Raw genomic sequence first — 121,901 nt, 5'->3', positions numbered from 1 at the left:
TTGAAAGTCAATGGGACATAGGCACTTTTGAAAATTTTACCTGTGGTCTTTAAAAATTGCCCTTTTTTGGTCTGTTTTGGAATGATTATAGAAATAATACTATGTAAAGGCTAGAAAAACAACAAAGCTATTTGTTACTTAGATTGTAAGACCCTTGGGGGGAGACTGTCCTTGTTCTATGTTTATATAATGCCTAGAACAGTTGCGTCCTGCTCCATGACTTGGGCTCCTAGGAGCTATGGTAATACAAATCATAAATAAAGTAAACTCTGATGCCTATCATTCAGTGCAAAGTCATGGTTTACCAAAATGTTTGTGCGTTTATTTTTATATTCTTCCAGTTTTACTCAAAGACCCACCCACACAGATCCAACTGGAGGGTCAGGGTCCCATTTACGCACCCAAGTAATCCTGTTCATTTGCTTCCTTCAGTTCTACTTTTACTTTGCTAAAAGGATTTTAATAGAAAAATTTTCACAAAATTGTTAAATTTGAAAATTTTAAGAAACAAACCCAATATTTCCACAATGTACACAGCTACCTTCAAGGCAAAAATACTCAACAAAAACACAGTTATGTACAGTAGGCATAATTATGGAAATATAAAAATAACATTTGGAAAGCAAAAATAAATGAATAATTCTGTATGGCTCTGATAAGGTTAAAAGAAGCAACCGCAAGGGGCTTAAATAAATGTTCATAATAGCAGAGATTACCTTTCTTTAACATTGTCTCTTATTACAGCTATTAAGTGCTTGTTCTGCCTGGACCTTTACATACACAATTGCACAGCTCCTTTTCTTTGGAATTTTTTTTTAAAAATGTTCAAGGACAGTCCCTGTTCTTCATCTGATGAACAGATGTCATTTCAGACTGTGAGAAACACCGCTTCATCTGAATCTTTGCCACTATCTTCACTAGGCAGGCAACCACCGCTTGGGGACCTGCAGTTCAAATCTTCCACACCTGACTCCTGATCACTGATGGCTGATAGGTCAGGATCAGAGCTTTTCAGGTTGTCCTGGGTCAGAATCAGGGCTGAGTCTTCTTCGTCTCCTTGTGAAGGGCTCCGGGATGGGAATGATTTCACACTGTTAATGTAATCCTGGGGTGTATTAGCTATGCTGTTGTTAGAGGTAGAAAGCCCTAAATGTGTGTGTTGGTCTTGTTGCTTAGAGTTTCCTTTTCTATTGTTTAACTGCACTTTTTTGAGATCTGCCAATCTCTGAAAGAGAAACAATATAGTTTATATATTACACACACACACACACGCACAAGTTTCGGGCCCAATTCTGCTCTTGTGTACCCTGGTGATGGGCACAATGTAAATACTTGAGGTCAAAATCTGACATACACCCTTTGCAACTACTTATTTGATAATCAGAGTTCTTCCCTCAACTGCAGTGGGATTACACAGACCTTTAATCACGTCAGCCTTTAGGCCATATGGGACCAAGAAAAATTAACTTCTTTGGGAATGTGTGTGTTTTGTGAAGGTATCGGCCAAATTTCACCCTCCCTCTCCCCTCCCCTCCCCAAAAAGAAACCCCAATCCTGGCTTCTACAGATGTCAAAGGCAAAATATTCTCATTGAATTCAATCCCAGAAACTCCCTCTGTGTTTGAAAAGCACACAGCAGATGGTAGGTGCCACCACTTTTTGAGTAATAACAGTATAAATGTATGGATTATTCTTGCCAGCTTGGTATTATATATGCCTGACCTGAATTGCACATGTCCTGTAGAAAGGTGAACAAAAACTACCTATGCAGCAAAAAGAAAAGGAGTACTAGTGGCACCTTAGAGACTAACCAATTGAAAGATTTCCCCAGTAACTAGCCTTATTTAGAGAATATGAAGTCTGGGAAATCAGATCACGTGTCTATTACCTGTTCTAAGACCTCCAGCTCTTCCTCTAACTGCTGAGTTTCTTCTTTCACTGCCATCAGGTAATCAGTAACTGACTGCCGGGGATGCATCCCCTTTTCAAAGCGGGTATACATACCACTCCAGAACCTGGAATTGATAGCAGGGACTCTCAGAAGTGTTAAATGCAGGCGTTATGCAGGAGTACACAGTCTTAAACATATGTAAGCACTGTACTGCATGATGTGGAAAAATTGGAAAGAGTCCAGCGGAGGGCAACAAAAATGATTAGGGGGCTGGAGCACATGACTTATGAGGAGAGGCTAAGGGAACTGGGATTGTTTAGTCTGCAGAAGAGAAGAATGACGGGGGATTTGATAGCTGCTTTCAACTACCTGAAGGGGGGTTCCAAAGAGGATGGATCTAGACTGTTCTCAGGGGTAGCAGATGACAGAACGAGGAGTAATGGTCTCAAGTTGCAGTGGGGGAGGTTTAGGTTGGCTGTTAGGAAAAACTTTTTCACTAGGAGGGTGGTGAAGCACTAGAATGGGTTACCGAAGGAGGTGGTGGAATCTCCTTCCTTAGAGGTGTTGAAGGTCAGGCTTGACAAAGCCCTGGCTGGGATGATTTAGTTGGGACTTGGTCCTGCTTTGACCAGGAGGTTGGACTAGATGACCTCTTGAGGTCCCTTCCAACCCTGATATTCTATGTTAATTGAAAAACAGATTTATGACCACAAAATCGTGTTTTACTACTTTTGATATATATGACTGACAATGAAAAAGAAGCATAAGAATGTAAATCTATAGACTAATACTGGCATAAATCCATTATATAAAATTTTAAGAAACATCTGGCTACATTTGAGTTAGACCACAGCTTTGATCTAATCTGTCTGGAGTTCTGATGGATAGTAATTCTTTTTTAAAAAAACATTAACTTATTAAAGGTATTTACTGTCAACAAAAATGCATGGTCTGTCAAAATAAATACACACCTTTGCTGAGAAGAACAATAACTTAAGCTGTATTTTTTATTTGTTCTATATCCTCTATTTAAATATACTATAGAGCAGTAATAGCTGCATCAAAATTAAGGTTGAAGCCAGCTTTCCATTATAAGTCCTATTTCAGCCCTTCTCCAGTTTTCCACAAAAACTGATCCTCCTGAAGTTTTGTATGCCACAGCTCATCTGAGCGTAGTTTTTTCTGGAACCTTGGGTAAAAAGCAGAAGAGTCATCTAAAAGTTATGGTGTGAAATGTTACTTAAAAATTCATATTTAACAAAAATGTTTAACAGCAAGAGCCAAAAAATATCTCAAGGATGAGTTTGTGTTTTGTTGGCTTGGCTGAAAAGTGCTTTTGGGTCCTTGGTGTAGATAAGCATGACTCCACTGAAATCAATGGACTTGTACCCATTTACACTTGCTCTAAATTTGATCCTAATGTTAAAAGACAAAATTACACATATTGGCACAGAGATGTCTCAATATGTGTTTAAAATGAAATACCTGACAGATTCATGGGGCCTATTTCCACCTGCTGCATCACATGGGTAAAACTGTATTTTATTATGATGATTTCTTCTCAGGTTGTCACTGAACAATCATAGAACTTGATCTGGAGAGGTGCTGAGTGCCACAACTCTCAATGAAACTAATGAAATCTGCTGGTTCTGCTCAGATACTCTACAACTTTCAGGATTAGGTCCCAGATTGATTCAGGAAAGCATTTAGGGCTAGATCCACAAAAGCAGTTGGATGCCTAACAGCCACTTTAGGTGCCTAAGTCCAATATTTAGGCATCACTGAGATCCTCAGAACCCCCACACAGGCCTAACCCTACAGGCATCTAAATTTCCACTGTTAAAGTACCCTAAGCATCTCAGTGTCTGCCAGTGAACATATGCATAGTTATCTCAGTCTGGGCACCAGGCGCCTCTCTCACCCCTAAACCCCACTGGGGATCCTCCCTTCCGCTCTCGCCTGCGGGGCCTGATCCAGTAAGTGTTCTCTAAACCTAAATCCCTAAACCCACACAAAATAGAGGAAGAGAAAGACCCACGACCTGCACCCACTCTTCCACCCCCTTTATAACTTTTAGCCCAGTGGTCAGCCCACTCACCTGGGATGTGGGAGACCTGGGTTCAGTTCCCCCCACCCCCCTCGCCTGATGTGGAGGCATGATCTGAACTCAAGTCTCTACCCCCCGTATTAATTATTTACACACAGTGGAACAGCTCCAATAGGAGAAATTGTGAGAGACCCAACCAGATAACCCCATAGCCTAGCGATTAGGGCAGTCTTGTGGGAAGAGGGGAAACCCCACTTCAAATCCCTTCTCCACATCAGGCAGAGGGTAGAATTGAACTGGGGTAACCACATCTAGGGTGAGTACCCTAATTACTGGACTAAAGTTTATAAGGGGGACTCCTGGTATAGCATTTTCAAAAACTGGCTTAGGTGTCAACTCCAGGCATATGTTTATGGCTGTGAATCCCAAAAAGAGGTAGGCATTTTCCTTCAACCCAGATTTCGGCACCTAATTCCCTTTGAGAGGCAGGGTTTAGAGCAGGCTGAATACGGATGGATTTAAGTATATGCTAAAGTGCATTCCTGAAAGGAGTCCTCAACAACTGATTCTATGAAATCTTTGCAGGTTAGTGATACCAAGCTATTGTAGACTGCACTGCAATTAATTTAAAGTAAGAGACCTGTAAAATAATAACCCAGGCTAAAAAAGAAGCCTTTGGGAACATGGAAGCAGCATGGGGTTTTACAAGACAGTTTCTGTATATTTGGTCCTTAGCGACGCACCCATCTGCGTGCTCTTGTGTGATTTGTTGACATAGTCCTCAGTTAAATAACTGTTCCCGTTAGCCTGCAAATAAAAAGTCAGCTTGGATGAGGGTGTATGCCATAAGTATGTTTGGATAATTGTGTAATATCACTCCTCTATTTTCTAATTCTCTGGTAATATTTGGCCAGCACCTGACTGTCTACGTAAGTAGCTCAGCAGACAGATTAAGTAACAGACTTGAATTCAGCTGTCTAGCCAAAGGGCTGGCAGAGCTATTCTAGGTAGGGTGACCAGAGGGCAAGTGTGAAAAATCAGGACAGCGGCTGGGGGTAATAGGTGCCTATATAAGAAAAAGCCTCCAAAATCAGGACTGTCCCTATAAAATCGGGACATCTGGTCACCCTAGTTCTAGGAGATTTTTACCTAGTATTCAGTGGTTTCTTTTTTCTTTGCCAAACAACCTATGTTAATTTAGTAATGTTCCCCCCCACCAACCCTATATTCATTAACACAAAAGGCCCAATCCTGCAAACCCTTACTCAAAGTAGTCTGATTAAAATTAATGGGATTTCTCACATGAGTAAGTGTCTGCAGTATCAGGCCCCTATTTTGTAAAGCTCTTTTGCAAATATCGTTGTACCTAAAGGGACACCGACAGATTACAATGAGAGTTTTTAGTTAAACTGGTTTTTTAAACCTGGGTTACAAATGTGACCTAGAGTGTTAAACCTGAAAGAATACTAACATTAATTAATTTTTAATCATTTAGGTTGTTTGTTTACATTTTAACATATCCCCTAGCTTGGAATATGAAACTAACTATGTAGTTGTACTTCTAATACTTTCAATCAATCACTTTCACTTCTCTTGTATTAGCAGCAAACCAGACTGTTATTTGAAAAAAACAACAGTAACATTTTGAATTATATTAGACTCTGTAGACACTTGTACACACGTAAAAAATATGTGAGGCCTAAATTACCCTCCCAGTGTTACCCAGAATTTAGCAGCAACATTGGACAGAGTATTGAATTTGCTTATTTATGAAGTACTTGTTTGAACAAGTGTGAGTGAGACCCTAGCATCTTTCTGAAACCACTTGTTTCACCTGTGATGCTGACTGACCCAGGGAGTCAAAGATTCATCACAAAATCTGATATGGCAGAAATCTAGTACCCACAGACTAGACTAGAATTCAAAGAGCCATCTCCCCGTGGAACAAGTGCCTATGCATGTAATAAGTACACTCAACGATCAATGCAGTCTTAGTCACAAGCTTCTTTTGTAGCCAATCCAATGCTGTGACACAGTGCAGAGGCCCTGTCTGAGTATTGGCAGGCAGGGAGTTTACTCACTGTAGCTGGCACTGAATTTACCACGCTATCTGAATTAACCACTGTAGAATAAAATATACAGTGCAAGATTAAGTTCTGAGATGTGCAGTTTTGTGCTAATATACCCCACTAGTAAAATGCACAGTGCAGTGGCAACAACAAGTGAAGTCACCTACTTGTACAAGAAATTGCAGGGAGCTGTCTGTGGGCGCAATGTCCCCTGGGTCTGACTGTGGTCTTCTCTATACAGAGGATTCACGTAATCTGCACGATTCTTCCACAAGTGAGCCCAAAGTGAATATGTTCGTTCTTGAATTCTGAGAAAGGATTTAAAAGAAAAATACATAAACTGCTTTCCAGAGGTGCAGGTATAGCTAGAGACTAGGGAAGACACTTCAGTGCTCTTTGCTAGTCACTAGAATCAGCTTCAGAGCCTCTTAAGAAAATTACACAAATTAGAGCTGTAGAATATAGAGGCCCCTTTTCCTTCATTGGACTTTAAAGATGAAATCCAATGCACCTCTGAAAAGGAAGAGTAACTGGACATGGAATGTATGGGGGTTGAGTAAATAAAACACAGCCTCCATTTCAGGGCCCATGCCAGGGCTTCTATGAGTTTAAACAGCAGCCACTGATTCTTTGTATCAGTTCTGTGTTGTGTTGAGGCCACCTAATTTGTATATTCATGAATCCCTGGGCCTCTCCCACACTTTCTCACTGCCCACTGCTCTTCATGGCCTTGCTGACCTACATGGGCCTGGTGCACAGACACTTCCTGCAGCATGTAATGGGTCAGGCACTCCACTGCGGCTGCTTCTTCAATGATTAACCCTCCTCCCACAGGCCATAAGTAGACAGAGGACCTTCCACTGGTTCTCCACACCATGGGTGAATTTCAGCCACATGCAAGTGTGCTGACATTTCAAGTTGGCACCAGATTGCTGATCAGTCACAGTGGCACTGTAACAAATAACGGCAACTCTGCCTTTACAGGAGGAATGGCCAGTTACCAGTGGGGCACCATTCCCTTACAAGGCTACAGGAGTTATGCCAAGTTCTACTTTTATCTGTGGGTAGATCACTACAGGTTCTAGGGATCAGCAGTTTGTGCAGATACAATTTGAGACAGTTGTGTGCTGTGTGACCTATGGTGCTAAAAAGCAGCACTGTAGATGTTGTTGCTCAGCCTGGACTCTGAAACCCAGAAAGGAGGGTGAGCCCTTTCTGACCCCCTTCGGAGGGGTCACAGGTCTTGAACCTGGGTCTTCAGGCCAAAGCCACCCCATGGCAGCTTGCTGATACCAGCAGGGAGTGTGGGCTGGTGGACCCTAGCTCACCATAGGCACTGCCCACAAAGTTCCCAATTGGAGGAGATGTCCAGCCTCTTTGCATGGTTCAGACTCACTATTTAAGCCAGAAGGAGACACAGGAGGTTGTCTGAGCAACTACAGGAATCCTTGGCTGGATGCTACATTAGATTCTGCCTTCTTTCCTGACTCATGCCTTCCCATCCTGCTCCTAGGTCTTGTACTCCTGCCTTGCTCCAAGTCCCTGCTCCTATGCCCCAGCTCTTACCGTGGGCTTGATTACTGACTCTGTCTCTGACCTATGGTTCCTGACCACTACTGCTCTGACCACTAGGTATGACTGCTTACATTCTGGTCTATAACACCTCTTACTGGGAGTAAGAGGCATAGATGGAAACAGTCAAATGTAGGGACAGGTTCTGTGGACTATGAACAATTTTTAAAAGCCTCGATCCTTCAACCTGAACTGACTCCTGAGGCTTACAGGAAAAAATTTCTGGGGCTGCAAAAGCACAATGAGATGACTTATATGGAAATGTCAACCCAGAAGGGAGAGTACATCTGCAACCGGGACAGCCACTACTAGATGATTTGTGTGCACTGGGTGGGTTGGAACAGTTCTACGATGTCCAGCCACATGATCTTAAAATGGGGCTAGTGGACAAGAAACCAGGAAATCTGCACTGCTGGACAGGAAGTGGGATGAGTATGTGATGAACACAAGAACTCCAGTACAATCAGAGAGTACAAAACTAACAGCGCAGGAGGTCAGTTCACTGTCTCCCCTGACCAGGGTAACCAGGGTGTCACCACCGGGAACCCCAGTTCTTTACCCAAAAAGAGTGGGTGGGACAGAGAGGAATCTGGCTCTGGGGAAACTTGAAGATTCAACCCTAGGAGGGGAAATGGATTTCTCATACATACATAACTCTGGGATTGGAACAATCACACTGAGGAGTATGCCAAGGCTCAAGTGATGCCCTATATTACAGAAGCTCAACTTTTTTTTGTTGAATTATCTTGCCAGATAAAGGCAGGCAAGAATTTTACATTGCTTCACTTTGTGGCATACAAATTTATATAGACATTTTAATCTTTAATACACACACAATCTGCCAAACCAACATATACCTATGTAGTTTAAGAACAGAAAATCATACTTCAGCTCTCGTCTCTCCTTCTGGCTGTTACACAGGAAGTTACCAAACTGGCAGGAATAGATATGATGTTGTATGTGGATCAAAAATCTTTCATTGAACTCAAAGGCACAGGGAAACTGTTCCATTAGCTGCCAAACACACTCGATGAACTGATCAATAACTGGGGATATCTCTTTTGGATCTCCATCTAAATTGCCGTACCTAAAATAATGCAAGATATTACCATTATAACCTGAAATCCAATAGGAATCCTTTATGAAAACCAGAGCACTACATTGTTGAAAAAAAATACTTTGTGAGAGAGAGTTGAGTCATGGGTTTCATGGTGAATTTTTAGTCACATCACAAAATCAGGCAGGTCTGGAAACCTCTGTTCACAGAACAGAAGGAGCGTGGTGCTTGCCAGTCAGGAACAGAGCACACAGGAGAAGCTCTGTGGGAAAACTTCCAGAGTCCCCTGCTGTTTTATACCTGGTAGTAGTGTGCGCTGCAAGTCTCTCACTTCCATGAACACCCTTAGTCTATGTACTATTAATTAGCACATCTCCAGGACAACCTTTGCTGAAAGACTTTTATGGTGCCCCCTCACCCCACCCCCCAATCGTAATTTAAGGCTGCCCTTTGTTGGTGGAATTCCTTGGGGAGAGCATCCTGGGGCACAGTTACATTCTGTTGTGTTAGCAGGTGTGCTTTCAACCGCTTCTCTATATAGAATTAGGTTTATTGGTACTGTTCACACTGGATTACCTCAATTAAGAGGGGACTGAAAATATGTAATGCATACAGTTGAGGCAATATGCTGTATGTCTGACCTTGACCTGTAAAAGAGGAAGTATCTTTAGTTGTTTATTCTGTATATAGTATATATAGGCCAATGGAGTAGGAAACCATAAAAATAATTTCTTCTAAATTAGAACCTGCCATTACTTAAGTGCTCAGAGGTATAACAGTATCATTAAGGAGATCACAGTTATCAATGGTGATTGTATGCCTACAATCTACGTATGTAGAAATTATTATAAATATGTTGTAGAATGTCATTTTAACCACTGAAACTCCTGCTGGAATCTTATAAAACTTTATTCCAGTAAAAACCGCCTCAAATTATTGAATGTTATTTAATAACTCTCACGGTAGCGCAGCCTATAGAGAAATTAAGTAATATGACAATGAACCTTCAGCATAACTTTTGCACTTTGAATGTTTTTCTAAGGACTTGACTTAACCCACGAAACCAGGGAACTGTAGACATATGTCCACATTATGTACAAAAAGCCTGCAATTTATTTAATTAGCAAAAAGACAGTTGAGATTTGGACGCAAAATACAACTTGTCACATCAGTACATTGTTTTATATTTCCTTTACTTGAAGTATCTTTTGTTTTAATTTGATGGAATATTTGCCTATAGACTAGGAAAGGAGGACCCAATGCAGGAAAGACGGACTCCAGACAAACCAAAATGGAACCAGATTGCTGGCATGTACATTTAAAAAGATTGTAGAGGGATTTTTAAACAAGGGCTGGGAGAAAGCCGACAGGTATGTAGGAGCACATGGTTCGGACAGAGACATCCCTACGAGAAGATCTATTAATGGGGATTCTCTCTATTCTAGCAAGGAGGAGAAGATAGAAGTTAATAAAGCACAGGTAGGAACTGAAGAGAAACAGTCAAATGAAAAAGAGTCCCATTCAATTGTATCACATAATGGCAAACAACTAAAAAGTGATACATGCTAGAAGTCTAAATACTAAGATTGGTAAACTTAAGTGCCTGGTATTAAATGAGGATTTAGATATAATAGGCAACACAGAAACTTGGTGGCATGATGATAATCAATAGGACACAGTGATACCAGGGTACCAAATATATATGAATGACAGAGTAGGTCAGAGTAGGTGGGGAAGTGGCACTAGATATAAAAGAAAGCATAGAGACAAATAGAGCAAAAAAATCTTACATGAATCAAACTGTACCATAGAATCTCTATGGATAGAAATTTCATGATTGAATAATAAGAGTATAGAGGTAGGAATATACTACCAACCACCTGACTAGGATCATGGTGGTGACTATGAAATGCTCTGGGAAATTAGAGAGACGAAAAAAATAGAAAACTCAATAATAATGGGGGATTTCAACTGTCCTCATATTGGCTAAATATTTGTCACCTCAGGATGGGATGCAGAGATAAGGTTTCTAGACACCATAAATGACTGCTTCTTGGAGCAGCTAGTCCTGGAATGCATGAGGGGAGAGGCAGTTCTTTGATTTAATCTTAAGTGAAGCACAGGATCTGATGCAAGAGGTGAATACAGCTGAATCACTTGGGAATAATGATCATAATATAACTAAATTTAACAACCTTGTGAGGGGTGGAGAGGTGGGAGGAAACACCAAAGAAGCTCACCACAGCAGCATTTAATTTCAGAAAAGGGAACGACACAAAAATGAGGAAGCTAGTTAAACAGAAATTAAAACGTATAATCCCAAAAGTGAAATGCCTGCAAGCCACATGGAAACTTTTAAAAAACACCATAATAGAGGCTCAAATTAAATGGATACCTCAAATTAAAAAAACATAGTAAAAGGACCAAAAAAGTGCCACCATAGCTATACAACAAAGTAAAAGAATCTGTCAGGGGCCAAAAGGCATCCTTTAAAAATTGGAAGTTAAATCCTACTGAGGAAAATAGAAAGGAGCATACACTCTAGCAAGTCAAATTAAAAAGTATAATTAGGTGGGCCAAAAAAGAATTTGAAGAGCAACTAGCAAAAGATTCAAAACCTAACAGCAAAAAAAAAATGTTAAGTACATGAGGAGCAGGAAGCCTACCAAACAATCTGTGGGGCCACTGGATGATCAAAGTGCTAAAGGAGCACTCCAGGAAGATAAAGCCATTGCAGAGAAGTTAAATGAATTCTTTATATTGGTCTTCACTGCAGATGATGTGAGGGAGATGCCCACACCAGAGCCATTCTTTTTAGGTGACAAGTCTGAGGAATTGTCCCAGATTGAGGTGTCAATAGAGGTTTTGGAACAAACTGATAAACTAAACAGTAATAAGTTACCAGAACCAGATGGTATTTACCCAAGAGTTCTATAGGAACTCAAATATGAAACTGCAGAACTACTAAGTATGGTATGTAACCTATCACTTAAAGGAGCTTCTGTGCCAGATGACTGGAGGACAGCTAATGTGATGCTGATTTTTAAAGAAGTCTTCAGAGATGATCCTGGTAATTACAGGCTGGTAAGCCCAACTTCAGAACCAGGCAAGCAGGTTGAAACTATAGTAAAGAATACAATTATCTCACATGTAGATGAACACGATTTGTTGGGGAAGAGTCAATATGGCTTTTGTAAAGGGAAATCATGCCTCAATCTATTAGAATTCTTTGAACAGGGTCAAGAAACATGTGGACAAGGGTGATCCAGCAAATATAGTGTACTTGGACTTTAGAAAGCCTTTAATAAGGTCCTACACCAAAAGGCTCTAAAGCAAAGTAAGCGATCATGAGATAAGAAGGAAGGTCCTCTCAAGGATCAGAAATTGGTTAAAAGATAGGAAAGGAAGAGCAGGAATAAGTGGTCGGTTTTCACAATGGAAAGTGGTAAATAGTGGTATCTGCCAGGGATCTGTACGGGAACCAGTGCTGTTCAACATATTCATACATGATCTGGCAAAATGGGTAAACAGTGAGGTGACAAAATTTGTAGGTGATACAAAATTACTCAAGATAGTCTGCTTTGGGGTTAACTAAGAGTTACAAAAGGATTCCACAAAACTGAGTGACTGGGCAACAAAATGGCAGATGAAATTCAATATTGATAAATGTTAAAGTAATACACACTGGAAAACATAATCCCAATTATACATACAAAATGATAGGATCTAAATTAGCTGTTACCACTCAAGAAAGAGATCTTGGAGTCATTGTGGATAGTTCTCTGAAAACATCTGCTCAGTGTGTAGCGGCAGTCACAAAAACTAACAAAATGTTAGGAATCATTAGTGGATGGATGGATGGATGGATGGATGGATGGATGGATGGATGGATGGATAAATAAGAATTGGAGGAGGACAACAAAAACGTTTACGGGTATGGAACAGCTTCCCTATAAAGAGAGATTAAAAGGACTGGGACTTTTCAGCTTGGAAAAGAGACAACTAAGGGGGGATTTGACATAGATCTATAAAATTATGAATGGTGTGGAGAAAGTGAATAAGGAAGTATTATTTGTACCTTCACATAACACAAGAACCAGGAGTCACTCAATGAAATTAATAGGCAGCCGGTTTAAAGCAAACAAAAGAAAATACTTCACACAATGCACAGTCAACTTGTGGAACTCATTGCCAGGGGAATATTGTGAAGGGCAAAACTATAACAGGATTAAAAAAAGAATTAGATACGTTCATGGAGGATAGATCCAACAACAATTAACCAAGATGATCACTGATGCAACCCAATGCTCTGGGTGTCTTTAGGATGTGACTGCCAGCAGCTGGGAGCGGACAACAGGAGATGGATCACTTGATGATTGCCTGTTCTATTCATTCCCTCTGAAGCACCTGGCATTGGCCACCATCAGAAGACAGGATACTGGGCTAGATGGACCATTGGTCTGACCCAGTGTGGCCGTTCTTATGATATTTGGAGGCATAAAACAATTTGTAAAATCAGTACATTTTATATTCCCTTTACCTGAAATATGTTTTGCTTTAATTTGACAGAATATTTACCTATAGACTCAGTAGGTCTCAGATCACAGATCCTTGATGTCAACTGCACTTAAGCACATGCCTAAAGTTAAGTGCTGTCCTGAGTAGGAATGCTTTCGTGATCTGGGCCTTAATTCTGCATGAGTGAAATCCTGTCTCCCATTGAAGTCAATGACAGAACTCCCATTGACTTCAATAGAAATTTCTCTCCAAAATGAATGCTTCAATGGTAAAAGTAAGCATGAGACAAGCATCCAATATACTCAATAGTAAACAATGGGGAAAGAATGGTAAGAAAATAATATTTCTATTTTATTTTCCAACGGTCTATAATAAATAATGAAAAAAGTTATGAGGAATAACTTGAGGGCATCATGTTCATTTACTTTCTCATTGCCATTTGAAAATAAAATTAAAATAGCATCAGAAGAGAGCTGACCTTCCCTTATGAAAAAAGTGTACATAGAAAACAAACCTGAGAGTACCCTTACCTGTGATTAAATTTGTGCCCAAAGGAAACCCAATCTTTTTCAATTAATACCTAAAATGAGCAAAAGTGCACTTAAGTGTCATGTCATGGAATCAAGATTAATTTTTAGAACAAGCAAAAGAATGATGGAAATGAGCACTGCTGTATTTTAACAAAGCTTGATTCAGAATGACCGCCTATCATTTTTTATTAAACTCTACAAGCCTTGCAAACCTATCTTCGCAGGAATGACGATAAGGTTGGTAAACATTCGTGCATACTCTGCCAGAGCCAATTTGTACATCGGTCCCCTTGTTGAAAAGGAACAGATTTCAATCATGGTTTCCCCAAACCGACCCCCCTGGTTTGCACCCAATTTTGATAGGCAAAACTTTGGTGCCCATCTTTGAAAATTTTATCCTAAATATAAACTGATGCCCCCAGGACAGTTTCTTTGTCATGGTTCAAAAAGCAAAGGCAGACTGCACTTGATGGAACCAAATGTTTGATGTTAATTTGGATAATTTGGCTTCAATAATCTGAACCACTTTGGGTTTTTTTAAACTTTCTACTTAAGAAAAAAGACATTTTTAAGGAAAAGCTTATTTTCTCTACACACAGGAAGAACATTAGAGTTAATACTGTGCACATGATGTAACAGAACATTTACATTCACTGTAAAATACGCTTGCTTACCATAAATCCCTTCATAGTTCTGTAAAATGGATCTAATAGAAGGCTTGCTACAGAGCAAACCTGAGCTGTTCTGTCCCAGCCATCTGAGCAATGAACCAGAACACTCACGCCTTCCTCTGCCACAGCCTAAAAATACAGAAAGATTCATAGAAGTAGTAAATAAGGTTATGGCAATGGGTAACAGTAGAGATGCACGCCGGTTCAGTGGTTTAGGGTAGTAGCCTAGCACTTGGAAGGCCTGGGTTCAGGTCTTTGCTCTGCTACAGATTTCCTGTGTAAGCCGAGGCCCAGGTCCTCAAAAGCCTAACTCCTACTGATTTCAAAAGAGCCTCTCTGTGCCACAGTTTCCCTATCTATAAAATGGGGATAGCAAGTCTTCCCTACCTGCGAGGTATATTGTGAGGGTAATTGCATGAAAGAATGTGAGGTGCTCAGATACCATGGTAACAGTGGATATGTAAGCACTGAGGTATCTAGACCGATAAAAGTAGTATCTCCATCTGAAAAATAGCTTTCTCAGTTCAAGGAGCTTACTGAACACAAGAGTATCGGACCCCAAAGCACGTAGGGAAACTTCAGGGGAACCCTGTGTTTGGGATATATGTCAATATTCGATATGCAAGATTTGAAGTCTATAATTCTGTAATCTTAATTTACATTATTAGGAAGAGAGCTGTTTCATGCATAGTATAAGCGATGCGTACAAGGAAGGGGTTATGTTTAGTAAATCTGGGAGATCCTTTTGGGGAAGTTAGAATTCATTGTAGATTAAAAGGATTTATTTTAAATAAGACTTTTGCCTTTTTTTGTTTCTTTATGATTTGTAAAGAAAGCTGTACTTAAATCTCAATGGGGAAAAATAAAATGAGTTAAGAAAGATAGTACCTAGAAAAATAAACTCTAGAAAACTTTAAATCGAAGTGGAACAATGACTAATAATTAATCACCAATGTTTATTTTAGGAGGCAGATAATTCCACCAGAATGGATCCATTTGGGCAAAATACCAATATTTAACAATTGGCAATGGTAAAATTCTGGATACTAGAGACTAGCCAGAAATAGAGCAAAAATTCCAAGCAGCTTTTTACCCAGGAACCAAAATTATACAAGTAGATCTGCATTCCAGAACAAAGAGAAACAGGAAGACGGTGGGCACATATGCAAAAGAAGATTATAAAGAAGATTTGCAGACATTACTTAAACTTGCCACTGGGGGAAAGATGGCAACTGCTGAGGTCAGTGAGTGAAATCCTGGCAGCAGTGGAGTCAATGGCAAAATGCCAATTGACTTCAGTGGGGCCAAGATTTCACCTAATGAATTCTGCTATAGATAGACAAACACGTATATCTAGCCGGCACCTGGGATAAAACAGACAGTTGCAGCTACATATGGGAAAGGCAGAAGCAAGGCAAGAAAGAGAACTCTGACAGTTACAGAGTGACACCAAAAACATGAGAGTGGGCACGTCATTTTAAAAAAATAGTCATGTAAACACTTATATACTAATTACCACTGTAAGAGCCAAAAGGAGAGAACTGGAGTGTCTGACATTGGGAAGACCTGCAAGTAGCTGACATTTCAGAAACATGAGGTGTATGCGATTATCAAAGGGATGGCATAATTTCTATTCACTATAAAAACGATAGGCAGGGGAATAGCAGTAACCATAACAGATATCACAGACTAACAAAATAAAATTTCTGAGGAGAATGCCATGAAGTAGAACTGCTCTAGGCAGAAACACCAGGTCTTTACAATAAAATACACTAGCTGGGAGAGTAATAGCAGGCTTAAAAGTAGAACACTGATGGCACACAGCAGGAGTTTGCCTGGGATTGGTGAGTATCCGAGTGCGTGTTTGCTGAGTAAGTATCCGAGTGTGTGTTTGCAGGGAGGGCAGTGGGAGAGCCTGAGCGAGTGCCTGATTGGCTGGTAGCCTGCAGGGGGCGGGCACTGGGGCTGTCTGTTTGTTTGTTTCAGGGAAGCCTGGCTGTTTAAAAATAGCCAGAGCTTCGCTAACCAGCTGAGCAGCGGGGAACAGCAGAGCAGCACACAGCAGGAGTTTGCCTGGGAGTTCGCCTAGAGTGAGCCCAGTGAGGCTTACATCTTGCCAGCTTCTCTGAGGAAGCTCATAGTAGGAAGGTAATATGGAAGGGGGGGTTCAGCTGTTGTGACCTGCACTGGATATGCCATGTTTGTCTTTCTTCCACAGGACAGAAGCGACTTTGTCTGTACAAAGTGCAAGCTGGTCTCCATATTGGAAGAGAAGATTGAAGGTCTGGAGCAACAGATATCGACCCTGCGTTGCATACGAGAATCAGAGGATTTCCTGGACAAAAGTCAGGATATGCTTCTACGGGCACAAAGCTCTAAAGATTTAGAGCAGGTTGCACAGCGGAGCCAAGAGGCCAGTGAAGAAGCTTGGCAACATGTGACCTCCAGAAGAAGAAGGGGGAATGTCCGGGTACCAGCAACACAGACACAGGTAAGTAACCGTTTTCATGCTCTCTCCACAGGTACCATTGCGGAGAGTGGACCAGATGATACGTGGGGGGAGAAAGCAGAAGGAGACTCCGCTGGTTGGAAGGCATGAGATGCGCTGTCCTGAGATGGGGGGTTCCACGACCACCACTCCCAAGAGAAGGAGGCGGGTGGTGGTGGTCGGGGACTCTCTACTCCGGGGGACTGAGTCATCTATCTGCTGCCCTGACCGGGAAAACCGAGAAGTCTGCTGCTTGCCGGGAGCTAAGATTCGCGATGTGATGGAGAGACTGCCGAGACTCATCAAGCCCTCGGATCGCTACCCCTTCCTGCTTCTCCACGTGGGCACCAATGATACTGCCAAGAATGACCTTGAGCGGATCACTGCGGACTATGTGGCTCTGGGAAGAAGGATAAAGGAGTTTGAGGCGCAAGTGGTGTTCTCGTCCATCCTCCCCGTGGAAGGAAAAGGCCTGGGTAGGGACCGTCGAATCGTGGAAGTCAACGAATGGCTACGCAGGTGGTGTCGGAGAGAAGGCTTTGGATTCTTTGACCATGGGATGGTGTTCCATGAAGGAGGAGTGCTAGGCAGAGACGGGCTCCACCTTACGAAGAGAGGGAAGAGCATCTTTGCGAGCAGGCTGGCTAACCTAGTGAGGAGGGCTTTAAACTAGGTTCACCGGGGGAAGGAGACCAAAGCCCTGAGGTAAGTGGGAAAGTGGGATACTGGGAGGAAGCACAGGCAGGAATGTCTGTGAGGGGAGGGCTCCTGCCTCATACTGAGAATGAGGGGTGATCAGCAGGTTATCTCAAGTGCTTATATACGAATGCACAAAGCCTTGGAAACAAGCAAGGAGAACTGGAGGTCCTGGTGATGTCAAGGAATTATGACGTGATTGGAATAACAGAGACTTGGTGGGATAACTCACATGACTGGAGTACTGTCATGGATGGTTATAAACTGTTCAGGAAGGACAGGCAGGGCAGAAAAGGTGGGGGAGTAGCACTGTATGTAAGGGAGCAGTATGACTGCTCAGAGCTCCGGTACGAAACTGCAGAAAAACCTGAGTGTCTCTGGATTAAATTTAGAAGTGTGAGCAACAAGAGTGATGTAGTGGTAGGAGTCTGCTATAGACCACCAGACCAGGGGGATGAGGTGGATGAGGCTTTCTTCCGGCAGCTCGCAGAAGCTACTAGATCGCACGCCCTGGTTCTCATGGGTGACTTTAATTTTCCTGATATCTGCTGGGAGAGCAATACAGCGGTGCATAGACAATCCAGGAAGTTTTTGGAAAGCGTAGGGAACAATTTCCTGGTGCAAGTGCTAGAGGAGCCAACTAGGGGGGGAGCTTTTCTTGACCTGCTGCTCACAAACCGGGAAGAATTAGTAGGGGAAGCAAAAGTGGATGGGAATCTGGGAGGCAGTGACCATGAGTTGGTTGAGTTCAGGATCCTGACACAGGGAAGAAAGGTAGGCAGCAGGATACGGACCCTGGACTTCAGGAAAGCAGACTTCGACTCCCTCAGGGAACGGATGGGTAGGATCCCCTGGGGGACTAACATGAAGGGGAAAGGAGTCCAGGAGAGCTGGCTGTATTTCAAGGAATCCCTGTTCAGATTACAGGGACAAACCACCCCGATGTGTCGGAAGAATAGTAAATATGGCAGGCGACCAGCTTGGCTTAACGGGGAAATCCTAGCGGATCTTAAACATAAAAAAGAAGCTTACAAGAAGTGGAAGCGTGGACATATGACCAGGGAAGAGTATAAAAATATTGCTCAGGCATGTAGGAATGAAATCAGGAGGGCCAAATCGCACCTGGAGCTGCAGCTAGCGAGAGATGTTAAGAGTAACAAGAAGGGTTTCTTCAGGTATGTTGGCAACAAGAAGAAAGCCAAGGAAAGTGTGGGCCCCTTAATGAATGAGGGAGGCAACCTAGTGACAGAGGATGTGGAAAAAGCTAATGTACTCAATGCTTTTTTTGCCTCTGTCTTCACTAACAAGGTCAGCTCCCAGACTGCTGCGCTGGGCATCACAACATGGGGAATAGATGGCCAGCCCTCTGTGGAGAAAGAGGTGGTTAGGCACTATTTAGAAAAGCTGGACGTGCACAAGTCCATGGGGCCGGACGAGTTGCATCCGAGAGTGCTAAAGGAATTGGCGGCTGTGATTGCAGAGCCATTGGCCATTATCTTTGAAAACTCGTGGCGAACGGGGGAAGTCCCGGATGACTGGAAAAAGGCTAATGTAGTGCCAATCTTTAAAAAAGGGAAGAAGGAGGATCCTGGGAACTACAGGCCAGTCAGCCTCACCTCAGTCCCCGGAAAAATCATGGAGCAGGTCCTCAAAGAATCAATCCTGAAGCACTTACATGAGAGGAACGTGATCAGGAACAGTCAGCATGGATTCACCAAAGGAAGGTCATGCCTGACTAATCTAATCGCCTTCTATGATGAGATTACTGGTTCTGTGGATGAAGGGAAAGCAGTGGATGTATTGTTTCTTGACTTTAGCAAAGCTTTTGACACGGTCTCCCACAGTATTCTTGTCAGCAAGTTAAAGAAGTATGGGCTGGATGAATGCACTATAAGGTGGGTAGAAAGTTGGCTAGATTGTCGGGCTCAACGGGTAGTGATCAATGGCTCCATGTCTAGTTGGCAGCCGGTGTCAAGTGGAGTGCCCCAGGGGTCGGTCCTGGGGCCGATTTTGTTCAATATCTTCATAAATGATCTGGAGGATGGTGTGGATTGCACTCTCAGCAAATTTCCAGATGATACTAAACTGGGAGGAGTGGTAGATACGCTGGAGGGCAGGGATAGATACAGAGGGACCTAGACAAATTGGAGGATTGGGCCAAAAGAAATCTGATGAGGTTCAATAAGGATAAGTGCAGGGTCCTGCACTTAGGATGGAAGAACCCAATGCACAGCTACAGACTAGAGATCGAATGGCTAGGCAGCAGTTCTGCGGAAAAGGACCTAGGGGTGACAGTGGACGAGAAGCTGGATATGAGTCAGCAGTGTGCCCTTGTTGCCAAGAAGGCCAATGGCATTTTGGGATGTATAAGCAGGGGCATAGCGAGCAGATCGAGGGACGTGATCATCCCCCTCTATTTGACATTGGTGAAGCCTCATCTGGAGTACTGTGTCCAGTTTTGGGCCCCACGCTACAAGAAGGATGTGGATAAATTGGAAAGAGTCCAGCGAAGGGCAACAAAAATGATTAGGGGTCTGGAACACATGAGTTATGAGGAGAGGCTGAGGGAACTGGGATTGTTTAGTCTGCAGAAGAGAAGAATGAGGGGGGATTTGATAGCTGCTTTCAACTACCTGAGAGGTGGTTCCAGAGAGGATGGTTCTAGACTATTTCTCAGTGGTAGAAGAGGACAGGACAAGGAGTAATGGTCTCAAGTTGCAGTGGGGGAGGTTTAGGTTGGATATTAGGAAAAACTTTTTCACTAGGATTGTGGTGAAACACTGGAATGCGTTGCCTAGGGAGGTAGTGGAATCTCCTTCCTTAGAAGTTTTTAAGGTCAGGCTTGACAAAGCCCTGGCTGGGATGATTTAATTGGGGATTGGTCCTTCTTTTGACCAGGGGGTTGGACTAGATGACCTCCTGAGGTCCCTTCCAACCCTGATATTCTATGCTTCTATGATTCTATGAAATGCAAAATACTGGGATAAACAATTTCTCAGTACCATAAACAACTGCTTCTTGGGACAAATAGGTAAGTATGAAGAAAAGGGGCTTCTTTTGAATTAGATATTGGTAACAGAGAGACAAGATGGGTGAGGTAATATTTTTTATTGGACCACCTTCTGTTGGTGAGAGAGAGAAAAGCTTTCGAACTCAAAGAGATCTTCTTCAGGATTGGGAAACTTACTTAGAGTGTCACAGCTAAATACAAAATGGAACAGATTGTTTAGTTAACACTGTTTAGTTAAGTAAGTTAACACTGGGAGCTTAAATTCATAACTTTGCTAGACACTAAAAATCATGGACTGAATAGAGAAACTGGATTTATGGCTTATTACAGTGGTCTATAACCCACTAACAATGCTACTCCTCCCCCCCCCCCAGCTGCTTTCCCCACTCCCACAAGCTCTCTGCCCTATGACTGGAGGAGTGTTAACAGGCCACTTATCTTGAATGGTTCCTTGAAATATGTGTTAACTACTTATGCTAAATCATCTGTTCCACCTTGTATTTAGTTGTGACACTCTGGCCAGGTCTACACTACACACTGATTCAGTATAACTATGTCACTCAGGGGTATGAAAAATCCACACCATGAGTGAGGTAGTTATACTGACCTTAACCCCCGCGTAGACAGCTCTCCCACCAACATAACTACCGCCTCTTGCAGAGGTGGAGGTTTTAAGCCGACAGGAGAGCTCTCTCCCGTCAGCTTAGAACATCTTCACCAGAAGTGCTACGCAGCTGGGTCGATGGAAGTTTGTACTGTAAATCTGCCCTCTGAGTAAGTTTCCCAGATCTGAAGAAGAGCTCTGTGTAAGCTTGATAGCTTGCTCTCTCTCACCAACAGAAGTTGGTCCAATAAAAGATATTACCCCACTCGCCTTGTCTGTCTAATATCCTGGGACCGACATGGTCACAACACTGCATACCTTGGTAACACAAAGGAGTTCGTTCAGGCGATGAATGAAGTTGAGCCATTAAATAAGTGGGACCAGAGTATAATTAAGTTTGACATGTGTGCACAGGGACAATCATACCTTGAGGTAGTGCTGCAACACTTAACCTGCAACAAGGGGAACTTAAGGAGAAACAGGTTTAGTAACTGTCTGCAGGGAAAAGTTAAGAAATTAAGATATACAGCATTGGGTAGTGGAGGCTGCACTGCAATTCAGGTAAATAGCACACAAGAATAGAGGGAAATAAAACACTAATTTACAAGCAAAGTGTCCAAATGACAACTTTTGCCACACTAAAAATTGTCTCTTCTTCCATCACAGAAACATTACACATTTAGGGCCAGATTATTTTCTAGTGTAACTTCATCTAAGTCAATGGAGTTTCACCGGCAGAGACGCTAGCCCTCAGTTTTCTGCATCAGGTCAATCAATTTTGATTTAGTTTTACATAATTTACCTTTGCAATGAAGATGCCCGCATCCATGATGGCTTTGATGTGTTTTAGCCAGCCAGAATTCTCCAGGCCCCAGAGGAAGTCACTCATAGAAGGGGACTTCAGCTCACAAACTGCAAAGTAAGCCACATTTTTAACACACAACATAACATTTTAACTCATAGGTTCCGACTGACTGTTCAACCTAAGAATTGATATGTTTGCAGATTCTCTGGTTAAAACAGACAGTTTCTGAAATGGAAAGATTACTTTTAAGTATATATAAGGTTCTATACAGTATGTATGAAAGCATAAATTAAAGGGACAGCATTGGGTGAAATCTGGCCTCAAAAAAAGTTGTTGAAAAAAAGGAAGGTTTTACAAAACTTATAAGAGAAATGCTTCTTTTAAAAGATTCCCAAGCAGTACTTTGGAATTTTATATAAATATTTCTTCCGTGGTGCAGGTTTTCCATAAGCATAACCATTTTAACAGTAGTAATTAAATCCATTACTGTGGGGAAGGATTAACCTGTTATTAATTATCAGAACCTGGAGTCAAGAGGGTTGTGTTTTTTTCCCAGCTTTGCCACAGATTTCATGTGTGACTTTGGCCAAGTCCTGCAGGATAAAATTTTCAAAAGTGGCCATTAAGTTGGGCACAAAGAAATTAAGCCAGCCATTGAAGCTGTTGGCCTTATTCTCACTGTGTCTCAATTTCCCCATCTGTAAGAAGGTTCTGAGGATTAACTCAATAATACTGTGAAAAAAATTTGAGCTCCTCAGATAGAAGGTCCTAAAGAAGTTAAATAATATTGAAAATAAATGTATTAGGAAGTCTAAATCCCACACTCTAATGCTCTAATCAGCTGTTAGGTAGGTAAATGGCCATTTTATTCATATATGTGCTGGGCTAAGCATCCAAGGGTGACATTCAGAAGCCCTGTATACAGCAAAAATATTTGATGTTTATCTGGATATCCTGCAAATGGACAGGGTGAATAAAATCCATTCTCTTGGCTGCCTGCAGGCTCCAAGGCACCTCCTGTGATACGTAGGGGCCCTTTTTCATCCACTATAGCCAGAGATATTGCCCACTGCACCAATCCATTCAGAACAATTTTTCCTCTCACAAAGAATCGATACTGTTTGTTAGGAGCCCACATATTATTCCAAAAGTTATTTTCTTGGTATATGTTAGTGGAGGTGCAGACAAGTGTTCTCCTAGAATTGGCTGAGGTGTTCTGGACAAGCCAAGTGGAAAAGGTCTGAGAGGGAATCCCAACAGCCACCATCTCAGCAAGAGTTTAATTTGAAATTACAACATCATTTAGCTTGACTACCCTGGGTGAAGATTTCTCATGTAGTTTTTTTTGTATTATTTGTATTACTGTAGCACCTAGGAGCCCTAGCTGTGGACAAGGACCCCATGGTGCCCAGCACTGGACAAACACAAAATAAAAAGATGGCCCATGCCTCAAAGAGTTTATAATCTCTATTAATTATTTCCCTTTAATTTTGAAATAACACACAATTCACACAACATTCAAAGCAGATATCAAATATTAGGGAGGAGAGTTACTCAGCTCATCTTTCCAACGTTGGTGGCTTTAACAGGATGTCAAAATCCCAAATGTGAATGCTAAATCAATTTGTAGATATACACAATGAGAACTTATGTACCTAACATGGGATTCAGATGTCCTGCTAAACCATCTGTGAGTGAAAATTGGACATGCTATCTTACATGAAAATTCATCCCTTGAAATCTTATATGCTACACATAAATTACTATAACATTTATATATTTTCATCTCTATAAAATGTCTGAATTTTTTTTAGAGTCTGTATGATAGAGATAGTTTCATCCCATTGTAGTTAAGTGTGTGTCTTCATTCTCCCTCTCTCTCTTCTTAACTATTCCAAAATTAGTAACACTGGCAAAAAAAATAATCAAAAAATAAAAAAGCACCTCGCTCTCATCTGAAATCTGGTATGTGGTCTCAATCCAGTAGAAACCCTTCTTTAAAAGGGCAATAAAATTCTGTGTCAGCCATTATAAAGTTTCATGTGCCATATCCATCACAGACATAAGACCATGCAACTCCGGTGACTTGGGTACAGCTGCATCAGTGAATTTGATCCTAAGAAATAAATTCCCATTTTCTTCAGTGTAGCTAGAAATTCACTCTATAAGTGAAATTCAGAATTAGTGCACACCAGGTCTCAATTTTGGACTTTTTTAACCCTTTTCCATTCTAAGGCACATTAGCCTAACGTGTACTATATAAAGCATTGCAATCTTTGAATATACAGGTTCTCACGGAAGTTTATTTTACAAGTCATTTTTGAAAGGCTTAAAAGAACAAAACAAAACAAAAAAAAACCACCCTGAGTAACAGTATTGAAAGCAAACAGTCTTTCAGATGATTAATGCTCCTGTGCAGATGGAAGCATCAGCAATTAGACATTGTATTTTAATTGAAGCTGCTGGCTCTGTTTGCAAAAGCCCAGGGTAAAGCTGAAATACTACTTTGCTCATTCCTGCTACCAAATCAGAATCAATATTTACTTACCATTTTACTGAGCAAAGTCCATTTTGTCCTAAATTAGAGACAAATGCCACATATTTTAAGTGATGCTGGCTACTGATCTGTAATGCTGGCTACTGATCTGTAGTTTAATACTAAATTCAACTAATGCTGAATTCAGTTACTAGGCAAAACATATATGAAGACACAAAAATATCTGTGTATCAGCAGAAAAGGAATCAAAACATTTGAACTATAGAAGGCTCTTCAGCTATTTCATAAGGAGAATGGTATGGGGCAGAGCTGACTTTACACACAGGAAAATCAAGGAGCCACTTGGGGCAGTACACTGTATGGAAACTCAGCAACTCACAAGCTGCCCTTATTTCTCTCCCCATTAACTGTACTGGAGGGGGAGAAGAAACAGCATACTGTCAGATCTATAGTGCCCACCAGCAATAGCAGCAGATGGGGAGGCAACTGCCGGATTAATTTTCCCATTTCCAGCAGCTTGAGGCCCCACAAATCCTATAGCTGGCCTTTGCTCAGTTGGGGGAAGGGTTAAAGCAGTGGTCACCAACCGGTCAATTGCAATCAACTGGTCGCAACTCCCTGCCTGCCCTGGCCCCACACTGCTCCCAGAAGCGGCCAGCTCGGTCCCAGAGGTAGGGTTTCCCTCCACGTGCTGCTCCTGCCTGCAAACACCACCCCTGCAGCTCTCATTGGCCAGGAATGGGGAGCTGTGGCCAATGGAAGCTGCGGGGGCAGTGCTTGCAGAGAGGGGCAGCGCATGGAGCGATGTGACCCCTGCTTGCCTCCATTGGCCCCTTCTGGGAGCAGCGTGGGGCTGGGGTAGGCAGGGAGCCTGCCTTAGCAGCAGCCACGCTGCACCACCAATCAGGAGCTGCCAGAGGTGTGGGCCAAACCCTGCAGTGCTTACCGTAGCAGAACTCTCAATGAAGTCCGAAGACTGTAGGTTTTGTTCCTATCTAAGCAACTGATGTTCTGAATACTAATAGAAGAGAAGTCCCTATTCACTATTTTTGTTGTTCAAATACAGACAAAAAGCATGATGTGCATCATCTAAATGTAAAGATCATAATGGATCAAATTCTGGTTGCCACCTGGAAACTAAACTCACCCAGTGAGGAATACAAATATGCTACCAAATCCATGTTAATGGGCCCCTGAATCTTGGCTGTAGGGTGACCAGATAGCAAGTGTGAAAAATTGGGACCGGGGCTGGAGGTAATAGGTGCCTATATAAGAAAAAGCCCTGAATATCAAGACTGTCCCTATAAAATTGGGATATCTGGTTCCCCTACTTGGCTGAGACCAGCCCTACCAACAGCTCCCTTGTGCATTCTTTCCTGCTTAGCACAGGAATGATTTGGCACAGGGTTGTGCATAGGGGCTATTGCCTGGTCACAGTGACCACAAATGTGTACACACATGAGGGTGTGGACCACACTGCCTGACCCTTTGGCCATGCCCTGTTATGTCCTTCCAGACATATGAGGAGCAATCTCCCTGCAGCTTTTCACAGGAGGCAGGATACGGTCAGCCAACTTCTGCCCAGCACTCCCAATGTTGGCTGTGGATCTTCTGAGGTGAGTATGTGGAGCACTGGCCAGAATTTGGCCCTTCGTTAATATAATTCAGTACATTAAACATTACTTTTTTATTCATCTGGACAACAATTCAGTGAAAGTTTATTGTCCTTAAAATTAGAGCTAAATCCTGTTGGGGGGTGGGGGAGGGTAAAGCAAAATGGAGAAAAACTGAGGAAGGATAATTAGGGTGTGGGGTGGCGCAACAGATGTGCTCCTCCACAGAATGAAGAAGAAAAGTGGCTATAATCATTGTTCCAGAGTTCAGGTATTTCTCTCTACTGCACATATATCACCGCTATGTTCCAGCACAAAGAGCCACTGCAGTGCTCAGCCCCTTTGCAAGCTGGCTTCCCCATGCAATGGATGTGCAGTTCATCCACTGTTTGGGTTCTCCCATGGGTGAACAATGGGGTATGATTTTCCCTTAGTCATTAAGTGTGTATTACAGTATTACAGTTAAATTCTCTCACACTAATTAGCGAAGAATGAGCTGGTTGAAAAATGGGAAATTCTGACATTTTGAAATTTGTTTTCATTCTGAATCGGGACAAAAAGACAAAATTTCAGAACTTCTCCTGGAATGGAAATTCTGAAAAATTTTTGATTCACAATCATCAAGTTATTTTGATAATATCAAATGGTTTCATTTTGATGAGTAAATCTTAATACAAATTATATATAATATTAAATACATGCATCAATATACAATAAAGTCAAAATGAAATTATATCAATTGATAAAGCCAAAAAGAAATATTTTTACTTTAATCAAAACAAAATTGAAATGAACTGTTTTGACATTTTCCCATAGAAAATTTCTTCTTCACAATTGACATGTACCTGTGAAACATTTCAGTCCCAAAGAAACTAGATTTTCCGATGGAAAACTGTTCTGTCAAAAAAAATTCAGCTAGCTCTATCAGGGAATTTATCTGAGCTCCATCATAGAAAAGCCATCTGCAACCTTCACTATCCTAGACTCATGAACCAATTCTCCTCTTGCTCCATCTTAACTCCATTGATGTCAATGGAATTATAGTACAGTAACTCCTCACTTAATGTTGTAGTTATGTTCCTGGAAAATGCTACTTTAAGAGGAACGATGTTAAGTGAATCCAATTTCCCCATAAGAATTAATGTAAATGGCGGGGGGGACAGGTTCCAGGGAATTTTTTTTGCCAGGCAAAAGACATTATATACATATACAGTATACGTTTTAAATAATTTTAAACAAACAATTTAATATTGTACTCACCAATGATGATTGTGAAGCTTGGTTGAGGCAGGGGCGTAGAGGAGTTCGGGCAGGGGGGCTTGCCCCATTCCACCCGCCTGGCACTCCTGCCAGGGAGCAGGGTTAGGGGCTTGCCCACTCCCTGCCTGGAACGCCAGGTGGGCGGAGTGGGGCGAGCCAAACAACCTTGTAACGGAACATTGCACGACTTTAAACATGTATGTTTGCTAATAGATCAGCAACCAAATAACAAAACAATGTTAGCCAGGACAACTGTAAGTGAGGAGTTACTGTACCCCTATTTTATGCCAGTGGGAAATCAGAAACAGGTGCTCTGTGTCTCCGTATCTTCTTCTCTACACTGCCCACTTAAAACCAGCAGCAGCACATGGTGAACTGAAATCACTTTTGATCAGCATCCACAGTTTACTCTTTTAAAAGATTTCTATGTTCCCTGAAATGCTCCACAATGTCTCACACTCAGTAGACAGTTTGTGTGTTAATATCTAAATATTTGCTTGAAAGTAAGAAAAACAAACATTTACATTGTAGATTGGACTGGGTTAAGCTAAATACACATTGATACAAAGGTTTAAAACTAGTATTAAATGTATATTAATATTATTTGTCTCCTTTTGAATCAGAGTTACTTTTTGTGAACAGTTTTGGTAAGACCTATTGAAAAAGGCCAACAAGAGAAGCAGATGATGGCATGCTACTGTAACTAGGAGAAGAGAGAGGCTCCAGAGTACATCTTTATATATTATAAAACATCTTCAACTGTTTTAAAATTGATTTCCTGACTCTTAAACCAGACTTAACTTGTCCTCATGAGCTGAAAGCCATAAGACTCAGTAAAAGATTCAATATAATGGTGAAAAGAAAAGGAGTACTTGTGGCACCTTAGAGACTAACCAATTTATTTGAGCATAAGCTTTCGTGAGCTACAGCTCACGATGAAGTGAATACAGACTAACATGGCTGTTACTCTGAAATCTGTCAATATAATGGTGATGTGCTTAAATATCTTGGTACCTGTAATCATGGCCTGGGCCTCTCAAACTTCTAATTTTTATCAATCTTTCCAGGTTTATAGATGGGACATTATAAGAAAAAAAGGCTGCTTCAACACACTGTCTTCTTTAAAATAGATGCTGTGATGCTTAGTTCCCAAACTGTGTGAGATGTTAAGACCATAGATACATAATAAATAAATGATGTTGCTTGATAGGGGTTTTGGGCATGGTCCCATCTGATGAACTTTTGCATCATTTTAGAGCCAAAGCACATTAGTATCCCACGCAGCTTGGTGTTTTTTTACTGTATTATCTTTGATGGACTTGCGCTGAACAAATACAAGGACAGGTTTCTTCACTTGGCATTACTTCTAGCCAAACAATACATTACCATTAACTGGAAATCCACTGCGCCTTAATCCTAAAACTCTTAGATTAAGGAACTTAATAATAATACCCCGTAGAGAAGCTGATGTATTGTATGAAAATAAATTGCCTTGCAGATATTGGATTAACCAGCAAACTCATTTAGGGCTGAGTTTACATGGGTGCATAATTGGGGAGACGTGTGCAAGGAGACTCTCCCCCGAATCAGACAGCATGTTTAACAGGCCAGGAAAGCCTACAGTCCCTCCAAACTCCCCTGAGATGTACTGTGTCCAAACTGGGTGGTGGTGGTGCGGGGGGGTGTCATGGCCTCCCCACCACTCTGTATCAGTCTACAAACTGAGACTGGTTTGCAGCAGGGGTCTATGCTGCACCATACAAAGGAGAGCAATTGTGACTGCACTTCCCATTAAAAGTGGACAGCCCAGGGAGTTTTTCTTACCTTTGCATCTGGCCAGGAGGCTGTGATTTTCTTTCAGATGCAGATCTCACTACCATGATTCATGCTTCTGTCATTTCACTATGATATTAAGGCACTATTGCAGCAAAACCTACTCTAGAGGTTTTAGCTAACTGATTAGCTGAAGATTCAGGTGCGGTCTGTAATTCGCACAACACATATGCTATTGCAATAGTTAATTCTAGAGTTTAATATCTTAGGCCCTGTCTACACCTGGAAGTTTCTGCGCAGTGAAGAAACTTTCTCGGTGTAACTCCCAAGGTGCACACACTGTCAAGCCACTTAGTGCGCAGAAACTGCGCAGTTGCAGTGCTCTAAAAAAAACACCCCAATGAGAGGCGTACAGCTTTCTGCGCCGGGACTACAGCACCGCGGTGCCAATGTAGACACCCTGGTCAATTACAGCGCTGCGATTGGCCTCCAGGAGGTGTCCCACAATGCCTGTTCTCGCCTCTGTGGTCATCGGTTTGAACTCTACTGCCCTGCCCTCAGGTGATCAACTGTCATCCCCACCCCATAAATTCCTTTGGAATTTTGAAAGTCCCCTTCCTGTTTGCTCAGTGACGTGTCCAGGTGGCCATGCCTGCTCCGCGCACTAAGCGATCCCCCGCTTGGAGCAATGCCAAACTGCAGGACCTCATCAGCATTTGGGGAGAGGAGGCTGTGCAGTCCCAGCTGCGCTCCAGCCGTAGGAATTATGATACCTACGGGCAGATTTCATGATGCATGACTGAAAGGGCACATGACCAGGACACACTGCAGTGTGAAGGAGCTGCGGAACGCCTACCACAAAGCACGGGAGGCAAACTGCCACTCCGGTGCTGAGTCCACGAGCTGCTGGTTCTACAAAGAGCTGGACGCGATATTTGGCAGCAACCCCACTTCCACTGCAAAGGCCACTGTTGATACTTAGGTGGTTTGTGGCCAGTCGAAAGTGGACTGAGCCAGGAAGAGGAAATCTTGGATGAGGATGTGGAGAGGGAGGGGGACCCAGGGGCAGGGGATGACTCGGAGGCCAGAGATGCATGCAACCAGGAGCTGTTTTCTACCCCGGAGGAGGCTAACCAGTCACAGCTGTTCAATCTTGGAGAAGCGCAAACAGGAGAGGAGGCCACTAGTAAGTGGATTTGATTTTGGGAATTGCTGAAGTGAGTTGTTGGGGGCAGGAGGGTTGCAGAAAGCAGGCTTGTCTCCCACCACATGCCTAGTCTGAGTGCTGGAACAGGCTGTTGATTGACTCGCTCACTTCACAGGAATCACCCTCAGAGATCTCCAGGAAACTCTCATGGAGATACTGGGCAATCTGCTGCCACAGGTTCTTCGGCAGAGCTGCTTTGTCTCTTGCCCCATTAACGGTAACTTTCCCACATCACTGTGCTGTCACAGGGGGGGAGGAGGGACAACGACACACAGACCATTGCTGTACACAGGCGAGCCACATAGGGACAAGGGCGGAAGCCGCAGTCTTGGAAAAGACCCTCCCTTGATTCCCTGCTCACTCTCAGCAGCAAAGTGTGGGGACAGGAATGATTATCAGGCACCCCCCTACAGTGCTGGCTCTCCCCAAGAGCCATGTGCCCAGTGTATGGCAGGGTCCAGGTCACCATTTTGTGGGTCTTGTGGCTCATGTGTACTTGCCTGGGGCCAGCCAATTAGTGAGAGGTGTGAGAGTATTGGCTGTGTTTTAAACCACTGAATCAGTGTCCTCTGTGTTGCAAACAACACTGCTTCTGTAAAATGTTGCATCTAAAAACTTCACAGAGATTGGGAGCCCAGCCTCCCTCTTTGTTACTGGCAGCTGAACAGCTGCGCAGAATTAGAAAGCGGCCAAGAAGAACTAAGGAGGACTTTCTGCGTGATGTTATGATGCACTCCGCCACCAACAAACAGGAATTGAAGGAGAGGCAGGACAGTGAGAAGAGGGACCGAAAGGAGAATGCGGTGCGCCAGAATGAAGCCACGGAGCGGCTCTTAAAGGTTATGGAACGCCAGGCAGCCACACTCCAGGAGATACTAGCTCTTCAAACCAAGCAGCTCCACGCCCACCCTCCCCTGCAGCCGCTGTCATAAAACTCTTTCCCATGCTCCCTCCAGACACTGCCAACACACTCTTATCAACCTCCTGGCTCCAGTCTGTACCCATGGCATTCCACTTCTCCCCCCTCAATTCAAACTGTTGGTTTTTTTTAAACAGCCAAGTTATAAACCACATAAGAAAAATAATATTGGTGAAATATCACTTAAAGTAAAACACTGCTGTAATCAAGAGAACATTCTTCTCTGGATGATGATATTTGGCACAAGTGTTTTAGCAAACAGGGAGATATACACTGTACAATATCAATAGGCCTGATTCTCCTCTCTCACCTGTTTTACAAGTGAAATACAACTGACTTCGAAGAAAATTACTCTGGATTTACACCTGCATGACAGAAGAATTAGGCCACCTCTCTGTATATCGATATCAAGAAAAGTTTTACCTTCTAGCATTTTTTGCAGACTACTCCTCATGACATGGATGTTCTCAATACCAATGAACTGAAACTTGATGTTGGAGTAATTGTCTTCATTCTCATATCCTTTCCCTGCTGCTCTGTTTGCCATTGCATTGAGCTGCAAAGGTAAAAAAAAAAAAACAAAAAAAAAACACTGGGTGAGAGCAGGAAACAGGTCATGCTCAAAAGACAACTCTCAGTCTACTGCAGTGAAGAAAAGAAAAAGGGATTAATTAAGCTGTTATTTAAAAATGCAAAGCTTGTAACTGAATATTCTCATCTCACTTGTGTATTCTAGTAGCTTTATCTTTTTTAGAAGGGTGCTTCAACTCTTAAAGCAGTGTTGGGCAACCCGCGGCCCATCAGGGTAATCCGCTGGCGGGCCGCAAGACAGTTTGTTTACATTGACCATCCGCAGGTGCAGTCACCCACAGCTCCCAGTGGCCACGGTTCTCCATTCCCAGACAATGGGAGCTGCAGGAAACGGCGGGGCCACAGGGACATGCTGGCCGCCACTTCCCCCAGATCCCATTGTCTGGGAACAGCGAACCATGGCTACTGGGAGTTGCGGGCAGCTGTGCCTGTGGTTGGTCAATGTAAACAAACTGTCTCGCGGCCCACCAGCGGATTACCCTGATGGGCTGCAGGTTGCCCACCACTGCCTTAAAGGTTTTTATTCAATCACTCATAAGTGGACAAAAAGAAAAGGAGTACTTGTGGCACCTTAGAGACTAACAAATTTATTTGAGCACAAGCTTTCGTGAGCTACAGCTCACTTCATCGGAGGCATTCAGTGGAAAATACAGTGACGAGATTTATATACACACAGAACATGAAACAATGGGTGTTACCATACGCACTGTAACGAGAGTGATCACTTCAGGTGAGCTATTACCAGCAGGAGAGTGGGGGGGGAATAATTATCACTTTTGTAGTGATAATCAAGGTGGGCCATTTCCAGCAGTTGACAAGAACGTCTGAGGAACAGTGGGGGGTGGGGGGGGGAATAAACATGGGGAAATAGTTTTACTTTGTGTAATGACCCATCCACTCCCAGTCTCTATTCATGCCTAAGCTAATTGTATCCAATTTGAAAATTAATTCCAATTCAGCAGTCTCTCGCTGGAGTCTGTTTTTGAAGTTTTTTTGTTGAAGAATTGCAAGTTTTAGGTCTGTAATCGAGTGACCAGACAGATTGAAGTGTTCTCCAACTGGTTTTTGAATGTTATAATTCTTGACGTCTGATTTGTGTCCATTTATTCTTTTACGTAGAGACTGCCCAGTTTGACCAATGTACATGGCAGAGGGGCATTGCTGGCACATGATGGCATATATCACATTGGTAGATGTGCCGATGAACAAGCCTCTGATAGTGTGGCTGATGTGATTAGGCCCTACGATGGTGTCCCCTGAATAGATATGTGGACACAGTTGGCAATGGGCTTTGTTGCAAGGATAGGTTTCTGGATTCGTGGTTCTGTTGTGTGGTGTGAGGTTGCTGGTGAGTATTTGCTTCAGGCTGTCTGTAGGCAAGGACTGGCCTGTCTCCCAAGATCTGTGAGAGTGATGGGTTGTCCTTCAGGATAGGTTGTAGATCTTTGATGATGCGTTGGAGAGGTTTTAGTTGGGGCTGAAGGTGATGGCTAGTGGCGTTCTGTTAGTTTCTTTGTTGGGCCTGTCCTGTAGTAGGTGACTTCTGGGTACTCTTCTGGCTCTGTCAATCTGTCAATAAGTGGACAGACACTGTCTAGTACCAACATTGTCACCTTGAACAAAGCTGCTGGAATGTCAGAATTTTAAATAATAATCAAATCAGACATTGGCAGAGGAGAGTACAGCACTGCAATTTAACCCTGTGGGGATGAGTATGCAACATCCTGAGGGTTCTACACTCATGAGGCAAATACACTCCTCTCACCCTCTGTCATCAGGGGCTCAGCTTCTCTCCCTGCTTCTTGACCCTCTTTCCCATAACACAAATGAGCCCCTTCCAAACCTCTGAACCCTGCATGCCAGAAGAGGTCCCACGTTCTAGTGGGCCAACAGTCACATGGAGCCATTTTGGTGTCTGTGCCAGTTCTTCCCTTCTCTGGCCTGACCTCTAGACATGCACCACAGGTGCCATGCTGGTTCTTAGCCTAAACGAGTAGCTGAGGGAGGCTGGAGAGGGTTCCAAGTGGGGTGGCGACAGGTTGGATCTGAAGTGGCTCTTCCCAATAGTCCCAACCCAGCCCTCCCACTGTAGCTAGAAACATTCCCTCCTCCTAGCTTCCTTATGGCATGAAACACCTAGGATTTAGCCAGGCCCTAAGGACTAAAAGTATGGTCTATATAAGTTGTAGTTCAGAGAGGCTGATCCTTGTTTCTGTATAAGCTCCATTTGTATATATTAATATACAAATAATAATATATATAATTAATATATATAATAAATAATAATATATATAATAAATAATATAGATTATTGGGATCTTACTGCAAGGTCATGAGTTTTATTTGTTCTTACACAGCTGACCTAATTTTATTTTTTTAATCAATTACTGAACATTGTCTTTAATGGTAGAATATAACCAGAAGTGTCCTACTGACCACTCCACAGCTTCATGTTTGTAAGTATACTAATCCTTCCCTGATCATTAATCTTCCATGGCTAGAATTAGTTTGCCCAACGTACCAGAGAGTTAACAAAAAACACTTTCTTGAAGCTTGGGGAGGCTGCAGTGTTTCAACCAAAGTTGGTTGTAATCCCATCTTCAGGAATGTAATCACACTGCCCAATTACATCCTAGGTGCAGGTTAAAGGGGTGTCTCTCTTGCCTTCTCCTTATATTCTCCAAAGTTGGCTGTTTGTATCTCTGAGTCAGAATGACCTCACATAGCTCATTCTCCAGTGTGCTCCTCCCGTCAACTTTGTATGTAAATGGAGATTCCATTGTGTTGGCTGACAGTGCTTAATTTAAACACTGACTGAGAGGACAGGTGAATAAACATCCTTTGTCTAGCAGAAACCTGTTTTTCAACTCTGCCTCAATATAGACTTTCGGAACATGTTTTAGTATGCACAGATATCTCCTTACACAGTATCTGTACATACATTTTACAATGATATTAACAACCAGTGTGATCCTGGCTTTCATTTAAGAGCTCACATGATATTCTTTAGTGAACTAGAATGTACATACCAGTATCAGGATATTCTGGTAACCCCCTTGTCAGCTGGCATTGAGGGATTTATGGGTCACGTTTCAACAGACACCCAGTTGCCTTTCCTCTTCCATCTCTCTCCCTACTCTAAGGACTACCACAAGATGCAACCTACTTCCTATAGTCTCTCTCTCCCCCATTTATTTTTTGTTTGTTTTTTGGCCCAGCAGCCTCATCATACGAGTTGACCATCACTATCTTCGTCATTTTTAAGCCAAAGTTTGTTTTTGTTTTTTAAAATATCCTTTCACTCATTCTAGTATCCTTAAGAAAATGCAGCAAAGATTTTTTTTGCATGGGGAGGGGGGGGAATAACTGTTACATTTCTCTGGCATTCTCACTGGTCCCTTTAGGGAAAAATCTTTGATTCCAAGCCAAGTCAAGTTTTCATATAGAGACTTTCTTTCCATAAAATATTGCCCACTACACTGCCATAGAACATGATCCACCGTTTATTTGGTTGTGCACACTTTGTCTTTTTTAATAGGTTTAACTTATCATTTAAGGCACAATGATCAAACACTCTAAAAATGACTACTTCACTTCTTCTAGCATGGCGGGGGAGTACAGTATTATCTTCAATTTGAGCCTACATCACAGAAAGTTTGTCCTTTCCCACCATCACCTGTCCATAGTTCTTGCCATTCCTTTGCAGGCTCCTTCGTGACCACACTTCTAAATTCTTATGTGCTTAAAGGTATCTTAATATCCACCTCCTCATTTTGTAGAGCATGTTTTGCTGTTTTGTCAGCCATCTCATTTCAGGTATTCCAATATAACCGGAATCCGTGCTGTTGTTATGGATACCTGCTCACATTTCTTCCATAGTTAGGAACATTATTTCACTTATGTCATTTCTGCTTTCTGAAGTCCTTGTTCTGATTACCATTATGCTTGAGAAGGAATCAGTTAAAATTACAGCTGCAGCCGGATGCACATCTCTTATCCAGGTTAGTGCCAACACAGGTTTACTGCCACAATTATCCCCATTCGTTCAGCCATCAGAACAGTCACATAATTCAACAGCCTTTTAGATTTCTGGATTCTGACTAGGAACACAGAAGGCTGTTCCTGCTCTACCCGTGCTATCATCTTTTGATCTGTCTGTATAGATTTGGCAAAGCAGGCCCAGTTTTTCACAAATAAATTCAAAAATTTAATTGGTCATAATTAAGGCTACATTTTAGTCACGGATATTTTTAGTAAAAGTCATGGACAGGTCACGAGCAGTAAACAAAAATTCACAGCCCATGATTTGTCCATGACTTTTACTATATATCCCTAACTAAAACTTTGGGGGGGGCACTGGTGCAGGGGGGGCAGCAGCGCATGGCCCGGGACCCCCACTGGTGCTGGGGGGCAGGGTGTCTCTCTACCCGGCTCTGCGTGTCCCTGTAGCTCCTAGGCAGTCGAGGCGTCGGGGGCTCAGCGTGCTGATCCCGCTGCAGCCAATGGGAGCTGTCGGGGCAGGGACTGCGAATGCAGGCAGCACACGGAGCCACCTGCCCCTCTGCCACCTAGGAGCTGCAGAGCCATGCCAGTTGGAGCCGGGGAGCTGCCCACCCCAAGGTAAGTACCCCTCAGCACCCCCAAACTCCTTGCCCCAAGTTCCCTCCCACACACCCAAACTTTTGCTCCTGACCTCAGGGGGTAACCCCTAAGCCAGCACCAGCTGCTGCAGAAGTCACAGAAAGTCACGGAATCGCAGCCTTAGTCATAATGTGTGGGGTTTTTTTCCCTCGGTTTTTTCCATACAGTTCCATATCCACATATGGGTGAATTATTGTCCAGCTGTAGTTTGATTTTCCATTATTAAAATATTTTAGTTCTCTCAATTTTTCTTTTGATAAAATTCCTTTACCCATTTTTTGGCCTGATACATGGATTGTCAAAGACTTCCTCATACTACTTTTGTCTACTAAGTTCCTAGCAATCCTCATAAATCTTTTATGTTCTTTTATTTTCAAGATTTCCTTTTATCTTTGCCCAAAAGATTAGATCTACTAGCATCATAATTTTATAGGTGCTGTCAAGGTTCCTCCCCCACTCTGAATGCTAGGGTACAGATGTGGGGACCTGCATGAAAAACCTCCTAAGCTTCTCTTTACCAGCTTAGGTCAAAACTTCCCCAAGGTACAAAATATTCCACCCTTTGTCCTTGAATTGGCCGCTACCACCACCAAACAAATACTGGTTACTGGGGAAGAGCTGTTTGGACACGTCTTTCCCCCCAAAATACTTCCCAAAACCTCGCACCCCACTTCCTGGACAAGGTTTGGTAAAAAGCCTCACCAATTTGCCTAGGTGACTACAGACCCAGACCCTTGGATCTTAAGAACAATGAACAATCCTCCCAACACTTGCACCCCCCTTTCCTGGGAAATGTTGGATAAAAAGCCTCACCAATTTGCATAGGTGACCACAGACCCAAACCCTTGGATCTGAGAACAATGAAAAAGCATTCAGTTTTCTTACAAGAAGACTTTTAATAGAAATAGAAGTAAATAGAAATAAAGAAATCCCCCCTGTAAAATCAGGATGGTAGATACCTTACAGGGTAATTAGATTCAAAGCATAGAGAACCCCTCTAGGCAAAACCTTAAGTTACAAAAAAGATACACAGACAGAAATAGTTATTCTATTCAGCACAATGGCGTAACATTCTTTTTCAGTGACTTACCAGTTGCTTTTGTTTTTTGCTGAGAAACACTACAGGGTGGAATTCCTGATCAGGTCCTTTCTGCATTAAAACTGCTCCCACACCACGCTCGGACGCATCTGTGGCTACTAGGAACGGTTTGTCAAAGTCTGGGGCCCTTAGTACAGGGTCAGACATGAGTGTCACTTTAAGCTTGTTAAAGGCCTTCTGACACTTTTCAGTCCACTGAACAGCATTTGGCTGTTTCTTTTTGGTTAGGTCTGTCAGTGGAACGGCGATTTGGCTGTATTGCGGTACAAATCATCTGTAATAACCGGCCAAGCCTAAGAAGGATTGAACCTGTTTCTTTGACTTTGGGACAGGCCACTTTTGGATAGCATCCACTTTGGCCTGTAGGGGGCTGATAGTTCCTTGACCCACCTGGTGCCCAAGGTAAGTCACTCTGTTTAGGCCTATTTGACACTTCTTAGCCTTAATAGTTAGTCCTGCCTCCCTTATGCGCTCAAGGACTTTTTGTAGATGTTCCAGGTGGTCTGCCCAGGAATCCGAAAATATGGCCACATCGTCAAGGTAGGCGACTGCATATTCTTCTAATCCCACTAGGAGACCATCTACAAGTCTTTGGAAGGTGGCGGGTGCATTTCGCAGCCCAAAAGGGAGTACATTAAATTCATACAGCCCGAGATGTGTGATGAAGGCTGACCTTTCCTTGGCAGATTCATCTAGCGGTACCTGCCAGTACCCCTTGGTTAAGTCCAAGGTAGAGATGAACTGGGCCCGTCCCAGTTTCTCTAATAGCTCATCTGTGCGTGGCATTGGATAGTTGTCTGGGCGAGTTACAGCATTTAGCTTATGGTAGTCCACACAAAAACATATCTCCCCATCTGGTTTGGGAACTAGAACCACCGGAGATGCCCATGCACTGCCAGAGGGGCGGATTACACCCATCTGTAACATATCCTGGATCTTCCGTTCTATAACAGTTTTAGCTTGAGGAGACACCCGGTAAGGTTGGGCTCTAATTGGGTGAGCATTACCTGTGTCAATGGAGTGGTATGCCCGTTCAGTCAGGCCTGGGGTGGCTGAGAACGTTGGCGCGTAGCTAGCGCACAGCTCTTTGATCTGCTGTCACTGCATACGCCCAAGGGTCATGGAGAGGTTCACCTCTTCCACACCACCAGCACTTTTCCCTTCGTAGTAGACACCTTCAGGCCACTCAGCGTCGTCTCCTCCCTGGGCTGTAAACTGACAAACCTTTAATTCTCTGGAATAAAAGGGCTTTAGAGAATTAATATGGTACACCTTAGGCTTTCGGTTGGAGGTGGGGAATGCTATGAGATAATTAACAGCTCCCAGGCGCTCCTGGACCATGAATGGCCCTTCCCACGATGCTTCCATTTTATGGGCCTGGAGCGCCTTTAAGACCATGACCTGGTCCCCTACTTTGAAGGAACGCTCTCTGGCATGTTTATCATTCCAGGCTTTTTGCTCTTTTTGAGCATCCTGTAAGTTTTCTTTAACAAGGGCTAAAGAGGTTTGGAGGGTGTTTTGTAGGTTGGTTACAAAGTCCAGAATGTTAGTTCCTGGAGAAGGTGTAAATCCCTCCCATTGCTGCTTCACCAACTGCAATGGCCCCTTAACCTCACGGCCATATACAAGTTCAAATGGGGAAAACCCTAAACTGGGTGTGGTACAGCTCTGTAGGCAAAGAGCAACTGCTGCAACACTAGGTCCCAATCATTGGAGTGCTCATTTACGAATTTACGTATCATGGCCCCCAAAGTTCCATTAAACTTCTCCACCATGCCATTTGTTTGATGGCGGTAAGGAGTGGCAACCAAGTGATTTACCCCATGAGCTTCCCAAAGGTTTTCCATAGTTCCTGCCAGGAAATTAGTCCCTGCATCTGTGAGGATGTCGGAGGGCCAACCTACCCTGGCAAAAATGTCTGCTAGTGCCTGGCACACACTTTTAGCCCTGGTGTTGCTGAGAGCTACTGCTTCCGGCCATCAGTTGGCAAAATCCATGAAAGTCAGTATGTACTGCTTTCCTCTGGGTGTCTTTTTCGGAAAAGGACCCAGAATATCCACAGCTACTCACTGAAATGGAACTTCAATGATGGGGAGTGGCTGGAGAGGGGCTTTGACCTGGTCTTGGGGTTTTCCCACTCTTTGGCACACCTCACAAGACCGGACATAGGTAGAAACATCCTTGCCCATTCCCTCCCAGTGGAATGACCCCCCGAAACGGTCTTTGGTCCTGTTCACCCCAGCATGGCCACTAGGGTGATCGTGGGCTAAGCTCAAGAGCTTGGCCCGGTATTTAGTTGGAACTACCAACTGTCTCTGAGGATGCCAGTCTTCCTGGTGTCCACCAGAAAGAGTTTCCTTGTATAAAAGTCCTCTTTCTACAACAAACCTGGATGATTAGAAGAGCTGAGAGGTGGTAGGTTGCTCCGTGCCGCCGTCCAAGCTCTCTGGAGGCTTTCATCTGCTTCCTGTTCGGTCTGGAACTGTTCCCTTGATGCTGGAGACATCAGTTCCTCATTGGATTGTGGACCTAGGCTTGGTCCCTCTGGAAGTGATATAGGGGATGGAGCTGTTTCTGTTGACTGTGAACCGCTCTCCGCTGGTGCACTATGTTGGGATTCAGGCTCCGGCTGAGCCTCTTGTGTAGGGTTATTGGCTGCTGCCAGTTCAGGTTCGGTGGGGCCCTCTGGTGTTGAGGTTGCAAGTACTGGATTCAGTGCTGGCCATGGGTCTGGTGTTGGTTGTTCGGCTGGTTCCGGTTCTGGGATTGGTTCCATCTGGGTCTCTGGGATTGGATCCACTACTGCTGTTGCAGACATTGGCCTGGGGTCTGGGTCCATCACCTCTGACCGGGTCCTGATAGAAGTTTCCGGAACAGAGCTAGGCCTCATGGCTGCGGGTGACCGTTCCCACCCTCTTGGCCTGCTTCACATGATTGGCCAAGTCTTCCCACAACAGCATGGGGATGGAATAATCATCATAGACTGCAAAAGTCCACGTTCTTGACCAGCCCTTGTACTGGACAGGCAACTTGGCTGTAGGCAAATCGAAAGAGTTGGACTTGAAGGGTTGAATCGTCACTTGGATCTCTGGGTTGATTAAATTGGGGTCCACTAAGGAAGCATGGATAGCTGACACTTGTGCTCCGGTGTCCCTCCACGCGGTGACCTTCTTCCCGCCCACACTCACAATTTCCCTCCGCTCCAAGGGTATCTGGGAGGTATCTGGGCCTGCGGACCTCTGGTGTGATTCCGGTGCAATGAACTGTAATCTGTTGGGGTTCTTGGGGCAGTTGGCCTTTACATGCCCCAGCTCGTTACATTTAAAACATCGTCCAGCTGATGGGTCACTGGGCGAGGTGGGTTGCTGGAGAACGGGGTGGTGGGACGATAAGGGGTCTGGAGGGTTCTTTGGGAGGTATGTGGGGCTTTGGGCGGCCCCCGGTGATAGGGTATGGTCTGGGGTTGTCCCTTCTGGTCTCCGCTCCAACTGCGACCAGTTTTCTTCTTCTCTGCCACCTCCACCCATCTGGCTCCAATTTCTCCTGCCTCAATTACAGTTTTGGGCTTCCCATCTAGGATGTATCTTTCTATTTCCTCAGGAACAACCTCTAAGAATTGTTCCATTTGCATTAGGAAGGGCAAATTTACTGGAGACTCACCACTTGCTCCTGATATCCAGGCATCCCAATGTTTCACAACGTGGTAGGCATATCGGGTAAATGACACGTCTGGTTTCCACCTTAGGGCTCTGAACCTGCGACGAGAATGCTCGGGTGTTATCCCCCATTATGACTCTCGCCTTGGATTTAAACAGTTCATACTTGTTCATGTGTTCTTTAGGCATTTCAGCTGCCACCTCAGCTAAGGGTCCACTGAGCTGTGGCCTCAGCTCTACCATGTATTGGTCGGTAGAGATGCTGTACCCAAGGCAGGCCCTTTCGAAGTTTTCTAAGAAGGCCTCAGTATCATCACCTGCCTTGTAGGTGGGGAACTTTCTGGGATGGGAAGTGGTACTTGGAGAAGAACTGCTAGGGTTTGTTGGGATATTCCACTGAGCCTTTATCTTCTCCATCTCCTCCACATGTTTCCTCTCTTTTTCCTTCTCCTCCAGTTCTTTGGCCCTTGCCTCCATTTCTTTGTCCCTTGCTTCCATAGCTCTCCTGTGAGCAGCCGCTTGGTGTTGTTCTGCCTCTTTCGCTGCCTCCCTTTCTTTCTCCTTTGCCTCCATTTCTCTCCTGTGAGCAGCTTCTAGAGCTTTTTCGGTTGCTTTCATTGTCTCCAGTTTGGCTAACTCTAATTTGTTTAGTGCCTTGGTGTCTGACAACTTTACCTCTCTGTTTTTAACTAACTTTACACCCAAGGTTTAGAAATAAACAAACAAAACTGGGCTGTAAAATTTTGCTGTGCTGGAATAGAATACCTATTCTCTGATAGTGATTGTCAGCCTACAGAAAAAGACAATTCCCTTGTCTCTGCTCTGGGCCCAAATCAAAGCAAAAAACCTTCAACTACTTGGAAACCTGCTTACCAGCAGCCTAAAGGAAAAAAATTCCTTTTCAAACCTGTGCTCCTTGTAAAACAAAAAAATCAAAATCCTAAAAAAAAACCCTGCCACTTTTGTCTCCAGGCAAATGGGTAGAACACCCCCCCGCCGCACACACACCCCCCCGTTTACTTTTAGGGAAAGAAAAACTCTGGGTTGGAAGACTGAATTTCCCTGCAGGAGTTAAGTACCCTGCCTCCAGGCAAAGAAAACCTGCAATTCACAAAGATAATCCCCTTTTGTCTCAGCTCTGGCTCCAAAGCAGAGAGAAAACAAGCTGCTTTTTCAGCAGCTCCAAAGGAAAAAAAATTTCCTTTTTAAAATCTGTATTTCTAGTTCAAAAAATCTCAAATTGACCTCAAAATGATTTCAGGTTAATCCCACCCCTGCCACCATGTCAAGGTTCCTCCCCTACTCTGAACGCTAGGGTACAGATGTGGGGACCTGCATGAAAAACCTCCTAAGCTTATCTTTACCAGCTTAGGTCAAAACTTCCCCAAGGTACAAAATATTCCACCCTTTGTCCTTGGATTGGCCGCTACCACCACCAAACAAATACTGGTTACTGGGGAAGAGCTGTTTGGACGCGTCTTTCCCCCCAAAATACTTCCCAAAACCTTGCACCCCACTTTCTGGACAAGGTTTGGTAAAAAGCCTCACCAATTTGCCTAGGTGACTACAGACCCAGACCCTTGGATCTTAAGAACAATGAACAATCCTCCCAACACTTGCACCCCCCCTTTCCTGGGAAATGTTGGATAAAAGGCCTCACCAATTTGCATAGGTGACCACAGACCCAAACCCTTGGATCTGAGAACAATGAAAAAGCATTCAGTTTTCTTACAAGAAGACTTTTAATAGAAATAGAAGTAAATAGAAATAAAGAAATCCCCCCTGTAAAATCAGGATGGTAGATACCTTACAGGGTAATTAGATTCAAAGCATAGAGAAACCCTCTAGGCAAAACCTTAAGTTACAAAAAAGATACACAGACAGAAATAGTTATTCTATTCAGCAGAATTCTTTTCTCAGCCATTTAAAGAAATCATAATCTAACACATACCTAGCTAGATGACTTACTAAAAGTTCTAAGACTCCATTCCTGGTCTATCCCTGGCAGAAACCAGCATATAGACAGACAGAGACCCTTTGTTTCTCTCCCTCCTTCCAGCTTTTGAAAGTATCTTGTCTCCTCATTGGTCATTTTGGTCAGGTGCCAGCGAGGTTACCTTTAGCTTCTTAACCCTTTACAGGTGAGAGGATTTTTTTCACTGGCCAGGAGGGATTTTAAAGGGGTTTACCCTTCCCTTTATATTTATGACAGGTGCTCTCCAGTGACTATTTGCAGCACACACATTGGTGTCACATTACACCATGTGTCAATCACAGATCTTGGGCATGGAGTAGTTCCAAGTTTTTAAGAATTGTTTTTGAGGCTAAACCAAAAGCTTGGCATCTGTAGTCTGAAACTGGTCTTATCAATGCTCTGAACATCATCAATACCTTCTTTTCTGTACCCCATTTGCTTTGAGCTACACCTGTAAATTGATCCTACTTTTACATGGTATTATCTATGTGATCTTTCCAAGTTAATTTATTATCAAAACACTATTCTTAGGTACATAAACTTTTGAACGATCTGATTTTTTTCCACCATAAATCCTATTCTTCCCTAATTTTCTTTCTAGTTAAAAGCATTTCCTTAGTTTTTACAAGTGAGAATTCAAATCCCCAATCATTTCACCACTTGGACATCCTCTGGAGTACCGGATTTGTCTTTTCCATGGCTACTTTAAGTCTTTTATGTTTAATCCATATAGCATAGTTGTCTGGAAAAAGGGAAGAACCTACTCCCATTTGCACACTTTCCAAGAAGTCATACATCATAACAGAAAATAAAGTGGGCTGATAATACGGCCTTGTGGAGTTCTATGTGTAAGTCTGTACATTTTTGATAAAGCTGTTCCAACTTTAATTTGTATAGTTCTGTCACTTAAAAAGTCCCTTATCCACTGAAATACTGTCTCTTTTACTCAAGTGTGTTTAGTTTATAAACTTCCCTCCATAGCTTGTCAAAAGCTTTTTCAATGTCCAGGAAGACCATTATCATAAAGTTCTTGGTCCTCATGCTTTTTTGTTTCTCTGTAGCAGGATCAGGATCAAGCTGGGTCAGGATACCAGGAAGTAAGGGTCATGCACCAGCTTACAGACAGCAGGCAAATAGCAAAGTCAGGGACAAAGCAGTGACAGAAGCCAGAGTCTAGGGTCTACAACAAAGCAGGGTCTACAGCAGAAGCAAGCAGGCAGTTTGCATCATTGTTCAGGCCACTCTCTAGGATAGCTTTCTTGTTTATATACCAGCATGAGCCAATCAGTGGGCTGCAGGAGCTGCTACTCAAGCCCTGCTGGGTGGTACTTCCTGCAGAGCCTAGCTTTACAGGATCCTCCAGAAAAAGTCTCCCCTAAGCTTTCAATGGTAATGTAGCAGCATCCCCAATAGTCCCAGGTTCTAATCTCACAGGGTTTTACACCTTGTTTCTTAATTAGTAGCACCAATACTTGTTTCCATTCTATTAGCAGCAGTCCTTTTTCCATATATCATTATAACAAAATCATAATAGAATCTTAAGGCTCCCTTCTGACAAGTGTTCAATCTTTACCTGGAGCTGTATTTTTCCTGTTTCTAATGGCTGCAATAAGCTCCTACACACTAACATTTTTGTTTAACACATCATCACTATAGACCCTCCAGCCATATAATAGATCACAGTTATCCTCAATAAACCTCCTTTCCCCTCTCCCCCCCCCCCCCGCCCCCAAACTCGTTGTTTTGATTCATATCACTACTGGCCTTTCGGGATTCTTTTGCTAAAGTGCCTGCCTTTCCTAAGTTGAAAACCCCAGTTTCATGGCTTACAGTAAGACCAGATAGATATTTACTTTTACTCTGAAATCCATTCACTTTTAATGTGTTTATATAGTTCTGAAAGCTTTGAATCTTTGTTCAATCTCCCACCGAAATTTCTCCAATTTCTTTCCTTTTTTGGCTTTTTGATAATCATTTGTGCCACCGCCTTACATCTTTTATAATTCATTAACTTTTTACTATTCTTTGAGTTTTTTGCTTATTTGTATGCCTTATTTCCTCCCTTGATTGCTAATCTGCAGGCCTCATTCCACCAGAGTACCACATTTCTAAAATGGGAGCAGCTCTATACACACAATTCATTTTCTACATTCTTCTAAAATTGACAATAGTATGATATTTCAGTACTCAAGAAATGGTACCAGGGGCAGGCATACAGGAATGTGCTTCTAGTCAGATGGCCAGTAGGATGGTGGCCCTGCCTCTCAAAGGAAGTTAGATGCCTAGGTCCTAGTCAGAGGGAGGCACCTATCTCCACTTGGGATTCACAGCTGTGAACCCTCTCCCAAAGCTGGGTGCCTAAGCCAGCCCTTTCTTGTGAAAAACAATGGGGAGATAGTGGTGATGCCACTTCCTTACATCTAGTATCCCAGTGGTTAGAGCACTCATCCAAAATGTGGGACACTAGGATTCCAATTTCTGCTCCAGAACAGGGAGGGGTTTGAACCGAGGTCACCCACATCCTGGATGAGTGCTCTAATCACTGGGTATTTTAGCAAGCGGGCTAAGGTGTGGGTTCCAATTCCTCCTCTGTCTTTTATGCAGGTTAGATATACTCTGAGCATGTCTACTGACTTGGGCCCCACAGGTGACACAGGCAGGGGAACCCCTAGTTTATGAATCCCACCAGGGTTTATGAGTTAGGCTCAGAGCAGCTTGGTGGTGTCAGGATTTAGGGACTTTGCACATGCCCATTGGCTGAAATTTAGGCACCTATAAGACTTCAGCAGTGGAAACTTAGGCAGCTGCTGGGTTAAACAGTGGCTGAGCAAAGGTCTTGTGAATGCCAGTGGTGCAAGGGCACAACTAGAATTTTCCTAAGGAGCAGGTTTTTTCCCAGGTTACCTACCATCATGTGCAAACCAAGTCACAATCTCTCCTTCTGGAGCAGGCCTGGGAGCAAAAGAGGAGGCGGCAGCATGAAGAGATGGAGCCCTCACCCCACTCCAGGCTTCTCTCCTCCCCTCACATGAAAGAGACTGGGACCGCTCAGTTGCCCAATCATTGTGACTCAGAATGGCACCTAAATGTTGGACAAAGCAGCCTAAAGGGGCTGTTGGGTGTCCTGTGAATCTAATCCCAGATCTCTAAAACAGAAAGCTCTTTTAACTTGCAGTGTGTGTGTTATAGATAGATAGATAGATAGTTAGACAGATAGACAGATAGATAGATGTAAGCAGAGTCAGGATGAGCTCTACCCTGACATCTGGTGACGAGTCGTGGTGGGTTGTGGAAAAGAACTTTAGGAGCTGATCTCATTTGCATAGGCACACCCACCCCGCCTAGATGGTCACTTTGGCTGCTGTAGGAGCCCCAGTTTCTCTGTTATTGGGGCAGGAAAAATAAACTGTTATTATCCTGATTACGTGAATCAAGGACAGTTGAACTGTACTTGGCCTTTTGTTATGATGGAGGGACCCACCATCAACTAAGCACCACTCGCTCGGCAAGGGTCATGGGTTCCAAAACCCAGTGAATGGAGAGAGACCCTACATGCCAATTGCACCTTTTCCTCTCTCCACTGTGGAATATCAGAGCTAGTCTTGATTCCACTTGGAGTCTAGTTACAGGCTGCTGAGCTGAATTCACTTTGGGCCAATGGTGCACCAGCACTGAGGCTCCCCTACTACAAGCTGAAATCACTAAAGAGCTAAAATCACTGAGCGTTGTGTTAAGTAGTGGGGAGGGGGGTGAAGATATATTGCAGAGCAGTTCGTCGAGTGGCTCATGGGACAGCTAGCGGAGCAGTTTGCTGGAGCAGCTCACAGGACAGCTGGCGGAGCGGAGCGCCTGGCAGAATGGAGCAGTTTGCAGGACGGCTGGAGTGGCTCACGAGATGGCTGGTGGAGCAGAGCAGCTGGCAGAGCAGAGCAGTTCATGGGAAAGCTGGTGGAGCAGAGCAGAGCCCCCATGGAGAGGTGGGGCAGTTGGCTTTGGACCACGTAAGGTGCCCCTTAGCTCCCCCCCACCCCATTTCCACCCAGGTTGGGAGGTAAAACTCTGCAGATAAACTTTCAGACTCTGGGGCTGCACTGACCAGGAACAGAGACTTTTAGGTTGTTGGACTTCTGGGACTTTGGATGACTTTTGGGTTGCTGGACTCAAGAGCCAAAGAGAAAGAACACGGCCCAATTTGCTTGGGGTGGGGTTTTGCTCTTTGCTCATGGGTTGTGTTATGGATCCTGTTGGTGGTGTTTCCCCAACATAATGCCACATTGTTTCTCTCTGTTATTAAAAGGCTTTTGCTACACTCAGACTCTGTGCTTGCGAGAGGGGAAGTATTGCCTCTTAGAGGCGCCAAGCGGGGGTGGTATATATTTGTCCCAGGTCACTGGGTGGGGGCTCGAGCCAGTTTTGCATTGTGTTATTGGAATGGAACACCTAGATACTGAACCCAGCCCTTGTTGCTGCCAACTCTGATGGACAGAAGGGTTACATTCATTTATTTATATATAAGTAAGCAGACTTTATTATATATATATAGAAGTAGGCAGACTATTTTCTACCAAGTGCACTAAACGCCCATCTGCTCATCTTTTAATGTCAGTGAACAATGTAAAAGAAGTTGCGTCTGGACAGTGTTCTTTCAGGACGGTCCTCAGCATGCCTTGCTAGGAGGATATAAATAATCTGTTGAATTCAAATCTCTCTCTCTCCTTTTGAATTAGACATGAGTGTTCTCTCGAACACAAAGTGATGTAGCCTCTCAGCAACAACAACCAACCATGCAAAAAATCATCCCAACCCCCCTATTTGTCCCAACAGATTCCAACTCCCATCTCCCTACCACGGTTCCCAATGGATTCTTTGCTCAACCAGTCCCAGCCTTCCACTTCCCCTGGCTCCCAGTGCCAGCCTCCCCTTCCCGCCTTCCTACCTAGCCAGTCCTAGCCTCCCTACCCCACCCAGGTCCCAGTCTCCTTGCCCAGCCAGTATCAGTCTCTGCCTCCCAGGCTCCTTGTGCCAATATATTCCCCCAGCCTTCTTCTGCAATGCCCTCGACTCAGCTTTTGTCCATCCTGAATTTGAATCAGATCTTTTCCTCTTCCACACTGCCTGGGTGCCACCATTGAGAGCCCAAGAGAGACAGGCTCACTGCTCTCAGTACCCGTGCCTGGCCCCACCTTGGCCTGGAGCAGCTGTGAGCAGCCATTACTGAGGAAGTCTCTCTGAGCCCTTAACTCTGGGCTGGAGCATGTTCAGTCACTCTGTTGGAATGGCATATACTCAGTCCAGTCACAGGTAGGAGTTGTGAGGGGATGGAGGAGGCTCAGTGCAGATAGAATCTTGGAGATTTGAGCTGTTAAGCTCTAGCAACTCTCTACAAAGCATGTGTGAACTGTGATATTTCAAAGATTTATAACCTGGAGTTCAGACTCAAAAGGTAAATCCAAAGTAACTTTACAGAGCGGCATTACTGTGGATTTACCTGGAAGCAACTGAGATTAGAATCTAGCCCCTAGTGGCCACCATACTTTGGACTTTTATATTTTCTCTGACTTCGCAACACATACCTGGTGTTGTTAAATGTGCCAGCATTGTAACATACTTACTTTAGGCCGAGTGTCAACAACATATATGAAATTGCTTCCAGGATTTGCCTTTCTGATGGCCTGTAGCATCTGTTCATCCTCAAGGCACCGAGCACTGAAGCCAGACAAGGGCTGGCTGCTCCTGCAGATTGAGGCCTGAATTAAAACAAATCCCCCGTGTGTTTAATGTGCATTAATAATTTACTACACAAAGTTATTTACAAAACAGATCACTAGGAAATGAACAAAATAGCTCCATTACATGTACAATTAACAGGAAGAGTAGAGCAATATTATTAATTAAATGTAGCTGAATATTAATAATTTAATGTTGTATCTGTAGGCACCCGTATTCACACCCTACATATTACTGCAATGATTTTTGTATAAAATATGCTTTGTGAAATACCATTTGAAAACTAATATTCTGGTCAATAGTATCATTGTAAAATATATGTAACAATGCTGTATGTGAAATTATGGATGCTCACTGATATTATGCTTTAAAGTCTGTGACTAAAAGGCGTTTAAACCAGGCATGTCAGGAGGCGTTGATAAACGCCTTTGTTCAGGCAATGGAAAGAGTCCAACACCTCAAACCAGGTGTGGCCAAATTCAATGGGCTCTTCATTTGTTTAGAGGTTGCAGCAGGAAGAGATAATTTGCAGAGTAGCAACCACCAGCAGGGTCAGGGAACTATATGCTTATTGGGTGACTGTTGGTGTCCAGGCTGTGAGCTACAGCAGCAGAACATTTAAGGCACCAGGGTTACAGGGCAGGTGGTCACACACCCTCTCACCCCAAACCACAGCTCCACACTTACATTGTTATCCTTACAGTAGTAGGAAAGGGCTGGGAAACGTCTTCTGCTCCGGAATTTAGAGCTCCCCACAATGATGTGTGCAGTTGCAGATTTTGGTACATACACTTCAGTAGGGTATGAGTCACAGACCTGCCAAAGGAAACTTTTGTTTGTCTGCTTGCTTTGTTTATTCAAATAGAACTTAGCATGAATGTTAACTTTAATCATCACCATTACGAAAACAAAATCACAATTACATACCACCCTCATTCTGAGGATCCTAAAGTGTTTCAAACATTAAATATGCCCCTGTGACAGGGTAGTTAATCCCCTTAATGGAAGAGGGCCTCAGAGTTAACCCACCCCCACCACTTGGCACGGTCCTTTTAATATTTTGAAAGGCCTGATATATATAAGGACCAAGCAGATACCGGTAGAAAGAAAGTGGTTTGGAAATAAGGAGTGTTTGGAAGGAAATCCCATTACTGTTTCTTTAAGGGTCTAGGACCAGGAGCCTTGCAGAGTGGATGGCACAAGGCTCTCCTCTCTCTCTCAGCCAACTGGGATGAGCTTTAGGAAGGGACTAGTATATCTGCTGTCTCTCCTTCATAGCAAGGGAGACACCACTAAGAGGAGGTTGTCTGGTGCATCCTCTGAGTATTGACTGGGGGAAAGGAAGCTAGTTGAAAGAAAAGCTAGCTAAGGCCCTACAGCTTGTTTAAATCACAACCCTGACTCTAAGAGGAGTGGAAACCAGAAACATTGTTTGAAGTACAACCCCATCTCCAGAAGGAGGGTGGGCGTCAGTGTTAAGGAGAGAGAGGGTGGTTGTCTGCAGTACAACCCAGCTGTTGCCAGAGAAACTGCGTAGGATCTTAAGGAAGCTCCTCAGCAGCAGGCTGGGGAAAAGTCACACGAAGAGACAAAACTCCAGGGTGGAAGTAATGGAAGCTGTAGGCCTGAGAGAAAGGTGGACAAATGTGTGGGGAAAGAGAAGCAGCTCAAGGAAGTGACAAAAGATTGGCAGGAGTGGTCCTTAGCTGCCTAACGCAGGGTTCCTGGGCTGGAACCCAGAGGAGAAGGTGGACCTGGGTTCTCCTCCCCCAGCAATACGGAAGGTACAAGTCTTGGGACTGAAAGAGGCAAAGACAGCTGAATACTAGCTGGGGCTGGGGACCTTGGGCCTGGCATAAAGATTCTGGGTTTTCTGTTTGGACTTTTCTGTTACCCCAGAAGGAGACTGAACTGAAAGGTGACCAGGCAGGCGGGCCCAGCCATGGAAGCTGCAGACCATTGCAGAACCAGAACAGTGGAGAAGGCAGTACAAGAATAGAAGAAGGCTTGCAATGCCATGTTCTGGCATGAGGCAGTGCTATGGTGTGTTCACCATGTGACAGCCTGTCACAGGACCTCTAGGAGATAGGAAATTATTATTATCATTATCCCAATTTTACAGATGGTAAAACTGAAGCAGAAAAAGGGGAGTGCTATATATTCGTGTATCCAATAACTTTATGTGCCTATTTCAGTACACAGGATGAACAGGGGTTCTGGGAATGAATCAGGATTGTGTAGTAAAGAAAGGTATTGTCTGTAGGACCCCGTCTTATCAGTTGCAGAATTTGGAAGGTGTGCAAGGAAATTGCCTTTTCTCTTCCTGGCTGATTCATGGTTATACAGTTGAATGTTGTCCTGAGGAATCTGGCCTCTGCCACAGAGTTCCTAGGTGATGCTGGGCAAGTCACTTAAATTGAAGTAAGAAAAGGAGGACTTGTGGCACCTTAGAGACTAACAAATTTATTTGAGCATAAGCTTTCATGAGCTACAGCTCACTTCATCTGAAGTGTCTGCAGTCAGTGACTAACTGTATGTTCATCATTTTTGGGTGCCCAACATGAGACACCTAAGATTAGATTTGCAGAAGTGCTAAGTGCTCACAGCTGCAGCTGAAGTCACCAGGAGCTGTACTTTGAATATAAAAAGTGCAATCAAAATGCTAAGTTCTTTAGAAAAATCAGTTCCTAAGTATCTGTAACTGGGCATCCAAAATTGATGGACACTTGACAACTTTAGGTCTAAACCTCTCTGTGCTTCAGTTCTCCAGCTGTAAAACGGGGATAAAAATACCACCTACTCTCACAGAGGTGCTAAGATTAATTAATAGTTGTGAGGCATTCTGATAGTATGATGAGCACCACAGAAACACTCAGGAGGAAATTAATAACTGTATATTCAGTGCTGGGTTTGGATATTGTGTGGTTAAGATCTGGGGGCACAAGCTGACTGAGGAGAAAAAGAAATATTAAATAACTACTCATTCCCTGATGAGGCAGGGATGCCATGGAAAAAATGTGATCATGTAATTAGCCACATAAGGGAGGCTGAACTGAGGTTACACATGCAACCTTAATGCTGGCATTTCCTAACTTGTAAGGGCTTGACTTTGCAACCTTAATGTTCTTTTAAGGTATTTCTTTTGGATGTTATTTTAATAGAGTTCCCTTTTCAGTGTTGGAAGAGAGCACTGAATTCTTGTAATTCTTTACCATTGTCACATGAGAAATTGGTTTTGCAACAATGAAGACTGGCTCCAATGTAGTTATTTTTGATTAAGTGAGATCAGATTCAGGCCTGTTTCTGGGGCATGAAAAAATGACTGATTTTTATGTATGTATATATGAAAAACACTTCTTTATTTATAATGTATATTACTTAATATTAAATAATAAAAATAACTACTTTGTCTCTTCCTTCTGTGTATCCTTTCCTCCTTTTTCTCCCTTACCCTGCCTTCATTACCCTTTTCTTCCCTTCTATGATCCATCTAGAAGAATCATTTCCAGTGCTTTTGGTGTCTAATTTCCCTTGCTTTTCTATAACATTTCATGATTCATCCTTCCTTCTGTGGCTCATTCTGATCCCTTACATTTAAAGTTGTGTCACACTAACCCCTAAATTTGTCCTAAACCAGGGGTTTTCAACCTCTTCCTTACCAGGTCCCACCTGTTTCTCTCTCCTCCTCCCTTATCATTTAGGAAGTGAAGGGTGGACACAACCCCTGACACCTGTTTGAAACACCAGCCCCACTCCCAGGGGTGGTTGTAATCCCCAGGTTGAGAGCCCCTGCCCTAAATTATGACTGCTGTCATACTATTTCCACAATTCTATAATAAATTCAAGCTTTTTATATTAGAAACAAGAAAAAACAATTAACTTCTGGCAGAACATACAGTCCCCTCTGAGGAGGTCTCAAAATCCCAAGTGATCTACGTGTAGCATGTGTGCGCTCCAGTGCCAAGGCATAATGGGAGTGAGCTGACCTGTATCAACAGGCTGACTTCAGAACTTTAGTCTGTTATCTCTTTCCATTAGTGTTACTTCATCACATTTTTAAAGTTTGAATTGAACAAATGTAGGGCAGGATAGGAACATCAACTAGCTAGGTAGAAAGGAGTGGAATTAAGATTTGTGACTTCTCAGACCATTGTGAGAATATTCCATCACAAACAATTCTCAGCAGCACTGCATGTAATTTCAGGAACAAGAAGGTAAGATTAAGTGTTAAATTAATTCTTTCAAACTAATGGCTTGTGTAATTATTAGGTAGAAAAAAAATTTTTTTTAAATACTCACTAGCCCCAATTCACCAAAGCCATTATTCATGTGCTTAACTTTATGCATGTGCTTAAATTTAGCCCTGTGCAGCAAAGCAGTTAAGCATGTGCTTAAAGTGATTTTGACAAGTCACTTTATCTCCTTGTACTTCCATTCCACATGGGTAAAACAGATTATGAGTCCTTTCTCCCACTCTGTCTAACCTCTTCGGGACAGGGACTATCTCTTAGGATGCTATGTACAGCACTTAACACCATGAGGCTCCTGCCTTGGTTGGGGCCTCTAAAATCTACTGTAATACAAATTATAATTACACACTTGGTAGTCTCTGTTTACGTCACTGATCTGCCAATAGTTATTTGGAACGCCCATCCGATTATATTCTTTATTGAGGCCCACAAGCTTCCATCCTTGTTCTCGCTCTTCTTTATCTAATTTTGGGTTGAATGAGAAGCAGTAGAGCTCTTCATATTTCACTGAAAGAGAAAAAGAGGCAATAAGACAGGACAATAAATCTAAGCTGAGATCAAAGTCTCCAAAAGCAAAGCTGGTATGTTATTCTCTGTATGGGATGCTATTCTCTGTTATCCCATTCAGATCATATGTTTTGCTATGCAAAAGCCCACATACCGGCATCTAACTCCATAGAAGCTTATTTTGAAAGTAGTGGGCTGTTCTGCTGTTTGTGGCCCTTTGCCCCCTACTTGTATAGGCCTGTATTATCGATCCTACTTACAATATAGTAGCTCTCCCACACCTCTTTGCTGCTCAGTTGTAAACATTCTCATAGCTAGCAAAAGGGTGCAGTGTCAAAGCTAACATGCTTCCTTGCAAGGAGGAAAAACTAAGATCAAGAAAGGATCAACACATGTGGTCCAGCAGAATTCTTTTACCAGAAATAATTTAGTTGTTTTAATTAGTGAGTTACAGATCCAGTGGCAGAGACAATGGAACAAATCCTGAAGTTTTCACTGGACTCAGTAATAATGCATCAATTCTTAAATCTTAACTCAAGTTTTACTCTGCCCTGACTCAAGTAAAATTTCTATTAACTCCATGGTTTGTATGAGTAAAGACTGGAAAATCTGTCCTTAAATGACTAGCAATGACATTCTAGCTACACAGACTACTTTGTAGCAGCATGAAAATATTTATCTAAATTATTGCATGTAAATTATTTCAAACTCTTGTTTGCATAATTATGCCAATTCTCACATTTCAGTTCATGAACATACAATAAATATAATTTTAAATAGTTTTAACTTTGTTTTAAGAATAGCTGTATTTATGCATATGAAGTGACTTGACTGGATTTCAAACACAGTATTTATATATAAACAGATATTTCATGGCCAAACTCCACTGCCAACTATTGTGTTCTGTGGATGAGATGATCCCACCAATCTGAATATAAACTGAAGAAAATTGGTTATAAGAACTATAACTCTAGCACATCAAAAGTTCATGTTTCATCCTCTCACTGTAAGGTCCGTATAGCTTTTGGATCAAAGATTTTAGTATATAAACTAACTGAAGTACACTGAATTCTGGTAAACTGAGTCACACCTGTTATCAAAATGTCACCATTTGATAAATCTGTTTCAGACTGTCTTGATTTCAAACTGTCTTGATTTCAGACAGGTTTAAATACAACCCTCAGTTACTTCTATTTTATGCTCTTGATAAGGAGAATAGGTCAAAAAATAGAGAATGGGGACTTATGTATGGCTTTAATAAAAATAGTTTTCATTTTAACTTCCATCCTCTTCTGCAGCAAACATCTATTGTACTTCCATCATAGGTAATTTCTTTTTTTTTTTTTTAGATTTAACAGAGCAATAAAGACAAGTTTTAAGTTTCCATTAAATATATAGTATATGGAATCTAGGGGTAAAAAATAAAGCTAAACATGTCTGTGGCTTCTAATAACATGGTTTCCATAACTAAAAAGCTGGTGTGGTTTGTAATGTTATCACAGTTCCTTGGGGAACTCAGTTCCCTCTTTCGAAACAATTATTAACAAATATGAGGACAGAAAGGAAGGAAAGTTCCCTTGTTAAATCTTTGTGACTCAGGCACTGAACTCAAGATCAGCAAAGTCATTATTTAGAGAAAGAGAAGGAAGACACTGAAACGCAGTTTGACAGATCAAACTTCGTTCTGTTTTTTTATGGCACAGGTTTCATAAACCTGTGTCTCATTTGCTTATGTACAATTGTTACTTTTTTCAGGTTAAGCTTAACTTCAAATAACAAATTTGGCTGGAATCTTGACATTTATTTTGCACCCCAGTTGCCAAAGCATGCATTAAACTAGCTGAATAAAACTACACTTCAGATATTTCCTTTCCATTGTACCTACTCACAAAATTAAGTGGAAACTTTCACAACTACTGTATATCAAATTAAAATATACATATCTTGGTTGTATGTAAATCTAGCCTGCCTATCATCTCAGGTTTTAATATCATATGGTGGTACATACAGGTTTTCCAAATGCATCAATTGTGCCTTAAAGCTTAGTTAACATATACCTTCTGTAATATTTAGGACCTGACACAAACACAGTATTATAGTCATTATGCCAAATCCTGCTTTTGTACAACTTCAAATGTTACTGTGACACAAAGTAGCCTAAGCTAAAGGGCGAAATTCTGCTTTCAGTTGTACCTGTGCATGCTCCATTAGAAGTTGACAGGTACAACTGAAAGTAGAATTAGACCCTTTAGTTTGGTTTGGCCACCTTATGTCACAAACTGTTACAATACGTTACACAATATCACTACAGAAGATGGGATCTTACACAGTTTCAGGTACGGTATAATGCACGAAAAAAGGCAAGTGGGGGAGGGAAAATAGAGCCTGACTCAGCCAGAGTTCCTCCTGGGGAAGACTCGCAGTCCACAACTATACAGCAATTATATTACCCTTCGAGAGGGTGCAGCACTCTGGCAGATGGAAACCGAGGATAGTTGCAACCACTAGTATTGGTAAGCCAAATCTTGCTCACTTTACAATCAGTCCTTTCAACATCAGGTGAGTAAGATTCCCATCCCCCCCACAATGTCAATGTCAGATGCTTTGCTGCTAGAGGCAAAACATGATGTTGCTCTGCAGCAATGTCACCCACCTGGTGGAAAATGTGACTGGATCTGCAGAGCACTGGATAGCCTCAGAAGGAAAGGGGAGGGGCAGTCCTTGCAAGGGTAGGTCTCTAATCCCCATAGGCACTCTGCCACTCATTGGCCAGCCAGAGGGAGATAGGAGCCAATGGACTCCCTGTCCTTCCCCATTAATTTAAATCCTTGCCCAAGATTTTTCTTGCCTCTTGTTCCACTTTAGTTGACCCTCAACCTCCCCTTCTGTAGTTATACTGTAAGGACTGTGTTTTTAGGATACTGTGGGTCTGACCAATTGCCTGTTTTAGAGGTCAGGAAATATTTTTCCCATTAGGAAAAAATTGGTAGAAGCCTGGTAGGTTTTTTTTGGCTTCATGACAGCAACATGGAAGGACAGTTAGGTTCAATAGGAATAAGATTTAGAAGTCTCATCTCAGTAATTTGTAAGAATATTTTATTCTACACAACTTGCGGACAGTGTCCAGTGCAAATAAAAGGCCAAAAGGGTCATTGCCCAGAAATAATAGACCTTAGGTCTGTGGGAGAAAGAAAGACCATAAGCCTTTGCAGACAGAGATCTCTTTGGTATTGTCTTTCTCCCTCATGGGAGAAAGGGATGAGATGTTTCAGCAGAATGAGCTAAATCCAAGGTGAAGCCTGAGGAATATCTGTCCTGAGTTATGGGATATCTTATAGGAGGCCTGTAAATCCCACACTAGACTCACTTAAATGAGGGAGATGGGGTAGATAGTGTCCCTCCCCAGTATTAAGTTTAATAGAGTTGTGGCCTGCCACTTAAATCCATTCTTTTGTCTGTCCTCATTCGCAGAGGTGTCGTGCTCAAGTTGCTTCTGCTATGCTACCAGTGGATCTGCCCAACAGGCATCTTCTCAAAAGCTGCCTACCATTCAATTTGCATTCCTGGCCTCATTTGTTCTTCATTGTGGCATTCCAGAGAACAGCAACACCAGGGTCAAAATCCCACCTCTCCACGGGCATTAATATACACCTTCTGTCCTGTCAAGGGAAGGAGCATTACAGGATCTCATTTTTCCAGTCTTGTATGAAAACATGAGGAGATCCTGAAGCCAGTGGAGTTAATCCAGATTTACATCAGCATAACCAAGAGCTTAAATTGATTGTTTCTATAACTCACTCCAATTATTTTCACCCTACATCACCTAGCTTACTCAAATACACGCACTCCAGTGTACATATTCCCCTCATGGTATTCCAGTTATAGTAAGCACTTTACCAACTTCAACTGCTGCTGTGGCTTGCTATGCAATTTTTTCTAACACACCAGTGAAAATCGACTCTAACAAGCTGTCTTGTTGCAAGATGAAAATTAACATTGATGTTGTCAGTTGTGTGAACTATAGCAATGTTTCCTTTACACAAAGTTCAAAATAACATTAAAAGACAGAGTTGGACCTTGTGCTTCAGACTGGATTGTTTGCATCAAACCAGTCTGCGTCCAGCATTCTTTCCAATTAATTCTTAAATTAACAGCACAAACACAGGAGGAGATGCTGGACTCCGCTACAATACTTGGATTCTCACTTTTAAGGGTAAAGGGTCAAAATTACCTTCGGTTGCACAGTTGAATTCAGTATTTTAAACTGACAGTAGGTCCTAGATTTGAACATGATCAAAATCCAGATACAGGTGAATCAAAACACAGATTCACTGGTAGACTAAATCACTGCCAAGCTGCATATTCTTTATACAACACCTGCTCTGCAGCTTTTCTTTGATACCTGGCAATCTGTGTTCAGTGTAAAAAGAAACAAAACATAATGAAATCTGACATATCTGCAAGATATAGTGTAGCCTTTTAGCAACAGCTGTAATCTGAACAGGTTATACATTCAAAGCACATTCAATAAGGCCCCCAAGTTTAACTTTTAACTAAACATCCTTAAAGCAGGTGTTATTCACAAAGTAATGTCATACCACTGATGCTGTACAGCTAAATCTTTCTCAGGAGATACTTAACTTAACACAAACTCTTCACTTTTTAAGCAATTTTTTGTGTACAGCCAGCACTTACCATTATTTTAATTATATCCCATTGTGCTCATTGCCCTATTTCCCCATCACACAATTTACATGGTATATTTGGATGAAATATATCTCCTAAAACTGGGAAGCACAAAGGCAGCTACATTTTCCCCATTATTTTCTATCCCCTTCAGGGCAAAGATAATCTTTTTTTCTGTGTTTGCACAGTGCTGTGCACAATTGGAGCTTTTGGATGCTATGATGATGTAAATATTTACTCCTAATGTGTCTAATTCAGTTAAGTTCATTCTCTTAAGTTTTATACTTAACCAATTAGTTTATCTTGAAAGAATAAAATAGGATCATTATATCCTCGTATTGACCCTAGATGTAATAGAAGTGAAACTGCAAAGTACAGACAAGGAATATACAAGCATGAAAACATCCAAGGCTATTGAATTTCATTTTTCCTTCCTTGAACATTTTTCCAGAAATTTAAATACAGGGGTGAAAAAAAGAGAGGCTGTTTTGTATATTGCAGCTGTGATATCAGAACAGTAATATTACAAATGAAAGGTCAGATTGTTTTCTGCACTCCTCAGCTACATTGTGGTTGGATCCTGAGCAGGTGTGAAGCAGGGAGAGGTTCATTTCCTCCTGTTGTCATGTGCAAATCTGCACATAGCAAGAAACAATTTAGACTAGTGCCACTGGCCAGAATGAACTGAGGGGAAAAAAGGCAGAAAATCTCTTCCAGGTTTTGTCACTTAAACTAGATGCAGCCACTTGAGGCACAGAATGGGATGACATTCACAGAAGACTGTACAATTGTTCACAGCATGATCATGGGTATTTGAGCTTTTTGTGGTTGGCTTCAGTGAGGTACAGCCACATTTCAAAACTGCGTGGAAAGGTTATAACTGTTAAGTTCTTTCAGACTTTCCATAAGGGGTAGCCTGCCATCAGCCCAGTGCTCCCCAGCTAGTGCATGCTAGTGACCTCTACCTAGCCATGCCCCTGGGCTTTGTTTGTTCTACTGACAGCATTAGTTGTCCCACTATATATGCACTCACTAGCACTTACTGCCACATTATGGCTGCCTCTTATAGGAGTGCTGCTGGTGCAGCGAGGGGAGCCTCTCCAGGCAGATTACAAACAGAAACTGCCCTTGCGCTGATGGTGAGATGATGTCAGCATCTTTTTCAAACAGCAGGCAACAGTCCATTAACAACCTCAGCTCCTGTCAAAGGGCATTCAATCAGGCTAATTGCTTACAAGCATTAATGTCTAGTGCTGCGCTCCCCTTGCATACCTGGCCGGGAGAGACGTATTAAAGATATGTAAACATCATGGCAATCTCTTTCCTGAGGTACGATAAGCTGGATGATCTGGAAGTTCTTGCAGCGAATCAGCAAAGGGCAGCCAGTAGCAGTTGTGGCCTGTTTCTCAATGGAGGAAATTTGGCTGTGAAGAATCTGAAAAAAAGACAAAAATTGGGTATGCCAAGCAAAAATGACATCTGTGGTAAGGAGACACAACACTACACTGATTTCCCATGGTCTAAACAATAGCAAAGATATTTCAGAGAATCCTCACAACCTTCCTCTTATAGCTCTTTCCTCTTTTCTCCACTTCTGGGCACAAATGATAAGAGACTGATATTGCTCCTAACATAACCCAGAAGAAAAAGTTCTCTAATGCTTCAGATATTCAAAAGGTGTTACAAACACTAACTAATTCATGACATCTAATTGCTTTCTTAAAATGTAAGTTAGTGGTTATAAAAGAGACAGCTCTTTGGATCCAGCTTTATAATGAGAAGTTGAAACAGCACCAGTGATATGAATAAAAAAAAAATCTAGGCCAAAACTTTGCCCCTCTCCTCTGGCAAAAGCTCAAATATCAGATCTTATTTAATGATACTGTACAATAAAGGGGAGGACTGGAGGGAAGAATGACAGAATTTATGGTTAATGTCAAATGGGCAATAGAATTAGTAACTAAACTACAGATAGACACTCAGTATAGTGAGGGAGGCACATCAGTACCTAGATAGATTTGATAAAATAGACAGACAAATTGGTTGAGACACATAAAACAGGTAGACAGAGATACAGTAACTCCTCACTTAAAGTCATCCTGCTTAATGCTGTTTCCTTGTTACGTTGCTGATCAATTAGGGAACATGCTCGTTTAAAGTTGTGCAATGCTCCCTTATAATGTTGTTTGGCAGCCACCTGCTTTGTCCAGTGCTTGCAGGAAGAGCAGCCCGTTGCAGCTAGCTGGGGGGGGGGGCTTGGAACCAGGGTTGACCGGCAGCCGCCATCAGCTCCCTGCTCCCCTAAGTTCCCTGTGCGGCATCCGCCCAGCAGGCTATCAATTGCCGGCAGTTCAGCTGAGCCTCCCCCCGCTGCCATGTGCTGCTCCTGCCCTCTGCCTTGCAGCTGCTCCCTGGAGCCTCCTACTTGCTGTGCAGGGGGGGAAGAAAGGGGCTAATGTCAGGGTGTCCCCCTGCTCCTGCACCCCACTTACCCCTTCTCCATAGAGCCGGGGGGAGGAACACGAGAGGGCTCAGGACGGAGGGAGCTTACTGGCCACAGCTGCTGTCTCAACTTCTTGATCTACTTAAAAAGGCAGGTTTCAGAGCAACAGCCGTGTTAGTCTGTATTCGCAAAAAGAAAAGGAGTACTTGTGGAGAAAGGAGAAAAGTACTCCTTTTCTTTTTAAAAAGGCAATGTACTTAGAGTGGTGTCAGTGTACTTAAAGGGGCAATGCACGTCTCTCTCTCTCATACAGGGTGTGTGTCTGTCTCTGTCAGCCATGCTGTCTCCCCTCCCTCCATTTGTGCTACCTTGTAGAGTGTGAGGCTGCATTAACAACAATGTATTAACCCTTGATGGCTCAGCCGAATGCTAGTTCATCATTTAGCAGTAAGGGATTCCCTGGGAAATATCCCAACCTCTTCCACCCTCTAACTTCACCACCTCAACCAAGCTTCACAATCATCCTTGCTGTGTACAATATTAAATTGTTTAAAACTTATACTGTGTTTATATAGTTTTTTGTCTGGTAAAAAAAATTTCCCGGGAACCTCCCCCCCCACCCCCCATTTACATTAATTCTTATGGGGAAATTGGATTCACTTAACGTCGTTTTGCTTAAAGTCACATTTTTCAGAAACATAACTACAATGTTAAGCGAAGAGTTACTGTACTAAATTACCTCTCTGTGCGGAAGGGGGACAGAGAGAAATAACTGATACTGCTCAGACAGCTATTGATATCAGCATCTTAACCTTCATGTAGGAACACAAATTCAGAGCAGCTCAGGATTTCTGGACTATTCTTCCCCACAGGATACCACTAATTCTAGTTTGAAACAGTGTTCCCATTGGGATTACAGTAGTACCCTAATATTTTTATGGGGGTCCTTACATTTCTATTCCTGTGTTTCTAATCCCAATTCTCTTATAAAATTTTTAAATTTATCTAGGTAATTAAGTTTTCATCTAAAATTCAGATTCTGAATGGATAAAGGAATATATATCAGCTCAGTTATCAACTTTAAGCCAATTATTTTACAAATGTTAATATTATTAATTGGTACAATGCCATAGGTTTACATAATATTTTACTATGTAAACTATTTTTATTGTAAAATAAGATAAGATCGCCACTACAAGAAGCTTATGTGTAAAAATTAGGTCTAATACATAATCATACCCAGGTTTCTTTACGAGTTTCAGACACATTTTCCACAAAAATAACATGAGTAGCTGTTAAATACAGAGTCCCCAGTGCAGCTTTCCTGGAAGATATACGATCAATCAAGCGGACATTTTCCACCTAAACAAAAAGATGACATATAAAGAAAGAAAGTTAGATTAAGACATGCAAGTCTGATTTTACTGTAGAGCAATCCCATTGCTTATACTTGTACCCATAACAACAAAGTGAATCAAATATAGTTTTATATGCTAAAACATACAACACATTTTACCATGTAAACAAAGAAGAACACTAACTGAATTATAACAGAGGTTGTTCCATTTATATAAACAAAATGAATTCTAAGACTAAAAATATTTTGAAGAAAACAAATGACTGCATGAGTGAAACATACAAATATTACATTATACCTGGTACTCTGGTCATGCCTACAGATTTCATTCAAGGAAATTATCTTCTTTTTATACCATTTGTCATAAACATAAAGGGAAGGGTAAACCCCTTGGAAATCCCTCCTGGCCAGAGAAAAAAATCCTCTCACCTGCAAAGGGTTAAGAAGCTAAAGGTAACCTCGCTGGCACCTGACCAAAATGACCAATGAGGAGACAAGATACTTTCAAAAGCTGGGAGGAGGGAGAGAAACAAAGGGTCTGTGTGTCTGTCTATATTCTGTCTTTGCCGGGGATAGACCAGGAATGGAGTCTTAGAACTTTTAGTAAGTAATCTAGCTAGGTACATGTTAGATTATGATTTCTTTAAATGGCTGAGAAAAGAACTGTGCTGAATAGAATAACTATTTCTGTCTGTGTATCTTTTTTGGTAACTTAAGGTTTTGCCTAGAGGGGTTCTCTATGCTTTGAATCTAGTTACCCTGTAAGGTATCTACCATCCTGATTTTACAGGGGGGATTTCTTTATTTCTATTTACTTCTATTTCTATTAAAAGTCTTCTTGTAAGAAAACTGAATGCTTTTTCATTGTTCTCAGATCCAAGGGTTTGGGTCTGTGGTCACCTATGCAAATTGGTGAGGCTTTTTATCCAACATTTCCCAGGAAAGGGGGGGTGCAAGTTTTGGGAGGATTGTTCATTGTTCTTAAGATCCAAGGGTCTGGGTCTGTAGTCACCTAGGCAAATTGGTGAGGCTTTTTACCAAAACTTGTCCAGGAAGTGGGGTGCAAGGTTTTGGGAAGTATTTTGGGAGGAAAGACGCGTCCAAACAGCTCTTCCCCAGTAACCAGTATTAGTTTGGTGGTGGTAGCGGCCAATCCAAGGACAAAGGGTGGAATATTTTGTACCTTGGGGAAGTTTTGACCTAAGCTGATAAAGATAAGCTTAGGAGGTTTTTCATGCAGGTCCCCACATCTGTACCCTAGAGTTCAGAGTCGGGGAGGAACCTTGACACCATTGTATTTATTTTCTTTAACAAAACAAGCAAAAAGTACATCTAGACCCATATTCTGCCATCAAATGCATGCAGCTCCCATTGATCTCAGTGGAAGCCGTGTGTGCGTTCCATGTCTTGTCTTCAGTAATATACATGCAACCCCATTTAATTGACAGGATGAGTGACTTTAATCTGGAATTTGGGGCAGATGAAATTAGGGATGTGAATTTGACCCTAAGGTTCTTGTTTTGCTTTGAAAGGTGTGGCAGCAGAGAATACAGTTTATTCCCCACCAAAATCCCACCGGGTAACCATAGCACTACTGGTTCTTAGACTAGTACAGAATGACTACAAGGGGAATAACATTGAAAATAAGCAAACTCAATATTAGCATAGCCAAACTACATGTAAATAATGAGGGAAGCTAACCTCAGCATGGAAAAAAATGCACAGAAAAAAACAGAGTTTAAACCAGTTTGTAACCAGAAAATGTTCAGATAAATACACTCCACAATGCAAAAGTATGACAAAATGATGTTCCCCAACACCTCCAAAACCAAGTTCATTGATGCTGCACAAAATGACTGTTTATACATAGGGGGGCTGGGGGGCGTGATGTGTGACAGGAATTTAGAGCTACCTGAATCTCCACTTAGATTTTCTGATGTATTTCAGTATTAATAAAATAAATAATAAACCCTAAGGTTATGAATGAGCTGCTAAAGAACATATTAGGAGTGCATGACTTATCAGTGACCTTCAGCAGACAGTGCTCTTAGGCACTGAGAGAATTTTACAGAACGTCAAAGGAGACTGAGTCCATTTGCCCACCTAAAATGTAGGAATTCTGTGGGTTTAACAAAACTTCTGACTACCAAAACCTACATAATCGGTTCATGATCAGGATTGTCACCAGATTTGCCTGTTACTTTGGGGTACGCTCATTTATTAGGTTTCAGAGGGGTAGCCATGTTAGTCTGTATCAGCAAAAACAACGAGGAGTCTTTGTGGCACCTTAGAAACAAATTTATTTGAGCATAAGCTTTTGTAGGCTATAACCCACTGCATCAGATGCATGGAGTGGAAAATACAGTAGGCAGGTATAAATATACAGCACATGAAAAGATGGGAGTTGCCTTACCAAGTGGGGAGGTCAGTGCTAACAAGGCCAATTCAATCAGGGTGGATGTGGCCCATTCTCAACATTTGACAAGAAGGTGTGAGTATCAGAGGGAAAATTACTTTTTGTAGTGACCCAGCCACTCCCAGTCTTTATTCAGGCCTAATTTGATGGTGTCAAGTTTGCAAATTAATTCCAGTTCTTCAGTTTCTCATTGAAGTTTGTTTCTTTAGTTTTTTTGTTGAAGAATGGCGACTTTTAAGTCTGTTATTGAATGTCCAGGGAGATTGAAGTTCTCTTCTACTGGTTTTTGAACATTACAATTCTTGATGTCTGATTTGTGTCCATTTATTCTTTTACATAGACACTGTCCGGTTGTACATGGCAGAGGGGCATTGCTGGCACATGATGGCATATATCACTTTGGTAGATGTGCAGGTGAATGAGCCCCTGAAGGTGTGGCTGATGTGGTTAGGTCCTATGATCGTGTCCCTTGAATAGCTGCTAGTGAATATTTGCTTCAGGTTGGGGGGCTGACTGTAAGCAAGGACTGGCCTGTGTCCCAAGGTCTGTGAGAGTGAGGAATCGTCCTCCAGGATAGGTTGTAGATCCTTGATGATGCACTGGAAAGGTTTTAGTTGGGAGCTGTAGGTGATGACTAGTGGCGTTCTGTTACTTTCTTTGCTGAGCCTGTCCTGTCGTAGGTGATTTCTGGGTACCCTTCTGGCTCTATCAATCTGTTTCTTCACTTCAGCAGGTGGTATTGTAGTTTTAAGAATGCTTGATAGAGATCCTGTAAGTGTTTGTCTCTGTCTGAGGTATTGGAGCAAATGCGGTTGTATCTTAGGGCTTGGCTGTAGACAATGGATCATGTGATGTGGTCTGGATGAAAGCTGGAGGCATGTAGGTAAGTATAGCGGTCAGTAGGTTTCCGGTATAGGGTGGTGTTTATGTGACCATCGCTTATTTGCACTGTACTGTCCAGGAAATGGATCTCTTGTGTGGACTGGTCTAGGCTGAGGTTGATGGTGGGGTGGAAATTGCTGATATCTCATCATGGAATAGGGATTATAAATTCTAATTCTATAGTATGAGACAACATATTCATGTAATGTTTATGAAAAATTTTGTAAGTGAGTTCCAGTAGTTCATGGATTAGGGATCCAATCTTATGGGGTTCCAAGGGTTTCTGTATAGACTGAGGTTAATCTTTCTCTCTATCCAATGGGACTCAGTCTAGAAGATACCATCAGAGATGCTTAGTTTTGCAGTTCTCAAACTGTGGATTTGTGTCTCCAGAGATAACATGCTTGTTAATGACAGGTTTCAGAGTAGCAGCCGTGTTAGTCTGTATTCGCAAAAAGAAAAGGAGGACTAGTGGTACCTTACAGACTAACCAATTTATTTGATGCATTCGATGAAGTGAGCTGTAGCTCATGAAAGCTTATGCTCAAATAAATTGGTTAATCTCTAAGGTGCCACTAGTACTCCATGCTTGTTAATGTTAGAATATAGATATTCAGGCCTGCCTGTAAAGGCGCATAATTTAAGAACACGGGTGTATTTTTAATCACTTAGCTAGTTATAGAGGTATAAGACAAAGAATCAAAATTACAAGTCTGCCTGTGTATGGGCCTTCTCTCACTAGGATAGTCTGAGGCCTTGTTCTTACGCTAAGGCCTTTGGCTCATCCTCACATTCCAAACCAGTCACACTGAAATAAGGTGGTATTGGGCTGTTAGGAAGACAATCCTGTCCTGATAGTGCCCATCACCACCAGCTAAAGAAACAGATCTTAAGATGGTTAAAGAAAACTTAGTCTGATAGCATCCTGTCTGGCAAGAAATCACTTATCAATGGTTGTGAAACCCTCATTTCTATATTGTTTTATCTGTATTGCCCCCACCTTTCTATTATTTATTTGTCTGGTTCTCTAATTGTTTCTGTCTGCTGTATAATTAATTTTGCTAGGTGTAAGTTAATTAGGGTAGTGTGATATAATTGGTTAGAGAATTATGTTACAATGTCTTAGGATTGGTTAGTTTAATTTCAGTAAAATGATTTGTTAAGGTATAGTTGAGAATATTACTATATAAACTGGGGTCAAACAGGAAATGAAAGGGGAAATTGGAATCATGCTTCCTAAGTGGGGGGGTGGGAAATGGGAATAGGGAATGGGGAACAGGGACACAAGCAAGGCTCTGCGGCATCAGAGCTGGGAAGGGAGACACTGGGGAACCGATTCTATTGGCGTATAGAGATGCCCTTCACAACAGTCGGACTTTCGGAATATGCTTGCTTGGAAACTAACCCCAATGAACATCGCATTGTCTGCACTTCGGACTTCTGGTCTTTTGTTGCTTGCTGTCTGCATGACAAGAACCAGGGAAGTGGGAGGGTTGAGGGAAAGCCCTCTAACAGTTAACAGTAAAAATGTTTTAAAATAAATAAATATATAAAGGTGAGAAATAAGAGACCTCAACTCTATTATCCCTCTGCAAATTTGTGTACAGAGTCAATCCCTTACCTCTCTCTAAAAATGCAAAGATTGTTGGGGGCAGAATAGATCTGGACAAGGAGAAGTCTGGAAATAAATGTTAGAAGGGAAGGACAGGCATTAGAAACAAAAGTGAAACTGTTTGAGCAGCATATTCCAGAATTCTTGAGGTCTTTCTGAGTGTAGCCTTCATTGATTTGAGATCTACCATACCATCCTCTCACTAGAAGGGAAAACTTATAATGGCAGCAGGCCATAAAAGAGACCCAGTTTGAGAATAAGAACCATTCAAGAAACATATGTTTGCAGATGATGCTTTAAAAAAAGTCACACCAGTAAACTGGTGAAAGTTACTTAAGCATTTGGATTCAGAGACTGTTGGAGATAGTCTCACTTTTAACAGCAGTAGCTTCTTCTGCTGGTGTAGAAAGAATATTTTCTTCCTTTGGACTAATTTATTCCAAATTGAGAAATCCGTTGGGACCTGAAAAAGCAGGAAAGCTTGTTTTTCTTTTCCAGATTATGAACAAACAGGAAAATGAAGGTGAAGACGACTGAGTTAGCTGCAGGAGCCAATATTTTAAGTTTCTCATGTTGACCTGGCTACAAAGTCGATTTAATTTTTGTTTTATAAAAATATATATATTTCATTTAACTATTTTAGTTAAACAATTTTAACAAAAACTGATTTTAAAATACTTGAATGTTTAACTTCAAAAATTCATATGCTTGTTTTGTTAAAATATTATCTATTCGCTGTTGAATACATAACATTATTGTTTTAGTTAAATAAAACAATTTAAATGTCTGTCTGGTGATGTTCTCCTCCTAATATAGCATGGCAAGAAAATCCTCCAAATATTAACCTGTTGAATTGGAGATAGTTCACCTCCCAATGACTTCATAAATATCTGCTTCACTTATCTTTGGTAATTGAAATAACCAAACAATCATTCATTTTCTGATACAGTTGTAAAACTAATCTGAAAAGTTTTCAAAATCAATCACTTAAAAAAAAAATGTATAGTGTGTACCTTCTAAAAATGAAACCTACATCCATCTCTGAGTTAGGAAGAATATGTATTAAGGTTATAACCACCACCAAGAATGCACTTTTATGTAGAAATTCATGATTAAATCGAGTCTTCCTGACTAGTGTTTTAAATCAATTTGATTAAAATAAAATCCATCCTGAAACAAACGCAGCCCAAGAAAGAGGGTGGATTTTAGAGACTGAGCCCAAACATCTACATGGCTATTTTTGGCATTGCAGCATGAGCCTGAATCTGTACACCGACGCTCTGAGACTCATTGCCGTGGGTATTTTTTTCCATGTAGACATACCCTTAAACGAGCTGGATTTGACCTTACTGTTTACATGGGGGTATGCAAGAAAACGAGTACATTAAAAATGGATGTACACATGCAAACTTCAGATGAATTGCTAGGAATTAAGGCATTATTCTGTTTTTGACATCACCTGAGAATCACATGCATGTAATATGCAGACTGAGTGTATTGTTCCACTTTATAAAATAGGAAAGAGAAATCAGTGATTTTACACAGAAGCCCTCAAAACCACCATTTGCCAGTTTGGTAGAAAAATTCTTAAATTATAAACCCAAGTATGCTCCCACAAGGCCAGTTACAATCTGTTTTAAACAAAAATAAAACTGCTAGAAAGCCTGGATGAAGTCTTTTCCCAGGACCATCTACTTCAGAGGTCACATACTGGGGAAAGGAAGAATGGAAGAAACACAGCACAACCCCAGTAAACATTTGGTACCAAGTGAAAGAGGAGATCCCATGAAAAAAACTGAATGTCATACAAAACAGGGATTGCAATAAAATGGTAGCTTAAAAATACTTTCTAAAAAGAGCCATGTGATGGGGTGGGTGTACCCCATCCAGTGCAGGGTCAGTGCACCCCATGAATCATTTCAATGGACTGCTATTGGCCTCTGAAGCTCTATTCCCCAGCCCTAGACTGGCAGCTGTGTGGATTTTATCTGAAAGATCCACCTGCACTTCTCCTGTTTGTCACCATTTCTCAAACTTTATGCAAGAGAAGTGGATTTCACCCCATAAGGCCTAGCAGCTAGAGTCAATAGCATCACCCTGGCTCTCAGGTCTGTAAGGCCTCATGGCCAGAGTCAATAGGATTGCCCCCTCTCTTGAGGCTGAGCGGCCCAGCAGCCAGTCAGGAAAGTGGGCCACCATCTGGAGATGGGTGACAGCCAGGGTTTGGGGACCTGGGCCCTCACTGCTCCACCAGGTCCCAGCCCAGAACCCTATCAGTAGCAAGGGTCTCTGCCACTGAGTCAGCAGGGATCCAGACTGAAACATTCTGACTGTTCCCGAGTGTGCGGCTGCCACCTCTCCCAGGGATACTTCCTATCTTGTCCCTTGAAGTTGAGCACAGGGCATCTCCGAGGTTTCCAGCGCAGATGGCTACCAGCAACCCCGGGTTCTCGCAGACCTCTGCCAGTGTCTGGGTCTCCACCTAGGCTTCAACATCCATAGTTCCTGCTGTCAGAGTCTCTAGCAGTTCCTGGGCTGGCACCTACAGTGAGCATCCTTCTTCCTCAGCTGTCAGCCCTGTCTGAGCTGATCTGCTCCCTTTTATACTACAGCTACACTTGGAGCATGCCCAGTAGGGTCAAGAGGGTGGGGCATCCTCAGCCCACAATGCAGAGTTAACCCTTACCTGTTCAGTGGGGAGTGAGTGCACCCCATCACAAACCAACAAATAAACAAAAGAGAAAAAATTAGGCTTGTCCAAACAAAAGCAGGTACCTAAGGTACAGTCTGGCAAATAGGAAATGTACTCTAAGACATGACAATGCTAAAGACCTATGTATGTATATTAAATATACCCCACCACCCCCCAAAAAAAGATATAAACTAATGGAAAGAGTTGCAAATAGGCCACTGTGGTAAGATATGCCTCATTAAAATGAGCCAACTGTTCAAAATATTATAAACTCTCAGTATCCTACATGGGAACACACCCGAATCCTTATCAGGCTTTTCAGAATGAATGGGTGTGGATCAGAACAAACTAGAATTATTTCCTGTCAAGCTACTCAAGCAAAAAAAAGGGAATGTTTGAGAGGTGGGTGACTAATGTCCTTAATGAGTGTTTACTCAATACTTACTATCAGTGATTTCAAGTTAACTGAGTGACGGAAGTTACAGTTAGTGAGGACCTCAGGATTTGGCTCAATAAAAATTGCTATGATTCACTGATTAGTGTTGGTGAGTTCTTAGAAGACCTATGTCAAGCTCTGGTTACACTAACAGAAAGCTAAATCACTTCTGAAAACAGATTTACTAATAAACTAGCCCTCTGGGAATTATTTTTGTGCATCTAGCACTATTTCCAGAGGCAATGTGAACTGTGCTAAATCAGGGTCATGCTAAACTCTAAACTCCAACACAGGACTCAAACACAGCGCTCGAACAACTCTATTGTAACGCTGTCATGCAAATGCAAAGTACACTATCCAGTTTTAAACCCACACAGTTTGAAACTGGTAGCATGGATAGAGCTTTATGGTTACCACCTCTTAAAGGGAATATTGTACATTTGCATTGTTTGGACTTGTTCCTATAATCCCCTTTCCAATCCATATGCTTATTTGGAATTCAGAACTGCATATAGCACATTCTGTGACAAGGCTCCCTTTATTATTCTCTATTAATTGTATGATTGTAATGAGCAAGTCATGTTTAGGGCTGGAATAGCAGTTGTGGGCATTTGTGCTGAAGCTCTATTCCCTAGCCCCAGGCTGGTGGCTGTGTGGATTTTTTCCAAAAGACTCTCCTGCCTCTGTCACCCTTTTTCAAACTTTATGCAAGAGAAGTGGATTTCACCCTTAGACAGAAAGAGACGCAGCAGCAAGTTTTGATTTCATTAAGTTCATCAAAGGAGTCAGAACAGAACAGAAACTAATAATTACTTGATTTTCCTATTTAATTTACCTAAAACCATTCAATTTTTCTCATGTGAAGATGCCACATAAACTATATTCTGCTGCACTGGAGTGCCATAGAATCTGGGAGTTTGGGTCAAGCTGTCTACGTAACTTGCAAGAGCCTTGCCCAACATAAGCCACACATGAGGGAGGGTAGATCTGAAATGGCCAGTAATGGACAAAAGATAGCTAAGCCAACCTGTGAAATATAGTGGAGAGCTAGGAGCACTCACAAAGGAAAGAGGAGAGAGAGGGAGAGAGAACTGAGTCTGTCTCCAGAGTTGTGCCAGCCTGTGCACCTAAATACAACTTCAGTCACTTATCAAACTGTGTTCCTCATAATTTATTTTTGCTTGAGGACTCTGGATTTTGTAGGCTTAAAGGAGAATGTGAAACTTGAACAAAAGACACTCAAGGGACTTATTTTGACTATAAGAACCCCTTACATGGGTATAAATAAAGTTTACCAGAAATGCTATTTGCAATAAAACACAGATGAGAGAAAAAAAAGGCAAAAATAGAAGTTAATGGGAAAGCAAATTAAGAACAGATGTTGGCACTTTTTACTCAGAGAATAAACATGACAAATGACCTCTGGACCAGGTTGCTGGGAGGTCATTCAAGAAAAATGTCACATTAGGAAAAGCATGGGCCAAATCCTTATTCAGGAACTACTCCCATTAATTTCAATGGGACCTTTATCTAAGTAAGTAAGGACTCCAAAGATGTGACCCTATAAGATTTTTTTTAAAAGTTAGCATGCCAGAATGCCCCTAAAAACATCCCTAAAAATAATAGTGTACCCTAATATGTTTTCACATTTGATACAGATATTTTTGGATAAGTACTGACAGCAGTATTTGTATTTAAATGCTTCTTTAATCTCGTGCCTAACTAAATATTACAGCTGGCAAATGAAAACACTTCCAACCATGAGACAACGTGTTTTAATATGAATAGGGCAGGGGTTTGTTACCACGTCACTGTAATATCAGGCAACTGGGATTAGTTCTATTTTTCATGTCCTTTATAACTTCGTACAGAAAAGCATTTTCAGCTAAAATAACGTGGGCTAGATTTTTATTTCTAGTATAGCCCTGTGCAAGCTGCGCCGAAGCTTTGAGAAGCATTGTGCCTCAGAGATATACCTCTCAGTCACAATTGCAACCCTGCTTTCTCCTTGCCCCTGGGTGCAATAAATGTTTTCATACAACAGTGACATTTGTCTACCTGTTTCAGTGCCATAAACTAACAGTCTCACCTCAGAAATATCAAATACAATGAAAGTTAAAATTACAGAAGGCAAAGTCACCCCAATGGACCCCTCTCATAAACCAAGTTGCATCAGTTTTTCCAGTTTATTAACTAAACCTTAACTACAGGGGCCTACTATCACCGATTCTTCAGCAGCTGCTGCGGTCTGTCGCCATAAGGGCAATAGGCATCAAAATTATACATCTTGAAGGAAAATGGAAGGACCACAGCTAACTGCCAAACTGAAAAAAAATATTCCTACAACAGAACACCATCAAAGACCCCTTTAAAGCTCTCATTTCTTTAACACCATTAAAGAAAGTAAGACAAGCCTCAAAGGTATGACAGTTAATAAAATCTGGAGATGTTACATGTCAGGTATTGAGAGTTCTGGTAGCTAATGGCAACCAGAAAATGTCCTGGCTAAGGCCAAAACTTGAGGACCTGACTTAGTTTTTACTAAGGTAAAATTCCATTGTCTTCAACGGAGTTTGCCTGAATACGATCTGAATAAATTGAGTTAAGGCCCACATCATTTGGCCTCAATTGTAAAAAATAGAGATTGTTGTGGCTCATCAGGAGTTAGTAAAAGAAAATGAGAATATGGGAGGATCTCCGTCACCAGGCCCAGTGGAACGTCTGAAGCCATGACTGAGAGACTGAATTCTGAAAGTTTCTCTAAAGGACATGTCTTTCTGTCTAGGTTCTTCTATGCCCCCCCAGCCCCCATCACCATAGCATCAGAGCAACTCGCATGAGTAAAAATGACAACAGCGATATCTCAATCCCCCTTCCCAATGAGGATTTTATTACAAGAAAGCCTTGATGAAAATGTGGTTTTTGCAAGTCTGGGGTTGACTCAGGAAGGGGAGCAGCAGAAAGACATAAAAAAAGGAAAGATTAATGATGATCCAGACTATTTGGAACACACGCTGCATAAGTGTCAATGGAGGAAGAAATACGGAAACTGGGAGCCATTGGGGCTGAACAGCCAGTTGGGGGCCACACCCTGCTTCCCTTACTCACCCAAATAATCTCACTGGCTTCAATAGTATCATATGTGTGAGTACGGCAAGCTGGAATTGTCTTTTAGGATCCAGCCCTGCTTCATGTGAAATCAATGGCAAAACTCCCATTGACTTCAATATTGCCGGCACACAGCTACAGTAATGAAAGTTACAGGAAAGAGCTTGTACAGCCAAGAGGCTGAGACTAGCAGTAAAAACAGAGCACAGCTGGTACAATTTGCGCCCAAGAGGAATATCTGAGTTTTGACTCCAACCATCTACATACTTATGTAGGCACGCATGGCCATCCCTTACTGTCAATCTCCAAGGGCAGCCATGCCTCTTGGCTGTCACACACCTGGAACGGCAGTGTGTACATGGGGGAAATTAGCTGTCTCTAGGGCTCATACCCACAGGCAGCGTAGAGCAGCAAACAGTTCAGGGGCTCAGGCCCTTAGGCAGGGCAGAGGTAGAGCACCCAGCAAACAGTCTAGCGTGCTCATCCAAGAAGTGCAGGCCTCCTGACCTCAGGAGGGGGAATACTGCCACCCAGGGATGGGGTGGGACACAGACCACCCAACTCCACCACATCCCAGCCCAGGATCTAACAGTGGTAGTGTGGTCTGCCATTGGGTCAGCGGGAAATCCACCAGCAACATGCTGACCATATCTCTGGCAGCACCACAGCCAGACAGTAGTCTGGTTCCCCTGGGCTGCTTTCTACACTTCCCCTCGGGTGTACCTACATCCAAGGGTCATATTCCATCTCTACAGGGTACACTGCAAGCAGCAGTCCCAGGAACTCCTCAACATCAGGCATGTCAGGTAGCTCGGGGCCCTCCTCGGGACTGCAGTAGTCTTCTGTGGGCTCCTGCATCAGCAGTGGGGAGAACACATCTATCTCTTTTGGCAGCTGCCTCCCACCTGAGCTACAGGGCCCACCTTTTATACTTCCTCTTCCTGTCCCCCCCTCTGCTTACGGTATGGAGAGCGTGGCCTTCCTGGTTCTGCCCAACAGAGGGTGTCTGACTGTCCCTCACTGTCAATCTCCGAGGGCGGCCACGCCTCTTTGCTACACTTACCATCAATCTTGAAAACAAAAAAACCTATGAAATGTGGAACAGTGACAACCAACGGTTTTGTAGCACAAAGTGCTAATGCCAATACAGTATAATATAGTGTCCATCAAACACAATATACATTGTTAGTCTTCTACCCAGGTTTGGAATAAGAACACAGGAAAACTGATTTGTGAACTGATGTTGCCATTCAATGTGCTTTTCTACCAAATATTTCACAAGTCATGAAGCCTCACCCATGTTACCATGTTCTTTCTTACATGTTCTTAACTGAAAAGACTGCTCCTAACTTCTTGAAAGCTATGTGCAGTAGAATAATAGGTGGTCTGAAACAGAACTATTTTGAAGGGTGTAAACATCAAAGGAAAGAGAGGTGTTGCTATCATAAGAACATAAGAATGGCCCTACTGGGTTAGACCAAAGGTCCATCTAGCCCAGTATCCTGTCTTTTGACAGTGGCCAGTGCCAGGTGCCCCAGAGGGAATGAACAGAACTGGTAATCATCAAGTGATCCATCCCCTGTTGCTCATTCCCAGTTTCTGGCAAACAGAGGCTAGGGACACCATTCCTGCCCATCCTGGCTAATAGCCATTGATGGACCTGTCCTCCATGCATTTATCTAGTTCTTTTTTGAACCCTGTTATGGTCTTGGCCTTCACAACATCTTCCTGTAAGGAGTTCCACAGGTTGACTGTGGAAGAAATACTTCCTTTTATTTGTTTTGTGCACTGTGTGAAGAAATACTTCCTTTTATTTGTTTTAAACCTGCTGCCTATTAATTTCATTTGTTAGTTCTTGTTTTATGAGAAGTAGTAAACAACACTTCCTACTTTCTCTACACCAGTCATGATTTTATAGACCTCAATCATATCTTCCCTTAGCCATCTCTTTTCCAAGCTGAAAAGTCCCAGTCTTATTAATCTCTCCTCATACAAAAGCTGTTCCATACCCCTAATCATTTTTGTTGTCCTTTTCTGAACCTTTTCCAATTCCAACATATCTTTTTAGAGATGGGGCAATCACATCTAAACACAGTTGTCATAAATATAAAGGGAAGGGTAAACCCTTTGAAATCCCTCCTGGCCAGGGGAAAGCTCCTCTCACCTGTAAAGGGTTAAGAAGCTAAAGGTAACCTCTCTGGCACCTGACCAAAATGACCAATGAGGAGACAAGATACTTTCAAAAGCTGGGAGGAGGGAGAGAAACAAAGGGTCTGTGTCTGTCTGTATGCTGGGTCTTTGCCAGGGATAGACCAGGAATGGAGTCTTAGAACTTTTAGTAAGTAATCTAGCTAGGTATGTGTTAGATTATGATTTCTTTAAATGATTGAGAAAAGAATTGTGCTGAATAGAATAACTATTTCTGTCTGTGTATCTTTTTTGTAACTTAAGGTTTTGCCTAGAGGGGTTCTCTATGTTTTTTGAATCTATTTACCCTGTAAGATATCTACCATCCTGATTTTACAGGGGGGATTTCTTTATTTCTATTTACTTCTATTTTCTATTAAAAGTCTTCTTGTAAAAAACTGAATGTTTTTTCATTGTTCTCAGATCCAAGGGTTTGGGTCTGTGGTCACCTATGCAAATTGGTGAGGCTTTTTATCCAACATTTCCCAGGAAAGGGGGGGTGCAAGTGTTGGGAGGATTGTTCATTGTTCTTAAGATCCAAGGGTCTGGGTCTGTAGTCACCTAGGCAAATTGGTGAGGCTTTTTACCAAACCTTGTCCAGGAAGTGGGGTGCAGGGTTTTGGGAAGTATTTTGGGGGGAAAGACGCGTCCAAACAGCTCTTCCCCAGTAACCAGTATTAGTTTGGTGGTGGTAGCGGCCATTCCAAGGACAACGGGTGGAATACTTTGTACCTTGGGGAAGTTTTGACCTAAGCTGGTAAAGATAAGCTTAGGAGGTTTTTCATGCAGGTCCCCACATCTGTACCCTAGAGTTCAGAGTGGGGGAGGAACCTTGACATGGTGGCATAGTGGTGGGATTAACCTGAAATCATTTTGAGATCCAGTTGAGATTTTTTGAACTAGAAATACAGATTTTAAAAAGAAATTATTTTTTCCTTTGGAAAGGAAGTCCAGAAAGCAGTTGAAACTGAAAGCAGATTGTTTTTTCTCTGCTTTGTGGCCAAGCAGAGACAAAAGGGGATTATCTTGTGAACTGCAGGTTTTCTTTGCCTGGAGGCAGGGTACTTAACTCCTGCAGGGAAATTCACAGTCTTCCAACCCAGAGGTTTTTTTTTCTTTTCTTCCTAAAAGTAAATAGGGGGTGTGTGTTCTACCCATTTGCTTTTTCTTTGGGCTGGATAAGCAGGTTTCCAAGTAGTTGGAATTTTTTTGCTTTAATTTGGGCCCAGAGCAGAGACAAGGGAATTGTCTTTTTCTGTAGGCTGACAATCACTATCAGAGAATAGGTATTCTATTCCAGCACAGCAAAATTTTACAGCCAAGTTTTGTTTGTTTATTTCTAAACCTCGGGTGTAAAGTTAGTTTAAAACAGAGAGGTTAGAATGACCAAATCCTCAGCTCGACTACAGCTGGAATTAGCCAAATTTCAGGCTGAGGAAAAACAAAGGGAACAGGAAAGACAGATAGAACTCCTGCGGCTGGAGAAGGAGGTACAGGAGGCTGCCCACAAGAGGGAAATGGAGGCAAGGAAGCATGTGGAGGAGGAGAAGGAAAAAGAGAGGAAGCATGTGGAGGAGGAGAAGGAAAAAGAGAGGAAGCATGTGGAGGAGGTGGAGAGGATAAAGGCCCAGCAGAATATACCAACAAACCCTAGCAATCCTTCTCCAGGTACCACTCCCCATCCCAGAAAGTTCCCCACCTACAAGGCAGGTGATGATACTGAGGCCTTCTTAGAAAACTTCGAAAGGGCCTGCCTTGGGTACAACATCTCTACTGACCAATACATGGTAGAGCTGAGGCCGCAGCTCAGTGGACCCTTAGCTGAGGTGGCAGCTGAAATGCCTAAAGAACACATGAACAAGTATGAACTGTTTAAATCCAAGGCGAGAGTCAGAATGGGGATAACACCCGAGCAGTCTCGTCGGAGGTTCAGAGCCCTAAGGTGGAAACCAGACATGTCATTTACCCGACATGCCTACCACATTGTGAAACATTGGGATGCCTGGATATCAGGAGCAAGTGTTGAATCTCCAGTAAATTTGCCCTTCCTAATGCAAATGGAACAATTCTTAGAGGGTGTTCCTGAGGAAATAGAAAGATACATCCTAGATGGGAAACCCAAAACTGTAATCGAGGCAGGAGAGATTGGAGCCAGATGGGTGGAGGTGGCAGAGAAGAAGAAAACTGGTCGCAGTTGGAGCGGAGACCAGAAGGGACCACCCCAGACCACACCCTATTACCGGGGGCCGCCCAAGGCCCCACCTACCTCCCAAAGAACCCTCCAGACCCCTTATCGTCCTGCCACCCCGTTCTCCAGCAACCCTCCTCGCCCCAGTGACCCGTCAGCTGGACAATGTTTTAAATGTAACGAGCTGGGGCATGTAAAGGCCAACTGCCCCAAGAACCCCAACAGATTACAGTTCATTGCACAGGAATCACACCAGAGGTCCACAGGCCCAGATACTTCCCAGATACCCTTGGAGCGGAGGGAAACTGTGAGTGTGGGCGGGAAGAAGGTCACCGCGTGGAGGGACACCGGAGCACAAGTGTCAGCTATCCATGCTTCCTTAGTGGACCCCAATTTAATCAACCCAGAGATCCAAGTGACGATTCAACCCTTCAAGTCCAACTCTTTCAATTTGCCTACAGCCAAGTTGCCTGTCCAGTACAAGGGCTGGTCAGGAACATGGACTTTTGCAGTCTATGATGATTATCCCATTCCCATGCTGTTGGGGGAAGACTTGGCGAAGCATGTGAAGCAGGCCAAGAGGGTGGGAACGGTCACCCGCAGCCAGGCTAAACAAGCCGTGAGGCCTAGCTCTGTTCCGGAAACTGCTATCAGGACCCGGTCAGAGGTGATGGACCTGGACCTCAGGCCAATGTCTGCAACAGCAGTAGTGGATCCAGTCCCAGAGACCCAGACGGAACCAGTCCCAGAACCGGAACCAGCCGAACAACCAACACCAGACCCAGTGTCAGCACTGAATCCAGTACTTGCAACCTCAACACCAGAGGGCCCCACCGACCCTGACCTGGCAGCAGCCGATAACCCCACACAAGAGGCTCAGCCGGAGCCTGAATCCCAACATAGCGCACCAGCGGAGAGCGGTGCACAGTCAACAGAAACAGCTCCATCCCCTATATCGCTTCCAGAGGGACCAAGCCTAGGTCCACAATCCAATGAGGGACTGATGTCTCCCGCATCAAGGGAACAGTTCCAGACCGAACAGGAAGCAGATGAAAGCCTCCAGAGAGCTTGGACGGCGGCACGGAGCAACACACCGCCTCTCAGCTCTTCTAATCGATCCAGGTTTGTTGTAGAAAGAGGACTTTTATACAAGGAAACTCTTTCTGGTGGACACCAGGAAGACTGGCATCCTCAGAGACAGTTGGTAGTTCTAACTAAATACCGGGCCAAGCTCTTGAGCTTAGCCCATGATCACCCTAGTGGCCATGCTGGGGTGAACAGGACCAAAGACCGTTTGGGGGGGTCATTCCACTGGGAGGGAATGGGCAAGGATGTTTCTACCTATGTCCAGTCTTGTGAGGTGTGCCAAAGAGTGGGAAAACCCCAAGACCAGGTCAAAGCCCCTCTACAACCACTCCCCATCATTGAAGTTCCATTTCAGTGAGTAGCTGTGGATATTCTGGGTCCTTTTCCGAAAAAGACACCCAGAGGAAAGCAGTACATACTGACTTTCATGGATTTTGCCACCCGATGGCCGGAAGCAGTAGCTCTAAGCAACACCAGGGCTAGAAGTGTGTGCCAGGCACTAGCAGACATTTTTGGCCGGGTAGGTTGGCCCTCCGGCATCCTCACCGATGCAGGGACTAATTTCCTGGCAGGAACTATGAAAAACCTTTGGGAAGCTCATGGGGTAAATCACTTGGTTGCCACTCCTTACCACCATCAAACAAATGGCATGGTGGAGAAGTTTAATGGAACTTTGGGGGCCATGATACGTAAATTCGTAAATGAGCACTCCAATGATTGGGACCTAGTGTTGCAGCAGTTGCTCTTTGCCTACAGAGCTGTACCACATCCCAGTTTAGGGTTTTCCCCATTTGAACTTGTATATGGCCGTGAGGTTAAGGGGCCATTGCAGTTGGTGAAGCAGCAATGGGAGGGATTTACACATTCTCCAGGATCTAACATTCTGGACTTTGTAACCAACCTACAAAACACCCTCCGAACCTCTTTAGCCCTTGCTAGAGAAAACTTACAGGATGCTCAAAAAGAGCAAAAAGCCTGGTATGATAAACATGCCAGAGAGCGTTCCTTCAAAGTAGGAGACCAGGTCATGGTCTTAAGGGCGCTCCAGGCCCATAAAATGGAAGCATCGTGGGAAGGGCCATTCATGGTCCAGGAGCGCCTGGGAGCTGTTAATTATCTCATAGCATTCCCCACCTCCAACCGAAAGCCTAAGGTGTACCATATTAATTCTCTAAAGCCCTTTTATTCCAGAGAATTAAAGGTTTGTCAGTTTACAGCCCAGGGAGGAGACGACGCTGAGTGGCCCGAAGGTGTCTACTACGAAGGGAAATGTGGTGGTGGTGTGGAAGAGGTGAACCTCTCCATGACCCTTGGGCGTATGCAGCGACAGCAGATCCAGGAGCTGTGCACTAGCTAAGCGCCAATGTTCTCAGCCACCCCAGGACTGACTGAACGGGCATACCACTCCATTGACACAGGTAATGCTCACCCAATTAGGGTCCACCCTTACCGGGTGTCTCCTCAAGCTAAAACTGCTATAGAACGGGAGATCCAGGATATGTTACAGATGGGTGTAATCCGCCCCTCTGAAAGTGCATGGGCATCTCCAGTGGTTCTAGTTCCCAAACCAGATGGGGAAATACGTTTTTGCGTGGACTACCGTAAGCTAAATGCTGTAACTCGCCCAGACAACTATCCAATGCCACGCACAGATGAGCTATTAGAGAAACTGGGACGGGCCCAGTTCATCTCTACCTTGGACTTAACCAAGGGGTACTGGCAGGTACCGCTAGATGAATCTGCCAAGGAAAAGTCAGCCTTCATCACACATCTCGGGCTGTATGAATTTAATGTACTCCCTTTCGGGCTGCGAAATGCACCCGCCACTTTCCAAAGACTTGTAGATGGTCTCCTAGCGGGATTAGGAGAATATGCAGTCGCCTACCTTGACGACGTGGCCATATTTTCGGATTCCTGGGCAGACCACCTGGAACGTCTACAAAAAGTCCTTGAGCGCATAAGGGAGGCAGGACTAACTGTTAAGGCTAAGAAGTGTCAAATAGGCCTAAACAGAGTGACTTACCTTGGACACCAGGTGGGTCAAGGAACTATCAGCCCCCTACAGGCCAAAGTGGATGCTATCCAAAAGTGGCCTGTCCCAAAGTCAAAGAAACAGGTTCAATCCTTCTTAGGCTTGGCTGGTTATTACAGACGATTTGTACCGCACTACAGCCAAATCGCTGCCCCACTGACAGACCTAACCAAAAAGAAACAGCCAAATGCTATTCAGTGGACCGGAAAGTGTCAGAAGGCCTTTAACAAGCTTAAAGCGACACTCATGTCTGACCCTGTACTAAGGGCCCCAGACTTTGACAAACCGTTCCTAGTAACCACAGATGCATCCGAGCGTGGTGTGGGAGCAGTTTTAATGCAGAAAGGACCTGATCAAGAATTCCACCCTGTAGTGTTTCTCAACAAAAAACTGTCTGAGAGGGAAAGCAACTGGTCAGTCACTGAAAAAAGAATGTTATGCCATTGTCTACGCTCTGGAAAAGCTACGCCCATATGTTTGGGGACGGCGTTTCCACCTGCAAACCGACCATGCTGCACTGAAGTGGCTTCACACCGTCAAAGAAACTAACAAAAAACTTCTTCGGTGGAGTTTAGCTCTCCAAGATTTTGATTTCGACATCCAACACATCTCAGGAGCTTCTAACAAAGTGGCTGATGCACTATCCCGTGAAAGTTTCCCAGAATCAACTGGTTAAAATCGTCCTTGAGATGTGGAAAATATTGTTAGTCTTTATGTACTTGGTAGTATATTTAGAGATGCATGTGTCTTATTAACTCTGTTTTTCCTAGAGCTCCAGGAAGAAATCCCAGCCAGTGTTTCACCCTAGCTGAGATTTGGGTGGCGTGTCATAAATATAAAGGGAAGGGTAAACCCCTTGGAAATCCCTCCTGGCCAGGGGAAAGCTCCTCTCACCTGTAAAGGGTTAAGAAGCTAAAGGTAACCTCGCTGGCACCTGACCAAAATGACCAATGAGGAGACAAGATACTTTCAAAAGCTGGGAGGAGGGAGAGAAACAAAGGGTCTGTGTCTGTCTGTATGCTGGGTCTTTGCCAGGGATAGACCAGGAATGGAGTCTTAGAACTTTTAGTAAGTAATCTAGCTAGGTATGTGTTAGATTATGATTTCTTTAAATGACTGAGAAAAGAATTGTGCTGAATAGAATAACTATTTCTGTCTGTGTATCTTTTTTGTAACTTAAGGTTTTGCCTAGAGGGGTTCTCTGTTTTTTGAATCTATTTACCCTGTAAGATATCTACCATCCTGATTTTACAGGGGGGATTTCTTTATTTCTATTTACTTCTATTTTCTATTAAAAGTCTTCTTGTAAAAAACTGAATGTTTTTTCATTGTTCTCAGATCCAAGGGTTTGGGTCTGTGGTCACCTATGCAAATTGGTGAGGCTTTTTATCCAACATTTCCCAGGAAAGGGGGGGTGCAAGTGTTGGGAGGATTGTTCATTGTTCTTAAGATCCAAGGGTCTGGGTCTGTAGTCACCTAGGCAAATTGGTGAGGCTTTTTACCAAACCTTGTCCAGGAAGTGGGGTGCAGGGTTTTGGGAAGTATTTTGGGGGGAAAGACGCGTCCAAACAGCTCTTCCCCAGTAACCAGTATTAGTTTGGTGGTGGTAGCGGCCATTCCAAGGACAACGGGTGGAATACTTTGTACCTTGGGGAAGTTTTGACCTAAGCTGGTAAAGATAAGCTTAGGAGGTTTTTCATGCAGGTCCCCACATCTGTACCCTAGAGTTCAGAGTGGGGGAGGAACCTTGACATGGTGGCATAGTGGTGGGATTAACCTGAAATCATTTTGAGATCCAGTTGAGATTTTTTGAACTAGAAATACAGATTTTAAAAAGAAATTATTTTTTCCTTTGGAAAGGAAGTCCAGAAAGCAGTTGAAACTGAAAGCAGATTGTTTTTTCTCTGCTTTGTGGCCAAGCAGAGACAAAAGGGGATTATCTTGTGAACTGCAGGTTTTCTTTGCCTGGAGGCAGGGTACTTAACTCCTGCAGGGAAATTCACAGTCTTCCAACCCAGAGGTTTTTTTTTCTTTTCTTCCTAAAAGTAAATAGGGGGTGTGTGTTCTACCCATTTGCTTTTTCTTTGGGCTGGATAAGCAGGTTTCCAAGTAGTTGGAATTTTTTTGCTTTAATTTGGGCCCAGAGCAGAGACAAGGGAATTGTCTTTTTCTGTAGGCTGACAATCACTATCAGAGAATAGGTATTCTATTCCAGCACAGCAAAATTTTACAGCCAAGTTTTGTTTGTTTATTTCTAAACCTCGGGTGTAAAGTTAGTTTAAAACAGAGAGGTTAGAATGACCAAATCCTCAGCTCGACTACAGCTGGAATTAGCCAAATTTCAGGCTGAGGAAAAACAAAGGGAACAGGAAAGACAGATAGAACTCCTGCGGCTGGAGAAGGAGGTACAGGAGGCTGCCCACAAGAGGGAAATGGAGGCAAGGAAGCATGTGGAGGAGGAGAAGGAAAAAGAGAGGAAGCATGTGGAGGAGGAGAAGGAAAAAGAGAGGAAGCATGTGGAGGAGGTGGAGAGGATAAAGGCCCAGCAGAATATACCAACAAACCCTAGCAATCCTTCTCCAGGTACCACTCCCCATCCCAGAAAGTTCCCCACCTACAAGGCAGGTGATGATACTGAGGCCTTCTTAGAAAACTTCGAAAGGGCCTGCCTTGGGTACAACATCTCTACTGACCAATACATGGTAGAGCTGAGGCCGCAGCTCAGTGGACCCTTAGCTGAGGTGGCAGCTGAAATGCCTAAAGAACACATGAACAAGTATGAACTGTTTAAATCCAAGGCGAGAGTCAGAATGGGGATAACACCCGAGCAGTCTCGTCGGAGGTTCAGAGCCCTAAGGTGGAAACCAGACATGTCATTTACCCGACATGCCTACCACATTGTGAAACATTGGGATGCCTGGATATCAGGAGCAAGTGTTGAATCTCCAGTAAATTTGCCCTTCCTAATGCAAATGGAACAATTCTTAGAGGGTGTTCCTGAGGAAATAGAAAGATACATCCTAGATGGGAAACCCAAAACTGTAATCGAGGCAGGAGAGATTGGAGCCAGATGGGTGGAGGTGGCAGAGAAGAAGAAAACTGGTCGCAGTTGGAGCGGAGACCAGAAGGGACCACCCCAGACCACACCCTATTACCGGGGGCCGCCCAAGGCCCCACCTACCTCCCAAAGAACCCTCCAGACCCCTTATCGTCCTGCCACCCCGTTCTCCAGCAACCCTCCTCGCCCCAGTGACCCGTCAGCTGGACAATGTTTTAAATGTAACGAGCTGGGGCATGTAAAGGCCAACTGCCCCAAGAACCCCAACAGATTACAGTTCATTGCACAGGAATCACACCAGAGGTCCACAGGCCCAGATACTTCCCAGATACCCTTGGAGCGGAGGGAAACTGTGAGTGTGGGCGGGAAGAAGGTCACCGCGTGGAGGGACACCGGAGCACAAGTGTCAGCTATCCATGCTTCCTTAGTGGACCCCAATTTAATCAACCCAGAGATCCAAGTGACGATTCAACCCTTCAAGTCCAACTCTTTCAATTTGCCTACAGCCAAGTTGCCTGTCCAGTACAAGGGCTGGTCAGGAACATGGACTTTTGCAGTCTATGATGATTATCCCATTCCCATGCTGTTGGGGGAAGACTTGGCGAAGCATGTGAAGCAGGCCAAGAGGGTGGGAACGGTCACCCGCAGCCAGGCTAAACAAGCCGTGAGGCCTAGCTCTGTTCCGGAAACTGCTATCAGGACCCGGTCAGAGGTGATGGACCTGGACCTCAGGCCAATGTCTGCAACAGCAGTAGTGGATCCAGTCCCAGAGACCCAGACGGAACCAGTCCCAGAACTGGAACCAGCCGAACAACCAACACCAGACCCAGTGTCAGCACTGAATCCAGTACTTGCAACCTCAACACCAGAGGGCCCCACCGACCCTGACCTGGCAGCAGCCGATAACCCCACACAAGAGGCTCAGCCGGAGCCTGAATCCCAACATAGCGCACCAGCGGAGAGCGGTGCACAGTCAACAGAAACAGCTCCATCCCCTATATCGCTTCCAGAGGGACCAAGCCTAGGTCCACAATCCAATGAGGGACTGATGTCTCCCGCATCAAGGGAACAGTTCCAGACCGAACAGGAAGCAGATGAAAGCCTCCAGAGAGCTTGGACGGCGGCACGGAGCAACACACCGCCTCTCAGCTCTTCTAATCGATCCAGGTTTGTTGTAGAAAGAGGACTTTTATACAAGGAAACTCTTTCTGGTGGACACCAGGAAGACTGGCATCCTCAGAGACAGTTGGTAGTTCTAACTAAATACCGGGCCAAGCTCTTGAGCTTAGCCCATGATCACCCTAGTGGCCATGCTGGGGTGAACAGGACCAAAGACCGTTTGGGGGGGTCATTCCACTGGGAGGGAATGGGCAAGGATGTTTCTACCTATGTCCAGTCTTGTGAGGTGTGCCAAAGAGTGGGAAAACCCCAAGACCAGGTCAAAGCCCCTCTACAACCACTCCCCATCATTGAAGTTCCATTTCAGTGAGTAGCTGTGGATATTCTGGGTCCTTTTCCGAAAAAGACACCCAGAGGAAAGCAGTACATACTGACTTTCATGGATTTTGCCACCCGATGGCCGGAAGCAGTAGCTCTAAGCAACACCAGGGCTAGAAGTGTGTGCCAGGCACTAGCAGACATTTTTGGCCGGGTAGGTTGGCCCTCCGGCATCCTCACCGATGCAGGGACTAATTTCCTGGCAGGAACTATGAAAAACCTTTGGGAAGCTCATGGGGTAAATCACTTGGTTGCCACTCCTTACCACCATCAAACAAATGGCATGGTGGAGAAGTTTAATGGAACTTTGGGGGCCATGATACGTAAATTCGTAAATGAGCACTCCAATGATTGGGACCTAGTGTTGCAGCAGTTGCTCTTTGCCTACAGAGCTGTACCACATCCCAGTTTAGGGTTTTCCCCATTTGAACTTGTATATGGCCGTGAGGTTAAGGGGCCATTGCAGTTGGTGAAGCAGCAATGGGAGGGATTTACACATTCTCCAGGATCTAACATTCTGGACTTTGTAACCAACCTACAAAACACCCTCCGAACCTCTTTAGCCCTTGCTAGAGAAAACTTACAGGATGCTCAAAAAGAGCAAAAAGCCTGGTATGATAAACATGCCAGAGAGCGTTCCTTCAAAGTAGGAGACCAGGTCATGGTCTTAAGGGCGCTCCAGGCCCATAAAATGGAAGCATCGTGGGAAGGGCCATTCATGGTCCAGGAGCGCCTGGGAGCTGTTAATTATCTCATAGCATTCCCCACCTCCAACCGAAAGCCTAAGGTGTACCATATTAATTCTCTAAAGCCCTTTTATTCCAGAGAATTAAAGGTTTGTCAGTTTACAGCCCAGGGAGGAGACGACGCTGAGTGGCCCGAAGGTGTCTACTACGAAGGGAAATGTGGTGGTGGTGTGGAAGAGGTGAACCTCTCCATGACCCTTGGGCGTATGCAGCGACAGCAGATCCAGGAGCTGTGCACTAGCTAAGCGCCAATGTTCTCAGCCACCCCAGGACTGACTGAACGGGCATACCACTCCATTGACACAGGTAATGCTCACCCAATTAGGGTCCACCCTTACCGGGTGTCTCCTCAAGCTAAAACTGCTATAGAACGGGAGATCCAGGATATGTTACAGATGGGTGTAATCCGCCCCTCTGAAAGTGCATGGGCATCTCCAGTGGTTCTAGTTCCCAAACCAGATGGGGAAATACGTTTTTGCGTGGACTACCGTAAGCTAAATGCTGTAACTCGCCCAGACAACTATCCAATGCCACGCACAGATGAGCTATTAGAGAAACTGGGACGGGCCCAGTTCATCTCTACCTTGGACTTAACCAAGGGGTACTGGCAGGTACCGCTAGATGAATCTGCCAAGGAAAAGTCAGCCTTCATCACACATCTCGGGCTGTATGAATTTAATGTACTCCCTTTCGGGCTGCGAAATGCACCCGCCACTTTCCAAAGACTTGTAGATGGTCTCCTAGCGGGATTAGGAGAATATGCAGTCGCCTACCTTGACGACGTGGCCATATTTTCGGATTCCTGGGCAGACCACCTGGAACGTCTACAAAAAGTCCTTGAGCGCATAAGGGAGGCAGGACTAACTGTTAAGGCTAAGAAGTGTCAAATAGGCCTAAACAGAGTGACTTACCTTGGACACCAGGTGGGTCAAGGAACTATCAGCCCCCTACAGGCCAAAGTGGATGCTATCCAAAAGTGGCCTGTCCCAAAGTCAAAGAAACAGGTTCAATCCTTCTTAGGCTTGGCTGGTTATTACAGACGATTTGTACCGCACTACAGCCAAATCGCTGCCCCACTGACAGACCTAACCAAAAAGAAACAGCCAAATGCTATTCAGTGGACCGGAAAGTGTCAGAAGGCCTTTAACAAGCTTAAAGCGACACTCATGTCTGACCCTGTACTAAGGGCCCCAGACTTTGACAAACCGTTCCTAGTAACCACAGATGCATCCGAGCGTGGTGTGGGAGCAGTTTTAATGCAGAAAGGACCTGATCAAGAATTCCACCCTGTAGTGTTTCTCAACAAAAAACTGTCTGAGAGGGAAAGCAACTGGTCAGTCACTGAAAAAAGAATGTTATGCCATTGTCTACGCTCTGGAAAAGCTACGCCCATATGTTTGGGGACGGCGTTTCCACCTGCAAACCGACCATGCTGCACTGAAGTGGCTTCACACCGTCAAAGAAACTAACAAAAAACTTCTTCGGTGGAGTTTAGCTCTCCAAGATTTTGATTTCGACATCCAACACATCTCAGGAGCTTCTAACAAAGTGGCTGATGCACTATCCCGTGAAAGTTTCCCAGAATCAACTGGTTAAAATCGTCCTTGAGATGTGGAAAATATTGTTAGTCTTTATGTACTTGGTAGTATATTTAGAGATGCATGTGTCTTATTAACTCTGTTTTTCCTAGAGCTCCAGGAAGAAATCCCAGCCAGTGTTTCACCCTAGCTGAGATTTGGGTGGCGTGTCATAAATATAAAGGGAAGGGTAAACCCCTTGGAAATCCCTCCTGGCCAGGGGAAAGCTCCTCTCACCTGTAAAGGGTTAAGAAGCTAAAGGTAACCTCGCTGGCACCTGACCAAAATGACCAATGAGGAGACAAGATACTTTCAAAAGCTGGGAGGAGGGAGAGAAACAAAGGGTCTGTGTCTGTCTGTATGCTGGGTCTTTGCCAGGGATAGACCAGGAATGGAGTCTTAGAACTTTTAGTAAGTAATCTAGCTAGGTATGTGTTAGATTATGATTTCTTTAAATGACTGAGAAAAGAATTGTGCTGAATAGAATAACTATTTCTGTCTGTGTATCTTTTTTGTAACTTAAGGTTTTGCCTAGAGGGGTTCTCTGTTTTTTGAATCTATTTACCCTGTAAGATATCTACCATCCTGATTTTACAGGGGGGATTTCTTTATTTCTATTTACTTCTATTTTCTATTAAAAGTCTTCTTGTAAAAAACTGAATGTTTTTTCATTGTTCTCAGATCCAAGGGTTTGGGTCTGTGGTCACCTATGCAAATTGGTGAGGCTTTTTATCCAACATTTCCCAGGAAAGGGGGGGTGCAAGTGTTGGGAGGATTGTTCATTGTTCTTAAGATCCAAGGGTCTGGGTCTGTAGTCACCTAGGCAAATTGGTGAGGCTTTTTACCAAACCTTGTCCAGGAAGTGGGGTGCAGGGTTTTGGGAAGTATTTTGGGGGGAAAGACGCGTCCAAACAGCTCTTCCCCAGTAACCAGTATTAGTTTGGTGGTGGTAGCGGCCATTCCAAGGACAACGGGTGGAATACTTTGTACCTTGGGGAAGTTTTGACCTAAGCTGGTAAAGATAAGCTTAGGAGGTTTTTCATGCAGGTCCCCACATCTGTACCCTAGAGTTCAGAGTGGGGGAGGAACCTTGACAACAGTATTCAAGATGTGGGCATACCATGGATTTAAATAGAGGCAACATGATATTTTCTGTCCTATTATCTGTCCCTTTCTTAATTATTCCCAGCATTCTGTTCACTTTTTTGACTGCTGCTGCACATTGTGCATTTTCAGAGAACTATCCACAATGACTCCAAGATCTCTTTCTTGAGTGGTAACAGCTAATTTAGATCCCATCATTTCATATGTATAGTTGGGATTATGCTTTCCAATGTGCATCACTTTGCATTTATCAACATTAAATTTCATCTGCCATTTTGTTGCCCAGTCACCCAGTTTTAAGAGATCCTTTTGTAGCTCTTCACAGTCTGCCTGGATCTTCACTATCTTTCGTAATTTTGTATCATCTGCAAATTTTGCCACCTCATTGTTTACCCCTTTTTCCAGATTATTTATGAATATGGTGAATAGGACTGGTCCCAGAACAGATCCCTTGGGGACACCACTATTTACCTCTCTCCATTCTGAAAACTGACCATTTATACTTACGCTTTGTTTCCTATCTTTTAACCAGTTACCAATCCATGAGAGCACCTTCCCTCTTATCCCGTGGGAGCTTACTTTGCGTAAGAGCCTTTGGTGAGGGACCTTGTCAAAGGCTTTCTGAATATCTAAATACACTATATCCACTGGATCCCCTTGATCCACATGCTTGTTGACCCCCTCAAAGAATTCTAGTAGATTGGTGAGGCATGATTTCCCTTTACTAAAACCATGTTGACTCTTCCTCAACAAATTATGTTCATCTATGTGTCTGATAATACTGTCTTTTATTATAGTTTCAACCAATTTGCTTGGTACTGAAGTCAGGCTTACAGGCCTGTAACTGCCAGGATCACCTCTGGAGCCCTTTTTAAAAATTGGCATCACATTAGCTAGCCTCCAGTCATCTGATACAGAAGCTGATTTAAATTATAGGTTACAGACTACAGTTAGTAGTTCTGCAATTTCACATTTGAGTTCCTTCAGAACTCTTGGGTGAATACCATCTGGCCCTGGTGACTTATTGCTGTTTAATTGATCAATTTGTTCCAAAACCTCCTCTAATGATACCTCAATTTGGGACAGTTTCTCAGATCTGTCACCTAAAAAGAATGGCTCAGGTTTGGGAATCTTCCTCAGATCCTCAGCGGTGAAGACCGATGCACAGAATTCATTTAGTTTCTCCGCAACGGCCTTATCGTCCTTGAGTGCTCCTTTAGCACCTCCATCGTCCAGTGGCCCCACTGGTTGTTTAGCAGGCTTCCTGCTTCTGATGTACTTAAAAAAAATTTGCTATTACTTTTACTTTTTGAGTCTTTGGCTAATTGTTCCTCAAATTCTTTTCTGGCCTTCCAAATTGTATTTTTACATTTCATTTGCCAGTGTTTATGCTCCTTTCTATTTTCCTCACTAGGATTTAACTAGCATGGTCAAGATATAATAAAATAAAATTAAGACAGAGACATCTTAGGATGAATATCAGGAAAGCTTCCTAAGGGTAAATTTAATTAGACTAGAGGGCCATCATCCAAGAAAAATGGTAGAAATCTCATTAACTGAAATAGCTAAAACTGGAAAAGACAAAGCACTGAAAAATATACTGTAGGAAACAACTGGTACGTTGGCAGGAGAATGAATTAGCAGAACTAATAGATCCTTCTCGTCTCTAATTTTTATTACTATGATCTGAAGGACAGATAGGATGTCATGTTCATCCTACCACATATAACTGAGAAGTGATCACATGCTGGATAGCACAGCATTCACTTCCTGTGCCATTTTACAGTTTCACATAACCCAGAGGTCCCCAAACTATGGGGCACACTCCCTTTGGGGGGCAGGGAAGAACATTCAGGAGGCATTGCAGGGCCCAGGCCAGCCCCCATGGGAGGCAGGGTGGGAATGCCACCCAGCCCCGCTCCCAGTTCTGCTCCAGCCCTGCCCCCAACCCCAGCTCCAGTTCCTGGTCCCTCGCTCGGCCCCACTCGCAGCCTTGGCCCCTGGCCATGGCCCAGCCACGCCTCCACACCTGGACCCAGCCCCACCCCCATCCTTGGGCACTGGCCACGATTCCATTCCCAGCCCCGGCCCTGCTCCCAGCCCCAGATTCACTCCCAGCTGAAGCCTGAGCCTCAGCTCCCTTACCCCTGTCCACGTCCCCCACTTGACCCTGGGAGCCATGGCCACATTCCTGTCCCCGGTTCTGGAGGAGGGGGAGCATGGACAAGGGTAAGGGGGGGCATGACCCTGAAAAGTTTGGGGACCACTGACATAACCCAATGATACAATGTGAATATTTTAACAAGCGTTTTCCACAAAATTTCTCACCCTTAGCCTGCGATAAACCTCATGTACTAGGAATGTGTGTGCCCATAGGAAAGCGGGGGCGGGCAGAGGGAGGAAGAGAAGGACTAGGGAATCTATTAATTTGGTGTCTCATTTGGACAAAAATCCTTTCATGTAGCTATGACCATGAAAAGAAGCAACCCCTCTTGCCAGTCAAATTTATTGCATTTACTCAAAATATTTATATTTTGTTCCTGAAATATATACAGAGAATTCTGACAGCATAGCACAACGATCACCAGGAGTGGAGAGTGAAGACCTTGTATGAAACCAAGAAGTATCCTTTCCTGGGGAAAATTAATTTTTAAATACCTACCATTTGGAATAAGCTGCTCCATTACACATGCAAAAATATGTGCATGTCAACAGTATATTGTAGAGCAGGGGTGGGCAAACTATGGCCCGCGGGCTGGATCCAGCCTGTGGGATTGCCCCCCATGGTGCCGCAGGACCCGCACTGTTCTCAGAACTGGCTGTGGGGGGAGGGGCTCTGTGCATTGCCCTTGCTTCCAGGCACCGCCCCCTGAAGCTCCCATTGGCTGGGAATGGGGAACCACAGCCAATGGGAGCTTCGGAGGAGGTACCTGGAGGTGTGGCAAGGGCAGTGTGCGGAGCCCTGTGCCTCCCCGCCCCCAGGGCTGCGCAGGGACATGCTTCTGGCAGCTTCCCGGAGCAGCGAGCGTGGGGCCAGGGCAGGCATGCAGGGTGCCTACCCTGGCCCCAGTGCACACCGCTGCCACCCCAGAGACGCTTTAGGTAAGTGACACCAGGCCGGAGCCCAAACCCCTCCTGCCCCCCACCCCCCAACTTTCTGCCTGCACCTCGCACCCCTCCTGCACCCCAACCCCCTGCCGTGAGCTCCCTCCCACAGTCTGCACCCCTCCTGCACCCCAACCCCCTTCTCTGAGCCCCCTCATGCACCTTGCACCCCTCCTCTGCTCCAATCCCTTGCCCTGAGCCCGTTCCTGCACAGCGCACCCCCTCCCACACCGCAACCCCCTGTCCCAGCCTTACATACAATTTCCCCACCCAGATGTGGCCCTCAGCCCAAAAAGTTTGCCCACCCCTGTTGTAGAGCCTCAGAGATAAGAGATTTCTGTCAGGAATAGGTCAGCAGTATCCAGAGGGAGGTTAACTCTAGCACAGTGGTTTTCAACCTGTGGTCCACGGACCCCTGGTGGTCCACAGACTGTGTCTAAGGGGTCTGCGAAAGGTTGTCATTATCATAGAACAGTGGTTTTCAACCTGTGGTCCACGGACCCCTGGGGGTCCGCAGACTATGTCTCAGATTTCCAAAGGGGTCTGCACCTCCATTTAAATTTTTTAGGTATCTGCAAACAAAAAAAGGTTGAAAACCACTGCTCTAGCGGACTCAGGGAAATCATCCTAATCCTCCCTTCAGTTTGTTAGCAGAATTTTAACAATCGGCTCCCCATAAATACCCGCCAGAACATCAGTCACAAACAAACATGTAGTGTTCCAGTCTAGTTTATAAAGAGATTGTACTGCAGTCAAGCTGCTTAATGAGATCAGTTTCATATTTTAAATGGAATTTAAACTTTGGATGCACTGTGTTAGTTAGATAGAGGCTGATATCGACACAGGCTGTAAATTGAAAGATGGTGGCTATATCATACACTTTATACTGCTTAATCCAGTAAGTAAGATTAACATTATTGAAAATATACAAGATTGGTATAGAAAATCTGAGCATAGTCTGCCAATTTCATGAGAACGAGAAAAATACTTACATTATGGTGGATTTATTAAATCATTCATTGCAAGAATTGTAGCAATGTAATATGAATAGAGACAAGATCTAGGAAAAATAATAGCTAGAAATATAAAAATATAAAAAAACTTAAACTTTCTTTTTTTTCTTTTCAATTAATACAATGAGTCAATGACATGGATCTCACAAGGGAGCAAGTTCCTCCAAGCTTGGACATTGTGAGAAAAACATGATATTTAGACAGAGTGGCAAAAAAAAAAAAGTATTACACTAGAATCGTACCAGAGACTGTGAGCAGGGATGTTTGTGAAAATCAAATCTCACATTTAGAAAAACATCCAAAACTGGAGAGCTCTGCTGTTAGACCCAAACTTTCAATTGTTGTATAAAAATAAAAGTCACCAATGAAAATAGGATAAAAAAATGTCTGAAGGATATAACACATTAAAGTCAATGGAAGTCTTCTACTGACTTAACTGGGGTTTGGATCAGGATCATGAACTCCCATGCTTCAGGGCATAAATTAAAAAGAAATGTCATATAGGCAGGTGATTCCATTATGCGGCTTCTTGCACCTTCCTCTGAAGCATCTGCTAGTAATCACTGTCAGAAACCCTGGGTATTGGACTAGATGCACAGCTGGTCTGATCTGGTATGACAATTTCTGTATAATGCACTTGAATAATTGATTCACTTGACACAAGTATGAACAACAAATGATCAGATGAGCCAGATGATTCTAGATAGACAGCAGTTCGGACATAGCCAGTAAATGCTAATCAGCAATGAATTTACAGAGTAATCAACTGCATTCACCAGATTTTAGGTGTAATGACTGATAAACCAGAATAGATTTTTCAAATGTTAAATTTTTCAAATGTCTCAGTAGGTCTTAACAACTTAATCAAGTCTGCATATGAAACAACAGGCCAGAATCAAAGATGTTACTCAGATTCTATATTACAGACACAGAAGTACTATAATATGGAATGAGAAAAGTCTCAAAAGTGGAAAGATGAGTGAACATGCCAAAAGCAGTTTTCTGTTTCTTTTATAATGGGAGATTAGCATACATCCATTTAGAGATGTGACTCAGACTAAAGGAGATGGGAAGAGATCTAAAACAATAATGAAAACCAGAGACATAGATTAGTGTAATGAGAAGGTAAAGACATAAGGGGAAGAGGTGCTTATAAAGCATAGAGCCCAAATGACCACCAAAAAGGAAATCATGAGGGGAAAATAGTACTGCAAACTACCTGGGGAAAAAATGATCAGAGAGGTAAAATTCAAACCAAAACTGGACACCAAAGTTCCAATCCTTCCCAAGTGAAATCAAGCAAGTTTTGCCATTGACTCCAACAGGAACAGGATTTGGTGCCAAAAGAACAACATCATTTAGATACCAGTATTGCATGTACTAATATGTCAAATGCTGTCACCAGAGCCAAAAATATCAAGAGAAATGACAACCCACTTGATTTAGACTTGTCAAGGTCTTTACAGACCACATATCAGTTTCTGTTGAGTGACCCACTCTGAGCTCAGATGAAAAAAAGAGAGAGGATTGTTAGGAACTGATCCTGAGCAACAATTTTCAGATAGGTTTCAGAGTAACAGCCGTGTTAGTCTGTATTCACAAAAAGAAAAGGAGTACTTGTGGCACCTTAGAGACTAACCAATTTATCTGAGCATAAGCTTTCGTGAGCTACAAGCTCACGAAAGCTTATGCTCAGATAAATTGGTTAGTCTCTAAGGTGCCACAAGTACTCCTTTTCAATTTTCAGATAAAATTTTTAAATTCCAACAATTCTGAGACAAAAAAAAACAAGACATTTTGTGGTCTGGTTCTGATCTGATTTACACCAATTTTACATCAGTATAACTTCATCAGGCCAACTTCACCCCATACTACAGTCGAGTTTGGCATGGGGGAGGGAGGAGGGCATTTGGGGCTTTATGACACCTCTTTGCCTCTCCTATGTTGGAGCTCCTGGAGGTTGGTTTGGCCCTTGGGTCAAGCTGGAGCAGCCCTGAGGCCTGCCCTATAACTTGTGCCCAATTTCAGCAACGATGTATTGCTATGGGTTAAGGGACACTCTGGCCATGTCTTCTCCAACTCCCTGACCATCTCCTATGCCTGGGGTTCTGTGTGGGAGGATGGCGTAGTGCCTGAGAATCTGTCTCTACAACTACCGAAGAGCTCCCTCAATATTGGCGGAATTTCTCCAGCAGGCACCTACAACCATATTATGACTCCGCTACATTGGCATAAAGGAACTGTGAGGCACAGATGAATGAGGCCCAGGGACTTTAGTGGAGTTAATCCTGATTTACACAGGCATAAGCGAGCTTGGAATCAGGCCTATAGGCCAGAAATTGTGAATTACAGAAGGCTATGAATGAATGACACATTTTTATAAACAGGAACAATTAATGCACATTGAAATTCTGACAGAAAGCAAGATGCATGCAATAAATTAACTATACTGTTAAGAGGATCAGCCATAACTTGTGGAACTTGAGGATGGAGAGTAGACAGAGGGGAGTAATTTAAACTAACACTCTAACAGAGGACACGAGCACAACAATACTACTAAATAAACCTGGGGGAAAGGAATCAAATATCAAAGATGGTGAACAAGGAAGAGGAAAAACAGTTTACTGAGCAGAATCCTGCTAATCTAGATAAACAAAAACATCCCAATGTCTCCTCATAGTGGGAAATGAGCGAGACAACAATGATGCTTAGAGTAATGAAGAAAACCGTTGAAGAGCAATTCTGGCTATGTCATACACTTAAACTGTAGTGTAGTATTGCTGATTAGAAGAAGCTAATTTAACTCTCTAGATAATTAAATCATGTTGAAGCCCACCCAAATCAAAGACAGATCTGGATTTCCAACAGTGCTACTCCTAAAGAGGTACTGACTACCATAAAGTAGTCAGTATCATAAAGTACCATGAAGCGGATAGGAAAACTGAGACCGAGATGGGAGATGGGAGTGTCATTAGCTTATGAAATAAAACAGTGTGAGTGAACTAGAACATAAACATCCATTCTAGAGCTGTTCTGAGCCACACTGTAGTTAGGCTATGGTCTGGGGTTCAAATCTCTACTAGAGTGCTTGCTGAGATTTGAAAGGACTGAAATCTTGTGAGATGTTCTTGTGTATAATTTCAGACCCAAATGGTTGACATTTCATTAGGTAACGATCATGAAGGGTGATTTAGGTTGGACATTAGGAAAAACTTCCTAACTGCCAGGGTAGTTAAGCACTGGAATAAATTTCCTGGGAAGGTTGTGGAATCTCCATCATTGGAGATTTTTTAGACAAACACCTATCAGGTTAGACAAACACCTATCAGGGATGGTCTAGATAATACTTAGTCCTGCCAAGAGTGCAGGGGCTAGTCTAGATGATCTCTCAAGGTCCCTTCTAGTCCTATGATTCTATGATTCTATGAATGATGGAAATTGCACAAAACCAATTGTTTTCATAAGATTTCCACAATTTTATGATGAAATATTATTAGAATAGCTGTTCTTGAAAGAGTTAGGCTACATCCAAACTAATACTAGTAAACAAGCCCCTTCAGCACTCTAATTCAACCCAGAACCAATATTTTAGGATTAAGTACAGATCTAGGGATTCAAATCCAACCCTTTGTCCCCAAATATTCCCAATGGTTCAGACGTGAAGTTCAAGTTTTTGCCTATCTCTAGAAAATGTATCTCTGGAGTGTCTGATCACAATGATTTCCAGTGCATTACATTTTAAATGTCATTAGCAGTCAGATTCTGAGTCATTGTCAAGGTCAAAGGGCACAAAACCAAAGTAACTGGAATCTTTTAAAAAATCTAATTGTGGCCTAAAAATAGGAGTCTTATCTGTAAGAAAAACTCAATAATGCACTATCACAAAATCATGACATCAAGGCCATTTTCAGTTAAGTGAGTGAGTAACTGTTAAAATCCATTACTTCAAATCTCAGTCAAATACCGTGATCATATTCAAAATAGAAGAAAAAGGCTAATCAAAATGTAAACTAAAATCTTCTGAACACAGTAAAAGATCGAACAATGGTTACCAAATCTGAAAGCACTTGCTGAGTTCTTTTACATGCCTACAGAACAGAATGGTAAATAATGGCCACAACAGTGCCTGGAAAGCAGACAAAAGGGGTCATAGCACTCAAAAGGGGTCATAGTACTGTAGTGGGGGGTTAAAAGCAGCCCAGGGAGGCTGGTTGGGTAGTCAGCCACAGGTGTGGTTGCACCCAATTAGGGCACAGCTGGCCCTAATAAAAGGGCAGGCTGATACAATAGGAGAGACTCTTGATTCAGCTGGGGAGCAGAGAGGACCAGGCTACCCGGGAGAGCAAGCAGGGTATCTGAGGCAGAACAGGGCTGGGGAAGGGCAGGCGGAGCTGAGGAGCTCTGGCCTGGTGAGTCTCCAGGCTGAGGCCTTGCTAAAGGCCAGGGGAGGTACTAGGATTGTAAGGAGGCAGCTGGGACTAAAAAGACAGCAGGTCCAACTCCCTTGCCAGTGATGAGTGTTTGCCCCTGAGAGAAGGGGCTAGATGAGGAATTGTAGCAGACACTGAAGCAAGGTGGGTATAGGGGCTTGGGGTTCCCCTGGAAGCGGAGACCCAGAGTGTGGGGGCACTGTTGTGGGGCAGCACCCACAGGTAAGGGACACTGGGGTCTGGGAGGGACACGGGGCCAGAGGTGGTGGAGACAATGGGGCAAGTAACAGAGGGCGAGACACCGGCCCATAGAGGGTGCTCTGGGGCTATGTGAGCTAATTCCCAGACTGACCAGCAGGAGATGCTGTGGTGGTGAGTCTGCACTGTGTTACAAGTACCTTACACAGTGTTAAGTAAATGACCCAAAGCCTCAATCAGGAGCAAAGGCCAAACAAGCCCCATCACTGCTATGCCTCTACATATAGAATGAGAAAAAGAATAGTTAATTTTAGTTGAGGTTGTCCTTGAAGTGGCGGAGTCCTCCAATCCAATTCTTTTGAGACATAAAGGTCATGGAAAACACAGATTTGTTGCCAAGCTACTTGCCAAGCATTCAAAAGTGAAGTCATGGGGTGGTATTCAGTAGCAGTGAAACTGGACATATGTTATAATTTGGTCACATAATCATTACACAGCTCCAAAAAAGAAAGAAACTTGCTGACAGTCCATGTTCTACATGCACGAGTGGTTTATCAAAAAAAAAAAAGCATGTGTGCTTTTTTGCAAGTAAAAGATCAGAGGTCAGAAGTTGTTTCCACTTTCACCAATTTGAATCTTGTAATCAGTTGAGATAATATGTTCTGCCCATTGAAACTGGAATGTTGGCAAGTCAACAGGGATGATTCAAGTATGAGCTTCTGCTCCTATTAGGGAACATAGTCTTGTGATCATAAGAGGAGAGTGGAAGACTGTACTCCTGAATTCTGTTCCTGGCTCTACCATTGACCCAGATGTGACATTGGGCAAATCATCTACACTCTGTGCCCTATATATAAGTATGTGCTAATATTTGCATCCTCACAGAGGAAGTGTTAAAAAGCTTTAAGAAACCACACTGAGTTCCTCAGAAGAAAAGTAGGCTAAGCACGATATAAATGCACAGTATTATTATTTTTATTGGCCAAAAATAGTTAAAAATGAATTTAAAACTAAAGGAGACAATACTCTGATACAAATTTTCAGTCTGACTACTTAAAATTATCTTTGGAGTGTAATATGGCAGGCAAGAATATTGTCATATAAGCATATACAATGGTATCTATATCTTAACTCAGGGGTTCTCAGCCTTTTGCTTTCTGATGCCTCCCAGCGTGCTTTCACAATGCCTCAGCCCACCTGTGCATGGCTTTTTTTCTGCATACCCAGGAGCTTAAAAGCTGTATTAGATTGACAGTTATACAGTTAAACACACACACATATAATATAAAAGAGAAAAGGATAAAATAGGTACAAAAATAAAAAAATATTTGTTTTACTTACTCAGTGTGAAACTTGTTACTGGGTGGCCCACTAAGGGGAGTCAGGGGGTGAAGATAACAATCCCTCCCTGAGCCCCACTGCCCAGGGCTGAAGTCAGAACCCTCGTCCTGCCACACAGGGCTCAAGCCAAAGTTCGAGCCCCACTGCGCTGAAGCCTGAGCCCCACCACCTGGGGCTGAAGCCAAAGCCTGAGCCTCACCAAGTGGGGCTGAAGCCAAAGCCCGAGCCCTGTCACCCAGGGCTGAAGCATGATTTATTTTGGTGGACCCCCTGAAACCTCCTTGCTGCATACCCCCAGTTGAGAACCACTACCTTAAATAATTACTGAGCTATAGACTATCAAAATAGATCTTTTTATAACTGCGTAATAATGGAAGTACTAGAGCAACCTTAACCATCGTAAGTGCTATGTTAACAAGAGATACTGAGCCAAATGCATCCCTGGAATAACTCCACTGAAGACAACAGAATTACACCAGGGATCAGTCTGGTATATTCATTATGATAATATTGCAGTTCAGAAGGCCTGCTGCCAATACACAGTGAAAGATGAACGCTACAAGATGTGGCTAAACAAAATGTAACATCTCACTAGCAACAGTGAATGAAATTTCTATTTGAAGCCAATGTATCTTTTGGGCTCTTTTTCTCTTAACATGTCCATGGTCAGAAACATTTCTATATAGATTAACAACCTATATTTTTAGTCTGTGCATGAACATAGTTTATTAATTTTTGAAGATTGTTGTGGGTTGTTAGTTTCACTTAGTGGCAGCTTCTCTAAAGTTCCTTACTGTCTGATCCATATTAATGGCAGAAAGTGATTGACTGTTCATTTTTGCTTCTAAAAAGATAGTCCTTTTTTTCATGGTATGCACAGCACTGCTTAACAATGGGTGATTGTAAGCTGCTGCTAAATCTGGTCACATTATACCCCTCTTGCATAAGAAGGCATCTACAGTGTGAAGAGGACCTTACCATAGTATAATACATATGTAGCCTTACATAATTACTTACTGGGGAATTCAATGGATTATGTGCAGTTAATTATTACTATATGTGCTACTAGAAATATGTGCATTGGTTTGTGTGTAACTGGAAATAGAATGCTTCATGTTCAAGGTCTCCATATCTTCTTTTAACTTAGAATGACTCTATTGCCGTTACTGGACCTGATTCTGATTGGTGCTGAGGACCTACAACACCCTTAGAAATATAAGGCTGGATCTTAACAGGTTTGTAGAAAACATAGCTATCAAGCACACTAGAATCGGAATGTTTCAATGGCAAGAATTCATGTTCTTAAACAGTGCTAATGGCAGAAATTACCATCCACTCCCATGCCAACTACAATTTTTGGAAGAGACTGGCTCCCAAAGAGATTAAGGAATGCAAAAGAGAGAGTACTGAACTAAAGCAGTGTGGTCTAGTGGCTAGCACATTGGCATAGGCATAGGCATCAAGAAATCTCTTTTCTATTCCCGCCTTTTCCATTGAGCTGCTCTGTGATCTTGGGCAAGTCACTTTACCTCTTTGTGTGTCAGTTTCTCTTCCCACACTTGCTGGTCTTGTTTACTTAAACTGTAAGCTTGTTGGGGCAGGGACTATCCCTTACTATATGTTTGTACAATACCAAGACCAATAGAATCCTGATCTTGGTTGAGGCATGTAGGTGCTATTGTAATACATGTTGTAAATAATAATAATATGTCTCTTTCTTATCACTAATTGCAGAAAAAGCTGTACATTCACTTATACCATTTCTGAATATCACTGTTAGATAATTGTTAAATTGCTTGCATCTTTTTCTCTTGGCCACAGAGTATTTAAATAACCCAGTCAGCCTCTATGATTAAAACATGCTTAACGGAACAAGTCACAAATTGTAGTATATTGGGAACTGATAAACTGGCTGAAGTCAACTGTGGCAAAAATGGGCTTCTCTACTTGACTTGAGTACTGTCCAAAAAGTACTGTGCTTGGAGCACACCTTCAGAATTAAGGTGAAATTTTTGGAAATGGAAGGACCCTGATCAATACAGCCATAGTTTAATGCAGGGGTGGGCAAACTACGGCCCACGGGCCGGATCCGGCCCCTTGGGTCTTTGGATCCAGCCCATGGGATTGTCACCCCACATGGCGCTGCACCGCTCCAGGAAACGGCCACACCATGTCCCTGCAGCCCGTGGGGGTGGGGCAGCAGAAAGCTCCGCACGCTGCTCTGCCTTGTGAGTACCTCCCCCAAAGTTCCCATTGGCCAGGAACAGGTTATCGCGGCCAATGGGAGCTTCGGGGGAGGAACCCACAGGCGAGGGAAACACGCGGAGCCCTCTGCACTCCCCCAACATCCCCAGGGGCCGCACAGGGATGTGGTGCAGGCTGCTTCCTTGAGTGGCATGGCGTGGGGCCAGGGCCGGGGCAGGCAGGCAGGGAGCCTGCCCTGGCCCCGGTGCGCGCCGCTGCCACCCTGGAGCCACTCTAGGTAAGCAGCGCCGGGCCAGAGCCTGAACCCCTCCTTCACCCCGCACCCCAACTCCCTGCCCTGAGCCTCCTGCCGCATTCCACACCCCTTCTGCACCCCAACCTCCTGCCCGAGCCCCCTCCTGCACTTCACACCCCTCCTGCACCTTAACTCCCTTCCGTGAATCCCCTCATACACCCTGCACCCCTCCTCTACCCCAACCCCTTGCCTGGAGCCCCTTCCTGCACACCGCACCCTCTCGCACCCCAACCCCCTGCCCCGGCCCTGCAAGCAATTTCCCCACCCAGATGTGGCCCTCGGGCCAAAAAGTTTGCCCACCCCTGGTTTAATGCCTCAACTTCTAAAAGGATGATTCTTACGGAGATTTCAGATTAAAAAGGTGGATCTGTCTGACTAAATTATTAGCGCTCATTGAAAAGTTGGAAATTTTCATGAACTTTTGGTGGAAAATTTGTCCCCCTTTTTTGCTAGACAATTTCAAAATCTGATTTTTTTTCAAACAGCTCTATAAATTACACTTCAGGGACTTACTATATTTCATACACTATTCCTAAAATATGTATATATTTTACACAATATATTTCAGAGGGAGCACATGATAGTTATTAAGAAGTTTAACAACAGTAGATTGGCTAGTCCCTCTTTTTGTGAAATAATTATAGATTATTAAAAATAATAAATAAAAATAAACAGTTGCATGCCAGGATATTCAAAGCTATATGTATAACACTTTTGGTTTATCTCAGGGTTTTATACTGGCAGCCATCAAAGTAGCATCTAACCACCTTCTTCATAAAAACAATAGCAATAATGAAGTCCCTAGTGGATTTCAAGGAATCTCAGCACTTCTCCCTTTTCAGGGTGAAAATTCTCTTTGGGTAGGGATTTTCTTTTGAATTTTTAGATTTTATTAATTTCCTGGGACATTTGTTTTGAGGGGTTGGTTAGGGTTCTTTGGGTGTAAGGGGGTGTCAGTATGATGAGATACAGTCACAGAACAAGCCAGTTACTTGATTGAGGATGGATTTGGAATGGGGGAATCCATTTCAGAGGAACACAGACAGCTCAGTGAGGATATCTTTTACCTGCACACTATTCTGTTTTATTTCCTTTAAAATTGCTGGGGTTGAAAGGGGTCTGCTTTATACTAAATTCCAGGTGGTAAAAACTAAAGACAAAGTTATAGAATCATAGAATCATAGAATATCAGGGTTGGATGGGACCTCAGGAGGTCATCTAGTCCAAACCCCTGCTCAAAGCAGGACCAATCCCCAATTAAATCATCCCAGCCAGGGCTTTGTCAAGCCTGACCTTAAAAACTTCTAAGGAAGGAGATTCTACCACCTCCCTAGGTAATGCATTCCAGTGTTTCACCACCCTCCTAGTGAAGAAGTTTTTCCTAATATCCAACCTAAACCTCCCCCACTGCAACTTGAGACCATTACTCCTTGTCCTCTCCTCTTCTACCACTGAGAATAGTCTAGAACCATCCTCTCTGGAGCCACCTCTCAGGTAGTTGAAAGCAGCTATCAAATCCCCTCTCATTCTTCTCTTCTGCAGACTAAACAATCCCAGTTCCCTCAGCCTCTCCTCATAAGTCATGTGTTCCAGACCCATAATCATTTTTGTTGCCCTTCGCTGGACTCTCTCCAATTTATCCACATCCTTCTTGTAGTGTGGGGCCCAAAACTGGACACAGTACTCCAGATGAGGCCTCACCAATGTCGAATAGAGGGGGACGATCACGTCCCTCGATCTGCTCGCTATGCCCCTACTTATACATCCCAAAATGCCATTGGCCTTCTTGGCAACAAGGGCACACTGCTGACTCATATCCAGCTTCTCATCCACTGTCACCCCTAGGTCCTTTTCCGCAGAACTGCTGCCTAGCCATTTGGTCCCTAGTCTGTACCTGTGCATTGGGTTCTTCCGTCCTAAGTGCAGGACGCTGCACTTATCCTTATTGAACCTCATCAGATTTCTTTTGGCCCAATCCTCCACTTTGTCTAGGTCTCTCTGTATCCTATCCCTGCCCTCCAGAGTATCTACCACTCCTCCCAGTTTAGTATCATCCGCAAATTTGCTGAGAGTGCAATCCACACCATCCTCCAGATCATTTATGAAGATATTGAACAAAACCGGCCCCAGGACCGACCCCTGGGGCACTCCACTTGACACCGGCTGCCAACTAGACATGGAGCCATTGATCACTACCCGTTGAGCCCGACAATCTAGCCAACTTTCTACCCACCTTATAGTGCATTCATCCAGCCCGTACTTCTTTAACTTGCTGACAAGAATACTGTGGGAGACCGTGTCAAAAGCTTTGCTAAAGTCAGGAAACAATACATCCACTGCTTTCCCTTCATCCACAGAACCACTAATCTCATCATAGAAGGCGATTAGATTAATCAGGCATGACCTTCCCTTGGTGAATCCATGCTGACTGTTCCTGATCACTTTCCTCTCATGTAAGTGCTTCAGGATTGAAGTCAATGAAACACAATTATTTTTCTGGTAATTTCTTTTTTAATTTTTTCTTTTTTTCACATTGAACCCAAAGATTTTTGTTTTGTTACCAGGCAGGTCAGCTAACTGCTGATAGTAGTGATATTTCAGTGGTATCTGGTAGTAACTGGGCAGGTGAGTTATTTCAAACCCCACTCACATTTAGCATCTTGTTTTCTCATCAACTGTTATGATTATGATTACAAATGATTTTGTAACAACGCTACTGTTCTAAATAAACATATTAATTCTAAATGTCTTGTATTATATCAGAGAGGTAACTTCTTTCATTATTACTGATACACAATATAAGGGCCTGGCTGGAAGACAAGGAGCCAACGCCATCCAATTTTGAATAGAGTATTCAATGCAAAAGAAACATTGGGAGTCTCAAGTCACTGACACTCTGATATACAATATATTTTCTTTTTATGTGGGAACAATTTGAAAGCCTGCTTCTGGAAAAGCCAATGAGCCAAATCTCATTGCCTTAATGGCAGCTGGATCAGGCCCTTTATCTAAAGTGAAACACAAATATTTATTTTAGTTTAAGTTTTTGTTCCCATCTGTCAGTATTTTCAATTTTTACTCATGCACACTTTCACTGTGTGATGGGCAGAAGATCTACACACACTATTCTCAATGGGTGTTTCCTTCCATGGTAGAACAGACCCTAAAAACAGGTATTCTTCCTCTACCCAGGAAGGCAGCAAAATCCCAAGAAATAAGAAGGCCTTTTCTGATGCAGAAAATCACTCTATTTTCACAATATACTCACTGTCCAGCAGCTACAGGCCTAGTAATCTTGGTTCAGCAGCAAGAGGCCCTGATCTTGAATTCATGGTACCATGATGGCTAACAATAATGAACAAGGAATATATACAAACCATATAAAAACAACAATGCTGAAGCACGGATTTAGGGTTATAAACACACACAAAATTAGCCAAAACTAAAATAAATAAATAACTAAACTAGCATTTATTCCTCTAAATTAAATGTTACTTGTAGCTACAATTTAATTTTTTGCTTCAGATTGAATTTTCTGTTATATTGAATTTTGGTATGCTGAAATCACATTTCCTTCTGTTTAGGAAGCTTGTAGTTTTGTTAATAAATATAGACCTTCTCTCTGCACAGCTATATAAATATACTGATTAGACTAGGTAAATACCAGATTCCAAAATCTAAATAAAATCTTGGCCAAGATAATTAAATAGTAAAATAAAAGTAAAGGAATATGAAAAGCAGATAAGCTTGGGTTCCCTTACTTCTGGTAAGCAAGAGCAGCCATGGCTGAGGTCTCCATTAGCAACAATGGCTAAGCCAGGGTAACTAAGCCGTCGCATACATTTCAATCAACTTTACAGAGCAATGCTTTGCATGTCTTGGAATATTTTGCCTAATTTAATAGGAAGTTGTCTAAAATGTTAAAGCAGCTAGGTAGGTTGATATTCATCCCTGATATCTGCAGGGCTTTATTATTATTTTTTTTAATAACTAGAGATGAACTAATCTCTTTCCATACGAACCAGAATAAAACATCAGCAACACACAAGAGACATCTTTTTCCTGCTGGCTTCTCCTGAGCCAAGCATTGAAGCCTCGCCATCACTCATCACTGCAGCCATCCAACCTCCTCCGCTTTGCTTCTCCGGTACCAACCTTGGGCATTCGGATGTGCTCCATGGCGTCCAGGCAGCTCCCGGATGAGAGTCTCATGCACCTTCCACAATGAGCAGGGATGGATTCAGAGGGATCTGTAGTCTGTAGATCAGATTTTTATTTTCCTGGGCGCCGGGGAAGATGGGGCGGGGGGATACATTGTACCTCTGTTTCGATGCTTGCAGGTCAGTCATTGGCTCCACCCCCAAGGGCAGCTGCCATGCCCCCCCAGCTTAGATGCAGCCTGAGCCCGCACAGGCGGCAAGGAACCGCCGTCAGCAAGGCCCTAAAGACTGACAGGTTCAGGCTTGCCTTTATCTAGTGCCGCTCCAGAGATGCCAGAGTAGTGCCAATGAATGCATCTCTGTCTAATTTTGCATCCAGTTGCAAATTCTGACGTTAGCTGACATCAGTATTTTCTCCATTATTTAAAAAGCATCCCCTTATCCTAGGTCCTGGGGAAGGGAAATGTGACAGATGAGAAAGGGACTCTGCCAGAATTGCATCCCCTCTCCTTTTCTCATCCCCTGGTCCAGTGTAAGCGACTTCCAGACTCTGCGGTCGCTGGCCTTGCCGCATCCCATGATCCCAAGGTCCAGGAGATGGCGTTTCTGATATCTGACAGACAGCCCTGTCAGAAATCGCATCCCCAACTTTGGGCAAGGGGAGACACAATCCTGACACAATCACTGTCCTGCGTCAGAAATTGCCCCCACCCGTTCCTTGCCCCAGGATGCAGGCTAAGGGACCAAAGAGAACCACCTCGACTCCCCCAGCCTGTCCTTTGCTGTTGGGGCCGGAGAGCAAAGTGGAGAGAAACAGCTGTCTCTAAACCAATCGGGAATTGCCACCCTTCTCTGAACAGAGAGGGGAAACTGTAGCCACTATTCGGTTCTATGTGCCTCCGGCTAGACCCGTCAATAAGACAGAGAGACTGGCGTGAACCACCCAAGGGATTCACTTTGATCCTCTGGGAGGATCGGACGTAAATATTGTGCTGAATCTGTCCGAAATGACGGTTCCTGCGTGAGGGCTGGAGGCGCACGTGGCTGGGAGAGAGGCAGGGACACAAACGCGCAAAAGCGCAGAAGAATGGGGGTGTGGAGCGACGCCCCCGCTGGATCAGCAGCTGTCCTCCCCTAGCCCCAGTTTCATGCCGCTTCCCTGCTTTTCAGCGGGGTGAATGTGGGGCAAAAAGCGCCTGTGTGAGCATTGATTCAATCGGCAGGATATTCTTTTAAACACCGAAACCATATCTGGAAGGAAGCATTTAACCCTGGGGAGAGATGGGGGCCGGAATGAGAGTAATTGGATCAATCCCTAGTGGGCAGCTGTTTACAGCTTTCCTGACAGAGCACCGCTGCATTGTGTAAGCATTGGGCTGGGCTGGGACTTCAGTGCCGCAGTTCTGTGTACGGGGTGCTATCAAGGGCCAGCCCTTCTCCCTTATTTTTGCAGCTCTCCCCCTCTCTCGCCCTCATTTTTGCACACTCTTCCCCGTTTCTGCAGCTGCTTCAGCGGATGTTTTGATGTTTCTTACTGGGCATGCTCGGATGGCTTAAGCACGTTCCATAACGGAGGATGATAATCTACCCTGAAACTTGCCAGGGCTGTGCCTGCGTGGGGATTGCTGCACTCTCCTGCAGAAAAGCCCTGGTTGGAGGTCCGGATGTGTGTTTGTGTGCGCTCACCTCCATAAATCTTAACTTCATGGAGGAGTTCTACATCTCTGTGCAGCCCCTGAACTCCTCTGTTTTGAGACACCACTAGGCATCATCAACTAATAGGGTGGGAGGTTTTAATGGTTTATTTGACAGTATCTAATTATGATCTGGAATGAGGGCTGGGATGCACTGCCTTGCTTGAAAATACACTGAGTGGGATCCATAAACTTATTTGCATTTACTAGGTTTTGAATCTCACAGACATTTAACTAATGGCACTTTTTTCTTTCTTCTGATCATTTTGGCAAAGACAACTGCTAAGAATTATCCAGTCATTAAATGTTTCCTTTGTAGTAACAATAATATGGTGCACTGCTTATATTATCATCATTTGGCAGTCATTGCTGTCAGTACAATAGGGAAAATTGAAAGAGAACATCATCATGTTGGAATAAGAAAGAGGCTTCCAATTTTCAGTGCCCTGTCACCATAGGACCACCCCTGGCTTGAAATGCTTTCCATTATTGACAGGGTTTACAGTTTGGTTCAATGGCTCTCAGAACCCCCATTATAAAAATTGTTCCAGCACTCCTGCCTGTCACCGCTGATATCTATATTTTCCTGGGTACATTTTGTGCAAACTCAACCTAGTCCTTCTCCCACTCAAGTCAATAGCAAAGCTACCAGACTTAAATGGGAACATGACCGGTACCTTCATCTCCAGTTCAGATTCCTAAGTGGGTGCTAAGACAAGAATGTGTACACAGTATTGTTTATTTACCAGCCTTTGAATATGCTGCAAGAATTTGCTACTGTCTTGAACTGATTAAATCATTAATGGAGAACTGCACATAGAAACGGCAATAGAAACAGTGTTTAAATAAAAGTTATGACAGTCGCACTTGCATAGAAAGCTGTAGTAAGCGCTGCTTTTTTTTTTAAGTTTCTTTTACATTTTTCATGTGTATTTAGTGCTCATGAAATGTGCCATTTTGACAACCCTGGAGACTGAAATCCTTTGTTTATCTATATGAGAGGTACAGCACAGGTAGTGGCAATAAACTCCTTCAATGCACCTCAACCCTGACCTAGAGTGACTATCTTCAGGGGTGACAGGATAGTTCAGTTTTCATGCCCATTCAGTGCTTGAGTTATCTGCTGAAACCTCCAACCGAGTTGTCAATTAACACCAAGCATAGGAGTGATTATATTTTTTGTCATGTGAATACCTGTCCATTGAGAACTGGGACCACTACACTTATTCATAGTCCCCCAAATAGTCATTAGAATGAGACAGCTTTCAGACCCCAGTATCAGCAAAGCATTTTAGCACATGCTTAATTTAAAGAACATAGGCATACATCCAAGTGTGCAAATGCACCTATACTTTGCGTCTGTGTTTTTACAGTACTTGTATATGTAACCAGAGGAATGAATTTTTATGGATCTGGAAATGCTAGATAAGTCTTTAAACAAATATAAACGTATGTGGCCAGTTTCTGGGAAAGTGCATATCCCAAGTTTCTCCTTGGTGATGTGCTTGGACAAATAAACTTCTCCTCCAGTTGGTCCAGCAGGAAGCTGCATGTGACAGAACTTGCACCTGAGGATAGGTCAGTTTTAACTTTAACCTTTAATTTGGTTAAAAGCCATTTGGTTTAACTTTTACTTTGTCATTCAAATAAATATTTCATTGCTACCTTACCTTAGATCTAATGAAAGAGGGAATTAGTTGTGCTAGGGAAACTGTAGAAATGAGGAGCTTTCTGACTTTTATGGTCAGAATGTCCTGAATTGAAATGCTATTGGTCTGAAGTAGGAAAGAGAGAAATAAAATAGATCCAACTGTAGAACTACTGAGGATTTAATTTGGGCCACCACTAGGGCAAGGATCCTCAAAATTGAGCAAACAGCTGTTAGTATATTGGCAAGATAAGAAAGGTCTCCCTATTGAGCGAAAGATTCACCATAACTAAAAGAGCAGATTGTAAAACTTCTGTGAATACAGTAGGCAAACTAAAAAATTCCACTGTTTTGGAAGATCCTACTCTTTTCAGCAATATTTACAGGGTACAGAATGGGGAATTTCACTTGAAATGCTACAATCTTTCAAAATGTACAAAATTTTAAGGGCACCCACTATACAGAAGAACACAATACAGATCCGCTACAACACATCAAAAGGTACAGTAGACAAACAAAGGAGCTAATGAGCACAGAGTTTCACTTGGGTCAATGAATCCATCACCAAGACCATGGAAATATTTCTAACCACATTGTCTTGCCAATTAGTTGGTTAGATAATAAAAGGAAAGATGATTCCTCCCCTCATCCCTCATTGCATCTGAACAGCTATATTTGGATGTCTCTATTGGGGATCCTGCAAAGGGAGGCCAGCCACTATATCAGCAGTGCTAGCAGCCCCAGAAAGGATGTATTTGGGCCGGCCTGGTCCTCTGATAAGTCTACAACTGTGGAAAAAGAATGAAGACTAGAACAAACAAACAAACAACATTTTTCATGAAAATGTGTCCCTTTTTCAGAAAACAAATTCAAAATTTGAGATTTTACAACTAACTCAACTGACGTGCAAATGTGAACCATGAATAATGGGAATAATAGTGAGTGATCTTCTCTTTTTTGAAGAAATGTTAAGTATATCCCAACACATAAAGAATCATGTAGGGGTTCTCCAGATGACATTGGCTGTGTTACATTAAATGTTTTTAGAACATTTCATCCAAGATCCCATACAGGGAACTTTTCCATAAATTATATGAGAATAATATAAAAAGAGAGAAGTATATTTTTATCTTTTCAAGTTCTTTTCATCCCAAAGTTCAGAATCAGAAGGTCAATCAGAACTGGGAATTCTTCCAGCACCCCATGATCTTCTGCAGTACATTGAGAAGGCCTGGACATTTTTCAAACCCTTGGCAGATTTCAGAGTTTCCAAAATTCTCACATTCCCTTAGAGACAAATAAAACCTCTGTATTCAAAGCAGATCTCTTTTTTTTTTCTCTGAACATGGTATTGCTGTCTGAAAAATAATAAAAATAAAATGATTATAAAGCAACTTCCAAAATTTTCAAGAAGAAAACCTGAACGGCTGGGGCTATACCTGTAAGTGGTCTGCATAAACCATGCTCTGCAGCATGAGAGAAAAGAAGAGTGAGACTGTGCAGCATTCAGTATAAGGAAAGAAAGGAAAGGAGGGAGAAGAACGAGACAGTGGATGATAGAGGCACTGTCTCCTGTAGGAGCCTCATAAGAATTAGCTAAAGCTTTATTAAAATATTTTCTATTACCTCCTAACTGTTCTGTGTGTCTAAGGTAAGCGTAATCCAATGATACAGAAATGTAGTTTGGAAGAATCCATAAATGATTTCATATCAAACAAAATTCATCAAACAATGGAAAGAAATATTTTGCTCCCCTCTGCACATGAGAGGAAAGCACAAAGGACTTGATATAGGGATGTGGGGTTTCTAATAAGATGACCTAACTGTTAAAAGCATGAAAACAAGTAGAATATGTTGAATTTCAGTGAAAAATAGCGTGAAACAGCTGGATGTTACATCAAATATATATACAAATGATTGAAAAGGTACCAGGAAAATACAGTTTAATATTCTTTTACTGGTAACTGAGTAAGAACCAAAATGTCACACTGTGCTAGGGCAGTGAGTGACAAACGTCCATCACAGTAAGTGGTCAGAATCACTTTTGGCTGACTTCTACATCTTTGACAAGACTTATCACTTTCCCAGCTTTGGAGGGATTGATTTTATTGGCTCCTTGCCTACTCTGATGTTAAGAAGCTAAGCTGATTTTTCCAAAAGTACAGTCAATGAGGTTTTACCAAGCATTTTGAGAAAAGAGGTTAAGATTAAGTGATAATCTTTCAAATACAGAGAATAACTTTAGTTTTCCAAGAAATAGCTGATTAATCAAGGATCGTAGACACCTCAGTGTTTAAATTGCAAAAAATGATTGAATTCTCTCCATCCCACTCACATTTTTCCTTGTGTCAACCAAGAGACTTTTTCCTCTCCAAATTGAGGATGGATCTAATCTAATCATCTATCTAATTGGTAAAGCATCTATCAACACAATCTCTGGGCACCACATTCAGTAGCTAAGCCTATAAACGAATCAAAATGGACTCTGTGTTTGCTGTTCCAGAATTTGACCAGTTATACCTGTGTTTTATCCTTCCTTGCATCTCTCTTCCTTGTTCTTCCTTCTTCAGTTTCCACAGCTACAGGTAGAATTTTGTGAAAAAGTGAGTTTTAGACTGGGTTCTGAAAACAATTAGATTCATTCTGATCTTCCCTAACAGAATATTCCACAGTCTAAGACCCAGCTCAAGTCCCTGTGAAAGCCTCAGAAAATACCTTGCCTCTGACTATTGAAAGTTTCATCCTACAGCCTGTTAGCTCTATATCCTTGGTAACTATTAATTACCTTCCTGGATTGTGCATGAAGAGGTAGTGTTATGGGATGTGTATGTTCCATGCTGGCCTGGCAACCAAGGGACTAATGCAGGAAGTACCAGCCAACCCTGATTGGCAGCCTCACAACAGCTGGGAGAATAAAAGAGCTGAGAAGCAGAGGGGTGGGGTGGCTACCAGAGGAGCAAGCAGGCTAGAGAGAGAAGGTGCTACCAGCAAACTGCTAGGATGCCATCCTGACTAATGACAACACACCAGAGAAGGGATGACCAGAATCACAAGCTGAAGAAGCCTGAAAACTAAGGGAGGTAGGAAGGTGCTCAGAGCTCAGCAGGAGAATTACTGAAGATTGATTCTGCCTGCCTGGTTTAAGAGTCCTGAGCTGGAACCCAGTGGAGTGGGTGGGCATGGGTTCCCTAATCTACTCCTTAACAGACTTAGGACCAAAGGGGGCCTCCAAGTCTCTTGTGGACAAAGACCAGTTAGTACCCTGCCAAATACAAGGGGAAGCCTGTGCACCCTAGGAAACTAACATCCTTATCCAAAAAATGTGATTACTACAGAGAGTCAGACCTGGAGGATTGATTGACCACCCAGCTGGACTGAGCAGACTCTGTGACCAAAAGGGTGTGCTGATGCATTCAGGCACCAGGCCACATGTGGTACCAGAAATGGGATTCCTCTGTGTCCTTGCCCCACAACCCCAGCACAGAGAAGCAAGCCCTGGCAAGACCTAAGATGGAAGAAGCCCTATGACTGCTAGCCCAGCAACAGGCCACTGCTCTAGATCAGCAAACAGCACAGGAACAACAACAAGAAATGCTCACCTTCATGCTACCGCTTTTATAAGCCCAAAAGTGGCAAAACGAGCTGCCACTCAGCTACAGCAGCCGGAGGCCCAGGCTGTGGCTCAACAACAGAGCCAATGAATGTTAGACATGATAGCCACCCAGCAACAGCAGCTGGATAAACTGATGAGGGAAATCACCAGGGCAACTCCACTCCCACCAGCTGGGGTTAGGATGGAGTTGACAAATTGGTCCAGCAGCCCTGTGTTGTCCAAGATGGTACCTGATGATGATCTGGAGGCCTTTCTGGAGACTTTTTAACACTCGCCACTTTTATATCTGCTGGAAACATGAGACATGGGCTATCCGCCTAGTGCCCATCCTGACTGAGGAAGCACAGGCAACCAACAGGGTCCTTGAGCTGCAAACCACCCTTGAGCATCCAATGGTAAAGGCCATAGATAACGGGCTGCAGTTAAGTGAAGAAACTTAACATCACATTTCACAGCAGAGATTTAACTCACCCATGTGGCCCTGGCCCAGAGACTCAAAGATGTCAGATGGAAGTTAATGAAACCTGAGACTAGGACAAGCAGGCAGATGCATGAACTGATCATCCTTAACAGTTCCTTAGTGTCCTCCCCACTGCCATGCAAGAGTGGCTACAGAGACACTGGAAGAAGCAATGAGGCTAACAGAGAACTATTTAGAGGCTGAAACCCCACAAACCCGACCCAGGAGGATGGAGCCTGTCTCTCCTGATTCAACAAGGGCTGCCTGAACGGGGAGCATCTGATTGGCCCTCATCCCGTGGTCTCCAATGTCACCCCCAAGAGATAAGACCTCACAAAAAGAATTTTCCATAACTTACTCCCCACCCATGTTCTGAAGTTCAGACCCTGGAGGCTGCACCAGGCTGAAGTCCTGAGTATCCTGCCATTACAGGATTCCCAGGGAGGGTGGTCTCTTTCCAGTGTGAGCAGGAAGATCATATGAAGAAAAATTGCCTAACCATGGAGTGTTGTTATGGTGCAGGTTCAAACTTCCCCAGCCTCAACCAAACATTGGTCAGTTCAAAATTGACAACCATAGTACACATCAATGACCTAGAGTTACAAGCCCTGGTGGACTTGAGTTGCGAACAAATCCTACTGAGGGAAGACCTGCTGAAGGAGGCCAAAGTCCACTCAGAAGGCCTGGTGTCCCTGACATGTTTTCATGGACACACGAGGGACTACTTCTATACTAACGTCCGCTTAGCAGTAGGCAGACAAAAGGGCCACCACATAAACTACCACACTCAGTTCTGTTGGGACAGGATTGGCCCCACTTTAAGATAGTATTAGAGACCTGTTGATAAGCTGAACAGAGGTGGCCAGTGAAATAGAACAGATTCTAGGCAGCCTTTTTTCAGTAGAGCATCACCCTGGCTGCCAAAACAAGAAGGAGGATTTTGTTCTCCCAAGAAGTGGGCATCTCAGGGGACAGCCTGCAGCAGAGCGGCTATCCTGGGACCTCAATGAATGCAGCTGGCCTTGATAGAAGCTGTCTGATTGACCACAGCATCGGATTGGCTGCAGGAGTCTGCATGCTGATACTAAGCTAAGTAGCAGCAGCAGTCCATTGGTTGCTTACCACATTCTTAGCCTGCAGCTCTGCTTAGTTCTGTCCCTACCTCCATGGTCTCTAGCCTTGCTTCTGGCTATACCTGCTCCAGCTCCTTCCTGGCTCTGACCCTCGCTTCCACCTTCTGACTGTGACTCCAATTAACCCTTTGGCTCAGGCTTTGGTCTCTTAAGCTGCTCCTTAACAGAGACTTAGGACCAAAGTGGGCCTGCAAGGCCCTTGAATACAAGGACCCGTCCCCCGACAAACGACAGGGGAAGCCCATGCACATCCGAGAGACAGAAACTAACATCCTTACCCCAAGGATGCGACTACTGTACAGACACACACTTGATTCTGTGGAACGATCCACCTGACCAGAAGGAGGTGCGGATGCACTAAGGCACTAGCCCACAGGTAGTCTTTCAAATAATTTGTTCCCAAACCTCTGAAGGCTTTGAAGATTAGGATTAGTGGGATGTCCGGAGTACTGGCATATTATGCTCTTGCTGGCGAGTCCTGTTCAAGAATTGCTGCATGCTGTTCAAGGTGGAGTTTCTGATGGATTTGGCTAACAACCCTAGGAATTCCGGTAGTCCTATCCTGAGCTGCCGCATGTAGTCAACATGACCGATGGGTCCTTGTCAGAGAAGAAAAGAGGTGATCTTTAGGTAAAAGCAGAGGTAGTAGAAGGTGTTTCATGAAGCACAGATATCTTCAGTGGAGGCAACAGTCACGGTAGATTGGGTACAACTGTCCATCCTGAACGTTTTACACCTTAATGGCGACTGCCAGAGATAGGAAACCAGACTAAGTGGGACATTGGTGTGATCTGAGATGACAATTCCTATGTTCCTTTGTTTTGCCTAGGTTAATGTGCAGCCATCAGTTTTTGTATGTCTCTTCCAAATGGTTGCAAGGAAATTAAATACTCATGGAGAACTCAGAGTGTGTGCTGGGCACTAACAAAAATGATTCAGAGTCTGAAAAGCAGGCTGTTGGACATTGGATGGGGTCGACTAGTGCTCTAAAGTGTTACAGAGAACTCTGTTTCTTAAATGCCTGGATGGTGTATACTGCTTACATGCTCAGGCCTGGTCTACGCTACACAGTTTTTGCCGACAAAAGGCAACTTTTGCCAACAAAACAGTGGAGACACTACAAAGCTACTTTTGGTGGCAAAACTCTGCTGTTTTGCCAACAAAATAAAACCACCTTGACGAGAGGCATAGACCTTTTTGCAGCAAAGTTAAAGCGACAAAGCTGAGATGTTTTTGGGAGGAGCAGCGGTATTAGGTAGCTGATAATTTAAAATGTTTATAAACATTTTCCTATGAATACGAAGTATTTTTATTTTTATGTGACAGCCAACATGAGTTAGAGGTAAGTTGGCTGGTTGATATGATCAGAAGATGCATGATTCAAACAACAGATATAGTCCCTCCGATTTTGTCTGAACTTCTTACAAAGTTTGACATTATCAATGTGTATAACAACATATTTCACAGTCAGTTAGACCTGGGAGTTTTCTTTAATAGGGGCACATAATATGGCTAGATTAGAGTTGGGATCAGAGGTGTTGTGTTATTTAGAATGCTGGCTTGACAAGAGGCTCCTTCATTTGCAGGCGATTTATTTCTGTAAACAAACAGAGAAAATATTTTCCCCCACAATTGTTAAATCATGTGAGGCTCTAACTTGCAATGAGTGACCTGTATTTGGATTGGATTTAGCAATAACTGTTGACCTGCCTGCCACAGTCATGCTCTAGGCATAAAGAGAGACAAATCCTGAGCTATATATTTTATTTTATAAAATAAAATGTTCACAGCATAATTTAGAGAAAGAGCTTTCGTCATAATCACACATTTTTGTAACATTTGTTAAGCCCACAACTCATGAATGGTACAATCCCCACAAGATAAAGTGTACTGGAACTAACGTCAAAAGATTAACTTTGAATGTGTTATAAGGTGCAAAACCAGAGGCTGAATCCATTCAGACATTTGAGAAGTGAATTTGTGGGGAGTTCTGCACCGTTTTATACCCTTTGTTGATATATAGGGTGTAAATGAGTGCAACACTCAGCCATTGTCTCTATAACTAGTGTAACTTTAATTCCTCACATGTTGTTTTTATCAAATTTGTAACAGTTGGATAATTGGGCCTAATGTGTGTGGCCTTTATGGATACCCAGAACTTCTACAGCTAGATTCTTCTCTTCTGAATGGCTCTTTTATATTCATACATACTATAGAATTAATTAATTACGAGTCAAATGCTTACTGCAAGTGGAAAGTGGTGTGGCCCCCCTGCAAAAGCAGAATTAATATGCACTACTATCCTGCCCAGCAGCAGCCCATTCATGCTGTCTCCCACCAGGAGAATGCATAGTCTCCACAGGTACCTGTATGAAGGTATCATTGGTCAGCTATGCAATGTTCACACACAGACAAGTAAACCATACTGCCTGGGCCCTACGCCAGAAGATACTTCCTGTTGTGGACAGCCTACAGATTCCACATATTATACAGGTTCCACAGCCTACAGTTCCACAGGTTTTAGGAAGAACCAGCACTGAGGCAGTCAGCTTCTGCCTTGAGCTACTGCATAGGGTTACCAAGTTTGTAATATTTAAAAACTGGACACTCCAGCAGGAGTGCTGGAACCTTCCCCCCAGGCCTCATCCCTGTTATGCTTATAAGAAGCACACAGAATCCTTTTAAAGGGAAAAGGCAATATGCCACATTTATTGAGAGTAGAATTTAAGCATTAAAATTAACACACACATACACACACCAAAAGGCTTTGCAGCTGGATTTTATAGTTACCAGTTCCTTGTGTTGCTCAGTCAGTTCCAGTGGCCAGCTGAAAACTGCATACGAGGGAGGGGAGCTGGGTCTTTGTTGAACACGTTTGAAGCTCCGATGTTGATGCAGAATGAACGCAAAGTTCCATGGCAATACACCCTTTTTTAATAGTAATAAGTTTCCATACAAGTCTATGGACCTTGCTGTGTCACACTGGAGCTGTTAATTATGTGGTATTCAAGGTTGTTCTTAATTAGAAATTAAAAATAATTTGCCATCAGGGTGATTTTGATAATGCCTTTGTCTTTTCTATGTCTGTACATGATCAAAAAATTAAGCTGAGGGTACTCGTGTGTGTTAACTGTAGAAAACTGGTAGGAAAAAGCTACATCTAAAATTACTTTGAGTTGTTACCAGGAGGATCTGCAGTTGTTTTTTATTTTGTTCCTTTGGCTTAACTTTTTAATTTGTTTCTGGGGTGTATGCCTTTGCTTTAGGGTTGTTAATTTGCCATCAGGGTGATTTTGATAATAAAGTTGGTGCCTCTTGACTTTTTTACTTCCCTTTTGACTATTCAGCCCAGCTGTCTCATCTTAGTTAATTAGTATACCAAACATTTTTTACTTACACACCAAACAGTAAATAAGGCAATAATTACAGCATAAAACTCTTATTCTTTTAAGAATGATTATTAACACAATTAGCAAAGAATAAACTTAAAACAATTTTTTCTTACTAATTTAAGGCTACAGTTTTTGTTTTTACTAATTTAAAGCTAGCAAAATGGAGTAAAAAGCAAAATAAGGAAAATGGAGTACAATTTACTTGAAACAATTTTTTTCCCATTAGGCTTTTGGCCTACACCCCTGCCCTGCCTCTTCCCCTGAGACCCCGCCCCCTGTTCGCTTTTCTTTCCTTCTCCACTCTCCCTCACCCCCATGCATGGGTTGGGAGGGACTCACCTGCAGAGCCGGGGCTAGGAACTGCATCCACCTGATGCAGGTAGGAGGTGGCCCTGGCTGAGTAGGGGCTGGTGCAGGTGATGACTTGGCACCTCCCTGCCTTCCTTGCCCACACCCTTTGGGTGTCCAGTCAGTAGATCTGAGTGGACACATCAGGTCCCCTTTTCGACTGAACTTTCCAGTCAAAAACCAGACACCTGGCCATCCTATATAAGTAGCAGACTTACTGGTGACTGTCTATTAGAATTTGGATCATAGTTATGATGTCACAATAACAGTAATAAAACTCTTCATCATACTGGTAATTGTAGATCTTTGAGTATCTATTTAAGCAAGCTGTATAGATATAGATGATAAAATCCTGTATCCCCTTGATATAAAGCTCTCATTGACTTGAAAAGGACCAGAATTTCAGAGACTATGGGCAAGAATCTGATTTTACACCACTGGATTAAATGCAGATTTTAACTCTTTATCTCTTTGGAGCAAAGTATATTTGTATTTTCTGAGGATTTATAGTGATCATATAGCTGAAAGGTACTGGAAAAAGCAGAGCCATAAATGGTAGCTTGGCCCAGAGAGTGCAAATAAAACAAAGAAGAAATTTATGTTATTTCTATGACATGCGAGAAGTGTTTTGTATTACTCTGAATGTTTATAAAAACATTTTTTCCTGTGTAATTGAGGCATTGTGAGATGAGGCGTTTTTGTGTAAAGAGTTCTTACGGGCTGTTGTACCTGACAGAAAAGATTAAGCTGAATGCCTTTGTCTTTTCTATGTCTGTACATGATCAAAAAATTAAGCTGAGGGTACTCGTGTGTGTTAACTGTAGAAAACTGGTAGGAAAAAGCTACATCTAAAATATGTAGCTGTCTCCCTTGCTTTAGTTGAGTGGAACCCAATGAGACAAATACGTAAGATAAAATCAAAGATCTAATTTAAAAATATTTTGCCAAAATTAGCCTTATTTAGAGGGTAAGAATGAGAACAGGATGAGAGCTCTCATTTAGTATAGTGAGTCATAACAAAAAGTTTCAGGCCTGGCTGGAAAGGAATAGAGCAATCCCTTTTCCAACCTCCACTTAAAAAAAAGACACATATCAAGTAGTGCTAATGTAATGTCTGTATCCCGAACCTAGGACCTCTGGAGCTTAATGCATGAGCCTCTACCGCATGAGCTAAAAGCCAACTGCCTGTTAGCTAAGGTTATAGAGCAGACTCATTTTATCTCTCTCTCTAAGGCAGTGGTTCTTAACCTTTACTTCAGCTTGCACCTCTTTGGTTCTCAAAATATGTTCTCGCACCCCTTCTCAAAAATCGTTGAAGTAGGTCAGTTCTTTAAACCTAGATATATTTTTTGTTTGTATATTACAGTAATCATTAAAAAATGTATAATGTTAATAAATACATACGTTTGATGAAACAAAATAGTTGTACTTACATACCTGTGCTTAATTTGTGTTTTTGATGATTTACCTTCTAAAAAAATCTGGCATGTCTCGCACCCCCAGAAAGGGCATTTCGCCCCGTAGGTTAAGAACCATTGCTATAAGGGGTCCCAGTGCCACTAGATGGGACAGAACACCACATCCAGAAGGAGTGTGGGTTACATTAAGTATAGAAAAAGTGTTTCTGTTATTGTTACTAGATAGTACTTTGAGTGAGTCAGCTGCAAATCTTCATTTTTCTGGGAATAGTCCCACACCCTTCTACACCCAAACTGCTCTTTCTGTTATAATGAAAACATGTTTTTCTCTAGTGATTGAGGACCCGAGCCTGCAGTATGCTGAGTGCCCCCAGCTCCCACTGACTTCAGTGGGAATTATGGGGATGCCTAGCACCTCCCAGAAGATGCTCAGCATCTTGTAAGATTGGGTCCTGAATACAAGACCCTTCTTTTTAAAATAAGTTTACATTCAGTGCATGCAATCCATGAAAAAACGTTGCATTGGCAGTTCAGCTACTGTTATATGTATGAGTGCTCTCTCATGCCAATGATGACACTTGAAGCCTTACCCTGCTATCTTCTGGGAGAAGGAGAGGTGAACCACCAGCTAACCCAAGTCTGAAGTCTACAGCCAAGAGAAAAGAGACTGACCACTCTGGTATACATTAATGTATGAGCTCAAACCATCTGTAACACCAACCTGGTTCTAGAAAAAGGACAATTAGGTGAGTCAAAAGACTCAAAATGAGAATTCTGATCTATTCAGAAGAGGGATGTCCTTACCCCATCCTCTACTAGTGTGTATCTGTCACTAACAGTAATGTCAAAGTAGACATTAAAACCCTCAAGTGTTATCAAATTAAGTAAGACCATATGAAGTTAAAAAGTGTGTTTTATTCTGAAGCTGCTAAGTGCAAGATTTGATCCATGCCTCTGTCAAAACCTGTTACAGATGCTATATGGGAAAGCAAGATTAGTAAAACTTTGGTGCTTTTTCCTTAATTCTTTTTATAGATACAAAGTAGGAAGATACCAAGTCTCTCTAGTTTTACTCTCCTTAAGACAGGAAATATGACATCTCTGTTCCAGAACATCATTGAGCCTATATCAATATTCAACAACAAGAAAAAATAGCAATAACCATGTACGTTTCATGTCAGGCAGGATAGGTATCTACACACCATTATCTGGGACTTGTCATCAGTTAATACACAAAGTGTATTTCCACAGTATGCATCCGATGAAGTGAGCTGTAGCTCACGAAAGCTTATGCTCAGATAAATTGGTTAGTCTCTAAGGTGCCACAAGTACTCCTTTTCTTTTTGCGAATACAGACTAACACGGCTGTTACTCTGAAACCTACACAATGTGTATAGTCTTGTATATAAAACTCTAATTGAACTCAGTGGCTCTTTTGCCTACATAAGATGGTAGGGTTGCATCCATGGCTGATGTGCTGACTTACTGCAGTTATGCTGATTAAGCAACCATTTGAAAACTCTTCAGGTACATTCTATTTGGTCACATACTGTTATGACAAGCAAGATGGGTTCAGATGTCAATGGTATCATTGATATGAGTTGGCCAATGGCTACCTTGCTAAGACAAGAATCCAGGGAACGACATAACATAGTGGTGCACCATGCCTGTCAGTTAGTACGCTGATACTTTGAGGGTATCCCAGGATCAGAGGAATTTACCATCTAGCTCTTTACATTTTATTTACATTTATTTCTAGTTGTAGTATAGCATCTTTTTAGCAGTGATAAGTCTGGAAAGTCAGCTGACTTCTCAAGGAGCTTTTTCTTCCGCCAAATAAAAAAAGGAATAAAAGCTTCACCTCTCTTCAAAATTGAGATATTAATGATTGACTATTATTAACAGTACATACAAGCTACATGCTCATCTAGGCTGGCTTGCAAGAAGGTAGCATAACTTAAGTGACAAAGAATTTGTCTTGTTAAAACTGCTATCCAAACTTGATGTAGCATATATAATTTGCTAAAACCAGGTTTTTTGATTGGTGACTCACTCATATGATTGAGTGTGGTGATCACTTTATATAACTATCATCTCAACCAGTCAGACACCTATTCAAAACCTTGTTTTAGTTTGCATATGTATAAAACTGCAGCCAGTCATACTATATAGAACTCAAAATAAAATTGTTCCTTTTCCAGCCACCAAGTGGCAGTCCTCATCAAATGAGGTCAGTATCTTCTGTATTATGTGAATTATATTAGCTACATCGAACATATAGATTGTGCCCAATTTCAGTGCGTTGTGGGAGCTCAGGATTTCTCAGGATCAGACTTGTAGATATCATAAGCTAATTGGAGCAGAAACTGTGCTTCCTTTATTTTTGTACATTCCCTGGCACACACAGAGAATGCTCAGTGAATAAATATCTTCATCTTTAAACTGAGGCAGTCATTGACAGTAGTGTAAGAGCTGCCTGCTTCAAAAATATATTTAAGATATTGAGAAACTCCAGCATTGGAATTCTATTGGGGCTCCACGTAGTCCAAAGGCTTGAGAACTGCATGTGATGTATTGAAAACTACAGTAAAATTGTAAGCTATCAAAATTTTAAATCCTCAAGGATTTTCCTGCGCATGCTTGCAGGCTATGGGGTTATGTGGGATCA

General features: G+C 43.0%; 1 protein-coding gene across 1 annotated transcript; it reads right to left on the bottom strand.

The window, feature by feature from the left end:
* Window positions 1-868: 868 nt before the first annotated feature.
* Window positions 869-105,579, bottom strand: MTMR7 (myotubularin related protein 7). The gene is made up of 14 exons (XM_077815577.1): window positions 105,523-105,579; window positions 62,042-62,164; window positions 59,632-59,794; window positions 53,516-53,673; window positions 49,604-49,732; window positions 48,802-48,936; window positions 31,651-31,783; window positions 21,956-22,065; window positions 14,359-14,484; window positions 13,685-13,734; window positions 8,466-8,666; window positions 6,175-6,315; window positions 1,889-2,015; window positions 869-1,225 (listed from the first exon to the last, which is right to left on the bottom strand). The coding sequence occupies exons 1-14, from the start codon at window positions 105,577-105,579 to the stop codon at window positions 869-871; spliced, it is 2,010 nt and encodes a 669-aa protein (XP_077671703.1).
* Window positions 105,580-121,901: the final 16,322 nt, after the last annotated feature.

Source organism: Eretmochelys imbricata, chromosome 4 (assembly GCF_965152235.1).
Source record: "Eretmochelys imbricata isolate rEreImb1 chromosome 4, rEreImb1.hap1, whole genome shotgun sequence".
NCBI lineage: Eukaryota > Metazoa > Chordata > Testudines > Cheloniidae > Eretmochelys > Eretmochelys imbricata.
This window is presented reverse-complemented; position numbering and strand designations above follow the sequence as displayed.

Excerpts from the sequence above, each read along its gene's own strand:
- MTMR7 (XM_077815577.1), bottom strand. The coding sequence starts at position 105,579 with ATGAGACTCTCATCCGGGAGCTGCCTGGACGCCATGGAGCACATCCGA. Across the intron at positions 53,674-59,631 it reads AATACGTCTCTCCCGGCCAG|TGAAATATGAAGAGCTCTAC; the intron begins GTATGCAAGGGG and ends TTTCTCTTTCAG. Across the intron at positions 6,316-8,465 it reads AAGGAGAGACGAGAGCTGAA|AATTCAAGAACGAACATATT; the intron begins GTATGATTTTCT and ends ATCCTTTCTCAG.